Source organism: Varanus komodoensis, unplaced genomic scaffold (genome assembly GCF_004798865.1).
Source record: "Varanus komodoensis strain SLA01 unplaced genomic scaffold, ASM479886v1 scaffold60, whole genome shotgun sequence".
Taxonomy (NCBI): domain Eukaryota; kingdom Metazoa; phylum Chordata; class Lepidosauria; order Squamata; family Varanidae; genus Varanus; species Varanus komodoensis.
Window position 1 is genome coordinate 313,495 of NW_025336223.1, and position 143,658 is coordinate 457,152.

The window sequence follows — 143,658 nt, forward strand, 5'->3', positions numbered from 1 at the left end:
GCTGACCACTCACTTTGATTGCCCAGTCCAGGTTAGCTCAGATGCCTTGGACCTGCACCACTCCCAGGTTGTCTACCCTAACTCTGATCAGAACCTTAAACCTAACATTAATGCTTAGATAAACCTACAGATTAAGGTGGCATGCCCAAAGGCATCACTTTGTTTGTCTTTTATTCCCAGTCACATTGCCCAATCTAGGGTAGAGTATAGCCCCTATTCTGCTGTCTCTGGAAGGAAATGGGTGGGAAGACAGCTCCATGGTGGCAAGAAAGGGAAGGAAATTCCACTGTAGCAATGTGCAGAGCATGCCTGTGGCAGAGGAGCAAGTGCAGGGAAAAATACCTCTGCACCAAGAACATTGCAACTGCTCCCACACCTTTCCCTAAAGCTCCATGAATTCCTTACTTACAAGCCAGCAATAACAACTCCTGGGATTCAGCAGCTATGGCTGGGAGTAGATAATCTCTGCCACAGATGGCTAAAGATGGCAAACCAGGGAGGGGGCAGCGGAAGGAGAACTAATATTCAGGGAACGAGGTGTGTCCAGAAAGTAACGAGAATATTTTAAAAATACCTTTATTGACATTTTTTACAATTGAACATTGTCTCCATCAAAGTATGCCCCTTGTGAGTATACACAACACTCCCAGCTATTTTTCCATTCTTCATAGCATCCCTGGAAGTCTTCAAGTGGGATGGCGTTCAGAGCCCATATAGTGGCTCTTTGGATGTTTTCCACACTGCCAAAATGGTGTCCTTTTAAACCATTCTTCATCTTTGGGAAGATGAAAAGGATGTAAGGAGCCAAGTCAGGGCAGGAGGGTGGATGGGGGAGCACTGTGATGCATTTTTCAGCCCAAAACTCTCTGACAGCCAAAGCACTGTGACTCAGTGCATTGTCATGATGAAGGATCCAAGTTGAGCTGATCGCAACTTACGCCATTGGTACACTTGTGCAGATGATAGCACAGCTTCTCCGTAAGCTTTTCTCACCAAAGTTTCTGATGCACTTTTACCCAATTTTATTGTCTGGAACCAACCAGTTTCTTTAGTTTGTTTCAACAGATCCATAATTATTTCTCTGCATCAACTCAGCATTGACAAATTCTAACTAGTCATGTAACAGGCATAACTGTTAAGCCATTGAATCAAACAAGATGGGAGTTGGAGTGACACTTTGAAACTACTGAGATATCATCTGGGTAGCATATATGATGCTTTAATGGAGATACAAGCCTAGAAAAATTATCAGGAAATACTTCTTGAATTGACACTAAGGCTGATACAGTTTGTAAGTTCAGCTTTGTGGTATCCCTTGTTACATGATACAGCATCCTTTTGGAAATGAACCTTACAAACAAGCTACTACAAAATAAGGAGGAAGCTGATTTAAATTCAGCTACAAGCCAATTGCAAGTGACCAAGAATTACCTTGTGGACTGTAGGTGTGATGAGTTTTTTCAACAAGTTTTGATAGATGCTACTGAGATTTCAAAGGAGCTAGAAATACTACCAAACTTTGAGACAGAACAAGCTAGAAAAAGGAGAAAGAAACATCAGTTTGTGTATGAGGCTCAAGAAGAGGCACTGCAAGATCCAAAGCAGAATTTTTATTTATCTATTTATTTAAAACATGTATATTCCATCCAGTATCAAATAGACTTCTATTATTCTCTCTTAGATGTTCCCATACAATCTGTTGAAGAGAGATTCCAACAGCTACAACAATATAATTCCCTATTTGGCTTCGTGTATGATATACACAATATCAACAAAACATTTATTGGAGATGTACTTAAGGCCTGCAAGAATTTGGAAAAATAATTGATGCACAATGGAAACAAAGATATTGATGCTGAATATCTGTGCTGTGACCTTATAGCCAATAGCTCAAAGACTTCCAAAGACTATGCCACCACAAGGAGGACTTCTCTTCATACTGCAATGAAACTTCTGGATGGTGTGCCTAATGTTTCTGTTGCTCTGAGGATCCTTCTCACACTTCCAGTGTCAGTGGCAAGAGGTGAATGCAGTTTCTCAGAGCTCAAATGATCAAAATGTACATATGCCCAACAAGGCTGCAAAAGAGACTAGCTGGTTTGGCAAAAATAGACAGTTGAACATGCCCAGGCATCAGCACTTGACCTGAGTGAATTGGTGACAGAATTTGCAAAGGAAAGGCATGCAAAATGAGGTTTTTTTCCTAATTTTATTTTCTTAACATAAGCAAATAGACAGAAAATAATGTGAAACAAAAGAACTATAATGAACAAAGCAAGCTAAAATAGACAAAGTTGCCAAGGGAATTCTATACAGATCTAACCTATACAATCAGCCCCCCAAATCTATCTTCCTGTGTTTCAACACTCCATGAAAGTTTAACAAAAAAGAAATCATTAATCTATACAACAACAAACCCTCCAATCACTTCAATTCCTCTACTGCTTTCCTTTTCTTTTCTAAACTCAAATCCCACTAATGAGCACAGTAAAATTCCGTGTATCATCAAATTCCTCTAACAATCTTCTGCTATGCAACCAGTCAACCTTGCCATCACAGCATACGCTGCCAATCCATTTCTCCATTCTTCAGTTGTTGGGGGCTCTGACGATTTCGATTCAAAAGCAATTGCGATTCTTGCTGCAGTTATCATATACCCAAATAACTCTGACATATTCTTTGAAAGGCTCTCTGGCACTATATTCAAAAATATATTCTTGAGACTCATGAAAGACTGTTTTAGTTCTCTTGAAAGGAAAGTTCAATCCATTAATGTTCAATATCTTCATTTTGTCTGTAATATTCAATTTAAGGAGCTTAAACAATCACACCTCACAATAATGGTAGCTGGATTGCAGGGGGTGTCATATGAGAAGAGATTGAGGGAGTTGGGTCTTTTCAGCATGGAGAAGAGGAGACTCCGAAGGGATCTTATAGTGACATACAGGTATGTGAAGAGGGGTCACACAGTAAAGGGTTGTGACCTGTTCTCCTCTGCAGAGGAACCAAGTTTCAGATTGGATGTCAGGAAGTACTTCCTGAAGGTTAGGAACCCTAGGATATGGGATGGGCTTCCATGGGAGGTGGTGGAGGCCCCAACAGTGAGGGCATTCAGGGAAAGACTGGACACCCACATGTTGGGCATTATGTGAGTGAAACTGGCTGAAGCCAGGAATAAGACTAGATGGCCTGGGAGGCCCCTTCTGACTCACTATGTTTCTATGATTACAAATCCTTAATTCTATACTATACTTTATATACTAGTTTATATACCTCTTCATATACTTGCATACTGTGTATATGCTATTCTTCATACTTTTAAGACAAGAACACGGGATAGTATATGCTCCTCTTATTTATGGTACTTAGCTTTTTCTAGTCTTGTACTTACTATTACATATATGGCATATAAATTAAGCAGTCTTCTCCCTAATGAGAAGCAGTAATCTATTCCTATCCTTAACTAATTATTAAACTAACTCAGTATCTCATGTTGCTTTAGACATTTTATCAACTAATTATCCTTGCTCTACTATTCTTATTGCTTTATATTTTGTAAATGTTGTAACAGTGTTCTCATTCTACAGTTTTTATAAGATCTAACTGAAGTTTACCCTTACCATATCAGTCAAGTATTTTTTTTTTAATTTTCCATCTTCTCCTCATTTCTTCATCTTCTTATCCATCTATTCATCTATCAAATTGATGTTTTGCACCAGGGAAATAACACTGAGTGCTCCCTCCTCTGCTGGTCTCTGTTGTGAGCTGGGCGTTCCCTCCCCAGCAAGACAGACTCTCCAGCGCTTCTTGTAAGTATCTTAATTCTACATTGAAAGAGGACTCTAAGCATACACAAGCCTCTGAGCATACTCAAGGAAAGATGTTGACTCTCCGCCTCCCTTCACACAAAGCTTTGCTTATGAACCATTCGGGGCCTGTCTCTGGAGGAAGGGACGCTGTGGAACTGGGTGAGCCTGCGTTTTGCACTCCAAGCCCCAAATAGGGCCACCCTGTGGCTGTAGTGACAGGCGCTTGGGTCCAATTCCTCAGGAAGCGGGTGCTCTCCTGAGAGACTACCCATTTCCAATCTCCTCCTCTGGATGTTGATATCCATCTTTTCCTTCATTCCCACAGGTGGGGAGACGAGGCTCCATGGGTCTCCTTGAACTACTTTCTTCCAGAGCAGGCTCGGAATGGTACTGAGAGATTGGGCCTGCAAGTGCAGGCCAGTCCATTGCAGCAACCATTCTGTTATCAGCATTTGAGCTCTGAGCCTCCTCTGGTTCAGCCAACTCCCCATCATCCTCAGACACTGAGCTATCCCACCAAAATGGTCAGCTTCTCGTGTGCACCTGGGAATCTTGCCAGAGTGCAAGCACATGACAGTCTCCATTCTTTTGATCTTTTCAGTCAAGCACCACTTCTTGAATCTGTACTGCTGCCGCCCCCCCCCCCTTTTTAAAATTTCTTAATTCACTTGGTCTTCACCATCATCCATAGGTCCCCATCCATGCAATAAGTTTTCCCCATGTTCCACAAAATTTATTTTGTAGTATATCCCCTTATACAAAACTTTCATAACTGGTGAATCTGATGCCCCTTATACAACACTGGGCATCTTCAGCTATATTTATTCTTCAGTAGAACAGTCTTAATTGGCCTCAATAACCATCTATATTGCACAGTCTAGAATAAAAGATCTTGGAAGACCTGAATAGGAACTCCTTTACACTTCAAGTGGCATGATTTTTCTCTCATTATTTTCACGAACCTTTCTTTCTTCTTTCTTCATTTTCATGAACCTTTCTTGCAAACTGCAGCATGTAGCAATTCAAGAATCTAATCAAAACATCCTTTGGGAACACTCTGGATCTTTGCTTGTAGCCAACTTGATGTGATTTTTCAATATCCTCTTCCCATTTTACATCTGGGGCCATTGCTTTAAGCCATTTAATAATATAATTTTAAAGTGTTTTTTCCTCTAATAATGACTGCTCTGGCAAATGTCTGGGGGAGATTGTCATGTTAAGTAATAGAGTATATGTAGCATGTGAGAACAAACAGGATTAAGTGTGTGTGGTAGTTTTTATTATACAAATTCACTGCATTCCATCATCTCTGCGGCTGTATTTTCAGAAACCACAGCACAATAATGACTTCAGTCTCCGCCCCTCCCTCCCCTTTTATCCTCTCTGAAGTTCGTTTCCCAGCTGGCGTGGTTCTGTCGGCACCGGCTGTGAGGGTAAGGAAGGGACTGGAGCACAAATCCCCAGCTCCTAGATCAGAATGCTATCTTCAGATCCAGGAATCCAAGTTATTCTATTGGCTCCAGTATCATCCTCTTCGTTATTTCTTTGGGCGATAGCTAATATGTAAAAACATGCATGAGCAATATTCAACCAGAAAGACTTTAAAAATCAGACATTTGGGGTTTCTGCAGCTCAGTTGTGAACGCTTTTGTCATCTTCATCACGAGCTCGTTTGCTACAGTCTCGCTTTAGCCTGACCTCGAGTAATAAGGATGTACTACACTACAGCGTCGTTGCAAACCACTCGCAAACTGCAGCACATAGCCTAAGTTGCAAGCTTGCTGTAGGCCACATTGTCTCTCCCAACTTGATCTACGGACATGAAAGGCTACTGAGAGATGCACAGACAGGCCGTGTTGAGACGTTTAGCCGTTCTTTAATGGGGACGGGGGACCATCTGTTTCACACAAGAAAGGCTTGGCTCGCTCCTGTCGTGTGGATACGCCGCTGCCCACTGCTTTGGACACACGTGGGCAGCGACCCCCACCCTTCCTCGCAAGAGGCTTGCGGAGGCTTCCTCCGCCCGAGATCCCGCCCTCTTCCGGCCCCCGTGGCAGCAGCAGGCGCGACGGAGGGCGCGTGCGGGAGGCGGGGCTAAGGCCGCGTCCCGGCCGCTGTCAAGATGGCGGAGCCCTCTTCGCCCGAGCCTGTCTTCCAGTACCGGCCCGCGCCTTTGTCGTCCTTGCCGCCGCAGCTGGACCCGGCCGAGTACGCCGCCTCGCCGGAGAAGCGCCGCCTCGATGCCGAACGGCTTGCCCTTCGCGCTCGCCTTAAGCGCGAATTCCTCATGCAGCTCAACGACCCCCAGAGGCCCTCAGTGATCGTGAGTGATCGTGCGAGCGGGGCGGGCGGGCGAGCGGGCAGGCAGGGCCTTTCTGTCGCCCTCACTTGGGGCGTGGGACGGCAAGCTACACTGAAGGGCCGTGGTCTGATGCGCCGCACGCACGATTGCATACATAGACTTGCTCACCTCGCACAAAAGGCCCTTCCATGTCGGAAAGTACTTTTAAGCAGGTGGTGGTGGTGTTAGTCGCGAAGTCGTGTCCGACCCATCGCGACCCCATGGACAACATTCCTCCAGGCCTTCCTGTCCTCCACCATCTCCCGGAGTCCACCTAAGCTCACACCAGCTGCCTCAGTGACTCCATCTAGCCACCTCATCCTCTGCCGTCCCTTTCTTCTTTTGCCATCTATTGTTCCCAGCATTGGACTCTTGTCCAGGGACTCCTTCCTTCTCATTAGGTGGCCAAAGTATTTGAGTTTCATCTTCAGGATCTGGCCTTCTAAAGAACAGTTTTTAAAGTTACACCCAAATGTGTAATTTCAGCCTCACCCGCAGACAGGGAAAGCCGTCGTTCTTACAGGAAATCCACCCCATTTTTTTCATTTGCTTAAGGCATCATGTGCAATCGAAGAATGTTTAGCATTCTTTTTTTTTTTTGCTTTAGGAGGACCCAGCTATGACTCGTTGGACTTATGCCAAATCGCATAATATCTATCCGAATTTCCGTGCCACCCCGAAAACTTCCCTAACTGGTATTGTTTTTGGAGTAGGCCCCATTCTCTTCTGGTGGTATCTCTTTAAAAAGCAAAGGGTAAGTGTTTTGCATAAGCATCTTTAAGTGCTTGTCTTTATTGTTATGAGTGGGGTGCTGCACAAGAGCACTTGAGGCTGCCTGGCAGTCAGTGGAAATGTATGCGTACATTATGCTTCCTTCATTTCCTCTATTTGCTACTTTTCCTTCCTCCAAAGGGCTTGAATGAGAGCCCATTCTGCTCCCAGGTACTGTCTTTGCAGGACAAGTGGTGGTTGGGCTAAGCTGTGGAGGCATTTTGTCCAAGTGCCAGCAAAATCATGGACCATCTCTGCCTTTGGAGGAGTTTAATCGTTCTACAGCTGTAGTGTTTTATTTAATTTAGGAACTGTAGTTCGCCATCCTATCGTATATGTGCTGTGAAATCTGAAAGAATAAAAGCTTATATTGCTGTGTTTCTGGCAATAAAATCAAGGATTAAGGAACCTTTTATTACTTCACTCACAAAATGAATTCATTTCTTTCTAGCTATATTTTTATATGTTTGAGGGCTTTTAACAACTGATGGCTACTTTGAATTTATTTTAAAAATAGTACTATTCATTATTTGAATTTATATTTAATTAACAGCTGTTTTGGAGCATAGGCTTCCCCAGTTTCTGAAATGTACCACTATTTTATTTTCTGGGGGAGCAGTCAGTGTTACCACTAAGGGTTTCTTAAATAAGAGAGGAGTGATGACATTAAAATGAGATATGGCAAGTTAGTTTGATTTGTTTATGCAAAATTATTTCACAAAAATGAAACCTCTGACTAAGTAAAGGAAGAATGGAAATGGCAAAGAGAGCTAAAATAATGGATTAGGAACTCAGGGTGCACATGTCTTGCTCAACTACAGAGATTTCAGCAGGAAGCCTTGTGAGGTATTTCCATCTTAGCTTTATGATAGCCTCTTCATTTGATGCTTTATCTCATTCATCCTACTTACCTTCAGTACCATGATTGTTTTTAATACCATTTTGTTTTATTGATTAATGTTGCTGTCTTAGAGCATACGTTACTGTGAATTTGTCCAATATAGTTTTTAATTGGTAGATGGTATAAAAGTATTCTAAATAAATATTTACACATTTGCAAGTCCTGTTATTTAGGCTTTCTCCCAGTTAAATGTTGTACCCTTGCTGTAGTTAATGCTCAGTTGCTTTTTAAAGATTGTTTTGTTGCAGTTCTTTCCTGGAGTGATAATTTTTAATACATTTGTTTGTGTACAGGATCATAGAGAGAAGCTCATTCAGGAAGGTAAATATAAGCGACCATTCAACCTCTGCTTTTGAAAATCTGCCGACTGTGTACTGAAAATGCTGCTGACATTCTCACTGTCTCCCTCTGTAAGCATTGGTCTTCTTCAAAAATAAATCTTATTAATTAGAAATGGGTTATCTTTCTTGTATTCAAAAGTTTCTCCTTTAATAAATCCTATTTGTGTTGATGCTGGAACATATGGAGTGGTATCTAGTGTGACACAAGTACCAATGTAAAATTATACGCTTATGAAAGAGACGCTTATGAGAGAAATATGTAAAAGACCTAATAATTATTTAGTATGAATACTTGCGAGATAATCTATTATGCAGGTTGGTGCAGGAGACTTGCAAGATGCAAAAGCTTCTGGGGCAAATATCTTTTTACTTCAGTGCAATGGAATTTATGTTAGGCTTGATGTCATGTGAATATAGCCCATATTTACTACATATTTCTCAAACTTACAAGTCTGCTTCCATAGCTTGGATTTTAAAGGCTTTTGCAGATTATTGGCAGGGCAAGACAAAGGTTAAGAAATTGCAAATGAGAGGGCATTCTTCTCACGTAAGCTAGGAAGACATGCAAAGCAATTTTAGAGCACCATAACACAACATCTACTTATGGTAAAATTTGTCAAATTTTCACGTTTACTTGTTTTTAAAAGTATGTCTAAGAGTATAAGGTTTTGTAAACATTAGGACTGTACTTTTAATGTGGTGCTAGGGGATGTTAATGTATCCATGATTACCTGTCTTGGTGTCCCCTCCAGACCACCTGCTGCTCCTGATTTTTCTTATTTTCATCTGTAAGATTAGCATTGTGCAAAGGAATAGGTGATCTGCAGTAATCCCAGTGACTTGACAGCATTAGGCCTATAAGTGTTTGAGCAGTAGATGAGAGCCTTAATTCCCAAGTTTGAAACATTGCCCTGGCATAATGTGTTGTAATCCAAAATAACTGGAGGCCATCACATGAGGAAGACTAGGCTAAAGAATTGTGGCTGAACCTCCACCATTCCTTTGGTGAAGTGCTATTGTCCCCATGTAAAATATGTAAGCATGGTGTTAACTATTTAATTCCCATTGATTTCAACAGGGTTTGTACATGCCTGCTTTAAATTGTGCCTGATGTGTTAAGTACGCCCCACCTTCTTGGTCTGCATCAAGCACCTGAGGAAACAAACTCTCGTTTGCTAGAGTTCTTGCCAGAACAAATTAAATCCATGAGGAAAGCTTTGAGCCACCCAATTATGTGCCAGCACTGATTAGTATAATTCCTTTGTAATACCAGACTTTTCCTAGCACTCTCAAAACTAAACTATAGCAAGTCAGCTATCCTCTGTACCAATGATAACCAAGAAACATTAGTTTTTCATCTTCATTACATCCTCACATTGTCCTGGCAGAACTTTTCTGAGTGGTTTGGCACACACTTTAAGCTGGCTCAAATGATGTGAAGGAATTCTCAGAGAAGCACTTAGACATGTGTTCTAAACATTTTGAAGATAAATATCACTGATTTGCCATGACTTGTATGCCACTTGTTTGGACAGCTCAGTCCATGTTTTCTTTGATGAACTTCTGAATTGCAGTTTGATTCTTGAACAATAATGCCCTGTGGCATCTGTGCTCACATATATATTCAATCGCTGTGCTTAACCCACTTACAACATCAAATTAAGAGATTCAGAAGATTGTAAATCTCTCTCTGCAAGATTTTGAAGAAGGCAGCTGAGAGGTTGCTCCTGAAAAAACCCTCCTTGCACTTGGAAGATCACATCAACTATTTGTTTTCTAATATGCCCTTCGTGGACTTGAGCAATGGCAAGATTTCCTGAATGAGACTGTAATTACCTGGAACCATTTCAATCAGTTCTAGTTTTGATATAGAAAGTATCTTGATCACCATGATAGAAAAACCTATGTTGGGAGCAGGACAGAGGGTGTACAAGTGTTGGTTCTGCTGGATCTCATGCCAGCATAGTAGGCTGGCTGAATTGGAGGAGAGGACATTGCTTTACAGTGTTTGAGTTCCTACCTAAACTGCTGGAACGTGATGCCAGGAGACTACTCCTTGGTTCTCTGGCATTTATACTGTGGAATTCTACAGGGCTCTATGCTGAGATCTTATGTTTTTTTAACGTTTACATAAAACAGTGCATCAAGATCATCCATGGGGACATCTGTAGAAAATTAATGCCTTGATGTGGTAATGGACACCCCAGTAATGAAATGTCTTCTTTAAAAACACTTACTGCCTATACTGTAATACTTTCAACAAAAGTAGTTGTATATTTCTTTATTTAGTCTTCAACACATGTCAAGATACATTATCTTGTCATATTGGGTATAATGGTGATGGGAGGCTTCCAGGCTTTTCTAGTCTCATCACATATAAAGCTTCACTTGAGCAATCAAGATTAATGGGTTTATTTTTTATTTACGTTATTCACCAGCCATCCTGTCAGCTGTTTGTGAGCTGCTGCATGTAAGATGAACTGGGACATTATTTCCTTAACATCTTAGTTACACAGGCAAGGAAAATCTGAGTACACACACATGTGGGTTCTTCACTTCTGTTTGGCATTAAAATGGCTCTTCAAGGGTTCCCAACATTTGTAGTAGTCCTTATCTAGGCAGCTTTGCAGGCCCCATTTGGTGACAGCCAGGCTTAAAGAAGACTCGAACATGAAGGCCTGTTGGAAAATCACAGGAAACAGTTTTAGTGTGTTGAGTTCTTTGTACTGTTTTATTGTTGCTGGTGGCTTTATCTTGCTTTTGATATATTATTATGATACATAAAAACATACATTTTAAGTTTTTAATGTTTACAGCACCCAGAGAATTTCAGTAATGGGCAATTTAAGAATGAACAAATAAATAAAACTAGTGAGTTGTTGGACAGGTTGTAATGCACCCAGTTTATAAAAGAATCCCTGATAACATTCACACACAAAAATGATCTTCTTGTGCTGTTAGACAGGCTAGTGAATGCTTAATTGAGCGAAATGGCCTCAAAGGGTATATGTGAGAACTCAGAAGGCATGTACATGAGACTTGTAGCAGGCCTCAAATAAAAAGATTTGTTTTTATTTAAGTGTACAGCTCCCCTTTTTGTACATATGTCTGTATACATTTTCCATTGAGAAACAAAATTTTGAGATCAACAGATCTGTGTGTACTTACATATAACCCTTTTGCAAATCTCATTCTGCATCTGAGTAAACCTATTTATAACCTTGCTTTATCTATTTGCATGCATAGTGCCTCCTGAACTCTGAAAGATACCGTCTAGGGCATCAATGAGCCAAGTCTACACATTTGGGAACATCCAACAATAAAAACAAGAGGGAAAAAAGAAATAATGGGTATAAATCTTGAGTACAAAAAATGATGGATAGATGGAGTGAGTAGTAAACCAATGACAGCTGCTCCAGTGTGCCACTTGGGCACTTTGAAGGGGCTGTTCTCATTGGAAAGAGTGCAAAGCAATTCCTAGGGAAACAGGAAAGAAAGCCATGGCAACCCTAAAAGGAGCTGTGGCTGGTACAGAGGGAAGAGACAAGACGGGTCCTTCTGTGGAGTCCCCAGCATACTCATGGGAGGATAGAGGGGAAAGGAACAACCGAACACCCCCTAGTGAGCCTGATCATCTGTCAGTTCTACCATGGATTGTTCCACAAACAGCACTGTGCAGCATGTTGCAGGGTGGGTGGTTGTGTCATGTAAACATAACCAGTGCATCTCATGTTATCTTTTCTTCCTATGATCATTTCCTGAGTGACTCTCTGCCAACATAGACAATGCTTATAGACGCTTGCCTTTGGCATCTCCAGCCTTAAAACAAGCATAGAAGAAAGTTCCTCATCCTAGATTAACAGCTTGCTTTAGTCTTTTGAGGATATTACCATAGTTCCCTCTGCAACTCTCTCGGGCTCCAATTTGCTAGTGCTTGATTTCTCAAAACATTCAGCATCTGGCCCATGGGGTGTCATCATGCTGTGCAAAGTTGCTCCTCCAGGTAGAAATCCTTGCTCCTTTGCTTCATATGTTCCTTTGATCAGACCCATAAACTCACTCATGCAATTCCCTATGGAAATACAAATGGAGGTGATTCACAGCCATTTTGCAGGTTAATGAAGATGCCAGCAGTGTGCAGTGGCCCAAGACTGCCTTGGGATGGGAAATGTGCGACATGAGATGCTGTTTTCCTTAGCATATAGTGGCATCATCCTCTAAATTAATACCTTTTGGTTATTTATAAATATTAAGATACATAACATCACACTTGTATAGAAATTTTTAAAAATAAAAAAGTTGCAGGGCAACTTTCCTTTTTCTTATGGAAAGCCATTTTCTAGCATAGTGGATTGAGTGACACACATACTGTGGTAATAAGGTGGACGGAAAGTGTTGTTGGCCACTGCCCAGCGAGGAGGGAATATAACAAAATCAGCAACTGCCACTCCAGGTTGAGTTGACTTTCCAGTCAAGACGGTGAAGATAGAAGGATCCTACAAATAAAAAAATAAGCAGATTATTTAAACAGCATTGGGTGCTAACTTGAAAAGTGACTATTTTAGGACACCTACAAACTGAAGATACTAAACTGAAAGGCCAATACGTCACCCTGGCTTGTTGACATGCTACATGTACCAGCCCAGTTTAATTAATTACCATCAGCTTGACTTTCTGAGTTGTCTGAACCCAGGAGGGGGCTGTTGCTGCCATGGTTAACAAAATACCTAGAACACCAGGGGTTTTTAGAGTCTTGGTTTGTTAATCACAGCAGCAACCTTCCTTTGCCTGTTTCAAGATGAGATGGTAAGCTAGGAAGAGTAGTTAAGCAAACCAGACTGGAATGTGGCTGGCATCACATCATGGTTAACAAGCCACTTAGTGCAAACTAACCCAGTGTCTCATTTACTTCAGCTTGAAGTGAGAACTTAGCCTCCAAAATTGTTGGTTATTTTACAGAAAGATAACAAAATAAGCAACTTAAGGATACCAAACTGAAAGGTCTGTTTGGACAATCGCTGTAAGGCTGCTCTCACCCTAGATTCCAATCTTGCCTTTGCTTGATAGAGCTGGTTTTAGTTTTCCAAAACGCTTCAGAGTGAGACTTCACATCTGTCCAGGAAGGCCCAGAACTTACCGCATGGTCAAAAGACACAGTATTTATGACCATGAAATTGCTGAGCTTGTACTTGTATGGTGTGTAGTTCCCATGCCAGGCCACAACATTGAATGGAGAGCAGCTCTATAAGATCAAACAGAGTGCAGGTGTTTTATTATTTATCTAACAATATGCATAACTTAAGACATTCCTGTGTCATATAGAGGAGACAAGATTACTCTCCTGTGAATGCCTCTTGGAAAAGGTATACTTTTAGTAGGTGCCAATAGGGTTGGCACTTGTAATCTGGAGCAGTACGAAGATCCAGAGGGTGGGTGCATGAGACTAAAAGGATGCATGATACTGCTGTTGCAAACTGACCTGCTAAAAACTTGGATTTCACCAAGACAGTATCTCCTGACAAATACAGTAACCAAGCAGGCCTGTTTTATATGTAGCAAGTGTCTAATGTTGATAGAGGTGGGTTTGTTTAAAATACGTATACCTCACTTTTCATCCAGGAAGTTCAAAAGATAAATGGGTAAAACCATAAATTTAAAGCAATCCTTACAATACAGCAATAGATATCTAAAACAGCAGTAGAAATAATACAGCATGTATCACCCCTGGCTGGTGTTGCGTGTGTGCACATCCCGTCAAAGCTCAGGCGTGCTCACATGAAGCATGCAGCACCCGTTCTCATGAGGATTCTGCTTCTGAGGCTGAAGTGGAGACTCTTTGCCAAATGGCCCAATCTCAACACAAGCTTCTTCTGACCAGATGGGCTGCCACAGGAAGAGATCAGCCCAAGGACGCTTGAACATCCACAGTAACTCTCCCTGGGAAAGCTGCAGAGTTACTACCCGCAGGGTGAGAGGTGGAAATGGAGGCGGCCTCAGAGCACCCTGAGCCTGGACAAAGTGTTGAGGTAACAGCCACAGGGCAGGATGCTGAAATGGCCAACTCCTCCAACGGGGAGCCCGCGGGCATCAACCCAGCAGTTAGGTGGCAAAATTGGCACAAAGCCCAATTGGGAGCACAGAGGGAGGAGCATGGACATGAGTGAACACTTTGCTGAAAATGGAATATTCTTGGGTATGATGGGATTAAGGGGCAACTTTTGGGTTGATGTCTCATTGCGGCCTCTTTTAAATATGCAGAGGCCACACTTCCCTGCACTGAGGCAATTATCACTCCTGCTAACATTTGGCCAGCCCACTTCTGGCTGCTCTTATTCTTCAGTTTGGTGAAGAGTAAGAGGATTGGTGGGATTCCAGCCAAAGAACCCAGGCTACCAGGATAATGTTTGAGACATAGATTATAGGTTACCAGTAAAGAGCCTGTTAAAGGAAAGTATGCACCACAGCATTGTGTTATGTTTTCTGATTGACAGTGAGGGGAGTAATTAGAAAAGATGCAACTGAAACTGGGAATACTTTTCTCATACATATACATGCCTACATACCCTGGTTTAATTTAGATCAGGGGGGAGAACTTGTGATCCTCCAAATGATGTTATACTCTAACTCTCATCAGTACTAGCTAGCATGACCAATGATCAGAATGACACAGCACTACATTCCCTTCGTTTGACTATTTGGGTGCTTTGGTGCAAGAGTTCTGACTGGAAAATAGTGAACCAGGTAGCACAGACAGGATTGGAACCAAAACAGGGCCACTGTGAAACGAGAGGTTTGGGGGTCATTTAAGGTGTTAGAGCTTTGGAGGACCTCCTTCCATGATTTGTTCTATTCACTTCCAGACAGGCTGCAGCAGGTCACAGTTTCTACTTTCCATTTGGGCTGAGGTCTCACCTGCCCTCTTGGTTCACCTGCGTTATATGAACAGGAACCTGATTTTCCCTGAAACATAAGGATATTGAGGACCCATTTTGGTTTCTCATCAGCCAGAGCAGACCAAGAATGTCTTCAAAGTTCTTGCTTACCAAGGAGATAGACTGACAGCTGGGCAACAAAACTGAAGATGAGCCTTCTGCTGCACAGACCCCCTTACTTAAAGTAGACATACCTAGTATTTGCCTGGGCTTCTAATGGGCCAATATACCACCCCTTCATGGGTGACTATTAATGATATTTTTGATATCAATGATATTTTTCATTCTCAAAACTGAACATTTAACTTCCCAACCTGTTGTGCTGCAAAAAGTTTCCCCTGGTATTTGCTGACAACGGTGTAACCCTCAGCTACTTGGCGATCTTCATACCAAGCAACTGGCACAAGGAAATCTCGTGGATTAGCCAAGCCATTGGCTCCTAGGAGAGAAACAAGCAGCAGGACTTTGTAACCATTTGTACATTTGAACACTGCTGTCCGATTTGCTCTATATTTCAGATAAAAATATTTTATACTATAGCTTTTGCTATATAACACTTTTTGCCTATTACTATAATGGATAAATCTCTTATAGCTAGAATCTGGGAAGTTGTAGACCAAGCTGCATGTTCACCAGAGTACGAGGGTTCAGTATTGGTGAATCCAGTAGCGAATCTACAGCCTCCCCCAAAATGGTGCCTTCCAGTTGTTTGACATTTCAACTCCCATCAACCTTGCTTGGTATAGCCAATGGTCAGAAATTCTAGGGTTGAAGTTCAAAGCATTTAGAGGGCACCAGACTGGAGAATGCAATCTATCAATATTTATTTATTTATAAAATTTGTATGCTGTCCATTACTTCCATCTCTGGACGGCTTACAACATTAATCAGAATAAAATAAATTAACTATTCCATGCTGGCTGAAAATCCAATAAAATACAAACAATAAAATCCAATTAATACATATTAAAATATCACGTGATATTGGTAAGATCTAGTAATATATAAACCCCTGTTACTACAGGAGGCTAAAATTCCGAAATAGCTACCTTGAAACAAGAACAGATGAATTGTATCAGAGCTTAGTGGTCAGTTTGCAAAGCAGCCAACTTTGCACCATAGAAGTGATTGTTTTCTCCTATTTGTCTTCTGCATCTGACATTCAGAGATAAACTGCTCTAAGCATGCCATTTGGCTAACAGGCTAATATCTATTGACAAGATTTATTATTTTTGTGCCGTCCCCTTAGTGCCATATCATTTGCCAGAAAGTCCCACCATTAAATCACATGAAGAAACATTTTCTTTTATTTGTCTTGAATCTTCTCCCAACCAGATTCACTGGATAATATGGAAATTGTGAAAACATAACTGTATGGTAGGGATGCGGTGGCGCAGTGGGTTAAACTGCTGAGCTGCTGGGCTGGTTGATCAAAAGGTTGACAGTTTGAATCCGCGCACAGGATGAGCTCCCATGCTCCATCCCAGCTCCTGCCAAGCTTGCAGTTCGAAAGCATGCAAAGGCAAGTGGATAAAAAGGTACCACTTTGGTGGGAAGGTAACAGTGTTCTGTGCACCTCAGTGTTTAGTCATGCCGGCCACATGGCCACGGAGACTGTCTGTGGACAAACGCTGGCTTCCTCGGCTAGGAAAGGGAGATGAGCACCGCCCCCAAGAGACTGGCATGACTGGACTTTAATGTCATGGGGAAACCTTTACCTTTTAACTGTATGGTGGGAATTTAGCAGTGCTACCATGTTTCCCCAAAAATAAGACGGGGTCTTATATTAATTTTTGCTCCAAAAGATGCACTAGTGCTTATTTTCAGGTGATGTCTTATTTTTTCATGTACAACAATCTACATTTATTCATTTATTCATGTACAAAAATCTACATTTATTCAAATACAGTCATGCCATCTTCTTCTGGAACATCATCATAACTCTCCAAACCCCGAATTGTATTGCAATGGACATACTAAATGTGTCCATCTGGCTGACAATCTCAACTGGGGCTTATTTTGGGGGTAGGGCCTATATTATGAGCATCCTGAAAAATCAGGCTAGGGCTTATTTTCTGGTTAGGTCTTATTTTCAGGGAAATAGGGTAGTTCATGTATGAATTAGTCCTTCGTCCTTATTAGACTGAATCAGCATTACATGTCTGAAACATCTTTTTCTTCTGCACTCCACTAATCTTATCTCTCCATTTAGCCAAACATCTAGCCAAAAGAAATTCAGAAGCTTGCCAACTACTTTGCAATGTTTTAGATAATTCTAATAAAATTGTTTTTATTGCAATGAACATATTTACCATTTATTACCATTATTATTGAAGTAATATTTACCAATAGGTCCTAGGTCAGGTAGCTCAAAATGTATGCCATATACTTCCAGGATATAGCCCCGGGTTTCTCCAAACACTTCCACACTAAAACGCATCCCTTCCTGGAGGAGACAAAGCATAAGCTTATGCAGTTCAGCTCAAGATTATTTCTCTGGACTAAGAGAAGATTGGCCACCACAATTTCTATGGATCAGTCAAGGGCCACAATGTCTAAAGATCAGTCTGATTTCCTGGTAATGATAAAGAAGCACAATGCAGCTTCCTCAACTGGAACTGATCAAAATAGCAAAACCACAACACAGAGCTGCCGCTGCTTACATTAGGATGCCAAAACAGTCTTTAAAAATACTTTATTTAAAATCACTTTAGATAAAGCTCTTTGGATTCCCTTGCTGGCCTTACAGTGGCAATGTTTGGAGGCTTATCATTGCAGGTTTCTTACTGTACAGCAGCAGTACATTTACACAATATTTTAGTTCAAGTTGGGAGAGCAACTTTAAATAGAAAGAATGTGCTTATGTTAAAACTGACATAAGAGAACATGGAAAACATGACTATTACATCCCCCAAATTAGCTGAAAGTAGCATCTACTCCATCTTGTTCTAAAAGCTTCTAGGGAACCCAGAAGTAGGGCAGAAGTGCAATGACATGCTTCTGCTCCTGTCTCCCAGCAACTGGTGTGTGGAGGCACTGGATATACGGCATAGCCATCATTACTAGTAGGCATTCATAGCCTTATCCTCCATGAATGGCTTTTAAAGCCTTTCAAATTTGTGGCCATTCACTGCACTGAAGCCAGTGAAGTCCATAGCTTAGCTATGTGCTCTCTGAAGTCCTTTTATGTGCCCTGGATCTCCATTTCATTGAATGGCCTCACACTCTTGTATGTGTCTCCTTACCCACTTTCCTCACACCATGCATAAATTACATGCATCTCGATCAGTATACATTATCTCTAGTCACTACTTTTCTGCTTTAGTTCCTCAGACTGCCATCCTGACCTCAGTTCAAGCACAGGTAAGCACCTCTTTGTCATGACCAGAACATGCATTTATCCAGTCAATATGGGGGTTACTGAAGTCAATGGTTTCATTTTCCATCTTGTGATTACTCTGAATGTTCTGGTCTGGGCAACAATTGCATGTTCCCAAGACCAAATTAGTATTGGAACCTCATATTGGCAGCTATAGTATTTCTGAAGCTGAGTCAGACCCGTTTAGGATTTCTGCTCTGCTTGACACTACATTCTCTTTCACGGGCAGACCAAGTCCACCTGCAGTACACCCTTCCCTGTCTCTCCAGAAATGACAGTATCCCACTTGTTCTGCCCATTCCATCAGGTTTCCATCATGCCCGCTATATCTGTCTTCTTTAAAACCTGCATGGCAATTTTCAAGTGCATGAATGAGTCTTGTGTGAAGCTAAGTAACACCATCTTCTGTATTAGTGCTTTCACATTCTCAAGGTTTTCTGCCACTCTGTCTAGGTTTCTAAATGACACGGAATTTGACTTTAAACAGAAAAAACATGTCTAGAAACAAAAGGAAGTGCTGCAGCAATGCATGCTATGTAGCGTGCCTTGCAGAAGTATTCACATTCCTTTTTGAGTTTTCCACATTTTGCTATGTTAATTTTGTTTCTCAGGTTGTGACACAACACATTATGGAAAAGTCAAAGGGGCTTGGCCACTTCTGCAAGGGACTGTGGATGTTCTGAGGGAGACACACTCAGGTATCCAAATCTGACACAAATTGTACAAGGTTGTAAAATCACAGTCTTTCAGGGAGTTCAAATAACTACAAGTAATGAGTTCTTAGAAGTGCATCCAGACTGATGTGGAAGCTAATTCAGATCCAGATCCATATGAGAAGCCTTGTCTGATCACATTGTCAGGATCATAGTCACAGAACGAAGGGCTGTGGTCCCTCTATATGAAAGGTAACTAGCCACAGTGTTGCTTAAAAGACACATTGCTGTGATTCCTTTCTGCCATGGCTTTTTCACAGCTGCTCCAACTGAGTCCTAACATCTCTTCAGTATGTGTTTGTTTATGTTGGCTAATACCTGAAGGCGAAATACAGTTAACTATTTCCTTTAATCATATATATTGGCAATGTCCAGTACTCACCTCTGTTTGCAAAGTTATTATGCAGATAAAATTTCAGTTCGGACATTTTTTTGGTATTTTATTTATTTATTTATTTGGAATTCTTGTATGCTGCCCCATTCGCATAAGCCTTGGGGCGGCTTCCAACACATAAATAATTATCTATACAAATACATAAAAAACTGGAAACATCCTGGCATAATAATTTAAAATCAATAAATAAAACCAGCAATTATTAAAATAACATTTAAATAAAAAGGTCTTGGCCTGGTGCCAAAAAACAAATAACGACAGCACCAGGCGGACCTCTCTTTGGGGAGTGCATTCCATAAGCGGGGTGCCACCGCAGAGAAGGCCCTCCTCCAGGTACACACCCTCCTATCTTTCACAGAGGGTTCCCGGAGAAGGGCCTCTGCCACCGATCTGAAGGGGTGGGAGGGCAAATATGGACGCAGGCGCTCCTTTAGATAACCAGGTCCCAAGCCATTAAGGGCTTTATAGGTGATAACCAGCACCTTGAATTGGGCCCAGACTTCAGTGGGGAGCCAGTGAAGCTGACAGAGGACTGGGGTTATATGAGAACAACGCCCAGTCCCCGTCAGCAACTTGGCAGCTCTGCTTTGCACCATCTGAAGTATCTGGACCGTCTTCAAGGGCAGCCCCACGTAGAGTGCGTTACAGAAGTCTAATTGGGAAGTAACCAATGCGTGTGTCACTGTCGCCAGGCAATAGTTCTCGAGGTAGGGACGCAGCTGATGCATCAGCTGAAGCTGAAGGAAAGCACTCCTTACCACCGCAGTCACCTGAGCTTCCAACGACAGCTCTGGGTCGAGAAGCACTCCCAAGCTGCGGACCCTGTCCTTAAGAGGGAGTGCTACCCCATTCAGGACAAGGTCCAGGTCCCCTACCCCGAAGCCTTAACCGCCTGCCAACAGGACCTCCATCTTGTCTGGACTGAGCTTCAGTTTACTGGCCCTCATCCAGCCCATTACCTCGGTCAGGCAGCGGTTCAGTACAGCCACTGCCTCACCTGGATTGGTTGAAAAAGAGAGGTAGAGCTGGGTATCATCAGCGTACTGATGATTCTGCAGCCCACACCTCCTGATGACCTCTCCAGCGGTTTCATGTAGATGTTGAACAGCAAAGGGGGCAAAATGGACCCCTGCGGTACTCCATGGCATAGCTGCCATGGTGCAGAGCCATAGTCCCCCAGCACCACCTTCTGGAATCGGCCATTGAGATAGGAGTGGAACCACTGCAAAGCAGTGCCTCCTACTCCCAATCCCGCTAGCCTATCCAGAAGGATATCATGGTCGATGGTATCGAAAGCCGCTGAGAGGTCCAGGAGGACCAACAGGGATGCACTCCCCCTGCATATTTCCTGATGCATACATTCTCTTAGTTACTTGTTTTTGGAAGCTAATGCATTTTCAAAGTAATGTATTTTTCATTAAAAGAATAATATTGCCACTTTGGAGGGATAAATGTTTCCTATACAATCCAATGGACTGAGGACCTAAAAATGCAGGCAATAACTGAATAGAAGGCATATAGATGCTGCTCTTCAGTGAATATGGATAAGTCTCAGTTTACTGAATCTGTGTTTCAATTCTGCATTTGTTCTTGTTCTGCTGCTTCTGTCATTATTTTTTTGTTTGTTCACTGCTCAGATACCTTATTGGACACAGAGTAGTATAAATCCGTGTGCCTTGAATAGCTACTGGTTATTATTACATAACCACTCTGGGCTAAATAACAGTTGAGACATGTTGCCATTGACATTTAGGCTGTGAGGAAGCAGAGCACAGAAGGATGCATGAGCGTTGGACAGCCCCAGTACTTACCTGAATGACACAGATCTCACCAGGCTCAACCAGCAACTTGCCAAACTCTGTAGTGATGAGCAAGCTTCCTTGCTGCGGTACTGGAGAGACACAAATATGATGGAGGAATGAAGCACTTCCAGTCCCTGAGAACATGGTCTACAAAGAAGTGGGAAAGCTTTTGTACCCCAGATGTTTATCTGCATCTCCCATCATCCCTAGCCATTGGCTATGCTGGCTGGGACTGGTGGGTATTGCACAGCAGAAACACTTGGAAGGCCAGAGAGTCTCTTCCTTTGGTTTACTTATTTATTTCACTTCTATACCACTTTGTAGCCCATTGGTTTTCATATATTCATTCATCTTTCTACTAGCAGATTACTTACAGTGGTTTTTCAAACACTTTGCATCTTTTCCTTGTTTATTAGTACACATTTCTACTTTAAGGGCATTAGAATCTACAAGTGACTTTTCCCCCTGGAAGGGTGAACAAATGAACCCAGACGCTAATGAATCCAGCTTGTTTCCAGAGTGCAGGTGGGGCTGGGGGATTCCTAGTGGATGCATTCAAGTCCTGCTATGGGCACTGAGCATTGCAAAAAAGCAATAGCCCACTGCCTTTATCCAATCTTCCATTTGCTGCCAGGTCCGGGATACCTGAGGGAATACCTTCTTCCTTATGTACCCTCATGCCCCTTGAGACCCGAGGCGGAGGTCCTGCTCCAGGAGCCCTCCTTGAATGAGATTAGGAGCAAGAGTACCTGAAGGAGGGCCTTCTCTGTGGTGGCACCCCGACTATGGAATGGAATTCGCTCCCCAGAGAGGCTCGCCTGGCACAAACGTTATATTCTTTTTGGTGTCAGGCAACCCCCTTTTTATTTTCCCATTATTTTACTGTCTAATTGATTTTAACGGGGGTTTTAGTATATTAATGGTCGGATAATGTGGGGTTGTTTTATTCTACTTATTTATTTTAAGCCGTCCCGAGACATTCTATAGGGGATGGGATAGAAAACCTTTTAATAAATAAGAATTCCATTTTAAAGCTCTAGTGAAATTTTCTATCGTTACTGTCATTTGTATGTTATCAATTGTACACTGCCTAGAGAACTTCCGCTATTGGAAAGTATAGATATAAAATTATTAATAATAATAATCCTAGCAACTCATGTGGCTCTATGCCAAGACAAAGGGCAGGCTAACAGACTCACAAAGCTTAGATTCAGATGGTCAGGGAGTACTACCCTTTGCTGTAAGTGAAGATGGAATGTGCAATGGACTTTGAAAGTCCAGAGGATGCTTTCTAAGAGGTACCTGCTGGATGCATCTTGTTTCATATTCCCTTTAATTTATATCACATTTGGAGTTTCAATAGAATTCACCCCTCATGTCAGGTTGGCTAGCCAGCAATCATTTGTTAAGCAAATATAAATTGTTTCTGACATTCTCAGGAGACTTTTTGCATGTTATCCACAGTATTTGTGATTTACTATAATCTGGATATCATAGATAATTATTCTTTTTATTCATGCAACACCATGAGTCATAAACAGATGAATGAGGGGAAGGGGAAGATACTGCATAAGGACAACAGATTGGAGTAGATGGTGCTTGGTTACTTTACAGAGTAATGCTTTGATTATCTAATCTTACTCTCTACATGTAACACAACTCCAAAGCCCTTCTAGACACTACTGCTGTATTAATACTCCAATTTTAAATAAAACAGAAATAACAAATTGGCAACTCACCAATCAGGAAATCCCCATCAGAATTGGAAAAGCATCTATGCAGAAAAAAGAACAGGTGATGCTTATGAAATCATAAATATATACAATGGAACTTTGTTCTAGAATCAGGCTTTTGAAAGAAGTCAAACTGATTTCAGTAAAACTTATTTTAAGCATTTATTTATTTTACCTCAGAAAATTCTAAAGTATTAACTAAACATGTGTGCAAGTAAATACTCCTGCAATTTGGGTGATGAATTTTGGTAGCACTCTCCTCATGACAGGCTAGACTTAGAGCAATGCTGCAGGGGAATCATGCCATGAGCCAGGAGTCCTTGCAAAGGTGTGTCGAGCACCTGCCCTGGGCCAGAGGAGAGGTCTAACTGGCTCCAGAAGCCATCTGTGAGGAGGAGGAGCCTGGGGGTGGACAACCTGCCACAGGAAATTTTGGGAGGGGAGCAGAAGAAAGCAGCTGAAATATCTGGTACAATGTAGGTGCTGGAGCTGAATTCTCTGAAATCAGAAAGTCATGCAATGTTTTCTCCTCTCCCAACTTATGCCAACTACTATTCAGCTATCCAATAAGGATAACCAATTTGGTTCTGTCTTTTTACAAGAACATTTAAGGCATCAATGGCAGCTGGAACACATTTAGTGGTTGCCAGAAATAGCCTATCAACGTTTTCATAAGGTTTTGGATGTGTATGGGACAAGCTGGAGAGTGCTTTTGTGTCATATGGACATCCTCAAACCACTTCAGTGACAATTAAACACTTACAAATGAAATGCATGAAAAGAAGAAAGATGTGGGAAATAAAAGTGTGGGTAATTGGGGTAGATCTCTCTCCTGACAAGCTCAGCGTAAATTGCAGCCATATTTACTATTAGTCCGAGGCAGAGCTGCAATCTTGAATGTGCTCACGTGACTTACACACCTGTTGATCATAGAGGTGTTGCAGGTGAAGATATGGATGGCGAGTCCGTTCCGAGACCTGGGCTCCCCAGCACCACACAGCGTATGCAGCCCCTAGCAAAACCAAGGTTGGAATGAGTAGCACGAGAGTCACTTTGGTTGGTCTCATTCCATCAGTAAAAATCTCTCACCCTTACAGAAGCACTTCACGGTGACTATTTTCAATTAAAACTCACACATGCATTTTGAACACAGAGGCAATGTCAGAATCCTACATGTCTCTGGTATGCATTGCAATTAAAAGTGAAGGCAAGGCCACCATGAACTCAGTGATGAACTAGTTCATGACATTTGTCGTCTGCTTTCCTGAGGAAAAAAGCGATCTATCTGTTGCAGAATTTCCCAGAGCACGCATGCGTGGGTAGCGCTACTTCCCAGAGGCCAGCTGTAGCACACCACTGCTTCCCTGCACAGTTATCCATGCTTTGCTTTGGACCAAGCGCCTGTGGGGCTGCTGCAGCCACCTAGTCCCTCTTCCTTTGCAAGCCAGTTTAGGTTCTTGTACCGTGTTTCTTTTTGGGTTTCTGTGCATGAAGCATCTGTTGTGTGCCCATGAGCCTTCACTCATGGTAGCCACCAGCTCCTTTAAACAACACTGTCATCCTTCGTTGCCTCTCTCATTTTTTACAACTTTCATGGCTTTATTTAGACTGAGGATATTCAATTCCCCTATCTTGTCATAAACTGCTAGGAAATCCCTGTGTACATTTGCAATCCTGCTGTTATCAAAGCACCATCTGTGAAATGGAATAAAGGCAAAGAAAGAAGGACAGAGACAGACAGAGAGAGAGAAAGAGAGAAAGAAAGAAAGATTTGTGAGAGATACGGTTTTACCCTTGCAAAGAAAATAGAAGTCACCTCAGAAAAGCAGTAACTAAGCCCTTGATCTCTGCCTGCCTAGTTTTTTCCCCCAATGAATGGATAAAAAGTATGTATACTTCATTTACATGCAGGAATTAAGTATCTTCACCATTTCTAAAGTTCCTCCGTTTCAAAGTAAACAGCACCATTTCTCAACACAAAGCTCTAGGAAGAAATTCATAAACTCTCTAGTTTCTTAACTTACAGTTATGAAGTCCGTCTTTCTCTGAGAAGTTGTTGGGATTTCAAAAGGTTTCCATCGCAGCTAGAAAGAAATATTCTAGAAAATAAATTCTGTCCTTTTCAAAAAGCAGATCCTCTTTTATACCCCAGTCTATATCCAGAACGATGTGCTTGCATTCTTCTTGCATCCTCAGCCTGTATGATGCATGGTTACTGCATCATACATTATAAGGAAGTGGGGCCTTCAGGTTTCTCAGCCTAATCTACCTGACCGATGTCAGAATCCCAGAATCTCAATTTGAGAAGAGGGAATAAAACTCGGGTTCGTGGGAAAGACCAAGCGTCCAGACCATCTGAGGCTTTATTGTATTTACCCCAAGGTTCCCGCGGTACTCACGATAATGCATGCATTACCGGGCAGGCAGAGTGAACTCTGCTGCAAAGCTTCAACACAACTAGAGAGTTTTTATACACTCCCAGTCATACAGGTACAGGGCAATTGATGACAGAATGTAGAGATTACGATAAGATTCTGAGGTCATCACATACAGAACAGATAAAGAAGTATCAGTCAATCACACAGTAACAATGAGATTACAATATGTCCAATTGCCTGTATTGACACTTTAGTTCAGTAGCTTGAACTCATCTCCAGGTCTGCTTGGACATGTAAATTCAAGCCACTGAAACTATGCATGAGCTCAAGACTCTTATCTAGACTCTAAACATTCTGAATTGGCCAGGGCACATGGAGCCTCTGGGCTAGGAAGATACTTCCTTGAATTCCAACAATGACTATTTACAATGTATATTTGGACTGAATGGCCTGTCTACTGTAGCCCACAGCTAAAGGTGAGAGAAAGGAGTGGGGAATGCCATTTTAAACAGTGACTGGTTTTTGAGAAGGAAGACAGGATTTGATCCCACAATTCAAAAGCACACACAAAAGTAATGCTTTTCAGACAGGATTTACCCAAATTTTCCCAACATCGAATTGTTGGGAAGACATGGTGGGATACACGGTTTCCAGTTTGCGGTTTCTGATGGGGGTTCACCTCCCGTTTGTTGCCCTTTTTCCCATCATGTCCTTGCCCTCTCACTCCAAGGCCGATCCACACTCACACCCAGGGAAGAAGGAACGAGAGTGGTCTTTTTGATACTGCATGTCCCTTTTCTGGTGATTCAGTATTAACAAACCTAGGAGAGGGGACCATAGAGATGACATAGCAGTGGGAGAGGCACTTCAGTCGCTAGGAAGCAGCTCCTGAGGCCAGCTTGCCACTTTTTCTGGGACGTATATGCCCAGACCTCTGACTGTAAAACCTTACATATATCTGGCAGTTATACATCTAATGGCCAGCATTGTCTGTAATAAAAGAGGGGCTTGAGATACTTTCCTGCAAGTCAGGGCTCAAGTTCCCATCACCCTGGCCTCCGGCATGTTAACCCTATCCCACTGCCAAGGTTTTGATTCCATTACCCTTCTTTCCTGCCCCTCAGATAGCATTACCTATATATATGCAGTTAGCAAAAGGGAACTGAAATCATTCCTTTTCAGTCTGTCATCTTTTGTCATTTTCAAATGTATTTGTCTCTGGTTTGTGTTCTTTGGTTCATTTAGGGAGCAATCTTACACCCCTCAACAGCATCTGAGAGGCCAGAGAATAGTTTGGCTTCACAGATCTGAGGCCGAGACAGCACCTTGTAGCTGGAAACTGGAGTTCCGATTCTCTTGCCCCAACCCTTGCCACTGGTATAGAAACAACTGTGCCTACTGCTTTCCAAGATCAATAGAGTAATCTTGCAGAGGAGCAAATGGTTGAAGGGCAGGGACAGGTCTCGGTGTAGGGAAAGAGCCTGGAGAAGCCAGATTACTGCGGCATCCTGGAACTGCTCCACCTTCCTTCCCTTGCTCTCCTGGGATAAGCCTGATTTTCTGGACCCATTTCAGTCCAGAAAAAACAGCCTTGTTCACCCTGTATGGTAACCTATGCTGGGAGATATATTGTTAATTTATATTGTTTTATTGTATTCTATTTATTTATGGTTGTGAGCCGCCCTGAGGCTTCGGCGAATGGGGTGGCATAGAAGTCCCCTAAATACATACATACATACATACATACATACATACATACATACATACCTGATTGGGATCCGGAGCGGTTTCATTCCAGTTATGTGTCAGATAACCCTGATCCATCGGCTGGAAGGGCTTATGGCAAACAGAAGGCAGGATTCTGTACAGCCAGCTAGAGAAAACACAAACACAGAGCTGAGAGGATAAATTGCCTATCCAAAGACTCCCTTGACATGCCGGGCTTTGCTGGCTTTTTGAAGTATCTCTAGCCAGCAACTTCCTGGTAACTAATGGATCCCTACTCAGACTAGACAAGGGAAATCCCTTGAACATGTGACATTGAGTCACCACTGGTGCATCAAGGCCCATGTTAGCTCCTCTGGCTCTCCAGGGTCAGTGCAGCACTAGACGCTCCCCCCTCCCCCCACAACCTGCTCCACCACAGTTCTGGCTCCAGCTTTAAGGAGCAGTAGAAGAAAAGCCAGCTGACATGAAGGGAAGGAGCTTTTCATGTCCTCATTCTCAGTTGCAAAAGGTTCTGTAACTCCAAGGTTTGAGTACTGCACCTGCCAACCAAAGCTTTACTGAGGGCAAATGGAAGTGTACACACACTGAGACAAAGGCCTCAGCAAGAAGTCCTGCCTCTCTCTTTGGATTTCAGCAGCCTTTCTGCATCCATTCTCTCTTCCCACCCCCACTACTTTAATACAGCAAATGCAAGGTGGTTATTCATTTTGTTGCCAGATATCTTCCCTCTCAGAGCAGTATTGCAGTCCTGGGCAAAACACATTTTTGCAACACTCAACCCAAAACATGCTGGTGGTTCTTCCTCCATGTAGCACATTGGTTGCAAGGCGGTCACCCTCTTTCCTGCTGGCTTTAATATGTTCTGTGTTGGCTGCACATTCTTCTTCTCCATTGAATGTCTCTCCTCTTTGTCATGGTGCAAAAGAAGCACCAAACAGGAGAGCGAATGTGCACTGATCTTGTATAAAGTACTTAACCTAAGGAAGGCGAGATTGCCACATTAAGTGTATTCCTAATCCTTCAACATTTCCTCATAAGACTTAGCCTCCTTACTTTGCTATAAATGGGCAGTAAAGATTATTCTGTTCCATTGTGCTTTAATAATGCATGATATCTTGCTGTTCTTCAAATGTAATTTGAATGCCACTCACACACGTTTTTGCATTTGTATCAGTGGAAGTACATGATCCAGAGCGCAAAAAATGAGGGCACTCGTACTCTACTGTGATTTGGCCAGACCTCATCTGGAGTGCTAGATCCAGTTTTGAGCACTGTGCTTTCAGAAGAGCATCAGCTGCGCTCTGTTACAGTCCCCCTGGCAAAAGCCCTACTTCTGAGAAGGGCCTCGTACACAGGGAGGCCTTTTGTGAGAATGCACTGCTTTGCCTAGCCATGGTTTTCACGGCCTTCAGGTGCAGGTGTGCTTGGGGGCAGGTGGGTGCTTCCTCTGACTCGGAAGCACAGCCTCAAGCTTTTGAGGGGGAAGATCTGAAGTCCCTTCTCCTGAGGGATCTTGCATCCCTGAAGCATCTTGTTTACCAAGGAATCCTGCTCAAAAGGCTCCAGTTCAGTGTCTGAAGAGGGTTCCTCTAGAAGGGAGAGGATGACACAAACTAGATCAAGTCTTATGAGAAATGTTAGCAAAAGGATGATTGTGAAGCAATATGATAGCCATTTCAAAATATTTTGAAGGGGTGTCACATAGAAGATAGGGCAAATTCATTTGCAGCTTTAGACGGTAGAACTGAAATCATTAGCAAATTACATTCCCCCCCCCACCCCCGCACAAAAAAAAAGACCGAACATAAGGAAGAACTGTTTTGCAGTGGAAGAGACTGCCCTGGAAGAAGGTAGGCTCTTCCACATTTGCAGTTTTAAGCAGAGGCAGAACATCTGGGTGCTCCAATAGTGAACCTCCTGCATTGTTAGCAGGGGATTGGACGAAATAATCTTTGAACTGCCTTCCAGTTCTATGCTCCACAAGTTCAGTTAGATATATTTAGGATAATCTTCAGTAACAAATGAAGATTGTTAAGCACAACAAAAGACTACCACTATCAAAGTCAAAAAGCCTTCCCCCTCTGGCAAAAAATGGTAGTGCCGGGGCCAGCAAAATTTTGGTTGGCGCTGCTTAGCCCAAGTGATCACTGGCTCTTGGAGTTTCCAAAGCAAACTTCCCATAAGGATGGGATGTCCTACAGTAGACAAATCCAGCTTGCAATTTTGTTGAGTCTGAAGTGTCAGCTGAAGTTGGGTCTTGCTGCTTGGACTGATGTTAAGAGCAAAAAACTCTTCCTCTCTGGTAAGATGCCAAAGGAGCAACAACAGGCATCAGTGTGGTTGTTAATTACTTAGCCTGCTTTGGAGGTTGCTGGTGTAGTATGTGATAATGATGCAATGAAAACAATGAAATAAACAGTGGCCATTTCTTCCCTGAAGAGACTGCGGACTATGAATGGTGGAATAAGATATCCAGCCATGTTCTCTATTATCGAACAGATAGAAAACATATGGTATGCATGCTTTAAAAAGACATCCAGATCATTTTACTAAGGAGACAGACTCCAGCTTCATTCCCTTTGTGTTTTATTCTCCTTTTCCTTCTGTCCTGCTTTCCTTTCTCTTCCAGTTCTGATAGAGATGGAAGAATCTGAATTTTGCTATTCGCTTATATGTTATTTCTGGAAGGAAATTAAGAAAAAAATCTACAATTCCTACTCAGATTGCTTTGATTACTTTGCCAATGACATTTTAAACAATTCTAATGTCATTATTAAAACGTGATTATTATATTGATTTCTTTCTTATGCCATTTTCTGGACTAATGCAAATTTTCCAGGTATTATATATCAATAAACAAATAAATTCAAATCAATGCAATTAAAATGTTGACTCCACAGTATTTTACAATGGTAACATTTTACCATTTGGGTTGCAAAGTGGCTAATTCAAACCTGTATTAGACAAGTGAATTGGCATTGCAATCTCACCCCCAAACTCCCTACATGTCTTCACCTGTAACTAATTTCCCCATCCATGATCCATGCATACCTTCTCCTGTTTGTAGATCGTGGGCAGGTGAATGCTGAGCCTGACAGCTGCTCAGCATAAAGACCATATGGACAGCTCTGAGGGTTATTCTAAATCAAAACAGATCACAAGTTATAAGAAAGAAGTTTTCTGCTTAATGGATAAAATGCATCAGAGAACAGTGATCCTGCTGGTTGGCTGAACTCATCTTTTGAGTAGTTCCATGAGTCCCCTCTGCAACTACCTACCACTGGCGGAGCATTAACAACCTCTGCTCCTGGCCCAGTATCCAGCACAAGAATGTGGTACTAGTCTGGAGACAGACAATCCCCCGATTGTGGGACAATGACAAGGGACAAAACCGGGTATAGTTACGTGGAGATTTGCATTCCATACATCAAGTACCAAAAAATTATTCTGGATTAGTACAGCATGCTAACATGGCTTATAAGCTGCCATGGCTCTGCATGTCCTGCAAGCCAGGCCTCTATGAGCATTTAGTTGTTAAAGCTCTAACACAATTTATTATCTATGTATTTACAGAAAGGCAGATCTGGGAGGAGAGAATTTGGGTTGGGAAAGCTGTAGGGGAGCACCGCTGCCTATGGCTCGCATGTGCAAAATTGCCTTCCCAAGCCAGTTTCTTACACAGGATACAAAAATGCGTATTTGCAAAGTTAATGGATGAATCAGGGCAGGATGAATCGGTGCTGGAAATTATCATGGAGGACTGAAGGTCACTCCAGACAGAGGGCTCCTAGCACTAATTGGTGTAGGTATTCCATCTTTTCTTAACAGATTTTTAATAGTAACAGGAAAAATGGGAAAATGCACTGAGAGGGCTACAAAGATGTCATCATCTGAACATAAAGTAAAATTCCATGAATGAGCTGCTGTGACTCTAGAATAAAAGAGTCACATCTAGAAGCATCCAGGTCTCCTGGAATGCATAATGCCTAACAATAACTTGGAATATTCTGTTTGTTTCTGTTTGCCTCACCTGAATAAGGCTATTATTGAGTTGGAAAAAGTATAGAGATGGGTAAAAAAAACGATCAGGGTTTGGAGCAGCTCCCCCATGAGAAGTGACTACAACAACTAAGGCTGTTCAGCTAAGAAAAAAGAATAAGAGGTGATAGAAGTGTTTAAAATAATGCATGGTGTAGCCAAAGGAGGTATTTCTCTCTCTCCCCCATAACTCCCAAATCTGGGGTCATCCATGAAGCTGATTGGAGGAAGGTTTAGGACAGATAAAAGGAAGTGCTTTTTCACACAGCATATAGTTAAACGATGGAATTCGCTGCCATGGGAAGTGGTGATGGCTGCCAGGCTGAATGGCGTTAGAAAGGGACTGGACAGACTCACGAGGGAGGAGGCCGTCAGTGGCTACTAGCCTTGCTGGCTGTGTGCCTCCTCCTCTCCCAGAGGTTACATGCCTGCAGACACCCGTTGGTGGGGAGCTGGGGCAGGAGGAGGCCTCACGCCCATCCTGCTGGAGGGATCCTTGGGTAGCTGGTTTGCCACCATGTGTACAGAGTGCTGCACTAGAAGAACTTTTGGCCTGACCTAGCATGACTTTTGCTATGTTCTTCTGTAATGGGAATAGGATCTTTCTCATAGTCCAGTTGACTCAAATACCTGTCCTTTTGGCAATGCTCCAGGACAACGTGGATCTTCAGAGCTGAACTCATTACCAAATCCTGACATATACTGTAAAAGAAAAAAACATTTCACACAAACTAGTACTTCAGGAGGTGCTCCTTAGGCTCCAATGAACTATACAAAATAGACTCCATGCATTTAATGTTCTGCAGATTTGCACATCAGGTGATCCATCTATAAGAAAGCAGGACGATTTCTGACCCCAATCCTGTTTCCAAATTCCTGGAGGATCCAAGTTCAGAACAAGTGCAAGCGATTAGTAGCTTAAATTCGCTGGTCCCTGCAAGGGGGATCAGGCCCTAGACCTTTTCATGTAGTATGTCTGAAGCATGGGAGAAAGTTCAGTGAGCTTCATTAGGACTAGAATGACCCTAACAGAGGCAAATGAGTAATAAATTAGCAACAATTTAAAGCAAAGGAATTTGTAATTTATACTCTGAATACATTATAATGTATATACTAGTCCATCAATTTGGCATTCTAAGAGGAATCTGGCTTCCATGATCTAGTCTCCCATCAGGAATGCAAGTGAAAGTTGCCTAGGAATGTGGGCCACCCCAAGACACTGAGATGAGAAAAGCAGAGATGTTAATCTCAAGGCCAGACTCCCCAGGTGGGCAGGTAGTCCCTGAGAATAACCAAGATGCAGGAGGGGACTTGGAGCAGAGGAGTTTCTCAGACGCAGATGAGGTAGGCATGGCTCTTGATGCCATGATGCATCATCAGCAGAGGAGGGCAGCCCAATTAGAGGATAGCTGTGGGAGTGTGCCCATTTTCAGAAGGCCCCTCCTGAAGGGATGGCATCCAGGCATGCTTATAAAGAAAGCTCCTGGAGGTGGATACTGGGATTGGGTTCAACACACTGCTCTGTGCATGCTCAGAGAGTCATTCTGGGTGTCTTGTGCCTTTGGTCAATGAAGAATGCTTTGCAAGGAAAAAGTGTGTGGCTTTGATGTGTGAAGGAGGAACCTCAGCTCCCAATGCCTGCAGTTGTAAATCCTGACCATTCTCAGTGTCCTCCTGAACACTCAGGGAGGGTGACCTTGAGATAAACCCCTTCGCTTGTTCCATTTCAACATTTGAGAAATCTGGTTCCCAGCTCCCCACCCACCTGATGAGTCTGAATCTGCCTAGCCTTGGAATGTGCACCAAAAATAACAGCCCCATTCATCCCCAACCAGCAACAAATTGGTTAAAGATTTCCTGTCCAGAGAAAGAGTGAAATGAGTCTGAAATGCTGTAGCCTAGACAGTGCTTAAAGACAAAGGGTCCTGATTTGAGTGATGCCTTAACCCTTCAGTTCCTTCACAACGCTATTCCCTCTTTTTGGTACTTGGCAGGCAGAAAAAAGCAATGGCTTATTGAACTCCTGCTGGACCACTGTCCCTGGTTTGTTTCATTCAGCTTGATGAGCTACAGGTTGTTTAGACCCTCCATGAAAATAAACAAGTATGGCGTGTGAACATGTTTCTGTATTGCATGCTTTTTGGAGTCATCCTTTGATGTTGTGCTGCATTTTCATTTTCTTAGCACTAGCGGAGGTGGTTATTGAAGGGCAGAACAGCAACCTGCCACATTTAAGCTGGGCAAAGGTATTTTTATCAAAATGGATCAGGATCTGGTAAGACAACAGAAGCGGCCGAAGGACTGAAGTTCCAGTCCCTGCATTGGCATGAAGAAGAGAAACTGCATGCTCTTGCACAAGCAGCTTGGATACTGTGTGCCTCTGAAGGACGGGGAGGAAGCTACTATCCACCACCTGCCTCTCTGGTGGCAACCCAAAAGGCAGCCCTTTTGGTAGATACTCTCAGGCCACAGGACTGCGTGCTTCCCAAGAAAGGCTAGTTTTGCTATCTCTCTACTCTCCCTCCCCCAGGAGGCAAAGACCGCTTTTTTCTGGAAGGCCTGTTGGGGGTGTGCTGTTTTTATTTTTTATTCTGTAATTGTTACACAGAATCTATACACCCTGGAGGGGAGCGTTGTGAGCACTGACGGAGAAGAGTCTTTGGTGCATGTGGAGGAGAGGGAGGGAGACTTCCCGCGGGAACCAGGCTTCGGTGCAGGAGGATGTGTACCTGGACCCAGTGGTACAAATGCCCCCCCCCACTTCCTGACGAAGCTCTTCAAAGAGAAGAGGGTGCAGATGGGGACAGGATTCAGGGAGGAATGGAAAGCATACAGCAGTCAGAGGGCAGTCGGGTGGTTGCCAAGTGAACCGTGGAGGCACCCACTGATAACAGTCTTGAGAACACGGAAGTTAGCCTTGATCCAGAAGGGGAGGTAGCAAATGCACGCTCTCGCAGATGCATGCGCAGATTGGGGCAACTGGAGACAAGACAGTGGGAACAATGGAAGGAGAGAGGTTTGTTGGACCTGTTCATTGAGGGATGGCCCAGGCAAGTTAAAAGCATTCCGTGAACTGATCTCATTCAGAAAGAGAGGACAACTTCTTCATCATCATTAGCATCATCATTAGCATCATCTCTTGTGGTTGCAATTGACAATTTTATGTAGAATAAAGGTTTTAGTAATGACAACTGGGTTCGTTGCTTTCGTTGGGAAGGAGCGCCAGCCTCACGAGAGGGAGAGTGATGAAACAATTTAGGAGATGGCTGCAGTGCAGGTGGAGGAGAACTCCCAGGGAATTCAGCAGAAACCTGGCTTGTGCCCACAATCGGGTACATTTTGAGGCAGTAGGGGTGGTAAAGAAACACCACCTCACTGCCTCTATCCAATCCTCTCTTTGCTGCCCAGCAGAGCTTTTCAAGTTTGTCTGGGGCTGATTACACTCTGATCCCAGGGACACCTTGGAAGCATCTCTGGCCTGCTATAATCTACTCACTGGGCACTTGAGGCTCAGGTGGCATCGGTGGCTCAGAGTTCCTTCTACCAGCTTTGGCTGGTGGCACAGCTGGACAGAGATAGCCCAGTTTCAGTAATCTATGCTCTTGTGATCTCTAAATTAGGCTAGTGCAATGCAGTGTATGTGGGGCTGCCTCTTGAAGACAGTTCAGAAGCTGCAGCTGGTGCAGACTGTGGCAGCCAGATTAATAACTGGGACCTGGAGGTCTAAACATATAAGACCAGTTCTGGCCCTCCTGCATTGGCCGTCTGAATGCTTCCAGCCCCAATTCAAGGTGATGGTCTTAACTTACAAAGCCCTACATGGTTTGGGACAGCACTATCCGTCTCAGTGCCTCTCCCAACCCTGATCTACCTGGATCCGACACTCAGCCTCTGAGAGGCTCGGAGGGTGGCAAGGAGGGGAAGGGCCTCTTCTAGTCCTAAATGTGTAACAATTGCATACTGTAGCATTAAAAATCACATGCAAGCAGATTAGGGTTGAAGTCAATAGAAAGGATCCTCATCCCAAATCAAAGAACAAAGGTAACCTGCCTTCCAAAGACACTCCAGGCTTAGGCAAACGTTGGTATCAGTTTCCTACTTGCACAGTGAAAGTATTTACCACCAGACTTCCAATCCCCCCACCCCCAGGTTGGATCAACATATTCCATAGATCCTCTACCATGACTACCCCAAATTATGTTGGTGAGCAGCAAGGAGGAATTTTCACCTTTCAGGCAAAGCTCCAAGATTCAGGCAGTCAGTACTATGGCTGACTTACCTTTAGGTCTTCTATTCTTTGCATGTTCTCTGATGTTACTGGTGCAGTTGCAAAAATGAAGCAAGATGGTCTGTCCAAAGGATTGCCAGTAAGTTTCAAGGGTGATATTCTTTCGGCAGCGGCCAAGGGCAGCCCGGGCAGTGTGATGGCAAAAGAGAAAGCCTGAGCAATGTCTCAAAATATTTACTCAACTGAGCTTTGGTTTAATCAGAAACAGACTCCTTGTCTGCAACCAATTGAAAACTCGATCTTTGCAAATCAACAACTTCCCAAAAGGGGGATGGGGGGAGGTTTCAGCAGTTTCAGCAGTTTATTTCAGTTAATGTAGGAAAGGAGAAAATGAACTCTTATTCTAGATATGTTGTAAAACAACCATTTAAAGCAAGGGATGCTTTTAATTAAGGCCAATATACATACAGTCTTAATCTGTTTCTAGTTTTTCAATGTATGAAGTCTGTGACTCTGATGGGACTTGCTCCCAGGTTGTTCCTGTTGCCCTTGCTCTGTACTCTGCCCCCACCCCACCCCCCACCCCCACCCCACGAGCACTGCCTCTGCCGATCTGTTGCAACAGTTAATATCTACAGGCAGTCATGTTGATGCCTTGGGACTTACCTTCTCCTTCTCTGTCATGTTCATAAGTAAAAAATTCTTGTGCATACTTCAGCTGTTTGTTCAAGTTACTTACCAACAGGGTTATGGGTCCAGCTATGACAGTATAAAGAGAACTCTGGACCCACAAAGTTTAGGAGGAAACAGAACATGCATCAACAATGTTGAATGTGAGAATAGAGCAGCAAAACAACAAAAACAAAACCTTGATTTTATGGCTAGTAGCACAGATCTCAAAATCTCTTTAGTCAAATTGAATAGTGTGCGCTATCGCCTATAGACATTCAAGATAGAAATGCTGTAACAGGTGATAATCATATGGCAAGTAGCAAATGATCCAGAAGTGTGGGATGAGGAAAAATGGGCAGGTGAGAGCCACAATAATGCATCCAGTGGATTATGATCAATTAATTCACATGAGACGTGAAGGGATAGTGCAGTCCACTTCAAAGATGACATGAACATACTAATTTCAGAATGATGTACCGCATGAACCTAGAGAAAGGCAGAACAGTACAGGAGCATATTAATGTCTTATTAGAAGTTGTGGAGAAGCTTCATGGTATCATAGAATCAATCATAGAATAGTAGAGTTGGAAGGGGCCATGAAGGCCATTGGGTCCAACCCTTGCTGGCCATGCCCCTCAAGAGCCCAGCCTTGTCCTCATTTTCTAGTGAGGACTATCCTGTGGTGTTCTTCCTCTCTGGAAGCCTAGCTCCTTTGGAGGGAGGACACAGAACACTGTGCCATTAGAACAGCAAGGGCTACATCGGCTTCCACTGTGCTCCATGCGGGACTCCCGACTGAAGAACTATGCAAAGCGGTGACTTGATTGATGCTGTCAAATTTATTAAAATCTACAAATTGGACATTAAAGCGAGGAAGGACTGCTCCTATGGAAGGGCAAAACTCTCCTCCATACTGCAATCACTGCGACATCTATTAAATCTCCCACCATTCCTTGCAGGTCTATGGACTCAAATCATAGTGGATTGCATCTGTTTAGCTCAGGTATAAACGCATAATGTACATACCAGTTCGATCTGTTCACGTTGACCTTAATATACTTTGTTGTATATAATACATGTTCTCATATTCAATGATTGAAAGGCTACTCCAATATTATACACTTAGCAACACCTCCCACCTCCATAATCACCTTCCACCTTGCTAGTCACCCATCTGTGTGATGCACAGAGACCATGTTGAAGAAATGCAGATACCTGTAACTGTAGCTATTCGAGTGGTCATCTGTGAATTCATACAACCCATCCATCAGCCCCACATTGGTGTTAGTGGTTTAAGACATGACCTGTGTACCATTTCCTTAGATTTTTTCCATACATGTAACTACACTGGATGCAAATGCCGGTCTCAAGGAACTGTCAAAATGGCGGGAACCCACCCTTATTTACAGGGAGGGAGGGAGGGCTCCACGGAAAGTTCTCAGCTAAGCTAGAGAAATCTACCTGAAGGAGGCACTGCACAGGTGCAGCACCCATGTGTGTTAATGCACAGATGGCTACTTGAAGAACTACAGTTACAGGTATGCAATTGGCATTTCGTCCATCCACAAAAATGAAATTCTTGCAATGCTCTATCACCATCTACTGGAAATGGGAGGAATCAGACAAGAACAGGGAGCTGATATCTCCTGGTGGCATAAGGTGCAGATACAATCGAGATATGCTAAAGATTGTAAAGCATGGGGTTTTTATAAGGACTCAACAGCATTTGATCAAGTGATGCTTAAATCAGATGAGAAAATGATTAAAAGATTATATGACTTCTTACTTGATAGGAAAATGGAAGACGAACAGGTTAAGGAAACTATGATAACATGGGCACAAAATTTTGGATATAATCTTGAATTAGAAAAGTGGCAAAAGCTGTGGGAGAGAAATATCAAGGTAACATTAGCAACTTTGTATAAAGAAAACTTGTATAAAATGTTTTATAGATGGTATCTGTCACCAAATAGATTAGCTAAGATGTTTCCAAATATGCCAAATGGATGTTGGAAATGTAAACATAAATTGGGTACTTTTTATCATATGTGGTGGACTTATGATAATGTGAAAAAGTATTGGATTAAAATACATAAATGGCTTGAGGAAATGTTACAAAGCTTTTAAACCTGAAGTTTTTTTATTAGGCATTACACCAGAGGACATTAGTAAACAAGAAATGTATTTGATTTTACATGTAATCACTGCGGCGAGGATTGCATTCGCTCAACACTGGGAAAGTGAAGAACTACCCACCAATGAACTGATTCTAAAAAAGATCCTGGACTGTGCAGAAATGGATAGATTGACTTTATCATTGAAGGAGAAGGAAGATACTGACTTCTATCAAACTTGGGACTATTATTGGCTAGAGAAACGGGACTTCGCATAGATTTAAGTATGTTTTTTAAGTTATCATAAATGGAAAAGAAGGGTGTGGGGGCTGACCCAGTGGGCTTGATGTTTTTGATGATGGATGTTGTTTGTAGTTTTCTTTTTGTTTTTTTTAGGATTATAATTTTTCAAATAAACTTATTTTTTAAAAAAAGGAAATGGGAGGAATCAGCAGGATAAAGGCTGAGACAAATATCTCACCAAGGCTATGGAGTAGGTGGGGACAAAACTCCTCCAAAATGAAGATGTAAGCTTAGCCCTCGCACAAGGGCTGTGAAGATGGCAATGCAGCGTTAACAAGAACAACCATTTGCAACCATGAAAGTACTACATACAGCACCGAAAAAAAAACATGCACCTGGCACCATCTTAAGAATTTGGTGAGCAAGTGCCCTCATTTTTTCTGTTCCCTCTCTAAAGAAATCTTGTAAGGGAACTTTTATTTTGCCTCTTAAGGCAATGTTTAAAAACATGCCTTTCCCAAACACCATTAATTATTTCAGGGCTGATTTGTTTTTAATGTTTTAATGTTCCAGAGGATCCTTTTGCCCATGGTTTACCTAGAAAGAGAGGTCTGTCTATGAGAGAATGTGCCAACTGAGCTTCGTGGTGAGACAAACCTGGATGTGACGGCTGTCCAGCCGCTATGTAAGGTCTCCATCGCTCTCAGAGTTAATAGCTGATTTGTTTAGAACAGAGACACATTTTCTTCTGCATTAAGAGCATCCCGAACTGAGGGAGCAGCAAAGGTCTTCCGCGGAGTACAGCCATGAAGAACATGTTTGAATGGAATGTGTTTTCCCCATGAATTCAACTGAACTCTCTGAATTCCAGGAAGGGACACAATGGCAAAAGCATTGTCTTTATTACCACGTTGTTCTGAGCACTCTTAATCGGGTATGGTGTAAAGTGATCATCAGAGCAGTGCTGCTTACACTGAAGTTAAATGGAAAATGCAAGCTTCCCCCTCAGTTCAGGCGAGCACCCCTGTGTTGTCTCATGGTTCAGCTCCACGCTCAAATTGGTGCTTTATGGTACAGGGGGCAGAGGTGTGCCGACTGGTAAACCCAGTTGCTTCCAAGCTCTTTGAGTGAGGAGGATTTGGCTTTCATGCCTGTCAATGTGGCCTGCCAGTTCAACGCTTCACTTGGCACAGAACACAATCCGTCGACATCCTCCTTATTGAAAGAGTCCCTCTCCTTCTCAAAACCCCCTAGTTTCACCCAGAATCCCTCTACCAGATCCCCAACTGCGCCACATTGCATCCCATCCCTTCCCTGACATATAAAGCTACACCCCCACCCCTCTTTCCCTTCCTGTCCTTTCTAAACAGGTGATACCCTTCCGTGTTTACATTCCAGTTCTCCACTGCTTCCAAACTTCTCTTTGCTCTCCCTGTCAGCTTGCTCCCTGGGAACCTGGCTGCTTGTATCTCAGAGTCCCTATATCAGCTGGGGCAGCTTCTTCTGATCTGCTCAGCTAGGAGTCAGGAACCAGAATGTGGGTACATCCCCCCCTCACACCAGCTAAGCCCCTAATTTCCAATTTATGGGCTTTGTGGAGCTGGAGCCAGTATGAGGAAGCCTTAACTCTGGTCTTAAACCAGCAGGTTTTTAAAATAATTGAATTTGTCTGATTTTGAAATGAAGATTTATAAGTACAGTGTTGGTAATCCCTTCCCTCTCCCCATTGTATTTCTTGTAAATTTATCTATATGATAAATGGATTAAAATATATAAGCAATCGTAATCATGACTTCAAGAATCATAATACTAACATTTAGGGGGAATATTCACAGACAGACAATAAATCCACAGACTGTCATTTGCCACTTGCAAATTATGGGAAAAATGAGGGAGGCAGTAGAGCTAACAAACTCATCTTGGCTTTCTTTCTTCATGTGTAGTGCCTACACGTAGTGAACATTACTGAATTGGGCTGGACTCTCAGAACTGTCTGAATAAACATAAATACATGTGCAAACACAAATTTATTATAATATGTGAATATCTCCCTCGTATGAGAAATGAGAATTGCATGTTGATTCTGCATCGAAGAAAACAAGTTGAAGGAATAGGGCTCTCACACTGCGGCTTTTGTGTGAAGTCCTGAGCCTTCCCCTTCCCCTTCATCCCATCCTCATACCTCCCAACATCATCTCAAGGGTAAATTGCATGATACTTTAAGGATGTAGGTAGGGTTCTCCCTCTGTATTCAAATATAAGCTCATAGGAGCTCTTATGACTCCAGATCCTGGAATGGTGGTATTAACACTTTGTCCTATGCCTGCAATTACATTACAACCCAATGTCTTTTTGGCAGCATAAATTTGGAGGCACCCGGGAGGTCTGATCCAGAGTGGCAGTCTAGTAATTGACAAAGGATTGAAATCCCATCCCCTAAACAAGCATCCCAACCTGTGTAGTAACATGCAATTTCACTTATTCCATAACTAACTTATTCCATATTCACTTATTCCATAACTAACTGCACAAAGAAGCCCTCTAAAAACAGAAACCAAGCATGACCTTGCCAGAAGTTGCTAATATCTTAACAACAAAGCAAACCTCTCAGATAAGCCTTCCTGAAAATATATGCACTTTTCACAAAAATGGTGAGTTGAAACACGAAATTAAAAAGACAGATGTGTCAATTATCAGAACTTTTTAACATGCTGTATCTGTGGCAATTTGTTGGAGTGGTTTGAATTTTGCTCAGTTGTAAACCTCATTACGTATCATGGAGGCCAAGTTCCAGGATATTCGCTCAAAAGGTATCATTATAAAGCAGCAGAATTGGGAGTAAAATAGCAGCAAAACTTGTTTTCGCACAACTCAACTAAAGCTAATATTAAATCTCCATACATTTTTATTTTTAAAAGTACTAAGCAATACCATTGTTTCAACCTTTTTTGTTAATCTTCTCTGATTTCTCTTGTCTTTGAGTAATGCTTTATTGCTCAGAAGCATTTCTAAGCAGAGGTTCTTTACCAATAATTTCATCAGCAGCATCTTAATGCTTAGTAAATGTTTGTAAATCTTCAATACCTGAATTATATTTAGTGCTCTGCTCTATCCTGGAGAGCAGTATGGATTCATAAATCTTTCAGGAAGCATACACAACTGAAGTTGTGAAATATCACATCCTACAGTGATGCTTGACACACAGAGAATTTACTGCACTATGTCCAGAAGATCTCAGATTCTTTTCGGAGCGAAAAGTACTTCTATGCACAAGAACTTGTATTTGAGGATTTTTGTCCATATCTGTGCTGAAGAACCCAATTTTGCTTAGCAGAAGTACAACAGGAATGTTGCAGTAAAAGCATTTCCCACAGTCTCTGGATGTAAAGTAATGGATCAGTCGTAGTGAAGATTCCTTACAAAGCCACTTCCAATTCTTTTTTTTTCTGAGAAGCTAGGAATCTGTCAACAGACAAAAATCTCTACATTAGAATTGTTACTAACTACGAAACCTATCTTGTCTCCCCCTCCCAATGCTGATGACTGGTTGTGCATTTCTGAGAAATGAGAAAACAATTGTCGATTGTTCTAGCTACTATCCCTTTTTGTTCCCTGGATTTTTTTTTTTTTTTTGGTCAGTCTTTCACAATTGTGCATTGATGGCTGTCCATGTGTGCAGTCTTTCCTGGTCAATTTTCTTGAGCATTTCAACTGTGAGAGGAGCAGGAAGGGGAATGGGTTACACCCCAGGAAACTGACAAGATTAGGTTACAAACAGAATAATTTACACACAGCCGTGAAGGACCAAAGGAGAAATAACAGCAAGAGAAAGGAACTTGGCAGTACAATTCAGAAGTACCAAAATGGAGGTGGAGGCAAAGAAATATGCACACCAAAAGCGGGGGGAACAGTATCTCCTCATCTTTGTGATCCTCTCAATTTCCTAAAGGTGGCACCCCATGGAAATGTTCTGGAGTTGGACAACATAAAAGCTGGCTGCCTATGGTGGGTGGTTGTGTCATATGAACACGGTCATTAGTTGCCCTGGCCACCAATTTCTCTTTCAGTGTGGTAGCTACTTTCATTACAAGGATCAGTCCCAGAACATGTGACCCAGTTATCCAGAATTCAGTATCTGAAAGTTAGGGGAACTTCTTTGCATAGCAAATGAACCTTAGCATTTCCACTTTAGAAACAATCACCTAACTCTTGTTCACTCTGAGAAGCCCCTCAGTGATATTATACAGCTGTGGCCAAAAGCTGAGGCACACAGACTAATCCTTTCTAATATTCAAGACACAAGCATATCAGATACTAATGTAAGTAAGCCAATTTTGCTTAATTCTACTCCAGCAGTGTCTCTAGATGAAGTTTTTGTGATTTAACAGCGGAATTTCAAGTTGCTCACTTTATAGAATGAATGTACAAAAGACACAGCAGTTTGCCTCCTTTGATAATAAATGCAAAATCTTCCTCCTATTCTCTCCCACAACTCTATTTTTTTTCTTCAGACTTCTATTTCTATCCATCAATATATGAGGTCATCAGATGTGGAATTAAATGCAAGCACAAATGCCAACTTCAGATTAGAATGGTCTAAGATGGGATTTCCAACTCATTTACTGCACAAGATCCTTTTTGAACACTATAGAGGCAGTGCCAGATAATTTCTGACTTGGAGGGAAAAAATAATCCTCTATTTTCAATGTGTGGCCTGCAGAGCATGGAATAGGGGAATGGCATGGAGAAGATACCAGTAATTTCCTCTTCTGGTTCATTCATTTTTAATTTTTTAAAACATATTACTCTAGAAAATAAATCACTGTAAACAGTAAAGCATTACTTAAGGCATTAAATACACAAACACTTATTACAAACATTGAAAGAAAGACCCATCACTAACAACACCACCACTTTAAACAAGGAATTTACCATTCTGTTTTAACCTCCATTAAAGCGGGAAAATTATCCCACTTTGTCAATGAGGCCCGCATAGCATAGATGGAGGGAAAAGGGGTAGAGGTGGTTCCAACGCCTGGGCCTCAATCCCAGAAGGATACCAAGGAAGCAGTCCTAAGAGGCTGTGTCCCGGAAGTTGGAGGCTTACAATCACCCTTCGCAGAGCAGAAGGAATGAAAGAGGCAGTTGTCAGTGCCCCATTCTTCCGCCCTGCATTTTATGCTGGACAGGCTTTTTAACTTATCTAGCCAAGGTGCCATGGAAGGGGAGGGAAGGAGGCTGGTGAGACTTCAGGATAGCTCAAATACAAGTGTTTCCAAGTTAATTGTTTGAAAAGCTACTCCAGATAACCATAAATAGTTCATATTTTTAAAACATATGGCAGAGAAATGTGAAATGTAAAATATGAAAACGAACAATCAAGGAAGTGAGACAAACAATATAGCCATGAGACTTGGCAGCTCAACCCCCACCCCCCAGCCACCTTCTCATTCAATCCCATCAAGTGGTGAGCTGGTCACTTTTATTAGCACACTGCAGTGGCATCTAAGTAGAGGAGGTTTTCTTCATCCGTAATGTTTAAAATGTAAGATCAATAAACTTCGTCCAAGAAATTAAAAGAGAATGCACACCTACCTGGTTACCATCTCGTAAAAAGTATCTCTTTTCAATGACCTGAAACAAAATAAAAAGGAAGGGCATGTTAATGATATACGCAGAATTACTGCTGCATGCAGTAGCCTCAAACCATTTATACAGGGACTTGTTGACAATGCACTAGCTTCTTAGGCTAAAGGTTATCATCTGAAGAGTAAACTTAATTGTTTCAGAAACAAGAGTTGGTTCTCATCTTGCTTAGAAGCCACTGACTTTTCAATACTCTATAAGGGATTTTTAATCAGTAACATACCAGAGTAGATTTTGTCCCGACCCAGTTATTTGAAGTAACTGCGATTCCTTATGGCTCCATTTCCTAGGGTGGCTGGAATTTGACAAGCAAAATATTAAAATGCTAGGATTGGCAGCTATGAAGTATCTGGTCTGGAGCCTCTACCTCTGCACTGACCATCACCATGGTGTCCATTTTTCAGCTGTACGTAAATTGTCTGATATTTTTATTCAAGAATCCTGGATATTATAAATTGACCTTGGCTGAAGCTCACTGCAATGGAAGAGACAGTTCTCTCCTGCGTTGTTGCCATTTTTAAGGGAGTTGCTGATTGCTCAATTGGTTTCCCCTTGACATTAAGTCCAGTCATGTCTGACTCTAGGGGGCGATGCTCATCTCCCTTTCCAGCATTTGTCTGCAGACAGTCTCCATGGTCATGTGGCCGGGATGACTAAACACCAAGGTGCACAGAATGCTGTTACCTTCCCACCGAAGTGGTACCTATTTATCTACTTGCATTTATATGCTTTCGAACTGCAAGGTTGACAGGAGCTGGGACAGAGTAATGGGAACTCATCCCGTTGGGCAGATTCAAACTGGCGACCTTTCAATCGACCAGCACAGCAGTTTAAACCACTGCACCACCTGCATCCCTAACAGAGATAGAATGGGACAGAATAGGACTAATAATTCTAATATTGATAGAAGGCTGACTAGTATTATCCAATTTCATTTCTTTCTCTCTTTTTTATATTTTCCTCCTTCCTTCCTTGACTCTCCTCCCCTAACTCTTCAGCTTTAAACTGTACTGTCAAATTGTAGTTTACTTCTAAGTATGAAGAAACATGTGAGGTGGAAGTGTGGAGGAGCAGAGAAAAGAAGAGATGAATTAATGTGAGAATGAAACCTGAACTGGATGCTGGAAAGCTGATGACAGATCCGAAAAGAGATAGTCGTCTGAGCTCCTTAGATTGCATTTTAGAGATAGAACAATGATATCATCAATTAACATTACTGCATTTTTTTATCTTTTAAGAGAATCAAAGCAGTTTTTCATGAGTATTAAACACATTGTGTCAGAGCCTTTCAGGGAATATGTCAGAGTTAGGACTGCAGCTGGTTCTGGATGGAGATCACTGGTGCCTCCAGCAACTGAAGAATGGAGAAAAGGACTGGTGGACTTCTCTGTTTAGGTCTCAAACTCACAGCCCGTGGGATGATATTTTGTGGCCCCCACTTGATATCAAAGTTTAGTGATAGTGCGGCCCACGCGTTTTTCTCACACGCACCTGCGGGAGTCGTCACCCTGAGCGCAATGTTCTCTCTAAGCTGCGTGCCGGGATGGGTGGGGCACGGAGGAGGGGCCCTGCGGCCTTCAAAGCGCCTCCGGGAGCCACGCGGGATGAGCGGCCCACCACCCCCACGGTGGTGGGATACTTGATGCGGCCCAGCCTCACCCAGACTCTACTTCCAGCGGCCCCCAGGTAAGTTGAGTTTGAGGCCCCTGGTTTAGAAGATGGTTAGAGGAATGTGCAGCATAAGTGGATCTGAGGTGTTTAAAAAAGAGAGGGAAAGCTGCGGAGGATCTGAAGTGATTGAAGGATCTGTTGTTGTATAGATTAAGGATGTTTTTCCTTGTATTACATTTTTATGGAGTGGTGATGGATAGATTCTGATTTGTACTGGTTGGATCTGTACTGAATTCCCTTGACAATGTTGTCTATTTCAGCATGCTCTGTTTATTATAGTTGTTTTGCTTTCAAAATTAATAAGGAAAAACCATGGTGTCAAGAGCACTGATTCCCCCCACCCATAGGTTATATTTGGCATGCCCAACTTGCTACTCTAACTCTATATTCAGTAAAAACACACACACAACAGGGATGAGCAACTTTCATCCCAGAAGGTATTTTGTTCTACACCCAACAACCCTATCCAGCAGAGTCAATGGTAAGGGATGATGGCAATTGTGGGTTAAAACATCATGAGTCCCGTAAGTCTCTCACCTCTGGTTTAGAACCTGGATTAATAATTTTAGTTTTTCTACCAACCAAGTAATCACTCTCTTACATATCCAGTAATAGCGTAAGAGCATTCTGTTGTCTGCTTAGATTTTAGCAATAGCCTCATTTGAACTAGCTCAGAAGCGCAAGCTCGGGTGAGCCTCCAGCTCACATGCTCCCTCCCTTCTTGCAGTAGGAGAAGTTTGGAAGCTTCACTTTTCTTTCAGATGAACTGAAGCTTGTTTGGAGGTCTGAACCTGAGCAATCCATGTTTAATTTTAAGTAGAGTTTGTTGAAGCTGGCCTGTTTCAACTAAGCATGAATAAGATTAACCACAGGTTAAGGTTCAGATGACATACTAAACTGTGGTTAAACTAAAGTGGAAGAAGAAGTGTCAAATCTTATTCTCAGGTGTAGTATATGAAGGCAATTTTTACAGGCTAAAATTAATATATAAGTAATACTGAGAGCCACTTCTGCATACATACAGGAACACACCAGGAAGCACTTAATGGCAGTAGACCTAGGTTTGAAGATGCATTGATGTCTACATTTCCTCCTATCTGGAGGACTAGGCAGCAAGATGCTGCCAGCACAGCAGTTAAACAGCACTGTGTGTTCCTGTTTTCTGCATACCAGTGTCATATAGGCACACAGCTGGAAAATTCTCAGAGTTTTAATTAAAAACTCAAAAGCTGGCTGAAGCAGAATTAGTCTGTGATAACTTCCTCCTGTCTGTCTTTAGTCTTTGCAGAGCAAAGCACTTCTGTGTGTTCCCTCCTCTGTCCTCATGCCTGTATTATTTCCTAGCTCTGCTTGAACAGTACTTCGTTTCCAACTCTTACCATCCTGCCTATTTATTACCTTCCCAGATGCCTGAATTGCTCTCTGCCTGATCATGAACTTCTCCATTCCTCTACAGGATGCCTCCGCCAAGCCCCCTTACGTTGTCACGTTTGCACAGACTGAATTTCCATTGTTGCTCATGCTATTATACACTGGCAATTATATACTGATTGATTGATTTATAAATAAAATTTGTATGCCATCCAATTACTAATGTCTCTGGACGGCTAACAGCATAAATAAACTGATGACCCACTCTGGCTGCAATTAATAAAATACAATATAATTTTATCAATACCTAATCATGATTTGAAAAGTGCTAAATTCTTTGGCACAGCTATTTCCTTGCAGCAGTTCTGCTTTCCCATTGGTTCCAGAGGTAGCATTAATCAGCCACCCTCTATCAGGCTCAAAAGATCTAAGTACAGCACACTTATATTGTCTTCCTTCTTCCCTCATCCCCTCATGTCACTCAAAGTATTCCTATTCATCTCCTAACTTCTGTCATACCCAACTGCCAGTTTCTTTCATCCTGTCCCTTTTATATAATTTTTTGTATAATGACTTCCTCATCTTATCCTACTTCTCTTTATTCTGGTTTTCAAAAATATATTATTAAAAAGATGAGCCTTGCTCTCTAACCCATTCCCAGGGCCACAGCTGACTATACAGAGTGCATAGTGGGACATGGCACAGGAGAGTTCAACAAAGAGGCACTGAATAGCCTGAAGCACCGAGACCTATCTGAAAGTGGACTAAAACCCACTGGTTTCAGTGGTGTAGTGGCCAAAATTGCTGGATTGGGACTTGGGAGATCCCTACTCAGCCAGTAACTTTGAATCAGTAACTGACCCAGCCTGACCTAGCTCACTGGATTGTTGCAAGAATAAAATGGAGAGGAGGAGAACTTTGTAAGCTGCCTGGGTTTCTTTGCAAGAGGAAGAAAGGTGGGATATAAATGTAAGGGAAGAATAAAAATACTTACTTAGTATATTTATATTTCAACCTTTTTTCCTTTTAAGAAAGTCAATGCAGCTTACATAATTCTCCTCCTCTCAATCTTATTCCTGTGGGGCAGGTTGGGCTGAGAGTCTGTGACTGGCCCAAAGTCACCCAGTAAACTCCATGGCTGCGTGAGGACTAGGACCCAGATCTCCCAAGAGCGGACCTGCACTCTTAACCAATACGCTACACTGACTCTCTGCAGGGTTGGATTTGTTTGCTTTTCAATATTAGGTAATGTCTCTCATCCACAGGGACCAGTCATTAGTGGCTTTAGGTTGAATGTGCAAGTTGCTGGAGGTGCTGCTTGTTGCCTTCTGTTCCACCAACACATCAGTTCTGTGCTGGGCTCTCTCTGACCAAGTGTTATAATTTCCAAGGAGAGTATTGCTGCATTCTTAAGCAAGGCACCACACTGTCTCTCAAAATAAGAATGAAAGAACCGTTGCTGTAAAGAATCGAAAGCAAAAGATAAATGAAGGACTCACCTTATCAAAGAATCTACTGAGCTTGACAGCGTTGGAAGAGCCTGCCGCCAGGTATCGAGGACTGGTGCAGTCCTAAAAGATGAAAAATAAATTTTCTCTCACTGAAATCACTAGAAGCAAAGCAGTTCAGAAGTACAAGACATAAACCTGGATTCACATGAAGGAATAGCTCCAATAGCTGAATGTCAGGTCCGTGTCGCACAAAATTAGTATTTCTACATTGGGAATTAATACCCTGTAGGAAAAACAAGGCTTAACCAATTTTGTCCAGGCATGTTAACACTCAAATACATATGAAATGTGTTCCAGGGCAAATAAAGAATGCCTTTTCCATTCTACCGAATTAGTAACCAGCGCTGCCCCTTCTAGAGCAGAATTAAGACCACCACTTTGTGGAATTACTTCCTCTCAGTTCTGGGTACATTTAAAAAACAATTTAAACATTGCACCAATTCCCTAGCAAGTTTTTTTATATTTAACTACAGAACAGGGTCCCCCCACACACAACCCCCCCCCCAATCCTATTTCCCTCACACATTCCAATTCCCATTCAGCATCTCTTCATAATTACACTGGTCCCCTCTTTTGCAATAGGCAGGTTCTTCATTCTATGCACTCACACCACATGTATATTACTGACTTCAGGCATGCCTAATCACAATGGGATCAGACTATATGCTTCACAGCGGACACATCTTCTGGTCTCTAGGTATTCCTATTCAACAGGAGAAAAACATCTTTCCCCAGTGTGCTGGTGAAAAATGTTGCCAAACATAAAAACAGAGTGAGTCAGAAAGGGTCTCCTGGGCCATCTAGTCTGACCCCCGGCTCCAGCCGGCTCCGCTCACGACATGCCCACCATGAGTATGTCCAGCCTATCCTTGAACAAACTCACCGATGGGGCCTCAACCACCTCCCATGGAAGCCCATTCCACACCCTAGATAAGGTACAAATACAAACCAGATTGATTTCTTCTGCACCAAAATCTTCAGCAAGGAAAGCAGTTCTCCTCAAGACATCATTGCGCTTCACCTCTGGAATCTGGTCCAGTTTGGTCCCTATAACAAGCAGTGGAATCTGGTTATCAGCAAACTGCTCACGGTCGTAGTCCCTATACAGCAAAAAGAGGACATATGTATCAGCAAACAAGATTTCCTTCAGATGACATCAACATTTACTGGAGGAAAGCATTTGGAAATAATGCACTGAAGTGTACACACTTGAATGTAATGGAAGGTATTCAGGAAGTTTAAGGAAAAACAGACAAACACCTGAGAAGAAAATCAAGCTGACAGTATAGAAGATATAGTAAGAATTATAAAGGAGATCCTTCAGAGAGGATACACTTTTACTCTTAATGGATACTCAACTACGAAGTTCAGTGATTTTGTTCTAACCAACCTGACAGTGGATGAGTTCACATGATGTGAAAACACTCCCTGTGAATAAGCTGCATGATGTGGACTGTTCATGATACAACCCATGGTGGGTCCAACAGATGAATGTGACTCATTGTAAATTATTTCCCCCACTCTTTCCCCCTCAGTCCTCCTGCTGGGATTTCATGGCAGGACCCATTTTGCCCTCTCTCCACAAGATAACTGCAAACCAAAATAGCATTTGCCCTTTTTGCAGCTGCATCACATTGCTGGCTCATATTTAGCTTGTGATCTACAACAAGCCCAAGATTCTTCTCATTTGCAGTACTGTTGAGCCAAATGTTCCCCATCCTGTAGCAGTACGTTTGGTTTCCAAGTAGAGGAACTGGCATTTGTCCCTACTGAATTTCATTCTGATGTTCTCTATCCAGCATTCTAACCTATTGAGATCACCCTGGATCTTATCTCTGTCTTCAGGGGTATTTGCTAGTCCACCCAGCTTTGTGTCATCTGCAAATGTAATCAGCATTCTTTGCACTTCCTCTTCTAAATCATTAATACAAAATACTGATGCGTACCAGTCCCAGGATGGAACCCTGCGGCACCCACTTGTAACCTCTCCCCAGTTTGAGAAGATACCATTGTTGAGCACCCTTTGAGTCCAATTTTGCAGCCAATTAGGAATCTACCTAATGGTTGCATTATCAAGCCCACTTTTTGTTAGTTTGGTAATCAGGATGTCATGGGGCACTTCTGTTGAAGGCTTTGCTAAGGTCAAGGTATATTATGTCCACAGCTTTCCCATGGTTCATTTGGGAGGTTACCTAATCAAAAATGAGATTTAAGAAGTCTGGCAGGATTTGTTCTTGAGATATCCATGTTGGCTTCTAATAATTACTGCATTATCTTCAAAGTGTTTGTAGATTGTTTTAAAATTTGCTCTAGAATTTTTCCAGGGTTGATGTCAGCCTCTATAGTTCCCAGGTTCATCTTTTTCCCCCTTTTGTATAGATAGGCTAATCCTAATTGTCCCTTTCTCAAGTCATCTGGCACTGTCTTCTCCTGTCTTCCATGAATTCTCAAAGATGATAGATAGTGGTTCTGAGAGTTCTTCCACTAGTTCCTTTATGACTCTGGGATGGAGTTCATCAGGCCCTGAAGATTTCAACTCATTTAACCAAATTAGAAGATCCTTGACCATTTGCCTGTCAATGTTGGGCTGCCATCCTGCCCTTTAGCTTGTACCACACCTTTGTCGGAGGAGTTGTAGTTGTTCTTCTGAGAGAAGACTGAGGCAAAGCAGCACTTGAGCATTTCTGTCTTTTCTTTGTCATCTTTTATCATTATTCTGTACACGGTAAGTAGTTGAACTCCCTTCTCTTTCATGTCTTTTGTTTTGGATGCATTTGAAGGTGGCTTTTTGTTGTTTTAGCTCCCCTAGCTAGTCTCAGTTCTTCCACTGCTTTAGCCTTCCTAAAGTCACCCCTGCAGTTCTTTGGTACCTGCTTATATTCCTCCTTTGCAGCCTGACCTTCCTTCCAACTCTTATACATTTATATACAAAAGTTTTCAGAATCTCTCTTAGCTTTTTGTGAAGCCACACAGGCTTCTTCTGTGGTTGACTCCTCTTTTTCCTTGTCCCCCATAAAGTCCCCCATAAAAGGCAACATCCTGCCTCCATGAAATACTGGCAATTTGTTTTCTGAAAGTTTCATCCTCACCTTTGTTAGGTGGACAATAATAGACTCTAACTACTATGCTCCATTTATTTCTTTTTCCATTTTTCAATCCAGAAATACTCAGTGGGATTACTGGTGTCTTCTTCCTGTATTTCTTTGCAGAAATATGTGTCTTTAACATAAAGTGTACCTCTGCCTCCTTTTGTTACTTCTATTCTTTTTTCATGCAATTTTTGGATTCCAGTCATGGAAATTGTCCCACCAAGTTTCAATTGTGAGTTCATGTTGTTTGTTTCCCATACTTTGGGCATCGGTGTATAGACATCTAAGGTCACATGAATTATTCCCTGGCTTCTTTCCTACATTTTTTGGGAGACTAGTGTTAGGCCCAGCTGGAGTTTCTTTCACTGTTGCAGTACATAATCTTTTGTCAGTTGATGTTGTACCCACATGTACAATTCCCTCCCCTTTCAACTTTCTCTTCTTGAACAGTGCAGTCTGAAATGAACTTATATTTGCATCCACTCAATTGGCTATGTCAAAACAGTTTTAAAAGGAAATACGGGTTCTCATAATTTTTGAAGCTTTGCACTCCCATAAATTGCATGACTTGCATTTTTCCACATTCCTGAGCACCCAGAGTCTTTAGAAGGGCAGAAAAGGTGGAGGATCTGAGAGCAGATCCCAACAGACAGAAAACCTAAAGGAATTTGCCAGGAAGGAGACAATTTGCATACACCCCTTTCACCAGCAAAGATGCCCCCGTGGCTTCACTTCTCCCTTAACAACTTGCCATTTGACAGTTGTCAGATAAGAAGCAAGGCAATGAAATAGCTTATTTGTAGGTATATTTTGCATCTACTTTGACAGAAGACACCATTTAGGACATTAACAAGACAGAACTGTGCATTCGGGATAGTCAGAGTTGTACACCAAAAATCCATCGAGAATATTAAAACATTTGTACAAACCTCAGGCGTTATTTTAAAAAAGCAGTGGGAAGGCAAAGCAAAAGCAGCTGCTTTAGTATTCCACTTGAGCATTTTGAAAGAGCCATCACTTGGGAGATCGCTAAAAGTGATCTCTGGGGGAGCGGGCGGAAGGTAGAAAGGAAAAAAATCTGTAGCAGCAGCTGTTTGGACACTTGATGACCATTGGAGGGAGTCTGACTGACCTTGCAAGAATGTCAAGATACATTTGCCGCTAGCTTGGCTTGCTTGCTGTTTCCCTGAACATGTGATAGGATTAGCTGGACAACATGACAAGCCATTGTGGGCACAACAACCCCTAAAATAAAACTTGGATTGTTAGGGCAGCTTGGAACACTCTATCCTGCAGTAAGTTGTACAGGTTTGCATGACACAGCAACCCACTCCATACAATAATAAATGTGTTAGCCTTTGTATCTGAGAGAGTCAAGCTGCACAGGGTAGGAAGGAAACTAAAATATTCAAGCCTTTTTTCTATAACTTGGACTATTCCAGATATTAACAACTTTCAGATGTCTGCAACCATTTCCAAGAAAATCTTCAAAAATGCATAAGATTGAAAAATGCATAAATTAAAAATACAAAGCAGTTCATTTTAAACCAAGCTAAATGAAAATAACTTTTTGTATGTTATATATACACACACACACATATAGATGCACTAAGAAACAAAATACAAAATATAATCTATAGGCAATGTCATGAGTCCTCAAACTATGGCCTAGGGGCCGGATCCGGCCCGCCATGCCCATTTATCTGGCCCACCATAGAGGTTTTAGATTCGTTGTACGTGTGTGCAGAGGTGCTGGCTTACTCGCAAAATGATCTCTGCGCATGCACGCCCCTGCCTCGCCACGCACGCACATCGTCCCCCGCCCGCACAGCCTTAGTGGCCCGTGCCCATCACTGGCACCTTTCAACTGGCCCCTTGTTCAAAAAGTTTGAGGACTCCTGGGCAATGTGATTATGAAACACATGGGTAACATAGTTCAGTTTTTTAAAATCCTCTAAAAAGTATTATGACTCAAGACACACTGGCAAGCATTTGAACTTGGGAATATTGGAAGTGACCCCACATAAAGAATAAAGGGAAAGTGGATACCAATTGGCGCTTGTGCAATTGGCTACTGGGAGTGGACCTCCCCACCAAAGCTTGTGCAACTGCCTGAAAATGTTATTCATTGCCGAATGGGGTGAAGGTCAGGGCATCGCAAAAATCCATCAGAGACAGTATTTACAAGCATGTACAAGCAGATCCTGACCCCAGCTGATTGAAACAACAACAGACTTCTTACCAGAAATCATCTCTGTATCCAAGGCATCAATGGCCTGGCCCTCTTTCAACATTCTGTGCCTGACATTTGTGCTTGCTGCTCATGTAAGAGTGCAAGTAAGATGCACAGGACAGAACCACGGCCTCTCCAAATACACGTACAACAGCATCTTTTTAAACATGGGACAAGTGGAGAGACTTAACAGTTGCTTTTTTGAGAAGCACTGTTCGCACACCATTGCAGAATGCAAAGCATGAACATGCATTCTGATCAGGATAGCAATTCAAAATCAGTAATTCTCAAACAGAGCAGTCTGAATATTATGTTTTGCCTCCTGGAGAGTTTGTAATACCTCTAACAGAACGGTTTTACCGTTCTGAGCAGTCACTCTCTTGGTTTAACAAGGAAGGATAAGGTATTAATGGTAGGAAGCCAATAGGATTTGATTACCCATTCAAAAGTAAAACACCTCAAACATTCCCTGCATTACAACAGGGAACAATATTTATGACAAGTGCATCTTCTTCAGGCTCAAAATAGGGAGAGATCTAGTAACCCTAGACAAGGAAGGGAGGTTGGTGACCATGCAACATGGCTTCTACAAAAACAGGTCCTGCCAGACAAACCTTGTGGAATTCTATGACAAGGTTCCGAGGGGATGCGGTGGATGTGGGTTACCTGGATTTCAGCAAGGTCTTTGACAAAGTGCCACATGATATCCTGGTTGAGAAATTGAGAGGTTTTGGGATAGACCAATGCAATGTCCAATGGATAAGGGCATGGCTGACGGAGCGAAAGCAGAAGGTAACTATTAGCAGGGAATCATCAGGATGATGGCTGGTAATGAACGGGATCCCGCAGGGCTCTCTCCTGGGACCATTCCTGTTCAGTCTTTTCATCAATGGCCTGGAAGGGGGGGTGACCAGTCTGATCAAATTCACAGTCGATACTAAAATAGGGGCGGTGGCCGCAACTGAGTAGCAGGTGCTCCGGATCCAGAAGGATCTGGACAGAAGTGGGCGGGGGGACAACAGGATGGCGTTCAATGTGGATAAGTGCAAGGTCTTGCATTTGGGGCATAGGAATGGGTGTCATAAGTACACCCATTAGGTTAGGGGACAAGTGGCTGGAAAGCAGCACTTGTGAAAAGGATCTCAGGCTACTGGTTGACTGCAGGCTAAACATGAGTCAGCAGTGTGACACGGTGGTCAAGAGGGTGAACACCACCCTTGGATGCATAGCCAGAAGCATGGTTTTTATCAAGAGAGGTATTACTGCCACTCTATATAAGTGGCAGTGGAGTATTATGTCCAGTTCTGGGCTCCACATTACAGAAAGGATGTAGTCAGGTTGGAATCGGTGCACCGTAGGGCCACAGGATGGTGGCCGGATTGCAGGGAAAGCCGTATGAGGAGAGACTGAAGGAACTGGGTATTTTCAGCCTGGAGGAGACTCTGAGGGGATCTGTGGGTGACATATAGGTATGTGAGGGGGTGTCAAATGGAGGTGGGTTTTTCACTGCAGAGGAGGGCAGGGCAGGACATGTCCCAGTGGAGCAAAGCTCAGGGAACCAAGGTTCAATTTGGATGCCAGGAAGTACTTTCTGATAGTTAAAACCCAAAGGGTATGGAATGGGCTTCCATGGGAGGTGACTGAAGCTCCATCGGTGAGAGTGTTCAAGGACAGGCTGGACAGGTATATGGAGGCATGTCATGAGTGGAGCTGGGTGGAGCCTAGAGTCAGACTAGATGGCTTGGGAAGTCCCTTCTTACTTGGTCTGTTTTTGTGTTCTATAGTATTATTATGAATTCCTCAGTTCACAAATGCATACAAATCAATCCTACATGGCACTTATTTGGAGAAATTTATAGAAATGATATTATCCCTTCTTTTAGGAATCCAAAAACCACATTTAGTTTTTTCTATTTTGGCAAAAGCCCTTACGTTGAACCCACAATCGACTACCCAGTTTGAAAAAGGTTGCTCCACAGTTGTACTTGACCTCGAAGGCACCCCAGAATAAAGTTACAGACAAGATCATAATTTGCCAGCTGTTGTATGGGCATGGTAAGTTGCAAAGAGCAGTTCTGCCTGCCCTCAAAGCTAGTCATAGTCTGTGCCTCACTCTTCCCTTATATCTGCATGCAGTTCTGCTCTTACACCTCTAGGCCACTGCTATTATTTATGTATGAAACTAAGTTGTAAATTTTACCCAGCCTTTTAGCATGGATAAAATGATTAAACCCTTAGCAGTGAGTTTAATAAACAATTTTGCTAATTCTTTACTAGCACAGAAGAATTGGAAGAGTTGATCTTTAATAATATAGGGACACAAAGGAAGATGGACCTGCTCTTCAGCAATAACACATATTTTCCCCTTTTCAGTCACATAATGTCTAATCCTTTCCCCCACTCCATGTTCAGTGTAACAGAAAATAGAAGGAAAAAGGGCTACCAGAACAGTCATACCTGACTCAGTGCTCTTCACACTCACCCATTTGTCACCAGGACCCCAGAAGGGGCGACATCTCTGTTAAGAACTTCCATTGACCATCGATACAAGTTCTGGGAGGACTTCTTGTTGGTCAAGTCATGTACTAAAATTATGCCTAGACAAATAAAGAGGTATTTATAAATAAAATGATTTCAGATTACCAAAATCAGACTGAAATATATACCAGGTTAGAACACAGGCAAGGCCCCAAAGAGCCACACAATTTTGTACATCCAAGGCAGCTTTAGCTCATATTGCTAGCAAGTGTGTGTGTGTTCACACACATACTCACAAACACTGAAGTTGAAATCATGGGTACTTTCTTATAGCAGTTTATAACAGTTTTAAGCTTTTAAATGTACTTTTTTCTCTCCTAAGAATGGTTTAAACCTGAAGTCCTGTACTAAGCAGGGGGCTGGACATGATGGCCCCTTCTTGTTAGATGGCTGTCCAGTTGCATCTTGAGTGCTTCTAGTACAGGAGAGCCCACAACCTCCGGGAAGAGCGGGGAATAGGTTCCACTGTTGCACTGTTCTAGCAGTCAGGAATTTTTCCTGATATCTAAGCCAGAATCTGGCTTCCTGTAACCTGGGCCTGTTATTCTACAACCTGCCCTCTGGGCAGATCCTGCCCTTCACCTTTCTGACAGCCTTTCGAATACTTAGAGTGCTATCATATCTCTCTCAATCTTCTCTTCTTGAGGCTTAATATGCCCAGTTCTTTCCATCTCTCTTCATAGGACTCTGCATCCAGTCCCTGGACATCCCTGTTTCCCTTCTCTGAATCCTTTCCAGCTTGTCTGCATCCTTCTTCAACTGTGGTGCCCAGAACTTGACCCAGTGCTCCATATGAGGCCCAACCAGTGCGGAATGAAAGGGAATGAGTACTTAACGTGATTTGGAAGTGATGCTTCTGTTAATGCATCCCAGTGCATTGTTGACTCATATTCAACTTGTGATCCACAACAATTCCAATATCCTTCTCACTTGCAATACTATTGAGACAAGAATTCCCCATCTTGGAAGGATGCACTTGGTTGTCCTAGGTGTAGAATTTGGCATTTGTCCCTATTGGATTTCATTCTGTTATTTTCAGTCCAGTGTTCCAACCTATCAAACACCTTGTTCTTTCTTTGTATTTTTCAGAGTATTAGCTATCTCACTCAGTTTTGTGTCATCTACAAATCTGATAAGTGTTCCCTGCACTTCCTCATCCAAGTCATTAATAAAAAATGTTGATGAGCACTGGGGCCCAGGACTAAACCCTGCAGTACCTCACTTATTACTTCTCCCCAATTTGAGAAGGTACCATCGATGAGTACTCCGAGTCCAATTCCGTAGCCAACTGTGGATCCACCACATCATTGTTCCATCTGGCTCACTTTTAGATAGTCTGCTATTCAGGAGATCATGGGGCACTTTGACAAAAGTTTTACTGAAGCCAGGATAGGGTTGGAGTCCATCAGGGAGGCTACCCAATTGAAAAATGAAATCAGATTAGTACTAATGTTCTTGAGGAATCTATGTTGGCTTCTCATAATCACCGTATTGCTTTCAAAGTATTTGCAGACTGATTGTCTTGTAATCTGCTCCAGAATTTTCCCAGGGACAGATGCCAGACTGACTGGTCTGTAGTTCCCAAGTTCTTCTTTTTTTTCTTTCTTGAAGACAGGGACAGCACTAGTCCTTCTCTAATCATCTGGCACTTCTCCTGTCATCCATAATTTCTCAAATATAATAGGAAATGATTCTGAAAGTTCTTTTGCTAGCTCTTTTATGACACTGGGATGGTCCATTGGGCCCTGGAAATTTAAACTCATTCAACCCAATTAGATGAGCCTTGATCATTTGCCTATCAATCTTGAGCTTCCATCCTATTCCTTCAGCTTCTCCTTCATCAAGTAGATGATGATCTTTGGGAGAAAAATGAGCCAAAGCAATATTTTTGGAGCATGGTCTGCATGAACCAAATCAACAAATGTTCCTTAAAATGAAATAAAATAATAATAAAATAGATTTTACAGTATGCATACATTACCATTAACAGAGTTGTAGAACATGGCACGGGTGCTTTTCATGCTACTAGCACTGCCCACAGAGCCACCGACATCCCATAATTCAATATAATAAATCTTCTCTTTAGGAGTTCCTTCCTTGTAGTCATGAATCTGACAATAATGAGAAGTATTAATTAACAGAATAAGACAATATTATGTCTTATTAACAAGTAACTTGCATATAGCTAGATCTTTTACCTTCTACCTTAGGAAAAAACGAGCAGCTACTACAAGGAAACTCGTGGGAAAGGTGGCTTTTAGGCAGGGTATGTTTCCTCACCCCTGCCTCTACTTCTGATTTGATGGTAGTTTGGTTAGCATCCCATGTAAAAATCATGAGAATCCATATTATTATTACATGTTGGGGCTGGTAAGTGCCCGATCCTTTATATTTACTGTGCAGTCTATAAATACTAATGTAAACTTTAATCTGGTGATGGGACTACATGTAAAAATCATGCAAACTCATGGCAAGTGTTTTTTAATTATCTTGCCATTTTGTGACAGGTATCCATGACATTCCCAAAATCAAAATGTGGGTCCTTTACCTAAAAGATGGGCTTCATGCAAAGGAATGCAGGCCTATGACGTGTACAATCTTGAACATTAAAGGCTTTATATGTAAGAGCAAACACTCTGATTGCACTTGGAAATTAACTGCCAGCACAAACCAACTGAACATGTTGCCGACTCCCTCTTTTGAGCAGCCAATTTTCATATTCCTATGAGACAGAGTGAGCTGAATGTGTATGAAAGAGTACATGAGTTACTGGGGTCCAAATCCCCATCGAAGGAACTTAATTGTCAAGTGTAGTTGCCTTCCTTGGGCTAATATATTAATGGCAAGTGAATACCTAGTGAGGATGAAATAGTCCTTCTTTTCAATGAGAAGAACTAAGTAATTTTCTCATGATGAATGCTGATTAATAATCAGAATTTTGGGGGTGAAATCCAAATGTTACTTCAGGAAAAATCAATTTCCCTGGGTAATATTTGAGCAAGAGAGGGAATAGAACCTATGGTATTTGGAATATTAATAAATGTGCATTTATACTTTCCAAATATGGAATGGCTTCTCTGTGTCAGATTATACAAATATTTCCATCAATAATGCAATGATGTACTGGAACAAGTTGTACAGACTCTTTGTCAATCTAAGAAGGGGTTAAATTTGATCTCTGTCCTTTCTTTAAAAAAAAAGTTGTTAGAAATGTTGTTCAAACTGATTCATGGCTCCATTTATCCTACTACAATTGATCTCTCTTCTTGAACTTTTACATCTGATCACATGTAGACTTTCCCAACTAAGCTTCAATTAAAAAAAAAAATTATTTTCTATGGCCTTTGAAAGACACACATTAGGAGTTTACAGTTGCACCTACTCGGACATCAACAGAGCAGCCCACAGTCCAGGATGGATTTCCCAACATCTGATTGTGACACAACAGGTGAACAAGTGATGATTTCCCCACACCTGCAAGACAATCCCAAGCTAAGCATTTATATTATGTAGAACATCTATACTTCCACTTTGCTACGTAGTTTAAATTAAGGAAGAAGAAACCAAATTAAATAGAACAGTCTGAACAATTCAAATGGTTCAGCTCAGAAATGAGACTTAGCGTGTAAATGTTTCTGAAATAGTGATGTGGGTTTCTGTAAAAAAAAAAATCAAACTTGAAAATTTTCCAATTCCCTTAGCTGAATGAAATCTGATTTAGCATGACTGATGTACATTTCATAAACAAAACTAATAAAGTTCAGCATGTTAATTTTGTAAGCTTTATAAATATAAACTTTTCCCAATAACCAGGAGAATCAAATGAAATATTTGATCATCAGAAAGAAAATTGAAGGTTGGAACTCAAGTTTAAATCCTAGAGAGGCAGCCCATGCAGTTCTTTCAATATTAGCTCTGTCATTTGGGAGGGAGTATTCAGCGTGAAGATTCCAAGCTCCAAGATTGCAGCTCTGTGTCCAAGCCTTAAACAAGCGTAAACAAATATGATGGGGCTCTATCATGTAAGCACATATATCACACAAACTAGCCAATTCAGTTGTAGAGTTACCATTCCAGCAATTGGTGACCTAAGCAGGGTGTCACTTGCAAGCTAAACTTACATTCATTTATGATAGGTAAGCACATTTGCATGCAACAAAATGTGTGGCACTCTTACCCAGTCAGTCGCCCCCATCTGTCGCTCTGTTTCCCCTAGTGGGCTGTTTTACACATTCAGCAGGAAGAAAAGGTAACAGCTAGAATGGACAGATCTATTTAAATAGGAGATGCAATTTCTTGCATATTCGCCCACATTTGTAAAACGGAAAATCAGACATCCTACATTAGCAGGGAGAAACATTGTAGGATAGGCTCCTTGCTGAATTAGTTTTCTACTCGCATGCAGACTGGTACCCAGAGAAACATTTTCCCACAGTCTCTTTGGGCCGCAGACATGAGCCAGGCTTCGCTCCTGCTTTGCGGCAAGTGTTCACTGTGAGCTCCTCGCACGCACTCACCTGAGTCGCCCAGAACCAGCACTTTCACCCTTTCCAGCGCAGCCATTTCCCCTTCACGCTGGGCCGCCCAACGGCTCGCACTCGTCATTCACCCTTCCATTCCCGCAGAGACCAATCACAGCTCGACCCATACAATCCCCTCTTTCTGTTGGCTGATGATCACGCGATTCGCTTCAGCTGCCGCTCCTCTATTGGCCTTGGACAGACCAGCGTGAGCGTCCCGAAGCCGGAAGAAGCGAACAGGACGTCGCACAGCAATGACGTAAATGCGACGGCGGCACCCTTGTTCGTAGGTACCTGCCCAGCCGGTGGAGGCGAGAGAAGTTACCCGGGCGCTTGGTAGGTCAGTTAAACTGCCTCGGTGGGATAGGAGTTTGGCCTTTTCTCTCAAGCCTTCTCTCTGTCCTCGTCGCGCCGGTTCTTAACATATGTTCGGCTAGTGTTGCGGTCTCCACCATCCTCGACCATCGTGGAACCAGCCCGGGCAATTTCTGCTTCCATCCTCCCAGATTTGCTTGTTTTTGGGTGCGAACGGGGACTCACAGAGCTAAAGGGCCGCCCTCCAGTTTTCACTGAAGTGGTGGCCCAGTATCTTGCCTTCACCATTTTGGAGTGCAATTTGATGGGATTAAATGCTTCTTCCTACGAAACAGGAACAGCACATGCCTCGCTCCTTTAAAGACTATAATGTGCCAGAGCTAGCCAAAGTTTCCATGAGCAGAATGGTTTATATTTGCCACAAATAAACCAGGACGTGGAGTCTGACATTTAGTATGGCGATAGAGGAAGCTGTATTTTCTTTTTTTCCCCCAGGTCTAGTTCTGGTATGAAAAGGATTTATTTTATTTATTTTTCAATTTATATCCTGCCTTTTTCCTTCAAAGGGCTCAAGGCAGCTTACATCATTCTCCTCCATCTTATCCCCAGAACAATAACCCTGTGAGGTAGGTTGGGCTGAGAGTCTGTGACTGGCCCAAAGTCACCCAGTTGGCTCCATGGCTGAGCGGGGACTAGAACCCAGATCGTCTGAGTCCCAGTCCCATGCGCTTAACCACTATACCACATGCCTGATAAGGTTCAGTTCCTTTCACTTGTCTATTATTTACATCAAGAGGAATGTACAACTGCATCTTCCTTTATATGAATTTTAAAATGTGGCTGTAACCATACTTTGGAGCATTGAAAGTGCTCACAAAAGCTAAACTAGATTACCCACTGATTTCATTGTAATTTTCTGGGAGTCAATTTGAAGAAGAAATAAATTACCAGAATAACTTCTTATAGCAAGGTGTTACCTGATATTTTCCTGTCTCATCATTGCTTTATCTACTTAATCCACGCAGCACTTATTTATAAGTAAAAAAGAGTGAATGTTGAAACAAAGCTTGTGCTAATATATTTTGTAAGGTGCCCTTCTGAATAGTTGTCAACTGCCCAGAAAACTTCAGCTGTTGTGCATTAATAACTTGGTAAGATTGACATCTGAATTGGCTACACAAGGAAGGGGTAAAGAAAATAGCAAAAGGCATGGTAGAAATTATATGTTGTTAATCTTGACAAGTTCCCCCATTGAATCTAAGATGCTTTTCAAGCAAACAGGAATTTGCCAAAGGAATGTTAGAACAGGAAGATGAATTGAAAGCTGAAGGAGTGTAGCCTGATGTACAAATAGGATCAATCCAGTAATGCTTCATAGAAGAGCCAAAGAAGAATGACAACTAGATCTGTCCAGAAGAGGATCTTTCAACTTCATGATAAGAGCACTTTTGATAGGTGCACTTCACATGCCACAAGAACCCTTGCATAACCAGTGATCTGTTTTATGGTTATGTTACAATTCTTGTTTTTTATCTTTTTATTTGAAACACAACAGTAACAACAGACAAACAAAAAAGCAAAAGGGGAAATGAAAAAGGAAAATGCTAATATGAAGTATATCAATAAATGGTAATCATTAACATATGGAATTTAGGGAAGGGGAAAGCAGTAGGAGGGGAGAAAAAAATGATTTCCATTTCAAATATATGTGTGTGTGTGTGTGTTAATAAGCTTCCATATGACTTTGATTGTTGTAGGAGATGCCTTCAAACATAGTAAGCATAGTAAGATTTTCAGCTGAGTTGAGGTGGTATCAGTGTTTTTCTTCCCAAGTTTGTTCCCCTTGTTAATCACCACCATCACAAGGATGTCATTTCAAAGTGCATATACATCTATGGTTAAACATTTTTGTTTAATTTTCATATAACCCACGCTTGCCCAGTTTCATGGCATGACAATTGGACTCCCCTCCTACCCATGGGCCCCAGAGTTTAAATAACCTTTGACAAGTTGTGCATTGTCCACCTGGTCTCTGAGTGGAACAGATGGAAACTAGATTAAAGAGCATCATATATCAAGTTGAATGCAGGAAACAACAGTGCACCTAGAGAAAGAGATGGAGACGAGAAAAAAGACGTGCAATTTGGGATGTGGGAAAGCAAATTAACTGGTTTCTCATCAGAAATGGTAGGGGGAATATCAAAGCCTAGATGAAACTCATATTTTCAATCTTGAAAAGCAGAGGAAAGAAGATTTGACTAGTAAAAAGAAAATTTTGAACTAGAAACCATGTACTGAAGTAATATAACATTGAATGTATGCTCAAGAAGCTTGCCCAGCTGCCCACACAGCCAGCAGAACATTCTAATTTGAATGCTGTATTTCAGCATGAAGACATTTACATTATCTGCCATTCATTTTTCCTTTATATATTCAAAATAGTTATGAATCACTAAGTTATAAATTTTTCTTCTCTGCTCTCTAGATGAATACACTATATTATTCTACATGCCTTTTGCAGAATTCTGTTTAGAAAGAGAATGTCAGAGTTCTATGCATGCATGAGACAGAAAAATATCCTATAACTCCCAGTATAGCTGCTGGGGAATCTGACTATGAGTTGTGTGACTTCTTTCTGTTGAAACCTGCATGGGATTGTACCATAAGAGGTTTTTATTTGTTTTTGCACTTAGAAGGGAACTGAGCAAGACCAAGGTTGGGTCATGTACAGGTTTACCAAATATCAGTAGGCTTTCATTTCATATGGGAGAAGTACACTGGAAGCTGGAAGTGTGTGTATACTGTGTACAACATGTATTATTACTCACTGGTCCTAGTCATTGCTATGACAGTATTAAAAATCATACAGGCAGAGCTGCTTATTTGGATAGCTAAGTTGTCTTTATTAACCCTGCAAATATTTTGGCCTGTTCCATTTTAAAATTGAAAACTTTTGCTGGTCATAAACTGGACCTAACTTTCTCATTCTAAAAGTTTTGAACATCCTGTTAATGGAAGCTTAAACTTCCATTAAGTTTAAGCAAAACTTCACATTGGTCATACTAAATGGTTATATTTAACTGATTCTGTGATTTTAGTTCTAATTAGGTGTTTAAAACATTGTGAATCTATTATGAGACAAAGAGTGTGTGTTACCATTGTAAAGTGATAGTGGCTGTGATGCATCTTTCTGGAAGGACGTGGGAAAGGAACATGGTTGCAGCAATCTAATCTACAACTATTAGATAAGGTTTTATTTTTCTTACAGTACACTTGACATGACAGACCCAGATATTCTCACTGAAGTCCCAGCCACTCTGAAACGTCTTGCCAAGTATGTGGTACGTGGTTTCTATGGTACGGAGCATGCTTTGGCCCTTGACATTCTAATTCGGAATCCATGTGTGAAAGAGGAGGACATGTTGGAGTTGCTCAAGTTTGATCGGAAGCAGCTCCGAGCTATTCTCAACACTCTAAAGGGTGACAAGTTCATCAAATGCAGGATGAGAGTGGAGACAGCACCAGATGGCAAGACTACCCGGCACAACTTCTATTTTATCAATTATCGTCTTCTGGTCAATGTGGTTAAGTACAAGTTAGACCACATGAGAAGGAGGATTGAGACTGATGAAAGAGATTCCACCAACCGAGCCTCCTTCAGATGTCCCATTTGTTGCAGCACCTTCACAGACTTGGAGGCAAATCAGTTGTTTGATCCAATGACAGGTGAGGTGCAGATATGCTAGACAAATGTTTTGGTTCCTTAGCAGGGAATGTGGGAAAAACAAATTAATTTGGTCAATTCGTGCAGTTTGTCTTAACAGATGTTATCAGAGACAAGAGCCAGAGAAGTAGCTCTCATGCTGGTCCGGTAGCAGATGAATTAGACATTAAAAATAGGGCTGCTGGTGTGACATGGAGACATTCCAGTAGCTTCCACCATAGTACTTGTTTTCCTCCCTGCTTAGCCATAATAATGTAACCACTGGCATACACACCATGAGTTTGCCATTACTTCCTCCAGAGCTCAGGTGTTTGGCAAGAGAAGAAAGCAAGAACTAAAAGGGAGGCAAATCTCTTGAACTATCCCTGGCCTGTGTATAAAACATGACAATTGTAGGAGCAGCCTTTGTGTTACGCTAGCAGTAGAGAAGAAGAGAATACTCTTTGTCTGCTCAGAAGAAAATGGTTAAATTAAGAATGTGGCACTTTGTAAGCATAAAAAATGATTATGTTTGAGAGAAGATTATTAGCTTCTTAGATTGCCTTGAACATAGATTTGCTTTAGTTTCTCCCCCATTCTGCTTTTTCATCTTGAACAGAGCCTTCAAGCACAGTCCTTTGTACTTGCATGCAGATGAGAAACATTTCAGTTATTTTGCTAGCATTTGTTCATGTAACAGTTTTTTCCACCTATATGTGTATGATTTTGAATGGTACACAGTTGGAATAGCAGGGGAAATTATCCAGTGCTTAAAGGGACTATATAGTTGAAAGAAGTTGAGAATCAGTTGTAGGACCTAATTAAAAAGGCATAATTTAAGTTTGCTGGGGCTGTGTGTGTGGGGCGGGGGTGGGAGGAGAGAGAGAATTAAAAATGTCTACTATTTGCAAGACTAAAAATTCAGAGTACTGGGGCCACCTCTACACCTTATGTTCTTCACTGAGAACACATTTGTTTTTATATAATACTATTCAAGAAGAAATAAATTTGTGCAGCAAGTTAAAAAAAAGTGAACACTCAGATTTACTCTGAACAATCTAACATTTCTGGAGAAAAGACTTCATGCTCCAGCTGAAGTTACTCAGCTGCAGTTCCTTTTTCCTGGAAATGCTACAATAAGGCTGCACAAAAGATATTAAAATAGTACTAATTGTGGATAGCAGATAAACAGCAAGCCATTTTGTTTGTATTTGGTTTAAATAATAGGGAGCAGCCTGATCATATTCCATTGATTTAAGTGTTTTGTAATTGAGAGCTAACTAATGCTTTATTGAGCTCCTGAAATAGTTAGACTGGGAAAAGTTCTTAGACTGGGAAAAGTTCAGAAGACCAACTGAACATAATTTCTGCAGAAGTAAAAATCCAGAACTATCAACATAGTTCATTGGCTGGAATTGTTTGAGGAGATAATAGTTTGTGGTCTGGGTTCTCAAAGAACAGAAGTAAACATGATCTATAGAACTATAACCATCTGCTTATTTTCACCCTATTGCTTAGGTCAGTGTGGATGGCATAATACCTGAAAGTTAAATCCAGTCCACAAAATTCTTTTTGTCCTACAAAACCTATAGACTGCACAAGCCACATGAAAGGCATCATCTTTCTGATCTCTGGCCTAGGAAATTAAATAACCTTAAGGGGGAAGGTTGTATTCATGATTCAGCATTAAATGTATATCTCTACTGATGAAGGGTATTCATCCAACTAGAAGTTAGTTTCTTACAATAATTACCCATATTTAAAATGCTGTTAATTTCTCTCTCAGTTCTAAGCAGCTTCTCTTTTGTTCAGGAATTTTTCGCTGTACTTTTTGTGAGACCGAAGTGGAGGAAGATGAGTCAGCAATGCCCAAAAAGGATGCGCGGACACTTGTGGCACGGTTTAATGAACAAATAGAGCCTATCTATGCACTGCTCCGTGAAACTGAGGATGTCAACCTAGCCTATGAACTACTTGAACCTGAGCCTATGGAGATTCTTGCACTGAAGCAGAGGTGGGTCAGGGTACTAAGCTCTCTACAGCTGGTACTGATACAGCGGCACTCTTCATAGACACCATATGATGTGCTAGGAGTTTCCTCCAATAGTGCTGGTGTTAAATGTATTAGAATTGGAGCATGTGATTTGTCCAGGGTCTTCAAAGTCATACTGAGTGTTTGGTTCCTATTAGCTGGCTCTACTGGCCAGCTATGGAATTCATCACCCTAGATAAAGCCCAGCAACATGACCTCATGTCTACTCTGAAGCATGTTAAATGGGGTTTATTTCCATGTATGTCTGTAGTATTGCGTTAAACAGTATCTCAGTTAATAAAGGAGTACAGTGCTCTGCTATCATGCCATAACAATCATCTAATAACATTTATAGAGATACTGTTTGATGAAGCTAAATAGCTCAAGCTTCAGTTGTATAGGCTTCTGTGGGAGTATTGTGCTGTCATGTTTTTTATGTAGGTTGATGGAAACATTGATTTTATTTTTTAACCTTTAACCTTCAATTCCATATCTCTTCACAGTCTTTTTCAAATTTGTAAGAGTATTTCTCTTCCCACCCTACCCCCATATTAATGTGTTTCTGGTACCATCCCTTCAGTGTGTATTTAGAGTAATAGGGTGCTATTTTCTTTTAATTCTATCTTAAGAAATTTTACTACATAGTTGAAAGAAGAATTACCTGTTTTTTCTCTACAGAATCATGAGAGGAGTAGAGCAATACTGTGGAGTTAAGATTAGTTTTATGGCTTGTTCATATTTTGTTGGGGATGGGGGTTGTCCTATAGAGCCACTTAAATCTATTTTAAGCAATAAACTCATTTTATTTGCTAGAATGCTGCAAACATTTTTGCATCTTGAGTTATCTGCTATATAGGTCTGCAAGACTGGGTCAGTCAAATCTTTATTAGGTTTAGGAATCAAAATTATAGTAGAATATTAGGAGTAGGAGACCAATAGCTCTTTGAATGATGTGTTTAGCAATCATTTATTTAAATAATTTGTAACATTTGTATTAGCAATGGGTATGGTGTTTTTTTCTGACTCTGTGCAGCAAGGAGCGGACCATTGGTGCATTGGGAAACAGTGGTTTATCAAGTGGGCCACACAGAGAAGCCTGGGCCAGTAAGGGACCCTCTTATGAGGACTTGTATACACAGAATGTAATCATCAGCATGGAGGACCGGGAAGATCTGCATCAGCCAACAAACGAAGGGAAGCCACCCAGAGAGAGACCGATTTGGCTGCGGGAGAGCACTGTGCAAGGTGCTTTTGATCCTGATGAGGTCAAAGAAGGTATGAAATGTAAAGTGGGGAAATGACGCTGCACAATTCAAAAGTCCCTCTGAATAGGGAAGACTCCACTCTGTAGTCCAGTGTACATGTATACACAGTCACAGCCCCACTCACCATCCTAACGTGGCAGGGCAACAGTGTATGTGAGAGAGAGTGCCAGTAGTGGGGTGACTCCAATATGCTTTCCTGAAATTAATTCAGCTCTTGGACCCTACCCCTGTTTTAATGCGTATGTACCTGATGTCATCAAATAATTCCCCCTGTTTTCCCTGTGGTTCTTCCATCTTTTCTCAGATTGTGGAAAGCCAACTTCTAAAAAAGAACAAACCCATCAGTGTAGCGTTTTTTACTATGAGGTCTGATGCCACTAGTGGCTTCCAGTCACCTCAGATATGACCAGCTCTCCCTCCTGTCGCTATTTCTCCTTTGTAGTAGCTGCTCACTTTCAGAAGAGACTCTCTAGCTATGCCTTGTTTGCTTTAGCAGCATGCCAGCTTCTGTGATCTGGGCTACTGGAGGAGGTTTCAGGGACTGGGAGTCAGGACATCTGCTACTTAGCAGCACTGGCATGCTGCATGGTGTGGAAGGGGAATCAAATGTGTGGGTGAGAAAGAGAGCAAGAAAGAATTGTGAGGAGAGAGTTTGCAGCACTGTGTACAGCAGAGCTTTCTTTCAGTAAGTAAAAGTTCTATCCCAATCCAGTGTCCAAATGAGCCTGTGGAAAATTACCTTCTTGATGACGTACTGATTAATTGACTGAGGACTTGCTTGAACACTGTGGAGGAAGATTGGGAGAAAAGGCCCTGAAAGACCATCTTCCAGGTGCCCAGTACAAGAATGTCATGCTTGACTGGGGAAGAGGAAAGGCCCCACATCTCAGGAAAGGCTCTCTAGTGGCTTTGATGATGGTGCCTGGAATCAAAGTGGATTCTGCTTGAAATATTGTAAGGATCACTGCTGTAGTGCAGTCACCATAGATGTGGGTGGTTTTTGGTTCCATTCTGCTGTTTTATTCAGAAGACGTGGTTTTGACATGTGCAATCCTGTAGCAGCCAGGTATACCTGTCACCACTTTACAGCCTTGCTATTATCTTTCTAATGGTCAGTTTGTCACCCGACATAGATTGTTCTTACTGATCACTTAATTCATGTTGGTTTAATTTGTGTTTGACTTTATATGTTTGTGCAGTCACAACACTTCTTAACTGAAAGAATTTGCAACACTTTAAAACAATTAAACCCACGGCACCCTGCTGCCATTATCAACATGAGGCTCTTTCCCAATTTGTCCTAAGACATGGGTCCTCAAACTACGGCCTGCGGGCCGGATGCAGCCTGCCATACCCATTTATCCAGCCCGCCATAGAGGTTTTGGACTAGCCACGCATACGCACGTGCGTGCGCCTGGCAAGGTGGGGGCTTGCTTATGTGGAGATCATTTTGGACTCGTTTGAAGAAAAGAATCTCCTTGCGAGCAAGCCTCCGCCTTGCAGTGCGCATGCCCAGCGGCAGCTGGCTTGCAAGGAGTTCGGTTTGGACTCGCTAGGAGAAAAGGATCTCCTTGCGAGCAAGCTGGTGCCTTGCTGCTCATGCTCATGCACACGCACAACCCCCCCCTCTGCCTTGGCGGCCCACGTCCATCACCGGCACCTTTCAACTGGCCCTCTGTTAAAAAAGTTGGAGGACCCTTGTCCTAAGACATGACATTAAGAATGTTTTACAAGTCTGGGAATTATCAGGAAATAGCATTTAAATAATGAAATAATTGGTAACCAAAGAGTCAATTTTATAAAATTGTCTTAAAAGAATAACTACTGAAATGAATTGTCCCTTCCACACATATATGATTATGTCATACTCGTTTTGTGTGGAAGCAATGTATTGGGATGTCCACAGAGGAAACTTGGTAATGCAGAACATTTGCTGCAGTTCCACTTGTAAATTATAGCATGAGAGCAAGGGTTGGGTAGCTCTAGGACTTGCCCATTTTTAAACAAACCAAAACAGAACAAGATTGAGTGGAAATGGCAAGCCATGGTTTGTCACAAACCAGGATTAAGGGAGTTGCAGCATGAAAGGGAAGGCAGAAAAGAAGTACACAAACCCAGAGGTCCATGGTCGCTGTAAGATGTGATCAAGCTCATAGTGTCTGTTAAGATATAGAAAACTGAATGTTTAAAACATTTATAAAAGGCTTTCTAACAACTGATGGTTTTCATGCAGCTCCCCCCTGTCTTTAATTGCTGTCTCTCAAGGTGTCCTGATCACATCCCTGCAGCTGCCAGATTCCCCCTGCCTGCTTCCTCCTCCAATGACCCTGACAGAGATAGGTCTTTCTTTACTGGTGGGTTTGTCACTCCCTCTCCTAGGAATCAGATTGCTCTTTTCCCACTATTTTTGCAGCAAGGACGGAACAATCTATATCAGAATTGCTGGCCACAGGGTGAGGGGGGAATGTTGGTATGTTTATATTATTGTGTGTGTATCTGCCTAAGAAGCTAAAAGGTCGTGCACATGATACTGGTAGTATGTGTTATATTAGTCTATTATTTGCAACTAATGCAGAATGTCACAGCCTAACTGTCAGTGAATGTTGGCAGACAAGGTTATCTATGTCATGTGGACTAACTGCCAATGAGCTTCTAGGTGTGATACATTGCACTAGTGTTGACTTTTGAATGCTTTCATGCATAATTCAGTTCTTTCCTCACCTGAAGTGTTAAGAGTTTCCTCACCTGCCTGTTAAAATAAACTTTGAGGTCCTGATTAAAGTTTCCTTTGCTGAGAGGAAATGATATAAAACAGAGGTAGGTAGATTTGGACCTATACGATCAACAGTGGGAATACAGAAGTCCAGCCAATTTACTTCAGTTTATCTTGTGACCTATTAAGATGTAGAAGACTTAGAATATTGGAAAATCTAGGCTGGAATTATCTTTGATGACATGCCAACTTTCTATGTTAAGTGGTTTGTCTGTATACTGGCTGAAGAGGTCTGGTTCAAGCACAGTGCTGACCACTTCTGTGAGTATTAGGTCCTGGGCTTTGACAAGGAAAGGGATTTTGCTGACAATCAGTAACTCTTACAGATTTACTGTTCTTTTGCAAGCTAGCAGCGCATAAGTAGTACATGAAAGAGGGCCCTTTCACTTGGACTTGAGGACTGTTTTGGAATACAAAGGTTAAGCCTGTCTCTTGAGTGTTCTAGGCCAAGGCCATTTAGAGCTTTACAGGTCATCACCTGCACTTTGGAGGATTAAAATAATGAGTTCTGATGGCACAATCAACAATTGGGGTGAGATTTCACTTGGATAATAACCCTGTATTTCATCCAGAAGAAATCAGTGGCATATACACAAACCTTTACTAGAATTTTTGTGCACTTGAAATAAATACAGTATCCCATAATTACATCTGGTCCCATGGTTAAGAACAAGTTCCATTCTTGAGATCATCTTTAAGTCAAATGTATATGCAATTCAGATCATGTTTTAAACACTTCCTTATACACTAAAATATCTCAAGCACAATACAGCATTTTAATAATGGTAATAATAAAGGAATAATAAAGTAACTACAGGTATTGAAGAGAGAGAATGAATCTATGTATGTATGGTACAGTTCTTAAAACACTTTAGGTAGACAGAAAAACTAGTTAAAATATTAAAGGTTATCATTTCTTGAGCTAACATTAAGCCTAACATCAGCTGGATAATGATGGAAATGGGCAGGTGTAAGAGAGGATGAACCTGGTGCTGGAGAGTCAGAATTTGATTGTGCTGCTGAAGTGGGGGAAATGAGTAATGAAAAACTACTGTACTTCTGCCACCATGGAACTAGTTCCAACTTCGCCTCTTGCTGCTTTCCCCTCCTCCCCCCCTTTCCCTCCTTCCTATTCCTTCCGTCCTGTCTGCCTTCCTTCATCCGTCCTCTCTTCACCACGTGGCACCCGCTTGCCACTCAAGAAAGAGGCAGGACTTTCAGGTTTGCTTTTTGTAAGTAGGGGTTGTTCTTAACTTGGATGTTTGTAACCGGGGGGACTGGATATATTACCTTCTTTTTATTTCTCATATTGTTTCTCCTAATTTCTGCTTTTTACAGGTGGTCAAGACACAGATATGTTACATGAAGGAGAAGAGGGTCAGGCTGCCTTAGATAATAATGAGGAGGTTATGCGTGCTCTGCTTATCCATGAAAAGAAAACCACCTCGGCCTCTGTGGCTGCCATGGGAGGGATTACTCCACTGCCTAACACCAATGCCAGTGATTCTGAGAGTGAGACAAGTGAATCAGATGAGGACTCCCCCCTACATGGTGGAGCCACTGCGGCTACAACTCTTTATGGCCTGACTGAAGATGATGATGACGACGAGTTTGAGGTAGTGACAGAGGACCCCACTGTCATGGTGGCAGGATGCCCATTTTCTTACAGTCAGGTAAACCAGCGGCCTGAGCTGGTGGCGCAGATGACTGTAGAGGAGAAAGAACAGTATATAGCTATGGGCCAGCGTATGTTTGAGGACATGTTTGACTAGCATCCTTCTGCCTGGGTGGAATGTATACATTATCTTCAACTGGAATAGAGCAAAAACCTGAATTATAGGGCCCCCTTTTTCATTGAATTCAGTCATTCTTTACAGCCAAACAGAGAAACTCACTTAAAGTTTCCAAAGATTAGAAAAGAGGTGGCTAGCCTTTAAGTGGTAGTACAGCCCTCCAAATGTGTTAGACTACAACTTGCATCATCTCCGAACATTTGCCATGCTAAGATTTGTAGTCCAAAACACCTGCAGCTTTGGGGAAGTATACTGTGTATAGTATTGTATAGTATAGTATACTGTTTATTAATATGTAAGAGCTTGCATGGAAATGTAAATGCAGTCTCGCATGCATGCATGCACAGTCTCTTCTGTGCTTTATCTGCGCATTTCTAGAACCTGTTCATTGTCTTTTATTTAGTTGTTTGTTTTGATCTTAGCGATCTGAATGTTCCTTTGGTTGGAGGTTTTGTTTTTTTGTTTTTTGTTTGGTCTTGTAAGAGGTTACAGAAGGCATAATCTTGAGTTTCCTAGATTGTGAGAGTGACTGTTAGTAGAACTTCTGAAAATAATATATGAAAATTGCTGTTCCACAACTGAATGTGATCTGGTCATAAATATGTATTGCCTTGCAAGCATGGTAAATATGTGGAGATCTTTTTTTTCCTACTTTCCAGACTAAGAGGATATTTATATTGCCCTCCGTGTATCCATTTCCACAAGAAAGAAAATTTGTAACCACAGTGAACATATGTACAATCATGTTAACCACAGACTATTTGGCCACCACGGTGTTTGAAAATAGGTTTTTTGGAGAGGAAGGTACACTGGAGACAAGGAGACAGTTCGGTTATTGTAGAATGTGTCTCAAAGAATATCCTCTTACAGAGCCCTGGTAAAGTAATCTTGCAAAATGTGTTTTTCATTCAGTATATGTCAGTGTCACATCTTGTGGCTAACATGACCAAATTCCTGGCTTCATGTAATCACTTAACCTGCAATGCTATAATTTTCAAATGAAAGGACTTGATTTTCAAATGTAACTTGACTCTAATTCTTGCACTTCTTCCAGAATAGCTCTTATGTTTCCCATTGGTGGATTTAACCACAGATTAAATTTGAGCCACAGCTTAGCCTCCAGAAAGATTGGAGCCAAACTGTCCATGTCACACAGTCCATGTTGAACAAATCCTTGTCCTCTGCATAGACCTACTACAAAAGTACTAGGAAGGCATTTGGACTGCCCTTTTCCATTTCTGGACTTTATGTGGAAGAATGCATTTGCCATTAATTAAAACTGACATCCAAGTAACTTTGAGGGAGGTATTTTTCAGTGCAAACAAAAGAGTTGTAGCATTTTTAGATGATTATGTAGAATTTTGCAGCATGCAAGTATTTTGCATGGCACACTATTTTAGTATTTCCAGCAACATCCCACATGAGCAAACTATTTGGTAATGTTTTATGCTTTAAAAACATGCATAGTTTTTTAAAAAATCATTGTATCTTATTGGTTTTCATGGTAGAGTAGTAAAACAATTGTGTATTTTTACACTATCATTTCCATTCCGCATTCTGTTTTAATTGGTACTGTAAATGATAAAACTCCAGTTTATTGACCATGTATGCTTTCTTACACCTGTAAGGTTTCTTTTATGAATTTATTTTCAAAGCCTTTGATAGATACGCTTAAATTTGTTTCTTCTATCTTAAAATAAAAAGAAACAAATAATACGATGCTTCAATCCAAGAATTTCACTGATTAATGAGCAAACTCTCTTATATTACTTGAATAATGTAGAGGGCAATATTGCACTTTCGTATCAAAGTCTCCATTATCAGAGGTTCTGAGCTACTCACAGTTTTGCCAACAGGGCAAAGGTTGACCTGCTCTCTGACTAAGGACAAAGAAAAAGCGTACTGTAACATTTAGACTAGCTTTGTTTCCCTATAATCAAAGCCATGGATTACAGCTGGGAGGGCTGAGGAATCACTGGGTTCAGGTCCTCTCTGTCCCTGCCTACCAAGAAACCCTCAAGTTTCTTTTTCAAACCTTACTGAAGGAACCACCATAGAAACATTTGTGGATACTCATATGACTCTAATCTTAAACCTGCTTCTGATGTTATAACTTCACTTAGGGCCACGGGTGGGATTTTGGGAGCAATGCTGTGGCCTCAGGACTGCTCTTTCCAATAGTGCTTGTTGAAATGTCAGCCCCCTTCACTAAATGGTATGCAGAACCAAAGTCTATCATGTGTAAGAATATTGTTGCTTGTTGCAATTTAAACATAGCCCATCTGTAGTTTAAAAGAGGGACCCTGTTCTGTTTGTCAGTGAACTCCAGCCCAACAGCATCACATTCCACCTGGAGATCAACAACATGAATGTTGAGGAAAAAATGCCTATACTCCAGAACTGGCATGTTGTATGATCCCTAAATGCCTTTCAAACAGTTCCTTTTGGCTAATACTGTGAAATATGAGAAACAGTCAATGCATAAAGTTTCTGTAGTTTGTCACTTCATGTTGCAAACAGCAAATTCTTCTATACATTCAGGAGAACATTCCAAAACTAGTTAACCCTTTCCACTAGTGGTCAGTTAGGGCCCCGACAAGTTGATCCCCTGCAGGGAAATGGATTGCCCTGCTTTCCCCAGATCAGCCCTACTTATCAGGTCTGGGCTGAGTTCTTGTGACATCAGCAAATGTTTTTCTCAGGAAAAAATATTTTCCCTTATCTATCCCACCCTACAGAATTAATAGCTTGACATGCCTTAGGAGGTGGATCTGGATACACCTGAATGGACATGGGGAGCCCGATCCTTTCTCCTTCTCTCTGTACACTATAATAACTCCCTGCACTGATTTGCCAGTCATGCTCCCCCACCTGGGGAGCACCCAGAATACCATCTTACCCCAGCTAGGCAGGCATGTGAAGATAGCTGTACCACCCTACCCAGTGTAGGCATACAACAAAAGGAGCACTGTGGGAAACGGCTGCACTCCAACTAGATCGGGGCAGGTTCCCAGAGCTTGGTAAGAGCTACATTAGGTTAGCTTCTAGAATATAGAACAACACTAGGAGTCCATACCATCCTAACACCCCTTCGTACTTGGATCTGTAGAAGAGCAGGCTACACCCAACATTCTGTAGACAGTGTCTTTCTCCTTGACTGAGGGCGTCCTGGGAACTATGTCTTCCTTCTCCTTCCACTCATTATATGGGTCATGGCCAAGATTCAGGAGGATAATGCCATTTGCCTCCGGTAGTAGCCATGCCAGCTGTGTTTTGAGACTTGGCACTTGCTTTCTTGCTGAACCTTCCTCCATCTCCATGAATCCTGGAGTGCCTCACCATGGATTGGGGAAGAATCAGTCCACCCTAATTTCAAGACTCTCCACCTCAGAGTAAGGAGGGTACAAGGCCATGCTGGTTCTCTATGGAGATCCCGAAGGCCATGACTGCAAACTTCAAACCTTCAATTTGCACAGCCTCCAAAGCTAAAAGGTAAGGATTTTCTGCTTGTATTAATGTTAATAGACAATGATGTGATGCTTGTGATCTCACCCAGGCACTGGGCATCCTTCTCTCTCTGAAAGCTAGAGGGTTGCTGCTCTCTTCACTCCACATATACTTGGTAGCAACCTCCACAAATCATGTAAAGCTCAATGTACTTTCTTATACTCACACCTGGACATTAAGCACTTCCTCAGCACACTTGCTAATCATGATCTGTTCTAGTGTGGAGCCTGTGGATGTTTCTTGCACAGATGAACATGGTTGTCCTCTACCTCCTTATCAGGTCAATGACTTTTCTCACTGCTATCACATCATCAGGTAGAGCTGGCAAGTTCTTCACTGTGTGTCATGATCAATTATTCAGCTCTCCACAGGTTGACTGGACTTCTTCCTCTGAAAGGAGAGGCTACTTCTATAAATAGCTGTTTACACCTATGGCTGACAATCTCTTGGGAGCTCTGAGCATCTTGGACATGTGTGGCTCACTCCTTGGAGACTGTGGAACAGAAAAGCAGGCAACCCCAAAAGTGGCAGCCTTCTGGAAGAGGAAGCCTGAGAGAGGAAGCTCAAGAAGCCCAGTTCAGCATCGGTATGTTGGATCTTCTACTCATAACTTTATGGGTAGAAGATCCAACATACTGATGCTGAACATACATTTTTATTGTTTTTAATTAAAGATTTTTTGTAACATTATAATCACACAAACATACTGTAAGTAATCGGCACAATATAGAGGATTAATCGGTAATAATACATTTCAGTAATGCACTATCGGCCTTAACAGAAATTAAGTGCTTCCTCACAAATGTTTGTTTATGTTTATTTCGTTTCTACTGTATTTCTCTACTGCTGCACAGCTGAAGCTCACTGGGCTGTTTACCAGAGCGATCTATGGGTGGATAAAGGGAGTTAATTACTGTTCACTTTTTACTATAAACAGTAAAACAGTGCTGTTTTTATGAAAGAATCAGAATCTTCAAGGTCCAGGCCAGAGCTTGGCAAGTGCTCTAAAGTACAGGAAAAAATCTACTCCAATAAGGAGGAGCACGTGAGGAAGTGCTAAATAAGATCATATAATTCTTCTCCAGCATCAAGAGACATTTCAGTGTTAAACCTGGCAGGGACAGCCAACAAGATTACAGACCAGCTGAGCAGAGAGAGAGTGCAGGAAGGATTCATCTTTCATCTGTGCCATCTGAGAGCATTTGGCCTCCCAAATAAGTGGACTTATTTGCCACATCTGATAATGCCCCATTGGAGTGGTTCATGTCAGGCTGTCCTTCCCAGGAGTTGCTGGGTGCCCTACCTCTACTAATCCCATGACTTTCAGCATTAGTATATGCATTTCTTTCAATTCCCCGAGTTCCATGGGTCCCTCAGAAGATTCCATAACTACTAGCAATTGGTGGATCCTCCTAGGCCCAAACACTTCCAGTTCGCAGACCTAATCAACTTTTTTTCACTGCAGTTTGGAAGAGCTGCAGGCTGCCTGGCGGCAAGGACCTCTTGATGCAGGGCCCCATACAACACTGTCAGCTGGGGATGCTGTAGCTGCCTGTCTGAAGACTGAACCTGCAGTAGCTAGGGCCTCAGAAGTCTTGAACACTAATTGTCAGGGCAGAATACAACTAAGAAGATTCTACAACAATAGAACATGTTCAGTGGCCATAGGGTGCTGGCTGACTGAGAGGTGTAATAGGAATAGAAACCAAGTGTGGGAATGAATGAGATGGAATATCCTAGGAAAGAAGGATGGAAAATGAGACGCAGATATAAAACTCATACGGGAATTTCCTTATGGTCTGAATATGTAATTTCTTATTCATTGAACCACTATTTTTAAATAGCTTCAGGGACAGAAGTAAGAACTACCAGGATGTTAACTGTTTAGCACTGAAGTGCTCAGTCACTGGAGGTGTGGGGAAACAAACTGCAAAGTACTGTAAATCATTCCTGCCTTTTCTAGCTCTGATCCTATTTAGTGTACAACCTCTGAAACACATTTAAAAGCTCCTCACAACACTGCATGATCTTCTCTCCCCAGTCAGCAACAAGGTAGATGTAGTTGAGATGTGGGGAAAGTCTAAGTAATGATAGAGATGAGTGCATGCAAAGACAATTTTAAGTATTTTCCTTTAAGGAGGAGGGTAAAATTCATTTACCCTTCCCTGTGCTTGCATGGACAGTATCCTGCTCTGTGCCCACAAATGCCAAGTTCCTGTTATCTTCCAAAAGATTAGCCAATCCTGTCCAAGGGTCAAGACCATATGGCTTGTGCATCTAGAGTTTAAATCAGTTGAGGTGCCCAAAAGAATATCCGGGAAGCAAGCCAAAAATCTAGGTATCTGATTAGTCTCAAACTAAGCCAAAGACACCATTAACAACGCTTCTTGTTTGCCCAGGAAGAGCACACACTGGCTGATAATAGCCAGCTGTAAATCAATGCAGCCCATGGACTTTATGGGAGAGTCCATGCTCAGCCTGTTGCTAGAACTTCTGCTAGATCCATGAACAACTCCTCTTTTCTGTGGGCTGAATTCCTTCCGACTCTGGCTCCTGCACTTGTAAAATCCAGGGACTGCCCAAAAGGGCCCTGGCTGCTATTCTACCAGAAGGCTGTAGCCTGAGCCCCTGCATCTGACTGTGCCTGGGGCCCACTGTGCTTCCTCTCTTCATCTGAAGAATCCTCCTCCAGGTAGGACACGATGAGTAGCAAGTAAAATACTGTAAATTGCTGCCTGACCAAATGATGTTGACACTTGCTTTGGGACAGAATTGCTTACTCCAACCTAACTTCCAGAGCACTTCCAGAGACCACTCTTTGGGAAATAAAAATTGTGTTTCTTTTTCTTTTTGTGGATGAAATAGTTGGCCAACTGGAAAGAAGTCCTTTCTTCAGACTATGTCCTCTCTCTTCAGCATACTAAAGCCCCTAACACTTCAGGGCAGTTCAGAGTCACTGAAGACACATGGGCAGAGAGGTCAATGCCCCTCATAGACTAGGGCATTATTTCATGTTTGAACACATAACTAAATGTGTTTGGTGCATCTTGTGCATAGATGAACTTCTCTCACACTTAGGTTTAAAATAGGTTTAATCCTTTTCTGCTTCACCCTTAGCCTACAAAATGGTAAGTAATAATGAACTCTCAGGATCTCAGAAGCACACTTATAGTTTCCTCTTGTTTTTCAGTTTGGACTCAAATCTGACTCCTAGTGGAACAGAGCAGATCACAGGAAGCTGCCCCAGCTGGTCTAGGGCTTCTGGGATACAAGCAGCCAAGCTCCCAAGAGAGTGAGCGACCAGAGCAAGCAACCAGGAGAGCAAATAGGAGTTTGGCAGAGCTCAGTGGGGAGGTCAAAGGAAAGGTCCCTAATATTCTCCTCTCCTCTCCTCTCCCCTTAGTTCCTCCACACACTTGTTTTCCTCCTTGTAACACACTCCTATGCATTAGTGGGACTGAGTTGTTGACCTTTTGCAAAGACAGGCGAAAGCACCAGTTGTCACAACAGTCCCCCAAGGCAGATTCACAAAAGTAGCACAAAGAATGGGCAGACAAGACTCCGTGGTGGTGGTGACCTGCAATCACTGTGCAATGTATGTTTTCCTGCCTAAAGTCAACATGGCCTCCACATGCAACAAGTGCAAGCTAGTAGCCCTGTTAGAAGAAAAGGTGAGAGCACTGGAGCAGCAAGTGTCTACCCTCAAGATAAAAAAGAAAACAAAGAGGTTTTAGATAGAGCAGTGGAGCTGCAACAGTTAAGCAAGGAGTAAAACAACAGATTTTGTCCCACATGTTCTTTAACGTCTACATGAAACCGCTGCGAGAGGTCATCAGGAGGTTTGGGCTGTGGAACCATCAGTATGCCGATGATACTCAACTCTACCTCTCGTTTACATCTTCTCCAGGTGAGGCAGTGGTTGTACTGAACCAGTGCCTGGCTAAGGTAATGGGCTGGATGAGGGCCAACAAACTGAGCTTCAATCCAGATAAGATGGAAGTACTGTTGGTGGGCGGTTTGGGTTTTCAGGTAAGTGATCTTGACCCTGTCTTGGATGGGGTAGCACTCCCTCTAAAGGACAGGGTCCGCAGCTTGAGAGTGCTCCTTGACCTGGAGCTGTTGCTGGAGATCCAAGGGGTGGTGGCGGCAAGGAGCACCTTCCTCCAGCTTCGACTGGTCCATCAGCTGCGTCCTTACCTGGACATGCACTGCCTAACAACGGTGATACATGCTCTAGTAACTTCCTGGTTGGATTATTGTAACGGCGAGTTTATATTCTTTTCGGCACCAGGTAAAAACCTTTTTATTCGAATGCTATTTTAAGAACCGTTGATTTTAAAAGGTAACAGTCACTTCTTTTATCTAATCTTACCTCTCTGTATTTTTACTAATTATCTATCATTCCTATTTATTGTTATTGTTTATGGACTGTTTTGATTGTTATTCGATTTTAATGTTGTAAGTCATCCTGAGACGTTGTTGTAAAGGACGGCATATAAATTAATAAACAAATGCTTAGGCAGAAGAAGCGAACCCTGAGGGAAGCGGAAATGAGGAAACTCCCTGAAGTAGAATGGTAGATGCAGAAAAATGAGAAGACACTTTGCATCAGTGGAAGCAATGGAGCTCTCGAACCACTTTAAGTTACTTGAGGATGAGACGAATGAGAAACCCAGTGTGAAAGAACTACACAACACACTGAGTAATTCTGAAAAATAGGCAAAAGGCCAACCAAGAAAGGAAAAAGATACCAAAGTTTGCAACAACAAAAGAAGAGTGATCATTGTGGGAGATTCCCAGTTGAGCAAGATGGAAAAATAGGTACATCACAATGACCCAGAAAACGGCCAAGCATGCCATCTCTCTGGAGCCAAGATTAAAGATGTAATCGATAAGTTCACACATCCGCTACAACCCACTGACAAATACCCCTTAATTTTTATCCATGTGGGAACTAACAACACTGCCAGGAGAAGCTTTGACAAAATAACTTCAGAATGTGAAGCTCGCAGGAGGAACATCAAAAACATCGGGACTAGACAGAAAAACTATTAGGTGGATCCAAAACTGGCTGCTAAATTGGACACAAAGAGTGCTCATCAATGGCACCTTCTCAAACTGGAGGGAGGTAACTAGTGGGGTGCTGCAGGGTTCAGTCCTGGGCCCAGTGCTCTTCAACATTTTTATTAATGATTTAGATGAGGAAGTTGGAGGAAAGATAATCAAATCTGCAGGTGATACAAAAGTGGGTGGAATAGCAAACGCCCTGGAAGACAGAATGAAGAGCCAGGGCGATCTCTCCCACCCCCGGTCTTCGTCTTCCCTTCTAATTTGGCTCTCAGGTTCAGTATTTTTCTCTAGAGCTGCCCCTGCGTCGAAGGCAGGAGCGCCGCCTCGGATCCCCTTTGAATCCATGGCTAGAGGTGTCAACGATCGGGTAGCTGTTACTGCCTGCGGGCCCACGCGGTACAGCGCGCTTACGCTCCAGCTAGCGCTCGTTCAGGGCCACCATTGCCGCCGCTTCCGCTTTCAGCCATTTTCTGGAGCGCTGCAAACGACCAAGCGCCAAGTGGGGCTACAGCGGCTCTCTCGCCGGAGCCCTCCCAAAAAGGCCCAGAACGGGCGCTCCGAGAAACGTACGCGGCCTCCTCCAATCCGGCGTCCTTCGGCCTATCTAAGCATCCCTGCGTTGGGGACGTTGAGCTCGCCTCGCTCTCCGGCTACCTTGCCTCTCCGCCCTGCTACCTAAGCTGGCAGTGCGAGTGCCGTCATTTGCTCTCCGCTCCCGCCCAGGCGCCAGTTCATCCTCCCTCCTCCGGGCGCGCGCGCCGCGGCCCAGTGTGAGGGAGGAGCCGCCGCCCGCCGCCGCCGCCGCCGCCGGGGATCCAGCACCTTGGAGAGCGGCTGGAGGGAGCCGGCGGGGAACTGCAGCAGCAGCAGCAGCGTGACCACACAGGGCGGGGCGCGGACTGCGTCGTACCCCAACGCCGCTCGCAGAGGGACAGGAGACCTCAGCGCTGGCTGCCATTGCAGCTGCCCTGGCGCCAGCCTTGCAGCAGTCCCCCAGCCTCCCCGGCGGTTTGGGCAGCAGAGCTCCCGAGGCGCTACTACGCCGCTCCCCTCCTCGCGTCGCCCGGATAGGTCGGCCCGTGGCGTGTTCCGTAGCTGTTCTTCTGGAACACTTCACTTGATTCGGCTTTAGGTCACCCGCACCGCCGTCCGGGGCAAAGACCTAGCTGGATCCCGTGCTTTCTTTCAGGCCCATTTGCCTCTAGGGGACTGATGCCCAATCGGCCGGGTCCTAGCCTTGCTCTAACAAGTTGCTTGCTAACGAGAGGATCGCTTCGTCTTTTGCTTTGGGGTCCACAGCACTTTCTCCAAGGGAGTGATTAGGGAGTTTCGGGCTTTACTTTCATCAGAAGACTATGGGTGGCTACGTCAGGATTGCCAAGCTGTGCTTTTCTGCTGGAGCAGGACAGCCGCTTTAGCACGTTGCGGTTCCGAGTGGGAGGCCAGGACTGCGAGAGGCGGTGGAGCCGAGAAGCTGAGCAAGATCACCCCGACTGCTGGAGAGAATGCCCCTAAGCCATGACTGTGGGGTTCTGCTTGATGTACGAGAAGCACTCTTCTGAGGACAGTGGGCTATTCGTCCTGAAGATTTGAAATACCAAGGTTCGCAGGGAATAGCCGGGAAGATCTGCAATTGCTGCAGACGACCGACACGCTAACGTGGCAAGAGTAGAACTTCGAAGTGGAGCCTTTAACAAACAGGAGAAGGAAAAGATGGGTTTCTTGGAAGAATTGCATGGGCTAAAATAAACGTCCTATTGGAAGTGCTTAAAGTTTTGTTACATAGATTACTTCAGTATAGAAATATTTTTAACAAGAGATGTTGAAAGCCAATATGATACCAAGGCTTCCATTTTGATTACTAGCATTTTTGTAATAAAATGTGGATTCTTTGAGGACAAGCTACAATTAATCACTTTTTGAATTGGTGGCATTGAGTTTGCTGACTATGGAATTCTCCTCTCCCCCTCCATTTTAAGATGCCTTCATCTTTTTCCCCTGTTTAATAAAATGAAGTCTTTATATCCTTCATTACAGTTTATGCAAAAAAACAATATTGCTGCATCATTGGAAAATCTGAGTTTCTTTCTTTTCATCTGCTTCTGCTGCTAAATGTGAGCCTATCAAAGGCAAACTGCTTTCCTCTCCTGCAAAGTCCTTCTGAAGACTTTTCTTGAAAATGAAGAAATTTAATTTTCACAAAGTTTTGGATGGCTTAACTTCAGCACCTAGTGGAAACAGCAGTGCTGCTGGGCCTGGCAGTGCTTCTGTGCACTCCGGAGGGACTGCAGAGTCTCTAAGAGAGGAAATCCAGGAGACTCTCACTTCAGATTATTTTCAGATATGCAAGGTAAGAGTAGAGGTCTTTCTTTAAAAAACAAATGGAATTGCTAGAATTAATGAACAATAGATAGCAAATCAAGAGGCCTAAATGATTATTATGGAATGCCAAATATCTTCCAGTTGATGACAACTGTTATGTTCCAGGTTGGATCTAAATTATTTTTATTCTTCCATGTGCTGTTATTAAACAATGAAATGGTAAAGAGCAGGATTTCAGCATCAAGTATATGACTCTGCCTCAGATAACAGATAAGTTCATATTTGTGTAAGTGAGGTGTAAGGTTATAATCAGAAGTTATTTTAAACTAATGTGCCTCAAAAATGTTACAACTATTGGTTTATTCATTATTTATCCATTCTTTTTTATTCTTTAAAAACCAGCTGCATTCTCTGAACATTCTGGATGAAATATTATTCAACTGTGGCCTAGCTAAAAGCTGATATCAGCTAGAAGACTCCATACTCCAATTTTCTTATGTCTAAGCTTGATCATTTAATAAGAATATTACTGGACTATTGGGTATAAGCTGCATTGTGATAGTCTATCCAGTTTTTTCTTTTGTAATAGCTTCTTCAATGTTTATATAACTAAGAGAATCCTAGAAACTCAGCACTCATGAGTAATTGGATAGTAATAAGCTACATTTTTACATTGGCAACTTTAATGATGAAAATATTTCAGCTCATTTTCTAAATCATTGTCATAAAATCTGATTTCTGTGGGTATTTTACCTGAAAACTGAAAGCAGATTTAAGCTTCTTTTGTTAAACATTCAGGGATGTATATATTGACAGAGGAAGAAACATTATTCTGTTTTCTGCTCTATTAACCTAGTCTCACTTTTAGTGTATTTAACATAAAATATACTAAAATAAAATATGATTAAAAGTACTTTTGCTCTTGAATCTTAGAGTAAAATGGGAGACAATAATATAATTATTGAAAGTATTCATTTTATAGCTAGCTTTTACTTTGGAATGTTAAGTGCATGAAACAGAATTGTGTGTTCCTGTGGTAATACAGCATGAAAAGTATGTGTATAGGTACACAGTTTAAACATGTAGCTGTTCGGCATAAATATGAGAATTTGAAATAGTTAAATATCAAGTACTGAGTTCATCATAATTTCAGATTCAATATCCAAAATTCTCTCTTTCTTCCTATGTTTTGGAGGTCTTCCTATTAAGTTTTAAATACACAGTGGTTAGTAGCAGTTTGGACCTTTTGGATAAGTTGCTGTTCTAACAGCAGTCTTGATTGCCCTCCGTAAAAATAGGTCCATTTGGTTTTTCCAAAAGTGACAGAATTTTACCCAAACCAATAATTTTTCAGCATTGCTTGCTAAGTCACAGAACTGGTGAAAGTGGACTAGTGTGGACTGCTGTATTTCCACTTTGCAATAGAAGTTAAAGTCTCATGGAAAAAAGGTAGAAATTTTGTTTTGTTTTGTTGTAAACTAATTTGTTGTAAATTACATGGACTGAACCATTCTAAGTGGCCCAAATGGGGGTGATGAAGTAGATCTATGGCCTCTTCTGCAGTGCTGCTGTCTTGTAGTGAGGGATGGAGCATTATCTCCCCCTCTGTAGAAATTGGTTTTAAGGTTTCTTATTGACCTCAATGGGAGGGCATTTTCCAGTGCTGGTTCAATTCTGCCATAGACAAGAAACACAAATCAGCCCTCTTCTGCTTGGGTCTACAGGGAAGGCTCCATCTCACCCCTTGAACCCCCAGTTTTGTGAATTCTGCTAGTGGTAGCTTTTCCCAACACTCAAATGCAGTCAGGGTCTCTAACTGACCCCCCAGCAGAGCTTCTCACTGAAGGCAGAGGCCAGCAGAGGGCCACCTTTGCTACATCCCAGCTCCCTCCTAGCATCAACAGTTGGGGCGTAGGTTTGCTTTCTAAGGGAGCTGCACTTTGCTCGAAATCAGTCGTGACTAATTTGTCCCATTGAGCCAACTCATATGTGTAAACCAGCTTTCCACAACCTGATGCCCTCCAAATATTTTGCATGACATGTCTCAGTATTGTTGACCATTGCCCATGCTGGCTGAGGATGATGGGAGTTGGAGGTATCAGATTCAGTACGACAATGGAACCAATTACCTAGGGAGACTCCCCCACACTAAAAGCATTCAAGATGCAACTGCGAGGCATGGTTTAACTTCGAGTCCCAGCACTGAGCAAGGGGTTAGACCTGAAGTCCTTCTGGCCCCTTCCAACTCTACTCTTCTATGATTCTATCCCAGCTTTAGGAAAACAGCTCTGGGCTTTTCCCTGGCCTCCCTGCCTCCCACCATAACAGTCTAATCCAACATGAAAATCGGCCCACACTGCCCCTCATTCATCGGTTGCTGTGGCAACACTGACAGAGGAAACCCACCTATCATTAGTTTGCTGCTAAATGTCAACAGCAAACCACTAATTGTTTTGCTGCTACCATCAATGTGTACAGCAGTGCAAGCTGCTGAGACATTACCTGACCTCGTGCTTGAACCCCCTACTTCATGGTGTTTCAGTCAAACTTGTAGATATTGTGATATAGCTGCATAGCATAAATACGTCACTGAAAGACTGAGATTTGACTGATTATCATAAGCGGGACAAGACTTTACAAAAGAAAACCATCTGTTTCAGCTATGCAAAATGTTAAGGTACCCTTTTCCCTTAATTATTTATTTGGGGAGAAAGCTGAGTCACTATTTCTACATCCCTCTAATATAGTTTCAAATACACAGAGAGAAAGAGAACTCTAGTTGAAAGGGAATGATAGTATATTTTCACAGAGGTGCAAAACAATTTCTATGAAGCAAGCGATTCCTGGCCCTATAATATTAACATATTAGCATCAGCCTGAAAAAGTGGATACAATTAGTGAACCAGAAAAACCTCACTCTCTAGAACTGGTCTGAGGAATGGGAGTAAGGGCCAGAAAACTGAACTTGCATGTCCTTGCTTTTTGTTACATTTATATCTTACCTTTCCCCCTCCTCCAAGAGACCCAAGGTAGCCTGCATTGTCCTCTTTCTCCTCACAACAGCCCTGTGAAGTAGGTTAGGCTGAGAGCTGATGACTGGTCCAAAGTCACCCAGTGAGTTTCATGGCTGAGTGGGGACTAGACCCCAGATTGTCTGAGTCTCAGCTTAGCATTTTAACCAGTATCCCACGCTGACCCCTTCGCAACTGTAGTGATAAGTACCATCCTTCTTACATGGCTGATAGAAGGCAGCAGTGGAGCGTGCACGCAGAGAAACAGGACATCATAAGAAAAGCCATGCTGGGCCAAACCAATTTCCATCTTAGTCCAGCACTGCATACACACAGTGGCAAACCAGCTGCTCACAGGATCCTTCAAGAAGGGTGGGTGCGAGGCCTTCTCCTGCCCCAGCTCCCCACCAATGGGTGCCTGCAGGCATGTAACCTCTGGGAGAGGAGGAGGCACACAGCCAGCAAAGCCAGTAGCCACTAACAGTCTCCTCCCTCGCGAGTCTGTCCAGTCCCTTTCTAAAGCCATCCAGACTAGTGGCCATCGCCACTTCCTGTGGCAGTGAATTTCATTCTTTAACTATTTGGTATATGAAGAAACACTTCCTTTTATCTGTCCTAAACCTCCCACCAATCAGTTTCACAGGGTGACCAGGGTTTGAGTGTCAAGGGAAAGGGAGAAAATGTCTCCCTTTCCACCTTCTGCACACCACGCATCCTTCTGACTGCCTCTGCTATGCCTCCGCTTTCCTCACACAGCCACTGCAGCCTTTGCGTATTGTTGCCGCCTGGGGCCAGTCACGGCACACCTCAGGAGTCTTCTAGCAGCTGTTGCTTGCCCAACCAAGCTGGGCTCCTCTAAACTAGATTGAAGCATGGCTTATGGCAAACTGGGCCCAGGCCCTGGATCTTTAGGTGATAAACTGCCTTAGTATAAGTCAGCTTCTCTCCTCTGAACCCAGTAGCCCCACAGGTGCATGGACACCTTAGGACTCATTCCCTAAGCCAACTGATAGGCAGTGTAACACAAAGGCACGCAGTTTTTAAACTAGAGGGGAGACTGCCCCCTTTCCTTCCATAGCCTTTCATTAAGTCCAAAGTGGCATCATTTTTACTGCCAGGGAAGGTGATAGATACCCATTGATTTCCTGCCTATTAGGTCAAAACAACTTGACTTCCTCTGAGTACTGCTGTGCACTTTGATGGGAGTGGTGGGCACCACTGCCTCAGGCAGCAAAATGTTTTGGGGCAAGCCCTACAGAGACCTGTGGTTTGGTAAAAAGTAACTGAGATGATTTGGAAATTATGTGTGCTAAGGAAACAGCTGAGGGCATGGAGAGATCTGTGGATGGGGAAACGCATTCAGGATTACATCAAACCGCCCATGATGCTAAACAGGTTTACTCAGAAGTAAGTCATACTGGATTTAATGGCATTTATTCACAGACAGGAGTAGGACTGGAATCTTACTCTTAGTAAATACACTCAGAGCTGTAACCTGCCTTGTTCACCCTGAAGATAGTTACAAATATCTGGATCTAGAGAGAAACCAGGGGAATGATAACTTGGGAATTAAAAACAACAACCAAAACCACCTGAAGCTGTGTTGGTCTATGAGAAATAATTGAATAATCCATTTATTATGACTTTTTAATGCAGGTATACAGCTGTACATTTTGGTATTTTACTAGTTGAATAAGGACGAGGTTGTGAAAAACTTGATACTGCAACATTTGGTATAGAATTAGGATTTTCAAAAAATTAAATCCCCAGAACTGTGGCTGATGATGATGATGATGATGATGGCGGTGGCGGCAACAATTCTTCTAAAATCCCTGAACAACCAAAGCAAAGTATCAGAAATAAACTATGAAGCCACTTTTCATGGCAGCACTCTCTGCCTCCTCACTTGGTCCAGGGACCAGGAGCAGAAAAGCAATGCCCTCCAGTCTTCAGGTCTCTGTCCAGTGTTCTGGCTGTTGGTGACAGGAGGAGGAGAACAACTTGGGGAGAGTCCACTATGTTTAATGGGGGTTATTCTGTAATATTGTGTAAGTTTGCAGCCTAAAGGTATGGATTATTGTGGTCTACACTACATTCTCACCCCCCCCCTTGCCAAAGTGCCATGTTAAGTCTGCATTTAATCAGCACATATTTAAAGTACCATATGGCCTTTTGCTGGTGTCAGGGATTCCATTTGCCCATCCTGATCTTGGGCCTGAAAGACCAAGGAACTCATGGATGCACACAGGGTAAATTTTAAACAAGTACAAATTGTGACATCGGGCACTGATGACCTGATAGCAAGCAAGAAGTTAACCAGTTTGTGTAAAACAAGTTTAACACACACACTAAATCTGGTAATCTTTGTTACCCCTCTAAATTGTCATCCAGCCATGTTTTATGGTTTGCATTTTGGATGATAACAATCTCTCAATCAACAGAGACAATTAAAGAAAATTAGTTTGGTGAATACATGAAAATAGTAATTGCAAAGCTGGCCCCACAAATATAGCAAACAAGAGAGAAAACTGGACCCTATCATTATTTGGTTGGATAATGCTGTATAACTCTTTCTTGGCACCATTCTGCCCTCTATTTAGATTTCAAAGCTAAGCTTGAGTTTGCTAAAATTTCTGACTTCTCTTTGACTTGCTTCTATACACTACTAATAAGTAAAAAGCCAAGTTAAAGCACACTGCAGTGGGTTGATTTTTCTGTGAACAATCCACAAGGCATCTGACAGGCTATCAGACTTACTGGGGTTGTTCACCCCATACCGCCACCTCCATTGCCCCACAGTTTCCATAAGGCATCATGGCAGGACTTGCTAGTCTTCCCCTACCCACCATGAATGTGAGCCTATGCCAGCTCACTGCAGTGTTTGCCCTTTATTCTTCCTTTCCCTGGACAACTGCAAAAAAGCTTGACAGCCAGCTTTCATCCTCTGTTTTGATAGCCACTGACAGCCCCTTCAGAGTGCCCCTTCAAGTGGCAGCTTGGAGGGGCTATCAATGGCTGGCAAATCTTTTAAAAGTTATTTTTTGGGGACATGGTACCCAGTCCTTGGCAGGGCTGGTTACCAGAGTTTAGATAACAGAATGATGCATCATGAGTTCAGCAACCCAATATTTTAATTTATTTTTATCTCAGTCGTGGGTTATTTAGTTTGGGGTATTGTTTTGCCAAGGGCAAAAGGTTCATTTTGGATCCAGAAGCAATGTGCACACAGGTGGATTAAACTCTAAAGATTTTATTCTAAAGCAGGCACTACAATGTAAACAGATATAATAACATGAAAAAGGAAATACAATACCAAGTAAGCTGACTTCCCTCTATCAGCTGTTGGAAGTGCCCCCCTCGCAAATGACAAGGAAAAAGCCCCTAATTCTTGGCCTGCATGTGTCACCATCCTTGCTTGGCTAGATCTCACACTGGAACTCACTCAGGCGGGGGTGCGAGGCTTCTCTCTCTCTACTCTAAATGTAAGAGTCAAAGCAGTTAACTAGCCACATCTGCTGTTCCCGGCTCTCAGGGTGATAAGCTCCACTGTTTACTTTCCAGCATTCTAATGCTGTACCATCCTAATTAGCAAGAGGCTTCCCTTGCATGCCAGAGGGCCTCAATTGAGTCTTCACAGGTAAGACAGAAATAGAAGGAAATTGTATTACACCACCTATCCCCTCGGTATACAATAGTCTTCCGGAAATTTTCCTCTACAGGTATTTATGCTATTTATATTTATACTGTTGTATTTATTGATTTTGTTGTGAGCCGTCCAGAGACGCAGAGTGATTGGATGGCCTAGAAAGATCCCAAATAAATAAAAATAAACCCTCAAACAAGCCAGCTTGTGGGAATTGATTCAGAATCACATGCCCTCAACAACCCAGTCCATGTCTACATCGGGACAGGGGAAGGGGGAGCCAGGAGAGCAGACTGGATTAACTATGGTGAGAGTTGATACGGGAATGGACTTCTTCAAATTCAACTTTTCTGCCCGGAACAATATGCATTTTATTCCTCATTTATTTATAGCAATTTCTCTAAAGGTTTATCTCGCTTTCCAAATGTTGTTTTGTTGCGATGTACTGTGGTTGTACAGTTATTTATCTATTGCATGTTTATTAGCCTGTTAGCTGAAGTTCTCTGGGCAGTTTACAAGATAAAAACTTAAAATCATAAAATACAATAACATAATAGAAAAATGTAAGTTAGAAAAGCCAAACTGTGGCCAAGAGAAAAGCCAGCAGCGGTACAAAGATCTAAAATCTTACCAGCACCTTTTAACTGAAAGGTTAAAAATCCTGGGAGAATTAAAAAGTCTTCACCTGGCACTGAAAAGAGCACAGTGTAAATGCCAGGCAAAACTTTCAGGGAAGCGGCTTCACACCTGGGATGCCACAACAGAAAAGGCCGTCTCCTCTATAGCTGTCCGCCTCTGCTCAGTCAGAAGGGGTCCTGGAAAAAGCCCTCTGAGGCTGATTTTCATTTCATTTCAGTTTACATTTCTGCTCTGCCTCATAGCTCTTTAGGCTCTCTGGGCAGTATACAATTCAATTTCTAAATACACAATAAAACTGTATACTAAAATCCAAAATAAACAATACAATGAATCAAAGTGAAAAATGCAACACTATCAAATATCAAAATAAATAATGAAACAATTTCAAAGAAAAAAAAAGCAATAATTAACCCACAGTAACCCTAATAAGAAAACCTGATGCCCAGACCAACACCAAACTGGCACTGAACCAGCAACAGACAATGTCTGTTCTAGGCAGGTAAACATCTTAACAGAACTGCATCCTTCATTCCAACAACATGACAGCTGGAGTCAATAGTGCAGGGAGAGAGAGACTGAGGAAAGATAGTCTCGCATACGTCCAGTAATGGCTTCAAGCAAAGTCTGAGCATCCAGATGCTGGACTGAAGCTCTGATCATCCTTCACTGCTGCTTATGCTGGCTAAATACAGGGTATCATTTCAGATTTTGAAAACTGCTTTGGAAGGTTTTATGATTGCAAAGCAAAGTATAAGTGCTTAGAATAAATGTGTGAATAGTGTTCTCGCTCTGGCTTTGCGACTGTGATTTCCCCAAGATGATCAAGCTACCGTACACTGAGCCAGACCATGTAATTCAGCATTATCTCCTCCAACTGGCAATCCAGGTACTTGAAATCCTTTTCAAAGAGAAGGGGTGAACTGAGGTTTCTGCTCCTTAGCTATCGGTCCCTCTCCAAAGATTTTATGGCAGAACATTCCACATCTCCCCAGTCCAAGTCGACATGATTAAGCATTGGCGTCTCAATCCGGCTATGATGAGTCGTTAAGCCACAAAAAGCAATCCCTCTTCAGGTGTGGCTAGTTTTTGTTCTACTGATTTCAGTGGGATGTAATTGTGATCAACTCTAGCTGGATCAGAAGTTAAACAAAATGCACCAGTGAGGCTACCTACTCAACTCCACTGCTCTTAGTAGATATCCTGTTCTTACCTGTGTTTTTCAAACTCTTTGACATACCTTTTGTTTTGCTGAAGTTTTGATGTCTCTGTCCTTCATGAGAATTGAGGTTTTGAAATACAGAAACAAATGAGAATTCATCTGATTAAGTTAAATGCTAGACTGTTAATTGGTTTAGCAGTTTTTAATCAGCTGACAGCACATTAAATACTTTACCTAGTTCATTATGACCTGAAATACTACAACCACTCTCCTTCTATCAGTGTGATTCTTTCTGTTGCAGACTGTTCGGCATGGATTTCCATATCTGCCCACCACCTTAGCTTTTGACCCAGTTCAGAAGATTTTGGCTATTGGGACAAGAACGGGTGCCATTCGAATGTATCCTTTGCTATGGTGCAAACTAGTATGATGAATGCATCTATATTTTAAGAGTTTATTTTGCAATATTTTCAATACTATGAATATGGGGTAAACATAGCTTGGAATGTTAAAACAAACAAACAATTCAATTCAGTTAGGATGCATACAGTTGCAAAATCTTCAAACTGAGTTTATTTTTTCTTAGTAGGTTAGCAAAAAGTTTGGAAGATTGGATCTGGTATCTATGGTCAATGTACCACAAAAATGGGTAACAAGTTCCATTCACTGTTCCAGGTTTGTATGTCATTTAACAGCTTCTATGTGATGGTTAAATTCGTCCATTAATAAATGATCCCAAAGCCTCTGAAACTAAGTCTTCAGAGAAAAGTCTTCCAAAGTTTTCCACCAGCTGGTAATCATTGCTCCTATTGCTGCTGAACAGTGTAAAATAAAATCTTTATGCAGTGTATCTTTTTGAAAGATACCCAGAATTTCCAGTACTGGAGTCTTAATGATGTTTTGCTTGGCTACAGTGAAAACATTGTCCCAAAATGCCTTCATCAGTATAAGTGTACCAGTCCGTTGATACCCTTGGAAACATTTATCTGGTTTGGAGATCTTCTGTGCCCTGATAAGAGTTAAGTGCCACCAAGAAAGTACATTGAAAGTCAGTTCCCTTGCTCTTGCACTTATTACCTTAATGGAACTAGCAATGAAACTTGTCCCAAAGAGAATTGTTGTTGGCATACAAAAATCTTCTTTCCAACCTACTTAGAAACATAGAAACAGAGCAAGTCAGAAGAGCTCTCCAGGACCATCTAGTCTGACCCCTGGTTCCAGCTGGATCCATTCATGACATGCCTACCATATGCAGACAACCCACAAAATAATTTAGTCAGCAATATGTATAGCTAAAGATTTGGAACTTAAAAGGCACGGGCATGGCGGGGTGGCGGGTGCGGTAGAGCGGCGGCTGGCCTGGGCGGGGTGAGGGGGTGGTGGCGGCAGGCCTGGGCTCGGTGAAGCGGTGGCAGCAGGCCCGGGGTCAGCGAGGTGGTGGCGACGGTGGTAGCAGTGGGCCCAGGCTCAGTGAGGCAGCGGCTTGATCACTTGGAGAAGGCCACGCAGCCTGACCACCCCCAGGCTCACGTAATTAAAAATAGATTTAAAAAGTTATATTTTTGTTACCTTCAGTCCTTTCTTCGTCTTTGTCTTCGTCTTTCTTTCTCTTCTGCCTGCCTCTTTTCAGTTTCCCACTCCGTATTCCCACTCTGTATATCCGTGCAGTTGGGGCGGGAGGGGGGGAGAGCCAGTGCACGTGCAGTTGAGCTGTTGCAATTTGATGCATGTGCCGGCTCTCTCTCTCTCTGCTCAGTTTTAAAGAACGCCTGCGCTGGCTCAGAGCTTTTGGACTCGCTCAGAGATCATTTTCTCTGAGTGAGTCCAAAACCTCTGAGGCGGACTGGATAAATGAGCATGGCGGGCCTGGATCCAGCCCGCGGGCTGTATTTTGAGGACCCATGCCCTAGTTACTCATGAGAATTGAGATTTTGTGTTTGTCTGAAACCTTAGGCTGATTATTTATATCTAACTTTAAAGCCTGAAATCTTACTGTAGCTGTTAACTCCTCTTTGAATTTCCTGAAGAGAAGTAATTCTAGATAGGTAGTGACAATTGCTACATCATCTGCAAAATATTTATTCTGTGCTCTTCATTATTGAAGTGATGTCAATAATTATGCTATAATTTTTAACTGGAATTGCCAGAAGCATTATCAACAGGGCAAAAAGAGGGGTAGCAGAGAACAATGCCACTTTGTTCCTTTCTGCAGTGTAATAGGTAATGAATCCAATCCATTAGTTCAGATTACAGCTCTTCACTCTTTGTAAAGCTGTTTAAATGAATATAGAAAATCTGTCTGATATCAATTCTAGGTAGCACTGATTTTATAAAGGGCCATTTCAAATAGTCAAACGCTTTTGGGCATATACAAACAAAACAAAAACAAAACACGGTATTCAAGCATTTTTAATATTGCCTAAGATTTCTCTACTGGGAATGAAGCCTGTTTGGTTTTTTGAACATGTGATCCCAACAAGCTTTCTAAAACAGATAAACAATTTGGCATCTAGGTTTAGCAATGTTATTAGTCTATAAAATGCTACCTGTCTTCTATGCTTATTCAGTTTTGTTGGTACTGTTATCCTAGCCTTTCTTCATGATTCTTGAAGTGAACCTTCTCTCAAATGGATTTAAACTATGTAGTTAGGTGTGGAAAAATAAATTCTTGAACTGTTTAAAAAACTCCTGTGGTGGGTCATCTACTTCTGGGACCTTCCCCTTTTTATATATCAAATAATTAATTTCTCTTTCTATTATCAGGCTTTCAGGGAAAGTTAAATGTTCTTCTGGAAGTATAGAGATCTCAACAGAATGCAGATAACTGAAACAAGAGGATGTTGATAGTTAATCCAACTATATACATCCTATTATAACTGCGTTAGCCTTCAAGTGGCAAATTGAGGGGTTCAGTGTAGTACAAAGATAGACTGTTTTACTTATTCAGATAAGCTAATAAACTAGCACAAGCATTCTGTTCTCTTCGAACAACCAGATGGTACTGCAAGAGTCTTTATACTATACATAGAGATTATAGTCCCTGTTGAGTCCCTAATTAACATAATCAATTTTTTTATCATATCTTGCTGTGCAATCTCACTTTCCAGCAAAACCTCTGATTCCATTTTCTTTAGAAGTGCCACCCTGAGGGCCTTGATGTTACATCCAGGGAGGTTAAATTGTTCACTGATATGTTTATCCATGTTCTTATTCTTGATGTCTGACTTGTGCCATTTATTCTCCACCTTAAAGATAATGCTGTTTGACAAAATAAATGGCTTTTAGGCACTTAATGTAGGAGGTTAAGTGCACAGTATTCAATGATGTGCAGGTATATTTGCCATGGATGCAGTGGATAGCCGCACTGGGACCACTTTGATTTATCACTGGTGTTTATTACTGAGCACAGTTGGGTCTTAGGTTTATTAGGTCTAGTGAAAATTCCAGTGATGAGGTTTTGCCTCTGGTTAATACTTGCTAAAGGTTACGTGGCTGCCCATAAACTAGCCTAGGAGAGCCTCCTTGTATGTATCTTAGCTTGCATTTCAATTTGGATGCCCCTAACCCTCTGCCCCCCTTCATGGATCACTGCCCTGCCGTGGCGAAGGGGCTTGTGTAGCACAATGAAGCTATGAGCTATGCCATGCAGGGCCACCCAAGACGGACAGGTCATAGCAGAGAGCTCTGGCAAAATGTGATCCACTGGAGAAGGAAATGGGAACCCACTCCAGTATCCTTGCCATGAAAATCCCATGGTCAGTACCAAAAGGCAAAGAGATATGACGCCAGAAGATGATCCCCTCAGGTCGGAAGGGGTCCAATGTGCTACTGGGGAAGAGCAGGGGGCTAGTACTAGGTTGTGACATCATCCTTTCTAGGGCCTGCTCTGTCTTGTGCTTCCTAATAATTGAAACCAGTGGTGAACTATGTTGGATTTGCTGTTGTTTTTTTATGTCAGCTGTCGACCTGGACAAATTGATCCTTGACTTTGATATTTAATAGATTGGGCAGGCCAGGAGTTGATTGCTACTGTGAACATGAAAGTGGTGCTGCAGTTCTGCAGCTTCAGTTTTTAATTAATGAGGTAAGCCTGTATTTATACAAAGCTGTGGTACAGCCAGCCACACATGGAGAGCAGGGGACAGCGCTGGTCACAGTTTTGTGCGAGGATATAGTGGAACTGGAAAAGACAGGGAAAGGAGCAAAGAAACGATCAAGGGGCTGAATCACTTCCCTTGTGCCAAAAGACTACCATGTTTGGGCTGTTTTGTTTAGGAAATAAGTAAGGGGAACATGGCTGAGCTTTGTAAAATGATGCATAAGGTGGAAATCCCCCTTTTAAAGGAGATTATAGCTTGGTGTCAAAACTCCCATTCCCTTGGAAGAAAAGGCAAGTGCAAATGTACACTTTCCTTAGAACCTAAAAGTCTGGTAAAAGGTGAAGGTTCCCATGACATTAAAGTCCAGTCATGCCTGACTCTAGGGGGCGGTGCTCATCTCCGTTTCCTAGCCAAGGGAGCCAGCATTTCTCCGCAGACAGTTTCCATGGTCATATGGCCAACATGACTAAACGCCGAGGTGCACGGAATGCTGTTACCTTCCCACCAAAGTGGCACCTTTTCATCTACTTGTATTTGCATGCTTTCGAACTGCAAGGTTGGCAGGAGCTGGGACAGAGTACGGGAGCTCACTCCGTCTGTGGATTCGAACTGGCGACCTTTCGATCAACCAGCCCAGCAGCTCAGCAGTTTAAACCACTGCACCACCTACAGTCCCACAAAGTTTTGTAAGAAGTGCAAAAGATGCATCCTGGTGGGAACTAAAAGGTGGGGTGGCTTACTGTCATGTGCAAATGTGCTGAAACTGGAACCCTGGCATGAAGGCAGGGACTCCAATTCCCATCCAACTTTTATCCCCCAGTCTGTTTCTGCCCCTAACTGACATTTACAAAAAGGCATCTCGTTGTAATGACAGTTGCGAGCATAGGGCAAAAGCTTAAAGTCCCCTACCTACTACGCCAGAGCCATGATCTGTGTGAGGGCTCATGCGCTTACTTTTAAGTTAAAAAAGAGGAAAGAAAGCCTAGTTATGTGTAGTTTAACCCTCAGAAAAAGACAGGTGAGGATGGAATGCACAGTTGTGGGGAAAAGCAGGATCAAAACCTCACATCACCTTCCTGAAAGCGGAAACACAACACAAGAGCTCTTCTCCTACTTTCTGTGTGGTGGGAAAGATGCAAGGATATGCCTCACAGCATGGACACAATCCTTGCACCCTACACACACCACGCGGAGCAGGCGTTCCCACCCTGTGTATGCCCATTAGGATGCTTCTTTGCCTGTTCAGGCACTCTTAACACAGGCATAAGCACCACATGTGGGGAAGAGTGGCACAAGCCCTTGGACTGGGCAGCTTGTGTCTCCCAAGTGCTCATCAGTCAGTGACTGGGCAAGGCAAAGCTCCCCCTCCTCCCCTTCCCAGACCTCCCCCCGCCCCATCCCTTTCAAATTCTGCAGTCCTATACCTGGCAGTGACTCCCATTTGACACCGTAGGGCTTCCTTCTCAGAAAAGGTCAGGTCTAGGATGCAGGCAGCAGGAGGTTACAGCTGGTGCACCGGCAAGCATCTGGTGTGATGGAAGTGTGATGGCGCACCAGGGGGAGAGACAGGGGCAAATCCAGGAACAAGCCAGAGTCAGAAAGCACCAAGGCACAGCAGAACCAGAAGTAAAGACACTGTCAAGCATCTTTTCTCCATTTGTTTGGAGGAGAAAACATAACATAACAAAAGGGTTATACCAATAGTATCTTCACCATGGAAAATCAGTAAATTTGACAAACGATTAGAAGAAAAACACAGGTAATGTGCAGTACATAAAGAGAACTCTATCTATGGTCATGTTTGCACAACAAAATGAGCCACAATATCCATGACGCCTCTGAGAGATGACTGGGCAAATCATGGGGAGGGCATCTGCTCCCCTTCCCTCCCCCTTCTCCCCCTTTGATCCCCCCAGGGGAATCCCAGGAGTCCCCATGGGACCTCTGAGGATCCCTAACTGTGCAGGGAACAGGGACAGGCTTCCATGGTGTGATCCTGGCTGCCCGCCATCAAGGTGGGCATAAGCCACATGCAGCATGGGAGGGGTGATCATTCCAGCCAGCCATGGTGCCTGCTGAACTTAATCTGTGCTCCACCTCCATGGTGCTGAAGGGACTCACAGTGGCACCACAGGTGGGGAAATTGTCATCTCTACCACTGACTCCCAGAAGGGGGCACTACCATGACAAGCAGCGGAAGATCTTTGATGGTCGTCTCCAAGTGCCTCTTAGGGGCCTTTTGAGGGCAGCTGTCTGCATTGCTGGCCTGCCAGCCGCTTGGCAAGAGGAGCAAGGGGATTTTACAGTCCTTGCGAGGCGGCGTGCCCGCAGTTGGTTTGACACACGATAGGTTGCATTGTCCAGATCCAGATGGCACCATGGGTCAAAGAACCGCAACAACAAACCATGTCTGTTAGGGTGGTCTTTAAGCCACCCCAATAACACCTGTGCAAATGCAGTTTGGTTGTTTGACCCATAATGAATTGCCATGTCATCCGGATCCCACTGACGTGAGTCAAGCCCAGCTAGAGGTGAGCTACATGGCAAGAGCAGCAAAATCACCTCGCCATTCTTGCCACGTGAGCGCTATCAACCGCTTCCCCCAAAGTGTCCATGGCACTTGAGGATGTCTGCCAGAGGCTTCCCTCCACACCATCGCCATGCCAGGCACTTGGGGGCAGCAGGCAGCAGGAGAGGTGGTCTCTTCCCTGCCACAGGCACTGACTGCTGGCTGGGTAAACACCGCTGACAACCAAAGCAGCACTTGAGGGTGACTGCCAAGCTTTGCCCGCTGCTCACCATGGTAACTGCTGCCTGTTACTATTCTCAGTCTGCCACTGTGTACCACCGGTACAAGCCCTTCCAGCAGAGATCAGCTCAGTGAGCTTGCAACTTGGCTGAACTAATCACAGCTCAATGATTATAGGCTTCAAGCTATCCCTGTTCAAGCACTGTCATCACAAGGCAAAACTGGACAGACATTTGAGTGGGATGGTGTAAATTGGTGACCTGCAACAGCACGGGGTTGAACCCAATGGCTTTCATTGCCCCTTCCATTATTCTGTGAAGTTAACTTGTAATCAATGAAGCACTCCAAATTAATGCTTGTTCGGAATCTGGACAAAGCTTTTAATCTGCTTTCAAAGGAAGATACATCAATCTACTTCATATTGTTTCAACGTACACTTAACAGATTTGCCAAAGGGATGGCATGTGACTAAAGAAAGATGAGAAGGAAGGAGACCATCAAACAAACCCCACTGATGCTCAGTTGCTGAACAGCCCACAGAAACCCCCTGCAAGTAGCTGTGAGGGAGTGGGTCACCTTGTGTGCCCCCAGCAGAGCTTGACCCCTTAAAAGTGCTCTAAGGCAGATTTTAGCTGCCTTAGATTTTCGCTGGTAAACCACTGATAGTGCTGGCAAGATTAAGGGTGGTGACTTTCTTCTAAATCCTGCAGATGCAGCCTATTGCCATTAGCAGGAGGGAGTTTACTCCTGCAAGAATCACTGGGAAAAAGAGCCCTCCACCAAACTTCTGAAGTGACAAGACAAGGGCCCTGAGGCAGGACACACTGAGAAGAAAAGTATGCCAAACTGAAGGACAGAATTGAATAGGGTTTTTTTTAAAGGAGTAAGACAAAGGGGGAAAAGAGAGTGACTGTGCTTTAGGCTAGCTCAAGCTCTGAGAGCGGAAGCGAGAAGAAAATCCAATTCGTGGTGGTGGTGTTGCTGCTGCAGAAATGAGAGGAAGGCAGGAAGCTGCCCCTTTCTAACTGTGCACATTTGGGCAGGGAGGCTGCCCACCAAGGTGCGAGCAAGTTCCAGACTGAGACTCTGCAGATGCAGAATTCGCCTATGGGGCTGCACAGACACCATGCAAGAGGGGGCATTGTACTCCCGATTGTAATGCCCCCACCATTGTACTTGGTGGGGGCATTACCACCAAGATGGGGCCTCTGTACTCCCAATTTTTTTTTTAACCTGCCATTTTTGAACACTGTCTAAGGTGGTGGTAACATTTGGCATACTTGTTTTCTGTCACTTTGACAGGGTGCTTTGGTTAGTGCAAGTTCAGATGACATGCTCCATTTGTGGAATTTGAGACAGAAACGGCCAGCAATTCTCCATTCCTTGAAATTTAATCGAGAACGGTAAGACATTACAGTTTTTCATATTTAATAATATGGATGATGCTGTTGTGGCTACTGCTGTGTGTTGATATCAGTTTAATTACTTTTATGCTAATAATCTTAAGCCAATCCTGTACAGAACTGAAGCAAAAAATGAGCAGTTTCCTCTCCTGATATCATTTTAAAAAATCAGTATAGGAGAGGATAAGCAGGAAGCTGCTAACCCTCATTATGTGGTTTGCACTAGAGTATCTGGGGCTGTCTACACAAATTTTTCCCTTTCTGGTTTTACTGGAGAAATGACCTGGGAACAGGGAAGATTTGGGTAAAGCAGCCACTCCCCACTGCTAGTCTGCTGTCAGTTGGTGCCTCCTATGCTGCTCTGTCCCCTTCCCCTTGTCGTGGCAAAGGGGCTTGCGTAGCACAATGAAGCTATGAGCTATGCTGTGCAGGGGCACCCAAGACGGACGGGTCATAGCAGAGAGTTCTGACAAAAGGTCATAGAATCATAGAAGAGTAGAATGGAAGGGGCCATGAAGGCCATCGAGTCCAACCTCCTGCTGTTGCAGGACACCATGTTACACCATCCCACTCAGATGGCTGTCCAGTTTCTTTTTGAGTGTCTCTTGTGTGGGAGAGCCCACCACCTCTCTAGGCAGCTGGTTCTACTGTTGTATTGGTCTGACAGTGAGGAAGTTTTCCCTGATGTCCAGACAGAATCTGGGCTGTCATAACTTGAATTGATTATTCCATGTCCTACACTCTGGCATCAGCTAGAAGAGATCTTAACTTTCCTCTTAGAGACAGCCTTTGAGGTACTTATACAGGGATATCATGTTCCCCCTCAGTCTTCTCTTCCCAAACCTGAACATGCCCAGTTTTCTCAATCTCTCCTCATAGAAGGAAATGGCAACCCATTCCAGTATCCTTGCCATGAAAAACCCATGGACAGTACCAAAAGGCAAAGAGATATGATGCCGGAAGATGAGCCCCTTAGGTTGGAAGGTGTCCAATGTGCTACTGGGGAAGAGCAGAGGGCTAGTACTAGTAGCGCCAGAAAGAATGAAGCGACTGGGTCAAAGCCGAAAGGACACTCACTTGCAGATGTATCTGGTGGTGAACGGAGAGTCCAACGCTGTAAAGAACAATACCGCACAGGAACCTGGAATGTAAGATCTATGAATCTATGAATGTAAGATCAACATCAAGCTGGACGTGGTCAAACATGAGACGACAAGACTGAACATCGACATCTTGGGAATCAGTGAACTAAACAAGACAGGAATGGGTGAATTTAATTCAGATGACCATCAGCTATACTACTGCGTGCAAGAATCCCTCAGAAGAAATGGAGTAGCCTTCATAGTCAATAAAAGAGTAGGAAAAGCAGTACTGGGATACAATCTCCAAAATGACAGAATGATCTCAGTTCGAATCCAAGGCACACCATTCAACATCACAATAGTCCAAGTCTATGCCCCAACCACTGGTGCTGAAGAGGCTGAAGTTGACCAGTTCTATGAAGGCCTACAACACCTTCTAGGAATAACACCGAAAATGATGTCCTTATCATCATGGGGGATTGGAATGCTATGCAGTTAAAGTGCTACATTCAATATGCCAGCAAATCTGGAAGACTCCACAGTGGCCACAGGATTGGAAAAGGTCAGTTTACATTTCATTGTCAAAGAAGGACAATGCCAAAGAATGTTCAAACTAGCGCAGCATTGAACTCATTTCACATGCTAGCAAAGTTATGCTCAAAATCCTACGAGCAAGGCTCCAGCAGTATGTGGACTGAGAACTACCAGAAGTACAGGCAGGATTTCGAACAGGGAGAGGAACTAGAGATCAAATTGCCAACATACACTGGATCATGGAGAAAGCTGGGGAGTTCCAGAAAAACATCTATTTCTGCTTCATTGAATATGCTAAAGCCTTTGATTGTGTGGATCGCAGCAACTTGTGGCAAGTTCTTAAACAGATGAGAGTACCAGACCATCTTATTTGTCTTTTGAGAAACCTGTATGTGGGTCAAGAAGCAACAGTGAGAACTGGACATGGAACTACTCATTGGTTCAAAATTGGGAAAGGAGAATGGCAAGGCTGTATATTGTCGCCCTGCCTGTTTATATCCAGAGCACATCATAACTCCAAGCACGGGATTGGGACCTGGATCTTGGAAGTGGTTAACGCTTCTCTGAGGGAGGGTCGAGTGCCTGCCCCTTTAAAGGAGGCGGTAATACGACCGGTCCTGAAGAAAGCGTCACTGGATCCAGAGATGGCCACTAACTATAGACCTGTGGCCAACATCCCGTTTCTGGGCAAGGTGTTGGAGCGAGTGGTGGCGGGACAACTCCAAGCACTCTTGGATGAAACTGATTATCTGGATCCTTTTCAGTCCGGCTTCAGATCTGGGTACAGTACTGAATCTGCCTTGGTCGCCCTGTACGATGACCTGTGCAGGGAGAAGGACAGGGGGAGTGCATCCCTGTTGGTTCTTCTGGACCTCTCGGCGGCTTTCGATACCATCGACCATGGTATCCTTCTGGATAGGCTTGTGGGATTGGGGGTTGGAGGCACTGCTTTGCAGTGGTTCCGCTCCTACCTCAACGGTTGATTCCAGAAGGTAGTGCTGGGGGACCATGTCTCTACGTCATGGCAGTTATGCCATGGAGTACCACAGGGCTCCATTCTATCCCCTCTGCTATTTAACATCTATATGAAACCGCTGGGAGAGGTCATCAGGAGGTGTGGGCTGCGGAATCATCAATACGCTGATGATACCCAGCTCTACCTCTCGTTTTCCACTAATCCAGGTGAGGCAGTGGCTGTGCTGAACCGGTGCTTGGCCGAGGTAAGGGAATGGATGAGGGCAAATAAACTGAAACTCAACCCAGACAAGACGGAGGTCCTGTTGGTTGGCGGATCGGGTTTCGGAGAGGGTGGATTTGATCTGGTCCTGAATGGTGCAACACTCCCTCTTAGGGATAAGGTCCGCAGCCTAGGAGTACTCCTCGACCCAGAGCTTTCTTTGGAAGCTCAGGTGACAGCGGTGGCGAGGAACGCCTTCCTTCAGCTTCGGCTGATTAATCAGCTGCGCCCCTACCTGGAGTACGACTGCCTGGCGACGGTGACACACGCGCTGGTGACTTCCCGCCTAGACTTCTGTAACACGCTTTACGTGGGGCTTCCCCTGAAGACAGTCCGAACACTTCAATTGGTGCAAAATAGAGCTGCCAGGTTGCTGACGGGGCGTTATGCTCACATGACTCCAGTCCTCCGTCAGCTTCACTGGCTTCCCATTGAAGCCCGGGCCCAATTCAAGGTGTTGATTATGACCTATAAAGCCCTAAACGACTTGGGTCCTGGCTACCTGAACGAGCGCTTACGTCCGTATATGCCCGACCGCCCTTTGAGATCTGCGGGAGAGTCCCTTCTCTGGGAACCCTCCATGAAAGAAATTAGGAGACTAAGTACTCGGAGGAGGGCTTTCTCTGCGGTGGCACCCAACCTATGGAATTCACTCCCCAAAGAGGTCCGCCTGGCACCGTCGTTACTGGTTTTTCGGCGCCAGGTAAAGACCTTTTTATTTAAACATCATTTGAATTGTTAAAACATATGATCTGGCCAGGGCAACTTCTTCTCCCTTCTCTTTCTCCTCCTATATTTTTATTTACTTAAGTTATACTGATAATTTTAATCTTATATTTGTAAACCAATGTATTTTTTGTATTTTGTATTTAATGGTAATTTATTATGTGCTATTGTATTTCATTGTATTTTATCGTGTTGTAAGCCGCCCCGAGGTTTCGGCAAGGGGCGGCATAGAAATGTTATTATTATAATAATAACAACAACAACAACAACAACATCATGAGAAAGACTAGGCTGGATGAATCACAAGTTGGAATTAAGATTGCTGGGAGAAATTTCAACAACCTCAGATATACAGATGATACCACTCTCATGGCAGAAAGTGAAGAGGAACTAAAGAGCCTCTTGATGCAGGTGAAAGAGGAGAGTGCAAAAGTTGGCTTGAAGGTCAGCATTAAGAAAACTAAGATCATGGAATCTGGTTCTATCACTTCCTGGCAAATAGATGGGGAAGAAATGGAGGTAGTGACAGATTTTATTTCCCTGGGTGCCAAGATCACCGCAGATGGGGACTGCAGCCAAGAAAGTAAAGGACACTTGCTACTTGGGAGGAAAGCTATAGCAAATTACATCACCCTGCCAACAAAAGTTTGTAAAGTCAAAGCTATGGTTTTCCCAGTTGCAATGTATGGCTGTGAAAGTTGGACCATAAGGAAGGCTGAATACTGAAGAATTGAGGCTTTTGAATTGTGGTGCTGGAGAAGACTCCTGAAAGTCCTATGGACTACAAAGATATCAAACCAGTCAATCTTAAAGGAAATCAACCCTGTCTGCTCTTTAGAAGGCCAGATACGGAAATACTTTGGCCACCTAATGAGAAGAAGCAACTCACTGGAGAAGACCCTGATGCTAATTGATGGCAAAAGGAGAAGGGGGCGGCTTGGGTAGACTCCGAGGGATGGTGGAGGACAGGAGAGCCTGGAGGAATGTTGCCCATGGGGTCATGATGGGTCGGGCAGCACTTTGCAACATGCTCTCTGTAGTTTTCCTTTCCTTTCAAACCAATCCCTTGGAGTGTTTGTGCGCTAGCAGTATGTTTTTGAATTTGGCACTAACACTGTACCCAAGACAGAATGGCTACATTTACCTCCTTTACCATGCTGTGCTTCTAGAAAAACAGCTATGTATGGATCCTACTCTGTCTCCTTTGATCTGGCAGAATCTGACTGAAAAGGCCTTGTTCACATCAGTACTTTAAATTTAGCTTAGATTTGATCTGGGTATCTTTTTATTTATTTATTAAAACATTTCTATGCCGCCCCTTGCCGAAGCCTCGGGGCGGCTCACAGCACAAGCTTTGAGTGGCACTGACTGTTCAGAATTACAAGGTGTGACCTGCTGTGGCCTCATGACACGTGGCTCCAGGATAGTGTCACAGTGACTCTGTCCAGTTTGTTTTGAACGTGGACCTCACAGCTGTGACTAGTGGCACATGTGTCCTCACTAATGGAAGGCCACTAGCATGAATGGCTTTGGTATGCAATAAACGTGCGGTAAGAATGCGTCCAAGGCACATTGTTAAACTAGGGATGAGTCACCCTGTCACTGTGTTCAGTGCATACTACTGGAAGGCAAACTACGCACATGTGAAGGTAGATCATGTGTCAGAACTGGGTTGCCACTGAGGCCCTTCAAAGCAGAGCACTGGGTGGAGGGAGCAATTAAAAAAGTAGCATTCATATGCTGGAGCAGCATGTCGCACTGTCCCCAATCTGCAGCTCTGAACTGCCTCCTAGGGCTTCTGTTTGTGTGCCTTGTCTGTTGGCACCCTAAGGCTGCATATAAATCCTACTGCAAGTGAGATATTTTTCTGATGATGTGGATGTACAAGCAGGGGGACGTGCTCAGCACTGCTCACCAAAGCCACTTATGAAAGTATTCCCCCCACACCAGCCATTTGCTTTATAGGAAATTAGAACACACCATCTGACTGCTCATTCCAGTTTTCCCTGACTATTCTGTGGGTATCAACTAGTCATTAGATGGTTAAACTCACATTGTAACCATATGACCCATGGTCACTTCTGTAGCTTTGGAAAGGCAAGTGAAAATTGTGTTTTTAACTCCCTGCGCCAGATAGGAACTGGTCACATATGAAAGTACTTAATTGCACCCATGTTCCACCCTCATTTGTCTTTAATTGTTCAACAGTTTGGGCCACATTTTCCATATATTTTAACTTATCTGCACAAGGACTTTTCTGAAATTCTCCAATGATGATGAGTGAATTTCAGAGAAGATCTCTCCCACACAACCAATTTTCTGCTCATTTTTTCTTTAGTTACCAAGACAATGGATTAGTTACAGATGCACAGAACATCAAAGGAGGAAAAAGTGCCTCTCCCACAAGTTTATCTGTGACACTAAAACATCTAAAAGAACATTACTCTCTGTGTGCACGCGCATGGGAGAGAGAGAAACTTCCTCTACTAGACATGGTTCATTTTTGTCTTGTTTATGGTCTGTAGGACTCACACACAAGTTCTGAACCTGTGTAGAGCAACATTCAGAACATTCCAGCTGAGGTTTCTGCTGCAACCCCCCTTTGACCATATCCTTCCACAGTGCAGGCTCTGGGGCTGAGTAGGCAACTTTGGGGAGCCTTGAGGAACTGTCCTGTGTGCCACCACAAAATGACTGCCGGGAGAGGCATTGCACAGGACAGCTAACAAGGACCTGAGTACCAAGCAAAGGTGGGGTCAGAGCCTGAACATACTCATCAATGCTTCTTAACCCACCATTTTCAGTATCAATAGAAACCTGCTCCACAGCAATCCTGCCTGCCAGCAATTTTTTAAGTGGGAGATGTAGGTCACCTACAACAAGAAAGGTGTCAGAGACACATTAGCGCCCAAGGAACCATGTGAGCTCCCTTACCTCAGGGTCCCATCATCCAGTGCCACTCCTTTCATCCACCATGGCCACTTGAAGAATATTCTCCTGTTCTTGACTGCTGTTGGTCTTCAGAGTTTGTTGAGCTTCTTACCTTCCTTTGTAAAAATATTTCTGCATGATTTTGCATTCTGTTTCTATTGGCTGTTTCCTCTGAGTGCCATGGCGGTCTTATAGCCCCTAAAGCTTTGTTTAGTGTGCTGTTGTGGGGTTAAAATTCCTTCAGATGAACACTCTCTTTCTCTATGCTTTGATGAGGGTCTTCTCTTTCATTTCTGTTCCTTTACTGGACATTTCTCTTTGCAAGGGTTTTTACTCTTGTTGCTCTTGAAAAGGTTTACTTGGGGTAAACCATTATATTCAACTCCCAAGTATCTGGCATGCCTACATTATCTTCAACCCTACCGCTGCTCCACTGAGGTGACTACTTTGACCCTATCAATCAGGGGCATGTACTTCTGTACCTCTATGCAAACTTCTGTACCTCTGTGCAAACCACAAGTTTCTCCAGTTTGCCCTTGGAGACGTCATATTTCAGTTCTGAGTATTCCCTTTCAGACTCTCCAGTGTTCCCAGGCTGCTTATGAAATAGCTGCCCTTGTTAAGTTCAGTGGAGTTGCAGGTTCCCTATACATAAAGAAAGAGGCTCTTGGTTGCTCTTCCCCCTCAGGAATGTCAAAACCCGCAACCCACTTGTACCCGACTTAGGAGCCTTGGTTTGCAGAGGAGTCACATATCTGGCCCTTGTCACCACCAGTGTATCGATTTATGGCTAGACTCTGTAGATGCTCATGCCCATCTCCCGCAAAACAGGGAAAACACTCTGGAAAACTTGACCCTGCAAGTGGCTTTCTTCTCCCCTTTTTAATATAGATATTTTATTGAGTTTTCGTACAAGTAATGTATATTCAAATAGGACAGCAAAACACATGGGGCATCTTACAGTTTGACAAAAGGAGCACAAATAATAAATGAATGAATAACTTCCACATTCGTTTATTTAAAGGAGACCTTCCATATAATTCCTTATGAAGTTGATGGGAGTCTTTCAATGACCTATTTGCCTATGTAAGTTATAAAGTAATACCAAGTAAAGGGTTTGGGTTAGTCTGAGTCCTCTGCCCTCTGAGGTTCAACCTTGCTGATAAGATTTTAGGCCAGAACATTGGCCATAAGCAACCCTACTATAGTATGTATGTATGCATGCATGTAAATATGCATGTATTTATTTGATGTGTGTCCTGTCTTTCTGACAAGATATGGCATTCCAGGTAGCTTGCATAATTAAAACTTATTAAAACAGTAAAACTGATTAAACTATAGATTTAAAGTTAGAGGTTTGTTAGATGTTTCCCAATGCAGATGCTGTCACCTGTCAGTCGTCCTCTCAGGTAGGGGCCATGAGAGCAATTAAACAGAACATGACACAGCTTGAGTATGGATGGAGAAAAACTCCTTGTGGAGGCAATCCAAGACTGGTGCATGCCTTTATTAGGGATATTTGGGGAGGTGAAGATGACAAAAAAATAATGTGCTACTCTGTGGAACATCTCAGGATTGACTGGGATCTCATCCATGCTGGTCCCATACATGTGCTGGCTTTTCCAGGATAAAAATCTATTGCCTCTGCCAGGATTCAGGATCCAGTGATACTGAGATGAATGTCGAGGCGTGCAGCCCGGTGTGTAAACAATCCACCCATCCTAGAGCGATAAAACTAAACAATCCACCCATCCTAGAGCGATAAAACTAAACAATCCACCCATCCTAGAGCGATAAAACTAAAGTCCTTTAATGCTAATTGTCTACAAGATTTACAGCTCTATAGATAAGTTCCCTAATAGCGGTCCTAACTAAGCAGATGTTAACTCTCTAATGGCTTCTCTTCCCAAGCCCACGTGGGATCATTCTCCCAAGTCACGCCTTTCCTCCCTCTTATGTAATAAACTTTGCCGCTGTTCATATCTGCGTAAAAAACGTCTGTTTACGGCTTTTGAGAAATCTACGACACCTATTGTGTCTTCTGTTTCCGGCTCAGGGAGATCAGCATCAGAGGGGGAAGAGGCAGTTTGCTCTGCCTCCTTCTGAGTAGAACTTGCAGCTTCCTCTTTCTCATGACTCTCTGTCTCTGATAAAGGTCCAGGCGTTTGCTCAATGTGCTGGGGCTCAGAGGAAGACGCAGCAGCTGGCTCAGCTGTCTCTGCGTTGGGTTGTGGGGTTGACTCTTGAGCACTGCGTGTCAAGTGCAAGGTCTCCTCATGAGCCACTATTTCTGTCGGGGCTTCATACATGACAGTGAATCAGCTAAGGTACCCAGAGTACAGTTTTGCCCAGTTTTTTTGGATGGGTTTCAGCTGGCACTGTTAAAGGACAAGACATTTGGACAGGTCCGTGCAAATTCTTCCATACTGGATCCTTGTCTCTCCTGACTTATAGAAACCAGCAGGGAGGTCACAGGAGGCTGGATCATGGAGGTGATCAAATGCCTCCTCGCCCAAGGGAGGGATGCCATGCCAACTGAGAGGAGATGTTAGACCAGTCCTGAAAAAATCCTCTCTGGTCTTGGATGAGTTAACAGTGTTAGGCTGGGGAGAAATGGTCCTTCCTTGGGCAAAGGACCAGCTCTCTGCATCCATTTAAGCTGGGGCTAGTTTTGCATGTTTGCTCACTTGCTGCAGTGTGACTCCTGGTGTTACTGGCAGTTGCAACACTGGTCACTGTCTTCATTCAACACTGGATGAGACCTCTGCAGCATTTATTTATTTCTGTCTTCTCACCAGAGACTGAGCACTTCCACGTCCATCTGCACCTGGCTTCCAAGGTCCAGTGACCTTTGTGCTGAAGGGTACACCAGCCCAGCCTGCCTTAGGCACAAGGCTGTCACCACAGGTGTGTTGCTTGGAGACCAGGGCAAGGAGTCACTGTGGCTCCCCAGAGCGGGTGGTCTATCAGGAAGCAGGCATTGTATATCAGTGGACTAGAACTTCTGGCAATCATGAAGGCATTCCAGGGAACTCTGTGCAGATGCACCATGCAGGGTCCCCATAGACAATAGGATTTCCATAGTCTTCTGTCTAAAGAGGCAAGTGCAGATATTCTCCACAATACTGCTGCGCCTCACTTGTGAGACTGGTAAGAGTTCTGCAGTTGCTTGTAAGTATAGTGGAGGCTGAGAATGTTGCTGCAGAGAGATGCCGTCAGCCATTCCCAAGAAGAGCTCTCCTCTTGTGTCCTCAAGGATGTCTTTTGCCTAGGGAACACGGTGGCCCTTGTGGATAATGCTTAGTGGCAGAGGTTCTGCAGCAGGGTGGGATTTTTTCTGAGACCACTTTCTCTCTCATAGAGGGAAAGCCCCAGTGCATGCATTCCCCCTTGCCCCACCCCCACAGTGACAAGGGTCCTTTCAAAGCTCCAGGTCAACAATCTAGACTCTTTTCTTGTTCCTCAGTGGTAGAACAGTCACTGGTGGTTCACCACTCTGCTTCTGATGTTGGGTAGCACATATCAGCATCTCCTCTGGGGCAACCCGTTCACATTTGACAGTGTTTGGGTGCAGCACTCAGACATTACCACTCTTTGCCTTACAACATGGCAAATGCTTCTTACAGCAGGAGGTTCAACAAGCCCTGGATGCAGCTAGGAAGCCAAAAACCTGAAGCTTTTGTGTTGCAAATATGTGAGATTCACAAACTTTCTCCTTATTAAGTGAATCTCTGCCAAGGAGACAGCATGCCATGGATGTCCTCCTCTCTCTGGAGTACCAATGTTTAGCACTGTCATCCCTAAAAGCCTACCCACTTGCTATTTCAGCTACCCAAGGATTGGTGGAAAGGTCTTCCTTTATTCCCATTGCATGATGTAGAAATTTCTCACGGGTTTGCCATGTTCTGCTCTTTTATGTTGATAGAACCACTGCTTTTGCTTTTTCTCTTTATATATTACTAGTGACCATTGTTGTGGGACTCCCATCTAGTCCCAGGAGAAGCTGGAGCCTACTCCTCCTGCTTGATCCCAAGGTCCTTACAAAATAAAAGTACTTGCCACACAAAAATACTAACAGGAAGCTTTATTATCTTGCATACAGGAGGATGATACCACTAAGAGGTAGTAACAAAGAACAGCTGCAATCTAACACTCTTTGTACACCTCTGACATTCCTTCTTCATCCTGACTGTTTTAACAGTTTTACTCCTAGTACAACTAACTTCTCTTGTAAAACTGACAAAGAACATTTGTATTTGTGTTTTGAAACACATGGCACAGTTACATACATTCCTGCTTTGGAAAACAAGGCACATTTCTATTTCCACTTGGAACACAAAGCAAGTTTACATTTCTTGATTGCCATTTCACCTTTATCAACAAGGGTGCTTTGTAACTTGGGACACAGCAATCATTTACAGTCCTTAACCCAGGGGTCCTCAAACTTTTTCAGCAGGGGGCCAGTCAAAAGGTGCCGGTGCTGGGCGTGGGCTGGAAAGGTGGTGCTGGCAGTGTGCATGGGCCACAACGCAGGCACATGATGCAGCGGCTTGCTCATTTGGAGATCATTTTCTCCGAGTGAGCAAACCGCTGCCTCCCTGGACTGGCAGGAAATGCTGGTGGGCCGGCGCCATTCCGCGGACCGTCAGTTGAAAACCACTGTTCTAGTTAATCGTTTCCTCAACACCATGCTGGGGCAACCTGTTTCTTTGCAAAGTTCACAAAACAGGTATCCAGTAGGCAGTGCTTTTTTTGTAAAAAAAAAAAAAAAAAAAAAGGTGCCGGAACTCACCTCTTGGGGTCACACTTTTACACTAAAAGAGATTTTCAATTCACCAACTTTTTTTGAAATAAAGAACTTATTTACCTTTTCCATGTAGCCAGTCACTCTACACACACATGAACATAATGGTCGCCACCGGCAGTAAGCACTCAGCGCGCAACCACACGACCGATCCGAAGCTGAGCAGTGTCCCGAGCTGAGCAGCGCCCTCACAAGCACCATGGACACACACGCAGCCCGCAGGCACTATTTTAATGCTTTTTGCTGCCAACCTGCTACACCCGACAGGGCGATTCACAATCACATGGAAAAATCCGTCAAAAAAAGGTGCCGGAACGCTGTTCCAGTGCATTCTATGACAAAAAAAGCCCTGTCAGTAGGTATCCTGCTTTTTCAGACTAGACGTCACTTGACCGCACTCTTCCAGAGATTTCCCATACCAAATGTCTTCTGGGCAGATTTCTCTGCAGAGCCATCCTAGTTTTATCTGCATTTAAAACCTTAACAGAAGTACGAAGACTCCTTAATAGGTGGAAAGGGAAGTGGAGAGAAGCCACAGAGATTTTATATTCAAAAACTGAAGTCAATTTCAGATGCACTAGGTTAGAAAAAGGCAATGGAGGCCAAATTGGGTAATTTTACCTAGTACTTTTTGTGTGAAATGAGATTCTGAGAGTATCACCGGTGTGATCCTACTCTGGAGGAAGATAATCCTATACCATTTGAAACTGAAACTATGAGGTAATAGCTCAATTCAGGTCAGCTGATTTTTAAAATTATTATTATTATTTTATTTTCCCCCAATACAGGATCACTTTCTGTCATTTGCCTTTCCAAAGCAAATGGCTCTACGTTGGAACAGAGAGGGGAAATACACATATTGTAAATATTGAGTCCTTCATACTTTCTGGATACGTTATCATGTGGAACAAGGCAATAGAACTGTGAGTTTTCAGCTGTTTCTTAATTGCTGATATTGTTGACTATTTTATAAGATGCATTGAAGGGTGTGTGTGTGTGTGTGTGTGTGTGTGTTTATAATTCTTGGCCTGAACCAGCTCTATTTGCACCACAGCATGGATGGCAATGTAAAGTAGAATGTGTGTCCCATTGAAAGCAGCACACTGCAGTACATTTAAATGCAATTCTTTGCAGCAGAGGTACTGTTAAATTAATACCATACAAGAGTAGAAAGATGCAGTCCTCTTCACTGTCTTTGTTAAAACTTTATGCTCATACATTTTAATCTAAGAGAAATACCCATGTAGAAACCTACTTAGAAATGTGGGTCCAAATAGCTGGATCAGGATATTTATTGTGAATTAAGTAAACACAGAGTGGAATCTTATGACACCTGGACAGTGTTCCAGGAGCCTTTGGCTTCTTTAGAAGACCTTCTCCTAGGACATAGACATTGTAGTGACCTCTGAAGGAGCACACTGGAATCCAATCCTTCCCCAACTACTGCAGAACGAAGCATGCTAGTTGCTTCCTGGGGTCATAAATGCAACCCCAAGAAGGGGCAAGGAAGAAAGAGTATATTCTGCTGGGTGGGGAGAGCAGAAATGTCAGGATCTAAAAAGTCTCAGGACTTCTCCAGTCACCAGTCCTGGCCTAGCTGCTTCCTGAAGAACATGTGGCAGAATCAGGCAATTTGGGCGAATTGCACTTTACATGACAATCATTAGTAGTTTCAAAAATGCACAAGGTGTGAGCAGGAATCTGCACAAGAGATCTGACTTGGCCTGCTTCCAATATGAGTTTAGAGGTAGGCGGGAAATCCATCAAGTTCAGACAAGCTGGCTTTCCCTGTATACATCCCTAGAGTTTATAGACAACACACTGGAGGTAGTGGATCCAAAAGCAAGACCCTGGTGCATATTTCAGATCTCCTTTATATACTTTCTGGGGGCTATTTAAGAGGCTTACATGGTTTTCACTTCATTTATTTATGTCTCATTAAACTACATTCCAACAGCTACATTTTATTTTTAATCTATTTTTGGTGATATTTATATCTAAATATCACTAAAATTTTACTGACAATCAGTATAAATGTTATTTATAAATAACATACATAACATAAACAACATTTGTATAAAACATTTTAGAATCTCATGACATGTTAGAGATGTGATACAGGAATTACTTCTCTGACTCCATTCTGAGAAGCTCCCTCCTGTTATCTGTTTACATGCCTGTATTTATGATCACCTAATTGCTTTTATGGTTTCATGTCACTATAATACGAGTTCCGACCTCCTGGAGCCCCACGTACAAAACCTAGCACTTACTGCTTCGATTCTTCTCCTATCAGTAAAGAGTAAAGAGCCATTCATTAATTACTAATGGCCTGGCCTGTCTTTTCCCATCTGGGAAGGCTCAAAGATAATTAAATTATCCTTATACTGAGAGATCACTGGGTTGCATGGGGTTTAGGATTTCATATTTAATCAAGAATTCTCTTAGGGGTATTTCCCGATTTTACAGCAGTGTGGATGCAACAATTTACATAGTAAAGAGGATGTCACTAAACCTGCTTTTGGCATGTGTCATATATATTGATCCCTTAGAGCGGTGGTCCTCAAATTTTTTTAACAGGGGGCCAGTTGAAAGGTGCTGGCAATGGGCATGGGTCACGAAGGTGGTGCGGGCAGGGGGCGCAGGCCGGGACGGGGTGGGGGGGGCACACACGCGTGGCAAGGCATTGGCTTACTCACAAGGAGATCCTTTTCTCTGAGTGAGTCCAAAACAATCTCCGCACGTGCAAGCCCCCAAAACCTCTATGGTGGGCCAGATAAATGGGCATGGTGGGCCATTTATCTGGCTTGTGTTGCCGGCCGCACGCATGCTCGCTTCGCCACACAGGTGGGGAGGTGGGGCTTGCTTGCTTGGAGATGGTTTTGGACTCGCTGGGAGACCTCTGAGCAGGCGAGCCACTGCCTTGCGCACCCAATCCCGTCTTACTGACCCCCTATTGAAAAAGTTTGAGGAGCCCTGCCTTAGAGCATGGGTCCTCAAACTACGGCCCGGGGGCCAGATCCGGCCCACCATGACCATTTATCCAGCCCGCCTCAGAAGTTTTTAACGCGCCTTCCCTATCCAGGGTTTCTAGAGCTTTCCCTATTTTGAGCTTTTCCATCATCTTTCCCAGAATGGATGTAAGGCTAACTGGCCTGTAATTCCCCTTGTCAACTCTGCTACCCTTTTCAAAGAATGGAATCACTGCCTCTATCCCCAGTCCTCTGGTAGTTCTCCTGATTTCCACAAGGCCTCAAACATGAAGGCCAACGGATGTGAGAGTGCCCTTCCCAATTCTTCAGGTTGTCCCAGGTGTAACCCATCAGGATCCAGCACCTTTATAACATCCAGGACACCGACTCTAATCTGTGCCCCCATAACTCCAGGGGCACATCAGTTTAGGAATCAACCTCAGCTTCCAAGTTTTTGTCTTGATATCACTTGAGCCAACATGAAATAGTCTTATCTGGGGTCTTAATTAAACAGTGATTTTTGATCAGTGAATACAACACACCAAGGAAAGGGTTTTTCTTCTGTGTGGGGGGGGGGGCAGGGAAAAAGAATGAACACCCCGTGAAGGCTGCATTTCCCCCTGCCCTTGCACATCATGCCACCTGCTCATATCCCCAGGCAGCCTGCTGTTATGCTGTTTCGTAGAAATGACTGCCTTGAAGAGGATGGCACACAGCAAGCGAGGTGCCTCCACTGCTAGCTCCTGCTTCAGGCCCCTTTGAGAGCTCTCTGGGTGGGAAGGGGGCATGAGCACCCAGGAAAAGTGGAGAGGAAGCAGGACCTGCTCTAAGACTGGGCCAAGCGGGGTGGCTACCTTCGAAGCAGATGCGGTGGTGGGACAGAGCTGTGTATGCCACATGGTGTGCCTCAGGCCCCTTACAACAGGCAACGTGAGGCCAAGACATTTTGGTGCCTGAAACAGATCAGCAAATGGCCCCCTCACCCAGTGTCTCAAGGTACACAGTAAGCTGCTAAGGGATCCAGGAAAATCAACAGGGTTGTATTTGTTCAGTCTGTCTCTGTCTCCTGCACGATATTAGTCCATCCCACTAGCACCAAAATTGTTTGCTAATCTATGAAGCAGAAATGTGATTGTGCATGCTCTTTGTCTCCTGCCCCCTAGTTCTGGCAGTTGACCAAGTGCTCCATGCACCTGCATGATATGTCTAAGTCTGGGACCAAGGCAAGCCCAAGTCATTTTGCCACCTGCTAATGGCACACCCCAAACTCACCACACACACCCATCACTGAGGACTGGCCAGAGCATTAGGCAGATCAAGGCACAGCTGCTTCAAATGACAGAGTCTTGGAGATTTCTAGGAGGAAGGGAGGACATGCGCATGGGCAAGCCCAGATACACAGAGAGATGAAAGGCATTGGGGATACGCAGAGAAGGGAAAAATAAAACAAAACAGCAAAAACAAAACTCGCATGCACACAAGAACAAGACATTGGAATGTGAGAAACAGAAAACAAATAAACATCCACAAATCTCAGGGGCAAAGAGAGAAGGGGAGGTTTCAAAAGAATTTGGAGTGGAGGGGGAATAGGAAAATATCCCAGGTGTTTAGAAACAGTGAGAGTTTGAGTGAAATGAAGATCTAGAGAAGAGGGAAGGGGCAGTAGGGAAAAAGGCCCAATGCCAAAAAGAAAGCAAGCAGGCAGAGGAGGTGGAGCCAGGCAAGGTGTAGGCAGAAGAAAGCCACGGAGAAAGACAGGGCCAGCACAGGAGGAATAGTTGGGCAGGCTGTAGCGACTGTAAAATGGGTGATTACTTGGTGACCAGATTTGATCAACCCCTTCATATTAATCAATTGCTTAATGAGATGAGCCTATTGGTTGGTTGTTTTACTATTTTAATGGCAATTGTCTCAATGAAATTCTTTAAGTAAACTAAAATGCAATACACATAGTGTAACCAAACAGTGTTATCAACTATGGCATTAGTTGGCACTTCAAAGGGTTCTAAAAAGTTGAGTGAGGCCGGGCTTCTCACTGTAGAAGCCATGCTAATCTTTTCCAGCAAGGATTTCTTTTCTGTATATTCTTTAATAGTGCTTCCCATCCATTCCCCTAAGACAGAGGTTAGGCTGGTAGGGCTGTAATTTCTTAACTCCTCTTGAATTGTGTGGCTGTGCATATTATATTGACTGTTTTCTGATCTCTGGAAAGGACAATGGGTTAGATCCAGATTTAGTTTCAGCTACAGATAGACCCACTAGAATCAATGGAACTTAGTCATGGCTTATCACTTTGAATAGATTTTCTCTAACCAAATGTGGATATAAACCAATGAATGCATTTCCCACTTTCCCCATCCAGTCAGTTATATAACAACATCCACAATTGTCAGGTGACTTCCTCTAATATTGCCTACTTAGTCTCAAAGATAAAAATTCATTTTACACAGTTTTAATAGTGTTGGTTTTACTTGCAGGTCCACAAAGACTCATCCTGGGCCTGTTGTGCATTTGAGTGATAGCCCAAGAGACGAAGGGAAAGTGAGTAAGAATGAAACTAAAGTATTTTCTCTTAGTAGTTTTGTTCCAAGAAATTGGGCAACTCAAACTTGAAAAAAAAAAAAAAACCCTTATGTAAGAATTCTTGAAATATTGTATGTATCATGTTAGGTGAAGTGTATTACATATATTACATATTATGTCTGAGGCAAAACACAATTTTGCTGCAAGATTTCATTAAATTGTAATGGGCAGATGTAGCAAATATTTGTGGATTTTGCCATGTATTGGTGGTTTTTAAGTAGGTTTTTAGCTGTGCATAAAATTTTGATCAATTTTCATAAAACTTAGTAAACTTAAACAATAAAATTGTTACACCAAATACCAATACAAGTATTGGTTTAAAATTTCAGATAATGATTATAACATAAAGTAGCTCTGGATCCATTAATTATTTTGCTCAGCATTTGAAAAGTCTTGAACAGACCTTGGGAATATTGAAATAATTGTGACTCTCTTACTCCCTAAAACAAGCCAGTTACCCTCTTTTCAGAATAGTTAAAGCCTGTTTTCCTCCAATCGCAGTATTAGTAGTAATAATAATAATCAGCAGATATAATGGGCACATGGCATAATTAGATATTTTATTAATATATAATGTCCACTAGGTATCTTCAGTTGATTCAGTTGCAGTATTGCCTGCAATGAAAAAAAATAATTCTTTGTAAATTAGCAAAAGACAGGTTTTTTGATTGATGAACTCTTATTTGTCACTGTAAATGCTGACATTCAAAATGAGAACCTGATCAAATTTGGCTTTTTAACACTCAGCTGTTGATTGGCTATGAAAATGGGACTGTGGTATTCTGGGATTTGAGATCAAAAAGAGCAGATTTAAGAGTATACTATGATGAGGTAAGCTATTTTACTATGATGAGGTAAGCTATTTTGTATTTTCCTTAAAAACCCAGCCTGTGTGCTAAAGGTCTTGAAAAATAAATCTAGTTAAAGCAGGTCTAGTTTCTAAAATATAAACAATGATTGATTTATTATGTTTGTTCCAGAGGTGTAGGTGTGCTAGACTGCTCCAGCAAAAACAAAGGTTATGACATTTCTCTGCAGAGTTCAAATGTACACAAGATAATCACAACAACTACTTGCAACAGTATATATGTAGCTCAACCTCCCTAGATCTGTAATACTTATCTTATTTCATGGCCCCCTTTATTAGGCTGAATGGCAGAGCCAACAGAGTGAGTAAGTGTGAGCGCAAAACCCTCCATAGCCTTGTTTGAAGCTCCCTTTGGCCTGTCAGTCTCTTATAGCCCTCCATATTTCATGGAGATAAAGTGGGAAAACCTGCATGCATTGAGCTTTCCTAACTCTTTGGAGGGAGACCATGATCCACATATTACTTTTTCATTTAACTTTATCTCGGATGCTTTGAGAGCTCAAATGATGGCATGCACCTTGATTTAAAATCCAGGGAGAGAACTCTTTCCTCATGAGAGTATTCTGTGTGAATGGTGTACCAGTCATGTGAGCCACACCAGTAATGGCATAACAGAATTCCAGTGGAAGTTTTCCACTTCAGTGAAAATGAGCATTCAGCCCTTGTCCTTTACTCCATGACATATATCCTCCCTCATGTCATTTCCTCATATATTTTTCAGTCCAACATTTACTGGCATTATCTACTGCCAGTCTAACAAAGATTTGATTGGCATGGTTTAATCTAGCCACGCTCTGGTAACTTCACAATTGGACTATTGTAATACTCTCCACATGGGACTGCCCTTGAAGACAGTCCAGATAATTCAGTTGGTTCAAAATACAGCAGCCAGGCTTTTGACAGGGACTGGCAGGTGAGATCACATAACTCCAGTCCTGTGCCACCTGCACTGGCTACCAGTTGAAGTCCAGGCCTAATTTAAGGTGTTAACTGTAACGTATAAAGCCCTAAATTGTTTAGGACCTGGATATTTGAAGGAGCATGTCTTTCCATACACATCTGACTGAGCCCTTGGATCCTCCTCTGAGGTCCTTTGTCAGGAAATCAGAAGAATGGCTACCCAGGGAAGGGCCTTTTTGGCAGTAGCACCCTAGCTTTGGAACCTGCTTCCCAGAGAGGTGCACCTGGCACCAGTACTTTATTCATTTCGGTGCCAGGCCAAAACCTTTTTACTTACCCAATATTTTAAACTTTAATCTTATTTTAAAGATAGGGTTTTATTGCATGTTCATATTCTTGTGCTGCTCTATTGTAACACCATCTTGTGACCTTTGGTATAGGTGGGGTATACATGTTTAAATAAATAAATACATGAAGCAAGTAGTAGTGTAAGCAGTGTCTTACTTTTATCTTGGAAAAGAGACAAGAAATTATTTGTACGCACATGAAAACCACTGTTTCATCCTGTTCTTGAGCTTCTTAGGCCTTTTGGCTGTCCATTTGCAGAAAGACTGTCATCTTGAATGGCTTTTTCGCTTTTAAATGTAATCATACCTGTCCACTAAAAGCTGCTATCCTGTGCTCTTTTACTTAGGAGTAAGCTCACAGTTGGAATAAACTATTTCTGGGTAAACATGCATAGAATTGTACTATAAATATTTCTACACATGGAATAGGATGAGATATAAAGTAGCATTATATTGTTAATTTTACTCTAGGGTAAATCTTTACCTTAAAGGCTAGCCTGTCACCTGAATTGTTGAGATGCTAAATATTTATTTGTGTTTCTTAAAGGAAGAAAAAAGATACATGATAATTAATTTCATTTTACTCACATAGTTTTATTAATCTTGGTTATTGATGATGATAAACTTTCAGCCCTAAATGGCCTGGTATCTGGCTATCTTATGGCTACAAGCATCTTAGAAGGTTAATAGGATGTGGGCTGTTTTGTTATTATTTTACTAGATCATTATATTGTTATAATGCGGTTTTACATGTACAACTTCCCTAGAACTAGTTGATGAAAAATTTAGATGGTTGTGTTTACACATTCTTAATTTTGCTCACTCATGCATATGCTCTCTTCTATCTGTTATTGCTAACATTTCTTTTAGGCTGTTCATTCTATTGGATGGCATAATGAAGGGAAGCACTTTATGTGCAGTCATTCGGATGGCAGCTTGACGCTGTGGAATCTCAAAAGTCCCAGCAGACCTTTCCAGATAATCATTCCACATGGTAAGATATTCAAGGCACTGCTAGTACGTATAAAATGCTTTTACGACATACAAAGCTGTGGCCATAATTGTGAACTTACGGTCAGTGGCTAAATACTGTGTGGGCTATTGTTTCTGGTGGCCAAAGGAGCCATTCTTTCTTTTCCACTAGTTCTGATCCATCAACATCAAAACATTTCAACAGGATTTGATGTTTGAAAAAAGCTACAGTGGAACCAGTTCCCTGCTCCCATTCCACCAAACCCTAAAGGAAGCAGATTATCAGTAGGGGTTGGTGGTTTGTCATATGCGTGCTCATACGTGCATTTTGCCCTGTTTTTCAGACAAATATGTTTTCTCCAAAGTGACAGTACAGAACAACAGCAGAATTACTACATGAATGCACTGGTCTTAGAGGAAAATAACTTTGTATTTCATAAGAATTTTTAATTTTATAGGTAAAATTCACCGGGATGGAAAAAAAGTTGAATCTTGTAAACCAATTCTTAAAGTAGAATACAAGACCTGTAAAAACAGGTAAGTAAAAAATCTTTCTCATACGAAGGAGATAGCAAGGGTCACTCTACAATGGCTTGTTTCTGCTGAAATCAATGCATATTAAGCTGTTAGGATGCTTTTATTTTCTTCTTTTCATTTAGAAAGTTTATAATTTTCAATTAATAAGTCAGTGGTCGCTCTGTATGTAAGGCCCATTGGAAAACTATATAGTAAATTAATATTTTGTTTTTAGGTGTTTCAGAGAACCCAGTGTTTCAAAGAAGCCTCTGTTAGAACACACTGCTCAGCTAATGTGATATAATAGAAAGAGTGATGAATTTTGACCATGGAGACTTACCTGCCTAGACATAGAATCATAGAATAGTAGAATTGGAAGGGGCCAGAGGAGCAGCGGGTCCAACCCCTGCTCTGTGCAGGACACCAAGTTAAACCATCCCTCTCAGATGGCTGCCCCATTGCATCTTGCATGCCTCTAGTGGGGGACAGCCCACAGCCTCCCTAGGCCATTGATTCAATAGTTCTTACTGAAGTGATAAATCTCTGCCCAAGACTCCAATGGTGGGGCTCATGACTGGATTGTTGCAGTGTAAGCTAACTTCTTGCTCATAGAAAATTACTAGGTCAGGTAGATGGGTTCTAGGCTAGCTTTTCTAGACTACCCAGCCATTTGCTGACTGTCTTCTCTTATGCCAAATTGCCCAATCTTAGAGATTTTCTTCTGGGTGCCCTTGTCTTCTGAGAAAAAATAAGGTTTGCTTCCATGGTGCTCTCCACTACCCTTTTCCTGCTTTTCTTTATACAATATACAATATACTATACAATATACTATATTGCTTCCATTGAAATAAATTTTATTTTTTCCTATCACTGTTACATTTTGGACAGGGGCATTTTTTGTTGTCCTGGGAAACTTATTGATCAAAGAAGTTGGCTAGAACTTTATTAAATAAAAAAGTGGAAAAATAATATTTCCCTTATATGCTTCACACAAAGGATGTTTACTGTTTCCCTATGGCCCTTTCCCCTAACATAGTCCCTCAGGTTATTTTCTCACCCACCAGGGAAAGGTATGAAGTCAATTTACATTTTCCCCGTGGAAGAAAAAGCAGCTTAGGAGTGACAGTTATTAGCTGATCTTCATTCCATGAAAGAGTTCAGCACAACCCCCACCCTCACTTAATACTCTGATCAAATTCTTGGTTTACACAGCTGAAGCCAAGATGCACTTGGCTCTGTGCGTCATGGCGCTTTATCACTTGCCCTGCTTCACAGGATTTCGTGAGGATGATATGACAGACTCCTGTGTAAGTGGCCCTGAGCATTCTGGAGGACAGGAGGAAAAGAAAAACAATAAATAAACAGATGAGGGAAGAAAGGAACGTAGTGTTTTGAACATTGGTTTTTCATTCATTGCTGATTCAAGTATAACAGAGTAAGTTTTTTACATGAAATCCCCTAGCTTGTTTTATGAGGAGAACTTTTACAGATACCTTATCAGCTGGGAGAAAATAGCCAAACCAAGCTGATTCCAAGATATAGCTAGGGCTAGGCTGAGGAATATCCACCCTGCATAAGTCTTCTCTCTTCTCTCTATGCAATAAAACATTTAGAACGTTTTAAATTTATATATCCTCTTGAGGGTCTGTTCTATAATACACTGACAATCTTTCATAACTATTATTGGAAAGAGAGAGATTATAATACATGCATTTAAAGTTATGGGGCTAGGTTTTTGTTTGAATAAACTTAGGGATCCATTCTAAATTGATTTGGCAGGAGCCCTGCCACGCTAGCAAAGGATAAGATATCCTGCCATGTTAGATGTTTGCTTTCCCATATTATTAGCCTGCTAGGGAAGGGGCTTTTGCTCAGTGTGGTGTGCTTTCGCGGCAGAGGATCCCAGACTCATAAAAGAAGTTAATGCTCCAGTGCTGGGAAGTAGCCCTCCTAAAAAGTTTTTGGCTCCTCACAGATAGTTAAAGCTAGAGTCTGTTCTATCCCAAAGGATGATTGAGCTGCTTATTGGGCTAGATGGACAGTGTTAAAAAGGACACCAAATGGCCTTTGCAATTAGATATTTTTCTAAGAATAGAAAATATTTTCTAAGAATATTTTCTCAGAAAATAGGTCCAAATTGAAATACTGCCTTACAGAGTGCTGATAGAGAATACCGTTATTTTTCTGTGTATAAGACGATACTTTTTCTTTAAAATATTTACCTTAAAATGGAGGGGCGTCCTATACACAGGGGGCCGAGAGGAGAACCACAGGCGTGCTGGGGGGGGGGGGACTGGTGCAGGTGGGGCGCGCTCGTGGGGAGAAGGGTGTGATTGTGGAGGGGTGCTGGGGGGGTGTGCTCGGGGAGAGGCATGCGCGATTGTGGGCGCGCTGGGGGGGAGACCGGCGCAGGTGTGTGGGGAGGCGGCGGGCGTGCATGCGCAGCAGCAGCTTGCTTGCTCATTTGGAGATCAGTAAGAAAAGTGGGGGGGCATCCTATACATGGGGGCATCTTATAGACGGAAAAATACGGTAATTCCAAAGACCCCTAATGCAGAGGTTTTAAGGGTTCATCTCTAAATAGGCAGAATCAAAATTATCAAAATGCATTGAACAAAAGTGACTGCAGTTTGATCCACTGGCACCCTCTCCAAATGGATCAGACATGGCTTCCTCCCCTCAGAAAACAAAGAAACAAATACCATGCCTAGGATTATTTCCATGATTGCCAGAACCCCTTGCCCTTCCCCAAACAAATGCCATCCTTCCAAATGGAATAGGTTTGGAATGATTTCATCACAGGGAACCATATGAACACCGGTATAAGTGCACTGAATGAGTGCCTGCAAAAAAGCCAAGCTTCCCAGGGCTACTAGCAAGCCCCTCTTCTTCTGAACGGTGAGCATATTCAGCTGTGTTGCTGAATGGCCATGGCAATGTACTGGACTCAAACAAGCAGCCCCAGGAAAAAAGGAAGAGAGTACCTCTAGGCATCCCAAGATTGCTACTGCTTTGCATAATCCATAACAATGGCCATAATATTCAGATATGCTTCTGAATGGCCATAGATTGAAAGCATAGAATGGCTCTAGACTGAGAGCACATAGAAAAGTCCCAACATTTTCAATGAGTATGCAGAAGGAGTGTTATGCATATCCTGAAGCATTCTGATGCCACACCTGCTCCATAGCAATGGCCCCTCCTTTCAAATAGCCATAATACTAAACTTTGCTCCCTAAAACTACTCTGTAAGGAAGTATTTTCATTTCAAATTCCTTTCTAAGAACAAATGTTCATCTCTTGCACATGTTTGGATTTGAAGATGGTCTGTAAAACTTCCCAGTAATTTCCTAGGGGGTTCAGAAGGAACCAATGCATTTCAATGGACATTCCCTATTTGCCTTTCCCTGTGGGCAGACTCATGAGGCAGATGTATTAATGTAATAGTGAAGTCATAATTTTTCAGTTCAAGAACCCTAAGAAGGTAGGTGTGAGTGTTTAAACATTGGTTACAACTTACATACACTGCTTTTTGCAGACTTCTTTCCTTAAAATCATTTACAATAAATGAATAAATTAAAGCATACAGACTGGTTACAAACAGAACATCAGCTATTGGGCAGATAAAAGCTATAATCAATGATAAATAAATAATAAAATCACCTGAGTTCTCTTTTCCAGCTTGCAAAAAAGTTTGGACTGAAAGTCAGTGCAAAACCATAAAATGATCACACTCTTGTATTATTTTTCCAATATAGTGACCCTTTTATAATTTTTTCTGGTGGACTCTCTTATGACAAACCTTGGAGAAGGCCAAGTCTGACGATTATGCATGGGAAAGCAATTACAGTGCTTGAAATGGATCATCCCATTGTTGACTTTTTAACTCTTTGTGAAACTCCATACCCAAATGGTGAGTGTGTTGTACGCAGTGGTCATGGAGCAGATGCAGGGACAGAAAAACCTGACGTTAATTTCTAAAGTTTTCTCAGTCTTCTCAGTGGTGGAGCAAGGAGTTTACAAATAATAAGTTCTATTGAGTCAAGCTCAATATGTTTGATTTGGGTGGCATGGTTGTTATCAACAATTACTGTTTTGAAGTCTGTTGTCCATGAGGCTGTAAGAATATGTGGGTTTGCCAAACTGTGTGGGAGGGAATACCCATGCAGCACCATGCTCCTAGAAGGTGTCTGTTACCCTCTTGATGTCCCACTCTCTGTGATCAGGATAGCACATGCAAGAGTATGTGCCTCTCCTGTCAGTGTTCCAGGCAGACTTAAGCCACTCCGTCATTCTAATAATGTGACAGAGTGGAAAACTGAATGCAGTTTCAGTTCCTAGCAGCTGCCTGTAAGTTCCTTGCAACTGAAGCCAATCCAGATTAAAAATCTCAGTAAATAACATGTCTCCTAGTGTGGAAAATTATTTGGGTATTCTCTTGGAAAGCATTCCTTTTATGATTACTTAGAACAGCAATATAATTCGGTTTTCATTTAGTGTCCCAGTTCACTAATATTTGTGCTTGGATCTTAGAAATTCAAGAACCCTATGCTCTAGTTGTACTGTTGGAAAAAGATCTCATTGTCATTGACCTGACTCAGAGCAAGTAAGTATACATTCTGCATGATTTATGATTCATTATTAGAAAAAATAACAAGTTGTTCAGTATTATTTTTAACCAAGTTTAGAAATACAAGATATCATGAATAAAACAAAGCCAAACAGTATGTAAAATACAACTAGTGTTGACACTAATTCATGCTGTAAAAGTATGTTTAAAGTAGCTTTTTTGGTTTTAAGTTTTGTTTTGATTTCATTTGCACCGATTAAAGAGGTATAGGAAGGATATTTTTTATTATTATTATTATGATTAGAACATTTCTATGCCACCCCTTGCCGAAGCCTTGGGGCGGCTTACAAACACAATAAAATACAATAAAATACAAAAATAACAATATAAAATTAAAATTAACAATATAAAATAAATAAAAATATAAAATATAAAAGAGGTTACATTTTTATTTGAGGTTACATTTTTAGAAGATAAATGTTCGATACTATAGAATCTGTGTTCAGTGGAATCACACTGTTGGGATCAGTGATTTCTAAAGCAAAGAAAAGAGCAAATATGCTTCCCACCACATTTTGTGTGTGCCACCAGTGTGGATGTGCCCAAACATTGCCATTACATGAAAGAAGCAGAAAGTAGCAAAAAATTATTTACATGCAGACATAGTTAAAGCTAACCAAAGTCAGATAACAGTTGATTTCACTTACTGTGAGGATGATCTGCCTCCTGTGATAGAGCTAGCTGTGTCATAACGATGCAACATAACGATGCAAAGACAGGGTGATTAACTGCACCGCTCACATATGACTGATGGTGCTTCCGGATGAGGCTTTTACTGGACACTTGAAGAACCTGGAAAAAGACTGAGAAAGCCTGGATAGATTCAAAGTTTTGATTCTGTCAGGAAAAGTGCCTTCTCAGCTAAGAGCAAGGAAAATGTGCAGCTCTTCATAGTCACAAGAGAGCTACCCCTCAAACTCTTTTCCGCATGAAGGATGTATTTTAAAATGGCTCCACCGTACTTAGGCTATTAATAAGAAAAGCAGACATTAATTTCTTTTGTCACATTGATCCTTTTTCTTTCATTGCATCTTTGTAATGGATGAAGTGTTTCACAGTTGTATTCCACTTCTTTTATTGAACCTGTTTATGTCAGGGCTTGTCTACACTCCCCACCACTTTCAAGCCTGTTTAACTTGCATGGCTCCCAACCAAAAGAACCCTAGGATTGCATTGATGCAATTGAGGGTTTTTCTTAGTTCTACCCTGCCATTGGGTTTTTCTACCTTGCTAGCAGGGACTGCAGTGGCGCAGTGGTTTAAACTGCTGTGCTGCTGGGCTGGTTGATCAAAAGGTCGCTGGTTTGAATCTGCACAATGGAGTGAGTTCCTGTTGCTCTGTCCCAGCTTCTGCCAACCTTGCAGTTCAAAAGCATGCAAATGCAAGTAGATGAAAAGGTACCACTTTGGTGGGCAGGTAAACAGTGTTCCGTGCACTTCGGTGTTTAGTCATGCTGGCCACATGACCACGGAGACTGTCTGTGGACAACCGCTGGCTCCCTCGGCTAGGAAATGGAGATGAGCACCAACCCCTAGAGTCAGGCATAACTGGACGTAACGTCAAGGGGAAACCTTTACCTTTAGCTGGTCTGAACCAGACCCTCAAGACAGTTTATAAGAAAAAAGTTCAATTATGAGTACTACTAAAATGATCTTAACATACTACACCACCAGTAAGACAAGATTAGCCAAAGCAGTCAGTCTTATTGAAGTAGTAAGCTTGGATCTAGGCTGTAGTACCTAAGGCTGCATGTAGAGTCTTTGATGATTGAATGCACCTGAATATACTTAGAAAATTAGCATGGCATGAACGACAAGCTAGGACCCTCCACCTCAGCATCTAAGGGCACAATCCTATAAAGGGAAAAAGGAACCAACAGATCCCAGCATGCCTCACCAGTATGGTTGACAGAGGCATGTCGTGGGTTTCTCTGTGTACGGGGAGGCATTGCATAAATGAGTATTCCATCATCTCCTTCACTTGGAGGTGCTTAAGCAACATTCTCAGTGAAGCTGTAGTCAAATGCTGTGGTGCAGATTGTGCATTGTGCATGGAGTTGGACTAGAAGACCTTTAAGATCCCTTCCAATTCTATGGGAGCCACCAACTACATGTTGAAGTGATACCATCCATTCCCACATTTGTGTCTTCAGCACAAACTGGACAAAGTTGAGACATCTAACAAAGAGCTGACGGTATCCTCAAAACTGATTATTCCCAGAATACAGTGGAGAAAACCCATTGGACCCAATTTACATGTTTAGTGTAAATTCTTCCTTAATGTAAAGTTCTTAGAAATTAGGACCATTCGTCTTACTTTTTAAATATAAATTCTACACCTAATATTAAACATATGCTTTTGAGAAAATCAACATACATTATTTGGGAGTATGTCTTATTTTTAGCAGCTTATGTGTGATCTATTTTATTAAAACTGTATGCTAATTCACTCTCCCAAATCTTTCTCAGTTTTCCAATTTTTGAAAATCCATATCCCATGGACATTCATGAATCACCAGTTACCTGCACAGAGTATTTTGCTGACTGTCCTGCAGATCTGATTCCTGTGCTATATTCTGTAGGCGCTAAATATAAGAAGCAAGGATACAGCAACAAGGTAAAAAAAGAAAAACTAGGAAATGTTTTATTGAAGTAGGGCTAATTAATATTGTTCAATGTTTCTTTATGGTAGTTTTATTTTTAAAACCTTTCATTTTTCTTAATTTCACGCTTTGAGATTTTAAGAAATTTTGCGCATATGCAGACATATTACTACAAGGCATAATGCAGCCCCCTCCTCACTCTCCCCCTCCCGACTTGGTGCTTCAAACTTTGTGACCTCCTGCTTTGATCGGGTAGAGCAGGCAGACTGTATGCAGGTATAAGTGACTTCCGATATCCTGGAACAGCCTGGTGCTGCATAGGGAGGGGCAAGTAGGCTGTATCATGTTCTATACTCTCCACACATCATAGTCTCCATTTTAATGAAGTCTTCATAGCCTTAATTTGTTTCTATGTTTCTGTTAGGTTTTTTTATGTTTCTATTAGGCTGGACATGCATATGGTAGGCATGTCATGAGTGGAGCTGGCCAGAGCTGGGGGTCAGACTAGATGGCCCAGGAGACCCTTTCTGACTTGTTCAGTTTCTATGTTTCTGTGTTAATGAGTTTTTAGTGTTGTGACGTTAGCTCAGAAGTTCGTCAGTTTTATGTGATGCCCATTAAACCTGAGGACTTGCCATCCAATGAAAACTTGCCTGCTGTTCAGCGTCATGGTTACATCACTATTTCACTGTTATGTTCAGACAAGAGTAGAATCAGATTGCACTCTGTGCTTATTTTTATATTGTATTTGTTGCTTTCCTCCATTAGGCACCTGAGCTGTAGTGGCATAAACATGAAACTGCAAAACAAAAGTAATACAGAATCTGTCAAACATTTACACAATAAACAAGAACAGTAAACATCTGGCAGGCAAGTGGACAGGAGCCAGGGCTACAGGACTGGGTTGAAGACTAACTGAAGCCTGGTGCTGGCCCTGGATTGTGTCCTGGGCCCTGACTGACACCGTTACAATTACTCTTCCATACAGGAGTGAATGGTGGTTATTCACTTTAGAGGAAACTACAGTACACTCTAAGTCAAATGCAACATTAGCCTAACAGCCACTTCCCTGCTCCAAAGCCTCAGGGACAGATGATTTGCAATGAAGGAACAAAAGAATGCAATACTGAGTGGGATCATAGAGTTGGAAGGGCCGCTTAGGCCATCCAGATCAAACCCCTTTGATCTCAGTGCAGCAATCCACTTTAAAGAATCCCTGACAGATGGCTGTCTAGTCTGTGCTCAAATATCCTTCCTCAGTGGAGAACCCACTCTCTCCCTGATTGTTTCCCTTGTCTGACTGCTCTGACAGGATGCTTTTCCTGATGTTTAACTGAAGTCTGCCTTCCTGTAATTTAAACCAAATGGATGATAGGGAAAAGATTGGGGTCATTTTCTGTGTGACAGCCCTAAAGGTATTGAAAAGTGCTAGTATATCCTACTCAGTTTTCTCTTCTCAAGGTCAAACATAGCCACTTCCTTCCATCTTTCCTTGTAGGTCTTAGGTTCTCACACCCTGATCATTTAAGTTGCCCTTAACATTTTATCCGAATCCTTCTTAAAGTGTGGTGTCCTGAATTGGACACAGTATTTGAGGTGAGGTCTGAGCAGCAGGATAGAGTAGAACTACTTTCCATGGTTCTGAAACTATTCTTCTGTTGTCTCTGTCCCTATTATTTTCTGACCAGTTTTCAAATCTAAGTTCATTTTGAGGGTTTTGCCCTATCTTCTATGGTAACCTAAGGTATTAGCTATCCCATCCAATATTCTATCATATGCAATTCCTACATCTCCTCCTACAGCATTAATAAAAATGTTGATGCTTACAAAGCCCAAGTACCCCACTTGATACTTTCCTCCAGTTTGATGACAAACCACTGATAAGCACTCTTTAAATCATTCTCCAGCCAGCTGTGGATCCATCTAGTAGTATTGTAATCCAGCACGCACTTGACTAGCTTCATAATCAAAATATCATGGGGCACTGAGTCAAATGATTATGAAGTTAAAGTCGGGATATATCACACCTGCAGTATTTCCACAATCTACTAAGGAAGTTGCATGCATACCCAAAAAACTTCAAAAATGAAATAAGGTTACTCCATCATGGTTGGTTCTTGACTTCCCACGAACACTGCAATAGTGTCAAGGTTCGTATAGATTAAGCAGTTTATAATCTGCTCTGGAATCATCCCAGGTTTTTTTTGAAATCAATTTTATTATTTTCACAACAATCTGACTTTAAAAACAATGATTATTTAAGACATCAGATATACTGGGTTAACATCTTCCTCATTTAACAGTCAATAGTCATATTCAAATCTATGCATAGTCCCATTTCTCTAGCTGGTAATAAAATGAATTCCAAGTTTGGTAGAGATATACGTCCTCCTTCTCCTTCAGAGACAAGATCGATCTGTTCTGCCATGTAGAATTATCCCAGGTTTTGATGTCAGTCTGACAGCTCAGTAATTCTTCAGACCTTCCTCTTCTTTCTTTGTCATTTCTGCATATTTGACTTCCTCTAGTATTCTGGTACTTCATCTGTTCTCCAGATTCTGTGTCCATGTGCTAGCTCTTTCAACGGCTGAGGAAGCAATTCTTACAACCTGGGGATTTGAACCATTTCAGATGCTTAGAAATTCACTGACAATCTTATGCTGATTTCAGACTTCAGTCCTTACCCCTTCAGTCTGCTTCGCCAATGTGCCAGTTGGGTCTGAGAACCTCTTTTGGAAGAAGACTGAGTTAAAATAATTGCTGAGCAGCTCTGTCTTTGTCATCCATCATCATTTTGCCAACTTTGCTGAGCAGCTGGTCACTTTTGTCCTTCTTTACTTCAGATGTATCTGATGAAGCATCCCACACCGACTTTCTAAGCTTTAGCCTTTTCAGCTTTAGCCATCCTGACTCCATGCCTGCATTTTCAGGCTGCCTTGCCTGTACATCTCCTTAGTGATCATGTTCTGCCTGCCACCTCCCATATGTGTCCTTTTTGTTTTGCAGATCTCTGCTAAGCCTTTTATGCAACCAGACTAGCTTTTGCTGCTGCTGCTGCTTTCTCCTATGATCGTTGTTTCTGATCATATCTTTAGTATCTCCTCTTTCAGAAACTCCCATTTTTCTGAGTTTATTGAAATCAGCGTTTCCAAAATCCAAGGTATAGATTTTACTACTCTCCTCTTCAGTTTATTTTATAATCAAGAATGGAAGCATTACATCCCCACTTTGATCCAAAGTTCTTGGTCCTTTCACCCAATCAACTAGGGCAGTGATGGCGAAGCTTTTAGAGACCAAGTACCCAAACTGCAACCCAGAACCCACTTATTTATCACATAGGGCCAACACTGCAATAAAACCTGAATACTGAGGTTTTTGTTTAGAAAAAACAACTCATACGTTCACATCTTTTGTCTTAAAAGAAAAACACAATAACAGAGAGAAGGAGCCATGTTCACGTTCATTGCCCCAAAGTTGGGGGACACCGGGCTTGCTTGCACCTAGGCACGCACACTCCCTCCCTTCCTCCCTCCCTCCTCACCCCCAAACCAGCCACCAGGAATGCCACAGAAACTTTGGCAGCGCTTGAAAGTTTACCGGAGGGGTGGAATTGGGGGGGAGAGAGACCTAAACTAAAGGTGAGGAGAGGCTATCACTGATCCCTTCCACGCTTCCTTTGGGAACTTCCTCGAGGTGCCCCCACGGCACTGCCAAGCCTTGGCGAGTGGGGTCGGGTAGGGAGGAGGGTCCCCGCCACATGCCCACTCCTCTCGCTTCGCAGCAGTTCCAGCCTCCACTTTTCCTCGTTTTGGCCTCCCTCCCCAGGAATCACCATATCGATCCTGGGCACCCTCTCTCTCCTCCTCCTCGCTCCAGCTGCTGCTGCTGAGCTGCCACTTCAACCCTGTCACTTGCTCCCTTCATCCAGCTTCCCACCCACCCCCTGCAGCCAGTGGCACAGGAGCGGGCGCACAGGCAGGCGGGCACACGGCTTCCTGTCTGCGCTTGCAGCTACCCAGTCAGCAGGGTCCTGCCACTGTGCTAGGAGGGTGGCTTGGGCTGCTGCTCACATGCTTCAGGCTGGGGGGAGGAGGAGGAGGAGGCAGGAGGAGGGCGCCGCTGCCAGCGCTTGACACACCTGCTCACTGCTCACCTGCTCCCTTCTTGGCGCACCTGGCGCAACTGTTGCATCTGCCTCTGGCCACCTGTTTGACGCCCCCTCTTGCGGCGAGTTGTGGCTAACAAGTGTCGTTGTCACCTGGCACTGTTACTTTTTCCGAATATGTGCATGGCTGCTGGGGCGATGCTGGGGCGACTTGGCTCGCGTGCCAACAGAGAGGGCTCTGTGTGCCCACTATGGCACACGTGCCATAGTTTCACCATCACTGAACTAGGGTGATTATTAATCAGAATCATGCCAAGGATGTTTGAGCCTATCATTTCTTCCTCCACCCTCAATGAAGGAGAAGTCATTGGCAAAGCAAGACAGAAATTTCATGGAGAAACTTGCATGGCACAATTAGTCTCCCAAACTCTGTACCGGTAATTAACACTTCCCCCTCCTCCATACTTCCTGGAAATATCTGCAGTTTGCTCTTGGAAAAGATCGTTCACATCTTCTCTTCAGTGAGGTGACTGGTAGTAGACTCCAACCACAGTATAGTGCAGGATGCATAAATATGTCTGCACACACAGCCTCAAAGTGCCCACTCTGTCAATATCTCCCTCTCCTTCTCTCTGAAGATGAAGAAATGGACATGCAACAGGGGTAGTGTAACAGGCACTCCCAGCTCCTGGTCAACCATCTTTCCCCTCTATGACTGGAATTACATTTCCAGCAGGAAAAGGACAATTTAACAGTTTTTCCTGCCAAAGCAAAGGCCTTGTCAGCATGAAGACTGGCACTTCTTCGCTAGGAATGCAAATACTTTAGTCCCAGTCCTCTTGGGGGCAATATGCCCAATGAGGAGCTGTGGACTCATGCAGCTCTTATCTCTGTCTTTCCCTCCATGTTTCCAAAAGTAGTTTTCTAAGGCACTGGGAAGAGATTTGATAACGTCAGCAGTGCCCATGCAAGGTTATACCAGATTTTTTCCCCTTTTTGAGGGGGCAGGTGGGGTGGGTGCGATGGGTCTTGAAGGTGCCATGAAACTCTGTTGGCTACCCTCAGGAACTCATGACATGACATTGCTGTTTTCATGCCCACTCCTTTTCCACTGCAATCCCCTCAAATTTGTTTTTCTCACAAGGGGTTCTATACCTGTATTTGTGAGGTACAGATGAATCAGACCTGATGAGGTTAAAATGTTTTGGGGAAGAAGTTCAGGCAGAAAGCAGTGGAACATAGTAAGGGAAGCCATCCACTTTCCTACTGGCCATATTACTCCATCACAAGAATGTTTTAAAGTAGAGAATTGGCTGTCAGACTAATGCTAAACATGGCTTCAGTGTACCATGAACGTCTCTTGGCCATTATGGGAGAAATAGGTCCTACTCCAAGGCTTGAATGTATTTGGCCAACTGGGAGGGATGAAGAAGGGAACCTTTGGACTGGGCTAAGCAAGTAGGCCTTTCAGTTAGTGCATTTCTCATAATGATCTAACCAGTTTTGTACCACACAGAGGAATGGCAGATTTAGCTGTGATCTTTTCAGCTAAAATGGCCTCTTGAGCATTCTGTGGCTGGTGCAGACAGAGGAGGGAAGTGCAGCTTTGAAGAACAGTGGCATCTTGCTAGTTGAGCTGGGAGTTGGATAATGTGTTGACTTAACTAGCGCTTAGATGTATTACAGAGAGGGGCCTTCGGAGTAGGAAAAAGCAGGAATACCCCCTTCATTTTGTCATGTCTTGTTATGACAAAGCCATACTGGAGTGTGGTAGGAATATTGACTTTATTAATAGATGCAGAGAGCAGACGGAGAATGTTCTGCAACCCAAGAAAATTCTGCTTTCTGCAGATTAGTACAATACAGAACACCACTGAGGAATCTGTTTGGGATGATAAATTGCTCTTGGTTTTAATATGAACCTAATGTTTAATCCACGTTTGTGCAGAGAAGTTTGAACATATGTTCCGTAGAAGTACTTAGGCAGAAGTATGTAAAATCTCAATTTCATCAGGGAGACATATGTAGTCATGAAAGACCTATTTTCTCTTAATATTGGAGCAGAATCTGCTAGTTTGCTTTCAGACATCTCTCTTCAACAGTGGGGATTAGAAACTTGTTTTTATTTTAACTAAAGCTTATATTTTCAAGGTGGACCATCAGCATTGGAGAGCAAAAAGATCTTAACCATGTATGCAAAATTGCCACTGAAAGCTCAATGCAATAAAGGGCACAAAAGTTTGTTAATGCAGTATTTCCTCCAGCTTATCCTAAAAACAATACAGATAATGTTAATGACTGTATAACTGTAAAATGTTACTTAAAAAAACCAAAACCATGTTTCAGAATTCTAAATATAACTTCTAGAATGACATTCTTATTGTGTTCAGGAGTGGCCTATCAGTGGTGGAGCATGGAATCTAGGAGCACAGACATATCCTGAAATTATTATTACAGGGTAAGAAATTTATTTTTAAATGGTTCCAGTTATTGAAGGAGTGGTGGACCCACTGAAATGACTCAGTCCTGAAACTTGACGCATTAGAATGATCACTTTAGCTGACATTATCAGCTGTCCTAATTGTCTTTTCATATAGGAAGTTGTGTCAGGAGGATCACACAGTAGTAGGTGTCTTGTAACCAGTGCCTGAGTCCATGAATTGAAGAGGATGAAGCAGTAGGGATGATAATGATGACTTAAGTAAAGGAGCAAGAAAAGCCAAGGAGAATCTGGTCCAGTTTATTGACCATTTGAAGGCCTGCTTCATAGTAATGGTGCTGAAATATTGTACTTCTGTGCCAGCTATTGCCTCTGCATTGTCTCATGTGACTGAGGTTTTCCATACCATCACATGACTTTTACAACTGGGCATGAAAAGAGTCTGTATTGCTTTCAGAGTTTGCTTACAGAGGTTGCTTACAACTCCTTTATTGTTGACCCCAGTGTTATTTCATACTTTATAGAAAAGATATCCTGCTCATCTTCTGGATGCATTTTAGTTCTTAACATCCAAGAATGTTGGCAGGATTTCTTCTGTTTGCTTGTCTTTTTTGACCCTAGTACGGCTAATATCAAAGATCCCGAGGAAAAACTGTTGGCCTTTTCAATATGTGTAATAAATGCTTCCTTAAGGGAGGTATCACTACAATCTGTTTTTAAGTGATAGTGAGACTTTTGTTAACAAAAACTTCTCCCTCAGTTTTGGGAGAGGGAGAAGTTACTGGCCAGTTTCCAAACTCTCTTTTTTGCCAAGATTGTCAAACTAACTGCTGTAGCTGAGTCACCCTAGCTATTCTTGGATTATATAAACTATCTAGATTATCAGTTTGGCTTCTAACCTAAGACTGGGAATAGGCTCCCCTTTTTTCAGTTACTTGCAGGAGAAGTGGGGAGTTTCAGCCTCTGAGAAGCTCTTAGTACAATTGATAACTGTATCCTTGTACAAAAAGCACATTGGCTGGGTGGAGGGCACTGCTTGCCTTTCTGGAAGAGTCTAGGAAATAGCACTCGGTTACTGTTGCTCCTTATAAGAGTCCTTTGGGGAGGCCATTTTGTTCTCTGTGCTTTTTAACATCCATGTGGATCTGCTTGGAAAGTTTGGATTTTTGAAGAGAGCAGTTTTCACTATAGTAATGATATACAACTCCTTTTCAACTAAATCAGGTATAGTGGTACCATTTTGAATGACCGCCTGAAGTTAGCAATTGGCTGGATGAGGGTGCATAACTGAGACTTAATCCAGAAAGGACAGAGTTACTGATGTGAGGCAGTTGGACAACCAGGAAAGTGAAAGAATTGCCTGTTTTGGATGAGATCAAATTCCTCTCGAAGAAGAGGCTTGCCATTTGCAAATGCCGTGCACTAGAATGTGTTCTGTCAGCTTTAGCAGACATGTACAAATTGTACAGACATGTACAAATCGATGCATGCTTGAGTAACAGCAGAAAGCAAAGAACAAGGACTTCTTTTCTAATATGCATTCAAAACCTCAAAATGTCATTTGTGTAGAGAGTCACTGTAGTAGCTGTGGCCTTCTCCCCATAAATTGGTTTAATTTCATGATTCAGTCCATGCAAGAGACTTGTCTTCTCCTGCATCCCAAAGATTGCTCATCCTGCTACCTTTCCATACTCACTAAGTACATCTTAGAAGAGAATGGAGGAGGAATGTGCACATTGCCAGCACCAATAAAAACCTGCCTTCCATTGAAACACCTGGGACATGTTTCTAGGGGACACTTATTTGATTTATTTATTTATTTATTTATTTAGAATTTTTGTATGCCGTCCCATCGCTTATAGCCTTGGGACGGCTCACATACATAAATAAATAAACATAATACAAATACAATTAAAACCCAGAAGCACCCTGAAACCCAGAAACACCCAGAAACACTTCCCTGATTGGTGCTGGCAAACAATGAAGTTGCACTGAGGAATCACACAGAAGATCTGCTTTTTTATGACCAGCCTAGCAAGGGCAGTGGGAAGCTGGCTTGACAGCAGGGCTCCATTTAAATACCAGAGGGAGAGGGAGGCCAAGGCACATACTCTGTCTCCACAGAGGTATTGTAATATTGAATGAGGCAGTAACCATTTGGTATCCTTTTAAGTTGACTTTTACTCTGTTCTTTTTAAGACATGCAGATGGATCAGTAAAATTTTGGGATGCTTCTGCCAGTAAGTTTCTTGTTATGTTATTGTATTTTGTTGTATTTATTTATCACTATGATTTATTTATGTTGTAAGCCGTCCTGGGATGTTTGTAAAGGACGGGGTAAAATAGTGTAAATAAATAAATAAGAACAATTCTTACTAAATTAATAAATACATGATACAGATTTGAAAGGAAGGAGATTAATTACAGTGGTTGAAACTTGTAAATAAAATGCGTGTATTTGGAATGTATTATTGACAGTAATGAGCTGTAGAGAACTGTACAAATGAACAATGTATCTCTTGGCAGCACAGTATACATTCAGTGTATACCTAAATTTGCCATATAGTCACTTGCCTAACAAGTCACTGAAACTGAAGGCTGTAATACTCTAGTTATTGTGGCTTTGCCTTCATGTGACCAGTTATCCTGATCCTGGGATAGACTGTGCTTAAGATGCCCTGGGTTGCCACATATCCATGTGATCAATCCACAGCTGAAGCAACTGGGGAAAAGGGGAAAGGAACACCTAGAAAACAAAGGGCTTTGATGCTTCCCATCGCTGAAAGGGTAGCATGGGAATGGAATGCAAAATTCTCTAGTTATGTGAAAGGGAGGAGTGTGCGGCTGAAGGCAAACCCAGTTGGTTATTCATGCCCAAGGCCACCTTAACACCTTCCACTTCCCACACATAACGAGATCCTTTAAAATGAGGAAATGGCAATGGTTATTTTGATTCTTTGTCATCTGGCAGCACAAATTAAAGCCTACCGATTCTTTTGGTCACCGACCACAACCAATTTAGTATTGGTTGCACAGAGCAATATTAAGATTTCATTCTTCCTTTAATAGGTTATTGTCAATTGCAGAGAAAGCTTATACCAAAAGTTGTTAAATTATATCTGGTTTTGAAACTGGGTGTGTTTTCTGTAGGTGCATCGTCACACAGGGTTTAAGTTATACTGGACTCTTTTTTTCAGACTGCTCCCTTTGGGACAAACAATGTTACTTGTAAACCAGATGAACTTTCCATATGTACATCTTCACATAGCAGCCCTGTTTGCATGTAGCAACAGCTAGTTGTGGGTTAATCCTCAGTTTATTGGGTTGCAGACTGTGCATGTTCCACTGCTCTTTAAAATATGCAGCCTCCAATTGGCCAGATCATAGGTTGCTTCATTACATTGGTTAAATAACCCAGAGTTAACCTAAAAGGTGCAAAGGTTTGCCTCGTTACATACTGCATGAGGCCCTGTATGGGAGAGGGGTCCTCCAGGTAAGGACTTATGATCTGCCTGAATATCTAGCCATTCCAAGCATTGCTAGGCTGTATCTGAAAGGCAATTGAATTGAATACTGCCCTGCCTCCATGGCAGAAAGCTGGATTTTTCTTCTTGCCATACCATCCTTTGAATGGTATTAATTTGAATTTGGCTTATGGTAAATGCCCTCTTGCCTTCCTTACAAAAAGAAATCTGTGGTAAGAAAAATTCCCAGGTTTTGCACTTAAAAAATAAAGCAAAACAAAAACAGCAAGCTGGCCAAGCTGGAGATCATGTCCACATATTGGAAGATTATGGTCCAGATTAATAGGATAAGTCTGCAAGATTCCATGTTATATATAATCTATATCACAAATCAGTTAACTTAGCATGTTTAATGGATTCAGAACTGTAAGGGTATTTTAAATATGAATTTCAAGGACAACACTCCTTATGTTGAAAGGCTGCCCTTTTTATTACATTCTGGACAGTAAGGCCTTATGTCTCTTAGTGCATTATGTGTCTCCTTTTGGTCACCTTTATTGAAAAAGATCAGAGAAAAAAATAATACATACAATCCTGTACATAAATTATGTACTATTTACTTTTGCAGTACTTTACCCTTCTGTCTTCCAATACTAAAAAAGTCTGTGATTGTGTTAATTACAAATTAATATTAATCATTTATTTAATCTAACGCAATGGATTTTCTCAACATTTCACAGTTACCCTGCAGATGTTGTACAAGTTGAAGACCTCAAAAGTGTTTGAAAAACAGAAGCTGGAAGGAAAATCAGCAGGAGAAATAGTTGAAGAGGATCCTTTTGCTATCCAGTTGATGTATTGGTGTCCAGAAAGTAGAGTGTTCTGCATAGCAGGAGCCTCTGGATATGTTGTTGTTTACAGATTCAGCAAACATGAAGTTAATTCTGAAATATCAGTAAGTTTGTGTGAGTTTTGCTTATTTGAAGGCTCGATGGGCAGTTTTTAAATGCAGTTGAGATTCCAGATTACCACAGAAATAGATGAATAGTTGAAATGTGGTCATAAATATCAGATAGGAGAGATAATAACCCAGGTTCCATGTGCACAGTGGGGGAAATAAGCCATAATGCTTTATGTCTCCCACCATGTCTTCTGACAATCACATGCCAAGGTGGGGGGGGGGGTGTGTGGAATTTATATAGTTACTTTTGCAGCACAGCTTGCCATATCGTGCAAACCTGGACAATGGTGGTTTTTTTTTTTTTTTTTGCTAAAAACACTAAAACCTCTATAGCTTCTGTGTGATTGGTGGGAGTACCACCCTTACCCTTCCGTTGCATGGTCAGTGGGAGCTGCTCTCACCTTCTCAGTCGGTTTTGTTCTAACCACAGCCAGAGATGTAAGGGAACTTGAAGCAACTCCTTGGAGGGTGCCAGGTCTTGAGAGCCTCCTGCATAAACAGCACCATCAGTGGTTCAGTAATGAATGCCTCCTTGTTTTCCAGACCTACCCAATGTTGTGTTGCTCTGTGTTGATCTTCTTTGGAGTACAGAGTATAGAAGACATCCAGAGCATAACATTCTCAGTGTTGCTTTGCCAAACGTTGGGAGCACCACTTTTCAGCATGATCGGGGAGAATCATGGCAGCCCTGTATGCTGAAGGATGGCCATTGAAGCCTCTCTTATTACCCCTCTTCCAAATCCACATATTATTGACGCCATGGCTATCAATGACATCCTGTCATCTTTGTCTCAGAACCATAGCTGTCAGTATATGGTCACTGTAGTTCATTTGAGGCTGTCACCTTCGCCTCCATGAGTTGAAGAATGCCACATATACTGCCATCAACCCCCTTCTCAGGCTCTAGAAAAGACTCAGATAAGAAGGAGCCCCTGCTTCCAGAGTCATCTTCCCTTCCTCAGGGGCTTTCCAGGCCAAGGTACCTTGCCCTCCTAGGCTCCTCAGACACTTACTTCCAGTTTCACTCTCGCCAGCCTCATGCCATAGGATCCCCAGGCTGCCTAATAAGTCAATGAACTAGAAAGCTTCTGAGAAGAAGTAAAGCCAACATTAGAACCAGCTGGGTCCCTGGTGCCTACAGATCTCACACTGGCCATTTTGGCACCAGTCCCATCCATCACTTTATTCTTGACACTGAGCACAGTTATGAGTACTGCTTTGGTCCTGCCTAAAACGTATCCCTTGAGAATTCTCCAGACAGTCTCTGCCATGCTTCTGCCAGAGGTATTTGCCTCTGAGGAAGAAGCGGAGCTCCTGGAGATAAATTACATCCAGCAGCAGCTAATGCCAGAGGGCAGATAGGTGGACCAGGAGGAGCCTGGGCCCTTGGGGGAGATGCTTGTGGATCCACCCTTGCCGGAGGAGGGGAACTCCTCCCCTGTGGCAGAGGCTGAGCAAGCACCTTGCCTTAGAAGGCAGAGTCTCAGGAGGCAGGCCAGAACAATCACTGCACAGTTGCAGAGGCAGGCTGCTCAGAAGTGAAGGGGTCCTTGTGGGCAGGCCCTCCTCCCAAGGAGAACTTCTTCCAGAAGCTGAGGTTGAGTCGGGGGAGGGGGGACTATCTTTACATACACTCTGCCTTGCGTCTGAGTAAACTAGGGACTTCTATTTCACGGTTTGATCTTTTGTTTAAACATCACATGCTATCAATTCACCACTTCGGTTTAATTCCCTTCCCCTACACCATTTGTTTTGTTTTGCACTTGCTTAAACACAAAACACAACAAAAACATCGCATGCCTTCTCTCAGCAGTGGCAGTTCTGATGCAGAGAGGGCCAGAGAGGTCTCTCAGCAGCATCTCCTCTGAGACATACTGGCTGTTCACATTCAGAGTGCTGGATTTCCTTCCTGACCACACAAAAAGCTCAGATAACAATTATAGCAAAATTATTTGTCAGTTCTGCAACAGGGGTTACCCTGGGGGGCAGTATGCAGCCCACTGACCATGGATTGTGCACTCCTAGTCTAAGAGATTAGACTGTTTAACAGTATACGGACATTGACTTTCCTTCTCTTAATTCCATTAGTGTCAAATCTTTCCGGTCCCAGTCTGCACAGGACATGCATTCCACCCACATGGACTAGGAAGGCTACAGTTCTCATGTGCCCAGTCCCCACTCCTGGCTGCCATGGGTTTTCTGCAGTTCCTCTCTCCCTCTGTTTCAAAGGCTGCCACCATACACAAGCTAGCCCCCTTTCCTGGGAGTCAAGAAGAGGGAAGGTGAAAGAAAGACCAGCTGTCCTACTTAACTTTAGTAAAAGGGAATGTAAACATCCTTATCTTGAGGATGAGGTAAGGAATTCAGAGTGCCTGTAGGTAGTTACCTGACGGAGCACCTACAGGTTTCTCACCAAACTCTTTTCTGTAGCTACATTTAATGCCTGTGCAGCATGCTGGGAACTACCTATTCACACATAACTCCTCACCAAAATGTCTTCCAGTTGCTACCAATACTAGAGCTATGGGGCAGGGGTCCTAGCTCTAGCCTAGCTATAGAAATTTCTTCTGCTTAGGGGGCAGGAAACCTTTTCATTTCCTTGAACATCAGAACTAGCCTACATTTCAAGACTTTTGACTTCATTTAATCTCCCTCTTGTTGACAGGCCATTTATTTGGCTACAAGGGAGGATTTTGATGACATCAAATGCTGGCATTTATTCCAGGGCCCTGGGCTTCTGCAGTCACAATATGGTACAGTCTGCTCTGGGAGTAAGCCCCATTAAACTCTTGGGGCTTGCTTCTCAGTATATGTGCATAGGATTGCACAATAAGTTCTTCATCTGTATAGATACAGGTACAGGAGCCAATAATGTGTATTCTCTGTTAATATTCTTTTCAGATATATACTGGTTTCATAAAATAACTTGGGTTTTTATTTCCTTAAGTCTTTAGAAGTACAACTTCAAAGTGAAGCAGAATACACCATTAGTCCAGAGGCAGAAATGAGCACTCCATTTCCAAATGCCTCTTCTCATCTTTCATCTTTAAAAGATCTCTCAGGCAGTACAAACACTGTGGAATCTGAAGAAACGAAGGATAGTAGTCCATGCCTCAGGTAAATAATTTTAGGCTATTCGACATTTTATTCTTACCTCCCTTGATCGTCTTCTTGTGGGCCAAAGTTTAGATGGGTGCTGTCTGTCTCTCCCCTGCTCCTTTGCTTGTGTTATACTGTGGAACACCATACTCATTGACGGATCATGATAAAGAGGATGGTGACTGAGTGTGCATCTCCTGCCTTTCCTCTGACTGTAAAGAACATGGGCCAGCTTACATAGTCCTCCTCCCCTGTGGTTTACCTTTACAGCCACCTTGTTGTAACTGTAACAAAGTCACCTAGTGGGCTTCATGGCTGAGTGAGGACGAGCACCCAGATCTCCTGAGTCCAGTCTAACACCCTGGTCACTGTGCCACCTCACCTAATTGAACATAATGGCTTCAGAATAAGTCTCCCTCATGACAGAGCATCATCCTTCAGCTGCGGATGTACTTTACATGTATTGTGGATGTAAAGTATTTTCTCTAGAATCCTGAGAAATACATTCCAGTGGGTCTGGCACTTTTTCCATAGTATGCCACCTGGGAACAATGCTCCATCATTGCAGAGTGTTAGCAAAATATTTTTGGGTCAAAGAGACAAAGAAAATACTTAGAACGCAGTCCTATGGGCCCTAGACAGAATACTTTGGATCCCCAGATCCAAGATTAGAGGCAGAACTCTGAACCTGGAGCCGGTGAGTCATAGTCTAATCCCTTCCCTTCTCACAGCTGGCTGCTTCTCCCAGGTGGGAAAATCAACCTCAGAGAGGGGGTGAAGGGGACAGAGTGGCAAGCAGGAAAGAGGATACTGATACGAGGTGCCTTCAGCACTTCAGTCCAACCCCGTTTGCTCTTGATCTGAAGTGCCTCAAGTAGATGGCTGAAATTAGCCATCAAGCTGAATTGCAAGGAAGCAGGACCAGGAGCCTATGCTCATGGGAGGACCACTGATAGGGTCGCACCCTTAAGTGCTTAAATTTAATGTTTTGTTACCTAGCATATTAATGACAAGCAGTCTTACAAATCTGTACACAGCCACAGAGCAGCTTTAAGGTGAAAGCTGTGAACAGAAGGCCTAATAGCCAGAGGTGTTTCAACTACACAGCCTTCTTCAGTGGCTTAGGTATGAGGAGTAATTGTGATGGTTTTGCTTTGTTTGAGCTGTCTGCTCTTAATTCAGTATTCTGAGAGCCTTCAGCTGCCTGTTAACTCTCTACAGTAGATAAATGCATCTTTAAACGAAGTGTATGTATAGCTAGGAGTGTTTGGCAGGTTGCAGTCCCGGTCTTGTATTGACAGTTCT

The 143,658-nt window shown here is 42.6% G+C and overlaps 5 protein-coding genes across 7 annotated transcripts in view; 3 read left to right on the forward strand and 2 right to left on the reverse strand.

Moving 5' to 3' along the window:
• The first annotated feature begins 5,875 nt into the window (after positions 1 to 5,875).
• On the forward strand, positions 5,876 to 8,276 carry NDUFB4 (NADH:ubiquinone oxidoreductase subunit B4). Its single transcript, XM_044449734.1, has 3 exons — positions 5,876 to 6,132; positions 6,758 to 6,904; positions 8,116 to 8,276. Exons 1-3 carry the CDS (start codon positions 5,932 to 5,934, stop codon positions 8,176 to 8,178), a joined length of 411 nt encoding a protein of 136 aa, XP_044305669.1. The 5' UTR covers positions 5,876 to 5,931; the 3' UTR covers positions 8,179 to 8,276.
• A 2,154-nt stretch (positions 8,277 to 10,430) lies between these two features.
• Positions 10,431 to 35,705, reverse strand: HGD (homogentisate 1,2-dioxygenase). Its single transcript, XM_044449733.1, has 14 exons — positions 35,540 to 35,705; positions 31,891 to 31,962; positions 30,274 to 30,362; positions 27,262 to 27,367; positions 25,141 to 25,200; positions 24,037 to 24,128; positions 23,123 to 23,157; positions 21,393 to 21,472; positions 17,442 to 17,541; positions 15,410 to 15,534; positions 13,301 to 13,405; positions 12,533 to 12,659; positions 12,054 to 12,235; positions 10,431 to 10,841 (listed from the first exon to the last, which is right to left on the reverse strand). The coding sequence occupies exons 1-14, from the start codon at positions 35,561 to 35,563 to the stop codon at positions 10,716 to 10,718; spliced, it is 1,323 nt and encodes a 440-aa protein (XP_044305668.1). The 5' UTR covers positions 35,564 to 35,705; the 3' UTR covers positions 10,431 to 10,715.
• A 4,820-nt stretch (positions 35,706 to 40,525) lies between these two features.
• RABL3 (RAB, member of RAS oncogene family like 3) lies at positions 40,526 to 61,230 on the reverse strand. Of its 2 annotated transcripts, XM_044449697.1 has the most exons (8): positions 61,094 to 61,229; positions 59,959 to 60,050; positions 58,558 to 58,687; positions 56,521 to 56,635; positions 49,666 to 49,816; positions 48,705 to 48,776; positions 44,113 to 44,151; positions 40,526 to 41,979 (listed from the first exon to the last, which is right to left on the reverse strand). In XM_044449697.1, exons 1-8 carry the CDS (start codon positions 61,179 to 61,181, stop codon positions 41,914 to 41,916), a joined length of 753 nt encoding a protein of 250 aa, XP_044305632.1. In that variant the 5' UTR covers positions 61,182 to 61,229; the 3' UTR covers positions 40,526 to 41,913. The 2 variants fall into 2 exon arrangements, with proteins under 2 accessions (XP_044305632.1, XP_044305633.1); XM_044449698.1 differs by lacking the exons at positions 40,526 to 41,979; positions 44,113 to 44,151 and adding an exon at positions 44,400 to 44,458 and having other exon boundaries at positions 61,094 to 61,230.
• A 137-nt stretch (positions 61,231 to 61,367) lies between these two features.
• GTF2E1 (general transcription factor IIE subunit 1) lies at positions 61,368 to 74,721 on the forward strand. Of its 2 annotated transcripts, none has more exons than XM_044449752.1 (5): positions 61,368 to 61,436; positions 64,680 to 65,137; positions 66,927 to 67,128; positions 68,180 to 68,421; positions 72,523 to 74,721. In XM_044449752.1, exons 2-5 carry the CDS (start codon positions 64,690 to 64,692, stop codon positions 72,954 to 72,956), a joined length of 1,326 nt encoding a protein of 441 aa, XP_044305687.1. In that variant the 5' UTR covers positions 61,368 to 61,436; positions 64,680 to 64,689; the 3' UTR covers positions 72,957 to 74,721. The 2 variants fall into 2 exon arrangements, with proteins under 2 accessions (XP_044305687.1, XP_044305686.1); XM_044449751.1 differs by having other exon boundaries at positions 61,380 to 61,432.
• A 9,012-nt stretch (positions 74,722 to 83,733) lies between these two features.
• The window catches only part of STXBP5L (syntaxin binding protein 5L), a 109,086-nt gene continuing 49,161 nt past the window's right edge, over positions 83,734 to 143,658 (forward strand). Inside the window, exons 1-16 of the mRNA XM_044449686.1 lie at positions 83,734 to 83,904; positions 92,630 to 92,727; positions 96,331 to 96,412; positions 100,480 to 100,580; positions 112,683 to 112,817; positions 117,344 to 117,407; positions 118,197 to 118,280; positions 120,435 to 120,558; positions 120,995 to 121,073; positions 124,811 to 124,965; positions 125,586 to 125,658; positions 128,151 to 128,298; positions 134,780 to 134,847; positions 137,029 to 137,069; positions 139,034 to 139,248; positions 142,202 to 142,371. Of these exons, the coding sequence (XP_044305621.1) occupies positions 83,734 to 83,904; positions 92,630 to 92,727; positions 96,331 to 96,412; positions 100,480 to 100,580; positions 112,683 to 112,817; positions 117,344 to 117,407; positions 118,197 to 118,280; positions 120,435 to 120,558; positions 120,995 to 121,073; positions 124,811 to 124,965; positions 125,586 to 125,658; positions 128,151 to 128,298; positions 134,780 to 134,847; positions 137,029 to 137,069; positions 139,034 to 139,248; positions 142,202 to 142,371 (1,808 nt within the window). The remainder of the gene's footprint in view (positions 83,905 to 92,629; positions 92,728 to 96,330; positions 96,413 to 100,479; positions 100,581 to 112,682; positions 112,818 to 117,343; positions 117,408 to 118,196; positions 118,281 to 120,434; positions 120,559 to 120,994; positions 121,074 to 124,810; positions 124,966 to 125,585; positions 125,659 to 128,150; positions 128,299 to 134,779; positions 134,848 to 137,028; positions 137,070 to 139,033; positions 139,249 to 142,201; positions 142,372 to 143,658) is intronic.

What these genes read in the sequence shown, in the direction of transcription:
- NDUFB4 (XM_044449734.1), top strand. Translation starts at nt 5,932, where the DNA reads ATGGCGGAGCCCTCTTCGCCCGAGCCTGTCTTCCAGTACCGGCCCGCG. An exon ending in CCCAGAGGCCCTCAGTGATC is followed by an intron (nt 6,133 to 6,757) that starts GTGAGTGATCGT and finishes TTTTTGCTTTAG; the next exon opens with GAGGACCCAGCTATGACTCG. An exon ending in ATCTCTTTAAAAAGCAAAGG is followed by an intron (nt 6,905 to 8,115) that starts GTAAGTGTTTTG and finishes GTTTGTGTACAG; the next exon opens with GATCATAGAGAGAAGCTCAT.
- HGD (XM_044449733.1), bottom strand. Translation starts at nt 35,563, where the DNA reads ATGCAAAGAATAGAAGACCTAAAG. An exon ending in AACTTTTTGCAGCACAACAG is followed by an intron (nt 13,406 to 15,409) that starts GTTGGGAAGTTA and finishes TTGATCTTATAG; the next exon opens with AGCTGCTCTCCATTCAATGT. An exon ending in GAGTTGCAGAGGGAACTATG is followed by an intron (nt 10,842 to 12,053) that starts GTAATATCCTCA and finishes ATTTTCCAACAG; the next exon opens with GCCTTCATGTTCGAGTCTTC.
- RABL3 (XM_044449697.1), bottom strand. Translation starts at nt 61,181, where the DNA reads ATGACGAGTGCGAGCCGTTGGGCGGCCCAGCGTGAAGGGGAAATGGCT. An exon ending in GCTGGTTCTGGGCGACTCAG is followed by an intron (nt 60,051 to 61,093) that starts GTGAGTGCGTGC and finishes ATTGTCTTGCAG; the next exon opens with GTGTGGGGAAATCATCACTT. An exon ending in GGGGTCCTGGTGACAAATGG is followed by an intron (nt 49,817 to 56,520) that starts GTGAGTGTGAAG and finishes TTTGCTGTATAG; the next exon opens with GGACTACGACCGTGAGCAGT.
- GTF2E1 (XM_044449752.1), top strand. Translation starts at nt 64,690, where the DNA reads ATGACAGACCCAGATATTCTCACTGAAGTCCCAGCCACTCTGAAACGT. An exon ending in GTTGTTTGATCCAATGACAG is followed by an intron (nt 65,138 to 66,926) that starts GTGAGGTGCAGA and finishes TCTTTTGTTCAG; the next exon opens with GAATTTTTCGCTGTACTTTT. An exon ending in ATTCTTGCACTGAAGCAGAG is followed by an intron (nt 67,129 to 68,179) that starts GTGGGTCAGGGT and finishes GACTCTGTGCAG; the next exon opens with CAAGGAGCGGACCATTGGTG.